The 143935-nt window shown below is 40.3% G+C and overlaps 4 protein-coding genes and 1 non-coding gene across 11 annotated transcripts in view; 2 read left to right on the top strand and 3 right to left on the bottom strand.

The window, feature by feature from the left end:
• The window catches only part of AK7 (adenylate kinase 7), a 56703-nt gene extending 20566 nt beyond the window's left edge, over window positions 1-36137 (bottom strand). For both annotated transcript variants that reach the window (XM_057544674.1, XM_057544675.1), the window contains exons 1-11: window positions 35932-36137; window positions 32603-32791; window positions 27457-27565; window positions 20407-20501; window positions 15359-15469; window positions 11693-11773; window positions 7717-7805; window positions 5720-5810; window positions 4816-4893; window positions 3525-3674; window positions 243-371 (exon numbers count right to left, since the gene is read on the bottom strand). In XM_057544674.1, the coding sequence (XP_057400657.1) occupies window positions 243-371; window positions 3525-3674; window positions 4816-4893; window positions 5720-5810; window positions 7717-7805; window positions 11693-11773; window positions 15359-15469; window positions 20407-20501; window positions 27457-27565; window positions 32603-32791; window positions 35932-36036 (1227 nt within the window). In that variant the 5' untranslated portion in view covers window positions 36037-36137. The remainder of the gene's footprint in view (window positions 1-242; window positions 372-3524; window positions 3675-4815; window positions 4894-5719; window positions 5811-7716; window positions 7806-11692; window positions 11774-15358; window positions 15470-20406; window positions 20502-27456; window positions 27566-32602; window positions 32792-35931) is intronic.
• LOC103017531 (60S acidic ribosomal protein P1-like) lies at window positions 29589-29915 on the top strand. Its single transcript, XM_057544676.1, has one exon. The coding sequence runs from the start codon at window positions 29589-29591 to the stop codon at window positions 29913-29915; it is 327 nt and encodes a 108-aa protein (XP_057400659.1).
• A 3517-nt stretch (window positions 36138-39654) lies between the features above and the next one.
• Window positions 39655-60433, bottom strand: GSKIP (GSK3B interacting protein). Of its 2 annotated transcripts, none has more exons than XM_007178886.2 (3): window positions 59842-60433; window positions 44118-44376; window positions 39655-41436 (listed from the first exon to the last, which is right to left on the bottom strand). In XM_007178886.2, exons 2-3 carry the CDS (start codon window positions 44373-44375, stop codon window positions 41275-41277), a joined length of 420 nt encoding a protein of 139 aa, XP_007178948.1. In that variant the 5' UTR covers window position 44376; window positions 59842-60433; the 3' UTR covers window positions 39655-41274. The 2 variants fall into 2 exon arrangements, with proteins under 2 accessions (XP_007178948.1, XP_007178946.1); XM_007178884.2 differs by having other exon boundaries at window positions 44118-44386; window positions 59842-60425.
• Window positions 59606-59732, bottom strand: LOC114237298 (small nucleolar RNA SNORA27). The gene has a single exon (XR_003622990.1). It is a non-coding gene; the product is annotated as a small nucleolar RNA SNORA27 (small nucleolar RNA).
• A 333-nt stretch (window positions 60434-60766) lies between the features above and the next one.
• On the top strand, window positions 60767-131662 carry ATG2B (autophagy related 2B). Of its 5 annotated transcripts, none has more exons than XM_057543020.1 (42): window positions 60767-61405; window positions 68265-68427; window positions 72166-72318; window positions 73286-73388; window positions 74676-74838; window positions 75604-75783; window positions 77937-78033; window positions 78950-79135; window positions 80131-80282; window positions 80375-80480; window positions 81212-81473; window positions 82787-82937; window positions 83861-83953; window positions 84096-84284; window positions 86092-86365; window positions 87742-87844; window positions 90846-91041; window positions 91329-91471; window positions 95889-96046; window positions 96447-96619; window positions 97102-97252; window positions 98245-98444; window positions 98614-98694; window positions 99863-99969; window positions 100132-100224; window positions 101420-101490; window positions 101893-101969; window positions 102216-102419; window positions 103997-104138; window positions 106390-106592; window positions 107330-107556; window positions 108750-108858; window positions 109800-109994; window positions 110814-110915; window positions 115825-115903; window positions 117025-117232; window positions 119784-119853; window positions 120149-120231; window positions 121216-121337; window positions 121584-121738; window positions 122443-122592; window positions 126763-131662. In XM_057543020.1, the coding sequence occupies exons 1-42, from the start codon at window positions 61244-61246 to the stop codon at window positions 127015-127017; spliced, it is 6291 nt and encodes a 2096-aa protein (XP_057399003.1). In that variant the 5' UTR covers window positions 60767-61243; the 3' UTR covers window positions 127018-131662. The 5 variants fall into 5 exon arrangements, 4 of the variants coding, with proteins under 4 accessions (XP_057399003.1, XP_007178951.2, XP_007178950.2 ...); XM_007178889.3 differs by having other exon boundaries at window positions 80128-80282; window positions 102249-102419; XM_007178888.3 differs by having other exon boundaries at window positions 80128-80282.
• The last annotated feature ends 12273 nt before the right edge of the window (window positions 131663-143935 follow it).

Genomic DNA, 143935 nt, shown 5'->3' with positions numbered 1-143935 from the left:
AAGATATATTTTGAGCAACAGCTGGAGAAAGGCTAAATTTTAAGGGCAACCCGTGAAAGACGCTTCCAGAGGAAAAGCCATGTGGGTTTCTGTGTTTTCATAATGGAGCCAACAACAAAATCCAATTAAAATAACAAATCTCTTTGTAGGATGCCATGGAAAATTAGTGATTTCTTAATTATGACTAAGACAAAGCATTTTTAAAATATAAAAATTCCCAGTAAAGTAGTTAAAAGTGTTACCAGTTTTGCTATGGCTTCGGAAATGACATCCTTCAATTTAATGTGATGCAATTTGTAGTATTTGGACAACACTTCAGCGATGCTGGATTTTCCCACAGCAGGAGGACCAAGAATGCAAATTTTGATGGGCTAAAAGAGGAGAATAAGCATCATACAGGGAGCTCTGAACCATCTGTAGCTAGACAGTGTTCTTTACTTCAAGAGTCGGCCCTTTTAAGTCTCAGGATCCTGCAGGCTGACTCTCACTCCTCCATCAAGACCCCAGAGTCACTTCCTCCTGGTGTTTAATGAGCATCCACTACGTGCCCTGAGCTGGGCACGGGGCACACGACACTCAGCAGGATGTGAACCAAGTACTCAAGCATCACATGCTACCAGTTTCACCTTTGTGGTGCTACTCCTGTAAAGGCAGCAGAGAAATAGAATTTCTGGTCCACTATGCAGGGTGCTTAATTTATTGCCTGATGAACATTGTTTCTGGACTAAACCTGGTCTTTAATTAAACTTTTCTTTTTAAAAACAGTTAATTTAAAAAAATAATAAAAATAAATGAAAACAGTTAATTTATCCTAGTTTTTAAAAATACACCCATTTTTTTAAATTTTATTTTTTATTAGTTATTTATCTTATACATATTAGTGTATATATGTCAATTCCAATCTCCCAATTCATCCCACCACCACCACCGCACCCCACCCCTGAACCCCCCGCTTTCCTGCCCTTGGTGTCCATACGTTTGTTCTCTACATCTGAAAAATACACTCATTTTTAAAAAAAGTTTCTAGAAGCTCATCACATTCATAACTGGTGAGCAAATGTTTATTTCTAATAGAAATAAAAACATCGTTGACAAATAGTCATTTCTTTCAAAATGGTCCAAACAGTTGTGAAACTAAAGCCTGGTGTTTTGCAAGGCAAATTTTTAAAATTTTAAATTAAAAAAAAAATTTTTTTTTAAATCATGCCATTGAAAAGCATTTCCATGGGCAGAGTGTCCATGTGCTTAAAGACTACATAATTTCATGCACAGAGTTGGTTATCGTTATTATTACTACCATCATTATTATCAATACTACTACTATTGTTATTACTACTATTTGTCAGATGAGGAAGCCAAGGCTGTGAAGGGAGTGAGCAGGGCTACTGCAGTGGTGCTGGGTAGGGCGTGGTGGACGTGAATGACCCTGTCTGCTTAGGGACAGGCTCTCTCGGGGTGATGGCAATGACCAAGATGGCGGGCAGTGGAGGGTACCAGCGGTCAGGAGAGCATCTCTGGAGCTGAGTCTTGATGGACAGGGCTGGGCTCCGAGGTAGGCATGGTGCAGTCACCAAGGCCTGAGGTCCGGCTGTCAACTGGACAGGTTCATGTGCCTTGTTTCATCCACACACCAAGGGCGGACCTGTCTCCAGGGGTAAGCTCACCTCATCCGGGTACAAAACCAGAATGGTAGTTTATTCAGTCATAATGAGAAGTAGGGTTGCCACTGAACTCAGAACACTCTAAGTGCACGTGTCTGGCACATTTACCCCTCAAGGCAGACACGTTTAGAAAGTAGCTTGATGAGCTTTGATCAGACCAAGGAGAGCTGGATGAATGGACTGTTGAATGGTATTAGGTCAAGGTGATTGGATGCACCTGTCTGCACGGGGATGACTTTGGCTTGCTAAAGGAACTGGAGTTGTGGAGGCCCTTGGCTTGAGGCTGCATCTTGCTGGATGTCGCTGGTGTGGCACTGTCTACATTGTCCTTGGTCGTGTTTCCGGTTCTATGCTGCCAAGCTGACCAATGCCCCCAGGGATGGATAGACTCAGTTTAATTTTTAGATATGCTTACTCCTTCTATCATGTCCTGTCCAGTTTTGCTAATCAGGAACCTTATGGTCTCTTTAAGGTGTCTTGTCCCGTCTCTGCTCTGACTGGGTGTTGTTTTACGTTGACCCACAAACGACAGCACTAGTCTAACCTCTCAGGTTGCTCTGTGCCTCGGGACAGTCTCCAAGTAGAGCCATCGTGGGTGTCTCAGATGCTTAAAAGGATCGTTGTTTCTTTTTTTTTAAATTTTTAAAAAAATTTTTGGCCGTGCCACACAGCATGTGGGATCTTAGTTCTCCAGCCAGGGATCAAACCGGCGCCCCCTGCAGTGGAAGCACTGGAAGTGCAGAGTCTTAACCACTGAACCACCAGGGAAGTCTCGGATCATTGTTTCTTTTGCAAAGTGGTACATCTTTTTTTTTTTTTTTAATTACTTACTTAACATTTTTTTTTTTAATTTTTTCTTTCTAGTTTTTAAAGCGGCACATCTTTTACTGATTCTCAACAAGGCATGCTTTTCAGGAGAATATGGTTCTTAGGATACAATGGCAACTCTACTTGCTTTTATGCAGTATTTCCATGCATGATGGCAATTCAACTCTGATGGCGTCTGTTACTCATAGACTATAGTTTTCAGAATGCCTTCTCATGTCATATTTACTCTCATCTTTGGAATGCCTCCCTGGGATAAATCCAAAGATCTGGGCAAGCGCTGCATTTACCTGATTTCAGAGAGGGGTGTGTGGAGTCTCCATTGTAAGGCCATTCTAGCTAAGTTGGCATCTTAGCGAATCTGAATCCCTGACTAGCTGTGTGACCTTGAAGAAATTGCTCCATCTTCTGAGCCTTGGTTTCCTCGTCTATAATATGTAGATACGAATATCTATGAAAAGTTGTGGTGATTAAAATGACTGGCAAATCCCCTGGCCAACAAGAAAAGATCAAAGTAATCATCAGACGTCCCCAACCTCCTACCTACCCTTTCCCAGATGTATACCCGGGGTGAAACAGGCAGACCAGTAAGGTACCAGACATTTTCCCTTATAGGGACAACTCCGTGACAATCAGTCTGGGGCTTACTGTCATGTTCAATTTGTGTCAAGCATAACAATCATCTCTGTCAACTTAAAAATTTTTAATATTCAGTTGGCAAGTATCAATAGAGTATAGAGGTAGATTTTTTTGGCCTGGGCAATAGGTCAAATTTGAAAAAGAACTTGAGGGAATTCCCTGGTGGTCCAGTGGTTAGGACTCCACGCTTTCACTGCAGGGGGCACGGGTTTGATCCCTGGTTGGGGAACTAGGATCCCGCAAGCTGCGTGGTGTGGCCAAAAAAAAAAAAAGGTTGAAAAAGAACTTGAATTTAGAAATTCAGACATTTGAAAAAGTACTTTCATTGGTGTAATTACACCAGAAGTTTCATTTACTTTGCTTAAATCAGAAGCTTAAACAGGAAGTGGTTATAGTTACCAATAATCTTCTGCTTTGCTTGTACTCTTTGAGGATACTGTTGATATTTTCCACAAATCCTGCTTGGGCGAACCATCGAATGTTAAAATTTTCCTTCACAAAGAGTGTTTCCATTCTCAAATTGACCAGTAAATGGTCAATATCCTCTTGCTAAGAGATAAAGGAACATTAGAGATTTGTCCTTTTTTTTTTTTCCCACTTGAGAGTTATAACAAACCCAAATCACTGAAGTTACTGAAGAAAAAAATATGAACACATTCACTAAACATGGCCGTCAACTAACGCAGCTCTAAGTTTTGACAGAGCACCTGCTGTGAGACTCTGTGACCCTAAACTTCCCCCACATCTCCTCTCTTGTGACGGGCAGCATCCTGGCTTGTACAGTGACACAAGCAACTCAAAGAGTAGGGAGATACTAGAAGCCCAAGTGGAAGGTTTCCTTCTTCCTTTTTTTTGTTTTTTTTTTACAAATTTTAATACTACCTATTTTTTGAGTAGTGCAATCACACGGTTCAAAATCCAAAAGAACAAAAAGTATAGGGGCAAAATCCAAAAAGTATAGGGGAAACTTATACACACTACCGTATATAAAATAGATAACCAACAAGGACCTACTGTATAGCACAGGGAACTCTACTCAGTATTTTGTAATAACCTATAAGGGAAAAGAATCTGAAAAAAAAAAAAAAATATATATATATATGTATAACTGAATCACTTTGCTGTACACCTGAAACTAACACAACATTGGAAATCAACTATATTTCAATTAAAAAAAAAAGTAGAGGGGAAAGCACTCCCTCTGGTCCCCATCACCACCCACCCAGCTCTGCTCCGCAGAGGCAACCAATGATATCAGTTCTTTCAGAAACATGTTCCCATGCACTGTTTTGTTGCAATTTATTCCTAAAAATATTATATTCTAAAACAAGCTGGAAGAATGCACTGCATGACTAAAACTGTACTTTCGTTGCTGCTGTGATGGAATCAGAAATTCAGCCTCCTGTTTGAATTTTTGAAAGAGGCCAAAGAGAGCAACACCCAGTGTTTGTATAGCATTTTACACATCAGACAGCTTTCAAATACGTTTTCTGACCACAACCTCTGAGAGTTTTTCAAAAAAAGAAAAAACAAAAAACAACAGGCTCACAGAGGTGAAGAGGAAGTTGCGATAGGTAAGACTCTCAGCGGTGCAGGAGGAGCTGAAATGAACTTGGAGGCCAGGTCTTCTGACTCAAGAACCAACACCTTCAGGACAAGAGTAGAAAAGAAGAATCTCTTATATACTAACTGTTAAGTCCTTGGTTAGGAAAGCATTTTCTTTGGGTACTTTCTGGATTTTCCCAGGGCCAGTACTTTTGCTGATGCACTGTTAGGGAAAAATAGAATTATTATTTGGTTGACCTGTAAGATTTCAATATAAAATTTCTCAAATGAATATAAACATAACTGAATACAAAAAAAAAATTTTGAAAAGCAATGGGGGAGATCCCTGAGGGTATTCACTGGTGTATTTGTTCCACACGTAGACGAGCACAGAGATGAATAAGGCCCAATCTCTGCCCTCAGGGAGCCCCCAGTCTGAAAAGGGAGAGACAGATGCTTGTGTGTATTGTCTGATGCTAGGCGTCTGGAAGAGAGGTGCTTGCCCATGGGGGAGGTGGGATGGAGCCAGGAGGGTGCAGAGGAAGATGTCTGAGCTGAATCTTAAAAATTAGTAGGGGTGGCCAAGGAAAGGGCGAGAGAAGGCTGCACTGGCTGGGCCAGCTGGGCCGTAAGGTGACAGGTGGCTTTAGCCAGAGCAGCCCAGATAGGAAAGGGGGCCCTCAGAGACACAGAGCTCCTGGAAGCCGCCAGTAGGTTTGGTGAACTTGACCATATGAGTACTTTGAGGAACAAGTCACAGATAGATTTTAGTATCGCGGTGTGTGATTTGTGTGTGTGTGTGAGCCCTACAGTGGACTTTTTTTGCTCCCCTCCATGCATATACTGGAGAAAAAAACATTGTGGTTGTAATTTCCCAATACATATACTGCAGATACAAATAGCAAGCTTGGGTTTAAGGATGTTGTATTTTAGGAGTCCCCGGTCTTGTTAGCACTCCTGATTCCATAATTATAATACTTTGGCGGGGGTGGGGGCGAGGGTAAAATGATTTAAGAGATGCCATCCAACCTGGGAGGACATGGCTATACCTTGACAAAGTCTTCCAGCGTATGAACTGACTCGTCCACAGCCACGAGGTAACGGAACTTTGGCACGTGGTCTATGACGTTCTGTATCACTCTGCAGACCGCCAGGGGACATCAGCCCCAGAGGGAATAAACAAAGGAGATGTAGTAAAGAGAATTCACTGGATGCCACCCCCATGGGCCAGATGCCAGGTTTGGTGATTTAGCAATTATCTTATTTCCAGCAAGGTCAGGGTTGGGATGATGGTCCCCACTCTACAGTGAAGGAAGCTGGTAAAGAGTTAAGTGACACTTCTCGGGCTGAAGAGCTAATGGGAAGGTAGAAGGGCCGGGTTGGAAGCCAGGTCCACCTGGCTCCAGATTCGCCCCAAGTACAAGAGTAGCTGAGCCCCGACAGGACTTGCGTTGATGAAGTCCGCTTACCCAGTGGCTCATTAAAGTCCCAAAGCAATGCTTTGGGGAAGGTGTTTCACAAAGTAAAACACAGATTCACAGAAGCTGTAGCTCCTTAAGTCACATAGCACGGAGTGGCTTACATTTCCTACCCTGGATTAATTATGAATGATGGGCAACATGTCTGAGGGCTGAACTCCGTCAGGCCTGTGCTGTGGGCTTTCCAGGTGTTACCCCATGGAATTCTCAGAACAAACCTATCAGATAAGGCTATTATCATCCGCATCTCACAAATGAGAAAATCAGACCCAAAGGGGTTAAGCAACTTTCCCAAATTCACACAGCTAGTGAGAGGCAGAACAGGGATTTGAATACAGATGAAAAAAATTCCAGAGAAACAATAGTGAATGGAAAACTGTCACCAGACTGTAAATTCTACCTCCATCTCAGCTTCCTTTTCAGTCAAATGAAAATAAAACAAACGCACCTGTCTAAATATCCATTTCATATTTGTTTTATATTAATCTCACAGAACATTTCCTCTTGTAGCTTCTTTCTTTGTTAAATATTTGACAATCTTCAAGAAACTTGTTGGGAAAAAATGCTACCGCAAGGGCCCCCGAGTCCTCGTGTAATGGGAATAATTTAATTAATTTAATAATGTAAGATTCTTTCACAACTTTAAAACCTGGTAATGTAATCATGTAAAACCTCTGCAGGAAAAAAGGGTCCGTGTCAGCCCTGCCGTGTCCAGTGTCAATGTTGGCTGGAGCAGATCTAGGTTTTGTGTGGAGTCCGAAGCTTAGACAACTTAGGGAATCCCTCTTTGAGAACAATAATGAAAATGAAGTTTAGGGGCGTGGAAGGGACCCATGCAGGGGAGGGTCCTGAAGTTTAAGCTTCATTGTTTCCCAGTAAATCTGTAAATCCGCCTGGGATTGAGACTAATTTAATAGTGGCTGGTGGATGAGAGAAAGAGGTGGGGGGATCTAGAAACCAGAAAGAATCCCAGAGAGGTGCTACTCCCTCCTGTGGGGTGAGCCGAGGAGTTGACAGAATAAAGCCCCTGGAACTCGAAATGTAGAAGCGATGAACTGCAAATAAAGCGAACCCTATCCCTGACTTAGTGTTTAAGTCAGTGTCTGCAAAGAAGGAGAAGGGGACCTGGGGATACTCTGTGAGTCTGATAAACACGTGTTAACATCACTTAACAATTGCCAAAAAAAAAAAAGAAAAAAAGCTTCTGGTTTATAGTTCACAAATTTCTGGAATTTAAGTTGGTGGGCTGGACGTATTAGTCTCATCTGGGACAAAGGGCCGGGTCCCCAGAATGCATATAAAGAGTTCTTTTCCCAAATTGGAAGACATGCTATTCTGCTGGTAAGGTTTCTAAAAGGTGAACTTGAACTTGCTCTCAGAAGTGTGGAGCTTTTAGCTGATGGACACTATTTCATCAGATGCAAAGTGGAGATGATAAAAGTACCTTCTGCTTGGGGTTGCTGGAAGAAGAAATACAATAATACACGTGCGGGTCTTAGCACTTGGTAAGAAACACACATGGTAGTCAACTAATTCTCGGGAAGTCATATATCTGGTAGAATACTTACCCTGCTAGATCAAGAACATGAATTGCTGGAATTACATTTGTTCCATCTCCAAAAACTGGTAATGCAGGGACCTCACCCGACCAAGCTAGCTAAAAGAAAGAAAAGCAAAAGCATATTTTCCCCAGTTATGTGTGCCTGACTATTACAGCTCACAGACAGAGCCATAGTCAGAGGCATCCAAAAAGATCTATCTATCCGATGAAATAATAGCCTCAAGATGTTTTGTAAATCAGTTCTGATGAGATTTAGCTGCTGATCAAATCCTATTAAGAGAAATAAAGTGCAACCTCAGGGCTGAAATACTTTTCAAGAAATCATAATCTCATCAGCTGTCTTTAGCGGTCATCTACATAGAAAGAAAATACTCTAGTATGCATGGTGTCTTTAATTCTCATAAAAGTGAGAATTAAAATGTAAAATTACCCCCACTGGCTGGGGGTAATTATCATCAGTCTGTAGATGAAATGCTTAGTGGATAAAGTATCCTCCAGGACATTACACTTCCGATGAGTCCCTTAGACTGGATTTGAACCCTGATCTTCAGAGTCCAAATCCTTGCCTTTTCCCTTCATTAAATATTTCAGTAAATAAATAGATAGTCTGGGTACTGTTTAACCGTCATGTACTAGATGATTCTATATTGCTTTTCAAGCGTGAAAGAGGTAGGGGTTGGGGGCCACAGCAGCCCACTGGACCTTGTAAGATATTTTGGACTTGGGGCAACCATTGAAGGGTTTTAAGCAGGGAAGTGACATCATTGGATTTGCTTTGGTTGCCTTGTGAAGGGACGATGGGAAGTAAGAGTTTAAATGAAGAGACGGAGGTCATGACAGGTGAGGACAAGAGAGGGTTTCTCCTAGCCTTTGGGTAGGGAGTTGGACGTGTTGGGTTGGAGAGAAGGGAGATATTGGGGAGGTTGTCTCTAGAGGACTTGGGGATCTTGTGATGGATGAGAAAGAGGAAGGAGTTGGGTTCTGATTGGCGCAGCTGGGTGGAAGGTGGTCCAATTTTCTGAGGTGGGGCCCTGGAGGAGCCGCAGGTATGGGGGTGATTGTCGATGTAGTTTGGATTTGTGAAACATCCAAGTTGAGGTGATGGATCTGCAGAGTGAGAACTAAGGCGAGGGAGTCCCGCTGGAGACTGACGTCTGAGAGTCATTGGCACCAGTCATGGACTTGAACAGCCCAACCCAGGGAAAGAGTGTAGATGGAGAAGACAAGAGGGTCCCGGGCAGAGGCCTGGAAGGCCAGCATCCGGTGGTCAGGTAGGTAAAAGCGAGCTGAGCATGGGCAGAGAGAAAGAGCTTTCTTTAGCTCATCCTCTTCAGCTGTCATATCTCTTGTATTAAAAAACCAACCAGTCAACACTTTCCTGATACTTCTTTTTCTGGCTCCTGCTTTCTTTTTCTGCCCCATTTTACAGTAAAATCTCTCAGAATACTTCTCTATTCTCACCATCTCCACTTCCTCTCTTCGTGCTCCCTCTTGAACCTACTCATATCAGGCTTTTGTTCTACCCAATTCCAAAAATATCCAGGTCAATCCTCAGGTCTCATCTTACTTGATTATCTGCAGTGTGTGACATGGTTGGTCATTATTTCGTTTTAGAGACACTTCTTTCACGTGTCTTTTTACACACTCCCCTCTTGGTTCACTGGGAACTCCTCCTCAGCTGCCTTTCCCGACTCCCTCCCATATCCTTGTAAATCTCCAAATATAGGAGTGTCCCAAGACTCAGCCCTGAGACCTCTTCTCTTCTCCATACTCATTCTCTACGTGATGTCATCCAGTCTTATGGTTTTAAATTCCACCCATATGCTGATGGCTTCCAAGGTTATAACTCTAGTCCTGACTACCTCCATAATCTCCAAACGCAACTCCCACCTTCCAGTGCAACGTCCAACTCCCTCCCTGCTGAGTATCGACACTTGGATGTCAGCCATCTCAAACTCAACGTGTCTAAGCTGAGCTCCTGAACTTCCCATTGATTGCATACCTCGCCCTAATCTGTCCCTTCCCAGTTTTCCCCATCTCAGTAAATAGCAACTCCCTACTTCCGGTTACTTGCACCAAAATCCTTAAAGTCATCTTTTACTTTCTCTCTGTCACCCTTACATCCAAGCTTTGAACCAATCCCATTGGCTTCATCTTCAAAACATCCCAAATCCCAACAATCTTCAGTATCTCCACCATTTCCACCCAGGTCTTAGGCACTACCCTGCTCTTGCCCCCCTACAGTACATTCTCAACTCAGCAGAAGAACAGCGTTATCCTTGAAAACTTAAGACAGATTAGGCCACTTCTATGCTCAAAATAGTCTGTTTCGCAACCCACTCAGAATAAAAGCCCAAACCCTCACAATGGGCTACAAAGCTGGGATCCACCTGGCTCCTCCATCACCTCTTTGACTCCATCACCCACCATCCTCCAGCACTTTTAGCCACATTGGTCTTCTTGCTGCTCCTTAACCCAGCCAGCACGTTTCTGCCCTGGTTCTTTGCACTTGCAATGCCCACTGCCTTTCCCTAGGAAGCCACGTAGCTGGCTCCCCATTGCCTTTCACTGTCTGCTCAAATGTCACATCATTAGAAAGGCCCTCCTCACATGAAAAGATGCTCAACTAATTATTAAAGAAATGCAAATCAAAACTACAATGAGGTACCACCTCACACTGGTCAGAATGGCCATCATTAAAAAGTCTACATATAACAAATGCTGGAGAGGGTGCGGAGAAAAGGGAACCCTCCTACACTGTTGGTGGGAATGTAAATTGGTGCAGCCACTATGGAAAACGGTATGGAGGTTCCTCAAAAAACTAAAAATAGAGTTGCCATATGATCCAGCAATCCTGGGCATATATCCAGACAAAACTATGACTCAAAAAGATACATGCACCCCTATGTTTATAGCAGCACTATTCACAATAGCCACGACGTGGAAACAACCTAAATGTCCATCGATAGATGAATGAATAAAGATGTGCAACATATATACAATGGAATACTACTCAGACATAAAAAAAGAATGAAATAATGCCATTTGCAGCAACATGGATGGACCTAGAGATGATAATACTAAGTGAAGTAAGTCGGAAAGAGAAAGACAAATACCATATGATATCACTTATATGTGGAATCTAAAACATGACACAAACGAACTTATCTACGAAACAGAAACAGACTCACAGACATAGAGAACAGACTTGTGGTTGCCAAGGGAGAGGAGGGATGTGGGAGGGATGGAGTGGGAGTTTGGGATTAGCAGATGCAAACTATTATATACAGAATGGATAAACAACAAGGTCCTACCGTATAACACAGGAAACTAGATTCAATATCTGGTGATTAACCATAATGGAAAAGAATATGAAAAAGAATATCTATATATATACAAATATATATTTATATATATATCTGAATCACTGTGCTGTATAGCAGAAATTAACACAACATTGTAAATCAACTGTACTACAGTAAAATAAATATAAAAATTAAATAAAATTTTTAAAAAAAGGCCTTCCTCAACCATCATATAAAGACATAACCCCCCAACCCTAGCCCCACATGCTCTATCTACCTTTCTCTGCTTCATTGTTTTCCAGATTACTTTTCAACATCTGAAACACTCTGTTTACTGGCTAACTTGTTTATTATCTATCACTCTTCTTCTCCACCCACTAGAATGTAAGCTCCACAAGGGCAGGGACTTTATTATGTTGTGTTCCCAGTATCTACAATGGTTTCTAGTACATGGCAGGCACTGGATCAACATTTGTCTCATGAGTGAAAGGAGATCCATTTTTTTCTTTATTATTCTGAGAGTGGGAAATACAAGAAAAAGAGGTAGTTATGTTGGACATCCATATTTTCCTTAACTTTCTGCTATTAAACGGGCCTAGCCAGTATATAACCTTCGAATTGTGTAACCTTAATGTAAAACACTTAAAAAAAAAAGTTATAGTCATGGAAAAGTCATACCTTAAAAAAAGCATGTAAGATGCCTCCTTCCATTCCATACTGAAGTCCAGCAGCAACTACGTAAGTGGCAAATTTTCTGACCTATTAGATAAAATGCAAGAAAAAAGCTAAATATATTATTATGAACTACATTGAATCAGATTATTTTTAGTGATTATTTTAAATGAGCACTTCAGTAAGTCTCATCACCTCTTTCAAGCTCCTAGTGTACTGTTTAGGACAAAAAGAGCATCTCTTAAAAGGCGGGGAACTCAACCCCACTGACCAGTATTAAAATTTAATTGGGACTCAATTAAATGAAAGCCAGAGTTTATTATTTGTGAAGACTTACCACCTTTAAGTGCCATGCCGGGCACCTAAAGGCAAAGGAAGATGTAAAAATCTGTCCTTCCATGATGGTCTTTAATTACCTAGTAGGGGAGGGGGACATACGTAGAACCAAGGAATTTGGTGATGGGCCTTAATATGAGGATTTTAATAGACATGGAGTTCCCTTCATCCAGGAGGAGTAATTTAGGTGCTGGGAGAATTTGCCTCAATACTCAACTATTTTTTACTGTCATCAAGGTACTAGCAGCTACACTGTGTAGAAACAGGCTTTTTGGCATGTTGAAAAGCTTAAGGCAGAGGTAATACTTAGGGATACCTGGGCACTGATTCTCTTCCTCTGATGCTCTCCACTCTCATAATCCAATAACCACGTGGCTTTGATGATGTTTAACTTAACAATCCAGAGAGACTCATGCAATGGCTTGTGCAATTTTTTCTGTATTGCTAATGTGAGGTCCAAGTATAAAAGGTGCAATGACCAACAAAGATCTGTTTAGGTTCCATTAAACATTTGACTCATGAGCTGCCCCACTTGAGATTTTTAATCTTTGGTTAATTACACTGGGGATTTAATCTAACCCGAGAGAGTGTGATTTGTGAGCATATGTGTACTCTGACCGGCCTCTTCTTGCTAATTCATCATCCAATTAGAACGCTGTAGTTGGTGTCAGAAGTAGAATTATCAATACAGACACCCTCCATCACCACTGTGATTCGATTTGGGAAGGTTGGATGTTGGTAAGTTGAAGAGACAATCATGAACTGAGGATGGAACCCAAGTAGAGACCAGAAAATCCCCCCTCACACACACCCTCATCCCTGATATGAAAGAACTGGGGTCTCTGAATGAGCTTTTTGAGGAGGAACCATATCATCATAACTGACCTACATTCCTGTACATCTGGATGAGTGGATAAGAGAGGCAAGGACAAGGTGACCCAGTCCCCTGGCTCTTCCTACCTGTCCTAGGGAAAGTGATGTGAAAATGCCCCAAAGGATTTAAAAAGCCTATGAACTTGCCTCAAAAACTAAACTGGTCCACCCTCTTGTGTTTATAATATAGCATGTAAATATAAATGTGATTACTGCACATGTGGTGACAGTTGATGAACACTGGACATCCAGCCCCAGGAGTGCAGAGACCACGTCTGTTTTGTTCATGGCTGTGAGGTCAGCTCTTAGCCACAGTGCCTGTTACATAGCAAGATCTTAACGGATATGAGTTAAATGATTCCTTCCAAGGTTCTACCTATTTGATGAAAAACACTAGGTTACAGAAGGGTTATTAAAGATGACCAAGTTGGCCAGATCAACCTTATCTTATTAATTGTTCAGAAAAGAGTGATTAGGAAAGCTTGGGATTAAAAAAAATAATTTTTGAAATTAAATTTTGATCGTATAATTTAGAGCATGGGACATATTTAATGTTTTTATGATAAAAAAAATATTAAGATGACACTATTTCTCTAATTTATTTAATTTATTTATTTATTTATTTTGGCTGTGCCACACAGCTTGTGGGATCTTAGTTCCCAGACCAGGGATCGAACCCGTGGCCCTTGCAATGGAAGCGCAGAGTCCTAACCACTGGACTACCAGGGAATTCCCTATTTCTCCATTTTAGACTATCATTCACATCCATTATTTTTGCATGTGTGATCATGCCTTCTCAATCAGTGAATTTGAAATAAATGATCAAGAAATCATGAATTTTCTATTTGGGGCAATGTCCAAAGTTTAATAAAATAATATAGTTGTAGGATTTGGAGTTGGAAGAAATTTAGATTTTCTAGTCTAACCCCTTTATTTTACTTACTTAACTCCAAAAGTTGAATGACTTGGCTAAGGTCATAAGTTAATGGGTAGAAAAGGGACTAGAATGCCTAATCCCATGTTTTTTCCTTCAAATATTTTATACTCACAGTGTTTGTATTGCCAAGTAAAAAAAAATGTTTTTAATAAAATAAAAACATTTACTAGTAGGACAGAATTGAAGGACCAAGTTCCTACTGTAATATCGTCTGGGACCACTAGGTGTCATCTTAGAACTATCATTACATATCACTACTGTAGGTCTTCCGATAATGGGAAAAACGCAGTGGATGGAACCTTTAGAGGTTTAGGCGTTTTGTATAAATTCTACCTAAGTTAAATGAGGATGATGATGATAGCACTTAATTCACAGAATTGTGAGGATTACATATGAGACATAGGAGGATTACATGAGGTACTGTAAGTAATACATCTGGCGCAGTGCCTGGTGCATGGTAAGCAAGCCCTCAATAATTTTTAGCTGTTACTACTTATTCATCACCATTGTCATCTATTTTGATAAAAGATAAGAGAAATAAAACAATTTTATAATATATGGATTTCAAAATGATAACTTTTGCTGCAACAGAAGGCTAATAAGCTCTTCTTTTTGTTTACGTGAACTTCCCAGCTAGAGGTGTGTCAGTAATCAGTGACATGGACGTGTCAGGATCAACTACTGAATGACGGAGTTTTGGAGTCAGGAAAAAATAAGAACAAAACCCACAGGCTTTGGTATCTGATGGATCCAGCTTTGAATCCCAGCTCCGCTCTTTCCCACAGTGTCTGCATTTGTGAAATGGGAATAATTATGTATGTACATGAGACAGTTGTTGTCAGGAGTAGATCAGACGAGGCTAAGAAGTGCTCAGCACACTGCTCAGCAAATCCTAGCTATGCGACCTTGAGCCAGTTACTTAACCTCTGGAAGCTTCCGTCTCCTTGTTTGCAAGATGAGGTTTATTTTTATTTTTATTTATTTATTTTGGCTGCTCGGCTTGTGGGATTTTAGTTCCCTGACCAGGGATTGAACCCGGGCCCTCAGCAGTGAAAGCGCTGAGTCCTAATCACTGGACCAGCAGGGAATTCCCTGTAAGATGAGGTTTATATGCACTTTTCAGAGTTGCTGTAAGAAGCTAATGAGATCGAGTCTGGAAAAAGGGGAAATGTGGTTCCCTCTTCCCCATTCCCACTCTGAGTTACTTGCCTCTTCTGGACCAAGGGACTCTTTGGACCTACAGACCCCTTAGGAGGTGAGGGCTTGAGCTCTGCTGGGGAATCCATACAAGGCTTCCATCTTAGGGTGCTGGAACAGAACGTGGGGCAGGACCTGGGACAGTGCCTCTTGGGGGAGCCTGAAGCTCGGAGCTCTGTGGGTGTAAGGACGTGGGAACTAAATACAGAAGTGGGGAGCGAGCTGACATGATACACGTAGAGTATGTGGAACAGTCCTGACCATGTGCATTGTAAGCTGCTTCCAAAAGAGCTTTTCTTACCCTAAAGGTTCTACTACTGGAGACTTACCTTTTTCCCAAACTTGAGAACCATTTTTTCAGCATTTATGTGGTCCAGAAAATTAGGATGGTGCTTTCTTCTTCGATAATCCTCTTCAGTAAATGGAATCTCAGAATCATCCTATGAGAGAAAAAAGGCCAAACTCCATGTGTTAGAGCTACGGAAACTGCTAAGCCCGCAGATGCTAGGGACACTATGTGCCTTTAAGCTCAAGTAAAGCATTCTGAAAACTACTGCTTATTTTTATAGTGATTTAATTCTCTTGAAAATGCTTTAGCTAGCCAGATTCTATCATTTAAACTTAATTTAAACAAAATTAAAAATTTTAATGTCTTCTTTTATTTTGTAGAGACAGTGACATGTTGTCACTGTGATTCCATAAAGGCATTAAAAAACCCATTTCTTAATAGTTCTTGTGATGTGTGTAGTTTCTTTTTTTTTTAATGTGTCTTTTTTTTTTTAAGGATTTTCTTATTTATTTATTTATTTATTTTATTTTATTTTTGGCTGTGTTGGGTCTTCGGTTCGTGCGAGGGCTTTCTCCAGTTGCGGCAAGCGGGGGCCACTCTTCATCGCGGTGCGGGGACCGCTCTTCATCGCGGTGCGCGGGCCTTTCTCTATCGCGGCCCCTCCCGTCGCGGGGCACAGGCTCCAGACGCGCAGGCTCAGCAATTGTGGCTCACGGGCCCAGCTGCTCCGTGGCATGTGGGATCTTCCCAGACCAGGGCTCGAACCCGTGTCCCCTGCATTAGCAGGCAGATTCTCAACCACTGCGCCACCAGGGAAGCCCCTTAATGTGTCTTTTTTAAAAAATGTCTTTAGTTCTTTTATTTAGTTATTTATTTTTAATTAATTAATTAATTTCATTTATTTATTTTTGGCTGTGTTGGGTCTTCTGTGCTGCGTGCGGGCTTTCTCTAGTTGCGGAGAGCGGGGGGCTACTCTTTGTTGTGGTGCGCGGGCTTCTCATTGCGGTGGCTTCTCTTGTTGCGGAGCACGGGCTCTAGGCGCGCGGGCTTCAGTAGTTGTGGTGCGTAGGCTTAGCTGCTCCACGGCATGTGGGATCTTCCCGAACCAGGGTTCGATCCCGTGTCCCCTGCATTGGCAGGCGGATTCTTAAGCACTGTGCCACCAGGGAAGCCCTCATTTTTTAAATCTAAATTGTGTGTGTTTTTTCTCTTTTCCACACTGCCTCTTTCCCTCAAATTCATCCCATGTTAATGAGAACATACCATGTGCAAGTTTCTGTCTCAGGCTTTAAAAAATGGCTTCATGGGATAAGATATCAGTTTGCCCTAAGAATCAGGAAAGAAAAAGAAAAATATTTCCCTATACTGAGCTGTTCAGCACTCAGTGTCTCCACAACTCACCCTGCTGTACACCCCTCCCATGGAAGGACAATGAACTAAAAACTTCCTGGAGAATCAAAGGGAGAAACTGAGATCCATGATACAGAGTGATTTCCCCCAAATCCATCCAGATTTAGAGGTCCTATTTGGAGTAGGATTTCTAAAATATACAGTCCAATCAGGAGCCTTTCAATCACATCACATTGGTATAAGTTAAATAACCAGCCCAAAGCATCTGAGTCCAGGGCTTACACGAAATTAACCAGAGAGGCAGAAGAAACACAAGGTTGAGGACGCTGAGGTAGAACAATCATTGCAGATTTGAGAAATGGGAAGAAGGGCTGAAATGACTTTAGCCAAGCTGGGGATTGATAGAGGAGGAGGTAGGCAATGCCAGGGGACTTCCCTGGCGGTGCAGTGGTTAAGACTCCACGCTCCCAATGCAGGGGGCCTGGGTTCGATCCCTGGTCAGGGAACTAGATCCCTCATGCCACAACTAAAGATCCCACGTGCCGCAACTAAGACCCAGCACAGCCAAATAAAGAAATAAATATTTAAAATAAAAACCTTTAAAAAAAAAAAGGTAGGCAATGCCAGGTTGCCAGGGTTTGTGGACCATGTGAAGGAGTTTAGATTCATTCTAGGAGCATAGAAGGGTCTTAAGCATTTTAAGCAGGACTATAACACAATCTGAATTATATTTTATTTTATTTATTTATTTGGCTGCGTTGGGTCTTTCTCTAGTTGTGGTGAGCGGGGGCTACTCTTCGCTGCTGTGTGTGGGCTTCTCATTGTGGTGGCCTCTCCCGTTGTGGAGCACGGGCTCCTGGCATGCGGGCTTCAGCAGTTGCGGTGCGTGGGCTCAGTAGTTGCAGCATGCGGGCTCTAGGGAGTGCGGGCTTCAGTAGTTGTGGCACATGGGCCTAGTCGCTCCGTGGCATGTGGGATCTTCCCAGACCAGGGAAAGAACCCATGTCCCCTGCATTGGCAGGCAGACTCTTAACCACTGCACCACCAGGGAAGTCCCTGAATTATATTTTAACAAGATCACTTAAGCTGTTTGTTGGAGATTGAACTGGAAGGAGGCAATGGCTCATTTGAATTAATTAGGAGTTTTTCCCCTGGAGCTGGGGATAGAGGCTTCCTTCCCTGGGTCCCGTGGGCAGCGTGGACACCTGAACAAATCAGGACTCTGATGGGAAGACAGGAGGGTGGCTGTTTGACCGGAAAACAGCAGCGTCGACCCCAATCTAGTATTCACTTTTCTCTTTTGAGTTGCATTACAAAGTCATGACTTTTCACAAGCTCGACGGATTTCAATGAACCATAAAGCATCAGTCAGGGTCCTAGCATGAAAGAACTAGCACACTCACCGTGGGTAATTTGAGGAGGGTTTAATCACAGGACTATTTACAAAGATGTGGGCAGGTACAGGGAAATCACATTCCCTGGAGTCAGTAACAGGGCGCTCTGTACCACTCGCAGGTCCCAGAGTACAGAGGGCGCAGTGATAATTAGGACCTGGAGGTGAGCAGGGTGGAGAGGCTGCCTGGCAGGAGCTGTGACTTTGGTTGAGAGGCTCAGCCGGCCAGTAGCAACTGGGCAGAAAGGAGCTGGAGGGATAATACCGTGACCTCACTCTTCTCATTTTCCCCATCCTTCACTGGCGTTTCCCACTGGCCAAACCCAATGGGAAGCAGAGGGCAAGTTTGCTTGCTGATCTAGACTGCGAGGTCAGGGCTGGGTGTGATCATCCCTGCCTCTAGAAGTGGGTACATGATCCCAGGTCTGGCCAATCAGAGCTCTACATTTCCCTGGTCACAGTGACTGGTTTAGGGTTTGACCTGTGACCTAAGACCTGGAAAAACAGCATATTCCAGTGCTGGGTTGGGACATGGTCAAAATGGAAAAGACAATCGAAGTTCTAGGGATATAAGCCTGGGAGCTCCTGGGGGCCAGAAGGAGGGGACAGCTTACCTGAGAATGAAGCCTACTCAGAGAGGAAAAGAAGCAGTTGAATAAAGAAAAAGAGTAGGTTAGTTCTGAGAACATTTTTTAAGCCTCTAGATCCAGCTGTGCCTGAAGTCCATTATTGGACTTACCAGTTATATGAGTCAATAAATCCCCATTTTGCTTAAGTCAGTACAAGTTAGTTTATAACTGAAGGAGTGATGACGATCAATCAGGCCAGCAAAATGATCAGCCAGTCAAATGACCAATGATTGTTTTGTAGCAGACACTTTACCAGACTCTTTGAGGGATAGAACTTCAACAGGAATAAAATGACTGGCCTGCTCCTTGAGATGATGGCAACCAAATGGAGTAGGTGAGAGAGCTTTATAAGAAAAGGACAGGAGGGCTGCCCTGGTGGCGCAGTGATTGAGAGTCTGCCTGCCAATGCAGGGGACACGGGTTCGAGCCCTGGTCTGGGAAGATCCCACATGCCGCGGAGCAACTAGGCCCATGAGCCACAGCTACTGAGCCTGCGCGACTGGAGCCTGTGCTCCGCAACAAGAGAGGCCGCGATAGTGAGAGGCCCGCGCACCGTGATGAAGAGTGGCCCCCACTTGCCACAACTAGAGAAAGCCCTCGTGCAGAAACGAAGACCCAACACAGCCAAAAATAAATAAATAAATAAATAAATAAACAAAAACAAAAAACACTAGTGCTTAGGAAATCTATAAAAAAAAAAAAATGACAGGAAACCTCTGGTCCCTGCCCTCAGAGACCTCCCAGTCCACTGAGGGAGAGATAATTAAACAAACAAATGGCCTTTGACGCAATAAGTATGATAAATCCCTAAATATCTCCTTGTTATAAATAATGTATTCCATTGAGTCTAACATGTGCATTTTTTGTTTCACATTTTAACATCTCTGAAATTAGAATGTGTCTTGTCATCAATGGTTTATCACAATGTACTCAGCCAAGAAGCATCCGTGCTGTCCTCGCTGGAGCCTGGGTCACCTTCGGGTCACCTTGAGCACATACTGTCATCCTTAAACTGAGTTAGGTACTATGCCTGTTGGTCTAATTGCCTTTTACGATGCCTTTAAAAAGATTATAGTGTGACTCAGCACTGAGATGAAAAGGTAGTTCAGAGGCACAGAGGCATTGGGGCAGAGAAGCAAATGGAAATCTGGTCTCAGGGGAGAAAATAAGCAATACTAGAAGAATGACTCTGAATCCGTATTTTTCGCAAAATAATAAGCATGAGCTTTATAGGAAACTACCTAGAGATAAATGACATGACTCAGGTTTTATACTAAGTTATTGTGTGAAAACAGACAGAATGCAGGTGTGATTCAGAGAAACTGGACTCAGTTTGAAGAAGTTTGGGGAATACTATAACCACCGTATTTTGCTTATATTTTTCCTTTTAATGTATGCACAGGAATGTATATGACAAAGATATAGGTCTAAATAAGTCTAAAAGAGAGGGCTTTCAATACATTTAAAATAAAAATTGATAAGCATTGTTATACTTGACTAGGCGGCATTTTCTTTTTTTTTCTAAGGGGCTTGTAAAACAATGTGGCCCCTTAGAATGGAGTGTTCTTTGAGCCTGTGAACGCTGCAGAGTGCTTATTACGGGGTAGGGTTCAGGAGTGTAAGAATACACCATCCACTGTAGAAAGTTCTCGCGTGCCGATTACAAGGAATCGGGGGTGAAATGTTGCATAAAAGAAAAGCCAGCACACTACTTACTGGGTCCAGGGGTTTGGACCGCGCCCAGGTCATCACCGTGGACACTAAAATAAACACCTTCCGCTTTTCGAAATGGCTGATTTCTTCATTCAGGGCTGTAGGGCCAAAAAAGCGGAGCGGTTACTTGGATCCATTTAGAACGTGTTTTAAAATCATGTGTACTTTTAATTACCAGCGGGACTTGAAGTGACTCCTCTTTCAAGGAGTGGCTTTACACCAGGGGGGCATCCCCTCTGATGCTTCACTGCCCCCTCCCCATCTTTGTCCCTGGCTGCCCCCCTCCAGCCGCCCGACCTCTTCTGAGCCCAGCTCAAATCTTCAGCCCCTTCCTATTTCCTGGCCTGCAGCGGTGTGCTTTCACTTTTGGGGAGGGCTCGTGATACCGATAATAGCTGACACGGATGGGAACAGTTCATGGGCTTTATCGAATTCTCACCATCAGGGGATAGGTAATCTCATCTCTGTTTCTACCTTCTAAGGGAGCTGAGGCACAGTTTGCCCAGGATCACGGAGTGAGGTGGTGGTATAGAGTCCGATCCAGGAAGCCTGGTTGCCCGGCCTGTGGTCTCCCCACTATGCACCCCCTCCAGCTGAATGGAGAATGGAGTGGGAGGCCCCAAATCAGAAAGCAAGGCCCTCTTTCTTTTTTTAAACCATTTTAAAAAATTGAAGTATAGCTAATTTACAATGTTGTGTTAGCTTCAGGTGTACAGAAAAGTGATTCAGTTATGTCTATCTATATCTATATCTAATATATTCTTTTCCAGATTCTTTTCCATTATAGGTTGTTACAAGACCTTGAATATAGTTCCCCGTGCTGTACAGTAAATCCTTGTTCTTTATCTAGTTTATATATAGTAGTGTATATATGTTAATCCCAAACTCCTAATTTATCTCCTTACCTTCCCCCCTCTGGTAACCATAAGTCTGTTTTCTATGTCTGTGAGCCTATTTCCAGTTTGTAAATAAGTTCATTTACATGATTTTTTTCCATTCCACATATAAGTGATATCATGTGATATTTGTCTTTCTCTGTCTGACTTACTTCACTTAGTATGATCATCTCTAGGCCCATCAATGTTGCTGCAAATGGCATGATTTCATTCTTTTTTATGGGCAAGGCCCTCTCATGATTTCACATAAAGCAGTGCTATTTAGCTTAAGCGCTTGCAGAAGGAAGTAATTCCCTCCCCCTCCACTGCCCCTGGCTGGGGGAGAGCAGTTTATGCGTTGGGGGCTGTGGGCTGTGTGTGGAGGGAGGGCTTTGGTAACACCCCGATGCTTGGTTACGAACCATCTGTAGAGATGGGAATTTAGAATAGTGGTGGCCTGGACCTGGGAGTGTTTGGTTTCCAAAGGGTTTGTCATTCCCCAGGAGGGCTCCCCACACATTTAAGCATTGAATCTCCTTGAATACTTTCTGGCATGTGATTCCACTAAAATATTTTTCATAATGTATAATTTTCCAGGAAAAAAAAAAAAAACTAAAGTGAGATATACTTAAATTGTCAGAGGATCTAAGCGACACAGTAGGCATGGTAAATTTTAGTCTCATGAGCTGATTTCTCGAACAACAAGGAAAACAATAAAATACTGATATCCTGAATCTAATAAACTCATGGATTCCAACCCTAAGGTGAGAAAGTATTACTGAATTAAGTCTAAGAACACTATGTCCACAGACCTACTAGAGAATGGACTTGAGGACATGGGGAGGGGGAAGGGTAAGCTGGGATGAAGTGAGAGAGTGGCATGGACATATATACACTACCAAATGTAAAATCGACAGCTAGTGGGAAGCAGCTGCGTAGCACAGGGAGATCAGCTTGGTGCTTTGTGACCACCTAGAGGGGTGGGATAGGGAGGGTGGGAGGGCGGGAGACTCAAGAAGGAAGAGATATGGGAACATATGTATATGTATAGCTGGTTCACTTTGTTATAAAGCAGAAACTAACACATCTTTGTAAAGCAATTATACTCCAGCAAAGATTTTTAAAAAAAAAAAAAGAACACTATGTCCACATATTAATCCCAATCAAATGTTAACTTTAGTTTCTATTTTTATTCTATTAACAAAAATCGCCTCTTCAATTTAATTTTGTTCTTTTACCCTTCCTGCTCTGCTGTGCCTCAGATTGGCCTATTTTGTGAATGCTTGGCACACTTAGAGGTCTTCTAACTGGTTTATCCTTTTTTATTTATGATCATTTTAATGGGTCTAAAATGATCTGCTTGTTCACTTTTGAACGAGCAGCACATTTTATCCATATATACAAATGTTTTCTTGCATTTCTTATACTTCATTTCTTTCTCCAATTTTGCCTTCCTTTGATAGTATCTGTGAAAGGCAAGGTAGAAGAATTCTTTTATATTAAAATATTTGAAAATAGTTCAATAAAACATCATTAAGAAGTAATACATATCCACTGTAAAAACAAAAACAGAAAACTCCCCGAATCTCAGGAAGTACATGAGGTAAAGTGATAAGGTTCCCTCTACTATTCTCTCTATACCCCCACCGAGTCCCCCGTGACTGACCAAGGGCTATACTTTCTTACAGACACAAACACTTTGTATCTCAAAAAAGAGGTAACACATTAAAAATTTTTTCACCAAATAGAGAATAAAATTGTCTTAATTATTTAAAGCTCTTTATTAGAATGAAGAAGGAAGCAATATAGAACATACCCTACATGTTAAAGCTCATGAAAGGAAATGCAGTATCAAAGTTTGAGAACTGCTATGTTCCCTTGATGATTAGTGGGAGAGATCCTATTAGGTGCTGAAGCTCATCTGTCATAGCAGGAACTCAGTGGTTAATGTCTAAAGTTCATAATCAGAGGACATCAGTGCAGGCATTTTTGTGTATTAAAAGGAACAAGTGGGTTAAATGAGGTTCCTTTTGAACAGTAGAGATGGGATGGAAAAGAAATGCAGGGAGGGCTTCCCTGGTGGCACAGTGGTTGAGAATCTGCCTGCCAGTGCAGGGGACACGGGTTCGAGCCCTGGTCTGGGAAGATCCTGCATGCCGCGGAGCGACTGGGCCCGTGAGCCACAACTGCTGAGCCTGCGCGTCTGGAGCCTGTGCTCCGCAACGAGAGAGGCCGCGATAGTGAGAGGCCCGCGCATCGCGATGAGGAGTGGCCCCCGCTTGCCGCAGCTGGAGAAAGCCCTCGCACAGAAACGAAGACCCAACACAGCCAAAAATAAATAATAAATAAAAATAATAATAATAAAAAAAAGAAATGCAGGGAATTGTTGCTTTTTATTCTAAATCCTACTGTGCTTTTTAACTTTCAAAACATGTCCAGGTTTTATTTCAGAAAAAAAATTAAAATGTAAAGAAAATTGTGAGTATACATTATATAGAAAAAAATCAATTTCCAAAGACTGGCACAAAATAAGAACTCAATAAACATTAGGTCTGATTATTATTTTAGGTGGTGAAATTATCTTAGAAAGTGCAATTATACATCATCTGTAAATATTTGCAAAGGGATAAAAATGTGGAGAGTAGGCATTTAAAAAGCTCTGTTCCAAAAGATGACACATTATCCATGTTTTTGATTTGCCTCTTACTGAATGAAACTTAGGCCCACAGGGATAATGAGAAATCAAACATTCTAAGCTCCTGAGGATTCCAGCACATCCACAGAAAGTACTTTTTCATCATGATTTCTCTGAATATGGTACAGACATTACTGAGGCTTCATTCCATTTCTCTGAACATGAGCCAAAATATAGCTTTGCTATTGGTCTTATTCAGGGGTTGGCAATGTACCGCCTGTTTTTGTAAATAAAGTTTTATTGGAACCCAGCCCATTCATTTACATATTGTCTATAGTTGCATTCTTGCTACAACAGCAGAGGAGTTGGCTTGAAAAGCTAAACATATTTACTATCTGGCCTTTAACAGAAAAAGTTTGCTGACGCCTGAACTAATCTGCTAAAAACCAACATACTGAAGTGTAAAAAATACTGCAAAGTAAGGTGCTTGTGTCTTTTTGGCTGTCCTCCTAGCCTGGAATGGCAATTCAAATAAGCTGATTTACTCTCTCCTTTGATCCGGACTTAATAAGGAGATGAATCACAAAGCACCAAATTGCTAAACATCATCTTGTCCCTTAGAGTTCATTACCTTTTTCAAAGCATTTAAAATATGAAGTGTTCTCTGCTACCCCTTCCTGACCCTTGCTATTGGGGAACACTTGTTGAACTGAATCAAATCCTTACAGTTAGAAATAATTCCTCTCCTCCTGGGGCTTCCCTGGTGGTGCAGTGGTTAAGAATCCGTCTGCCAATGCAGGGGACACGGGTTCAAGCCCTGGTCCGGGAAGATCCCACATGCCGCGGAGCAACTAAGCCCGCGAGCCACAACTACTGAGCCTTCACGCCTAAAGCCCGTGCTCCGCAACAAGAGAAGCCACCCAATGAGAAGCCCGCACACCGCAAGGAAGAGCAGCCCCCGCTTGCTGCAACTAGAGAAAACCCACACGCAGCAACAAAGACCTGACGCAGCCAAAAATAAAAAAGAAATAATTCCTCTCCTCCTAAAGTCACATCCATCTTGTGATACCTTTTGTGTCAACATGCCATTCTCTGTCCTGCATGAAAGTTTCTCCCGAGTCCTTTAGCTCTCTTGTGGGCCTACAAGAGCCTTGAGGGTATCATTTTTTTAAAATTTGTCTTTGTATCTTCCCAATACGTTCAACCCCACCTCCTTAAGCCATGCCTGTGGAATGAATAAAGGTTGAATTTTGAAAGTTAATGTTTCATTTCTTTTAATGATTAAAAATATTCTGTTCTTCAGACACATAAATCAGTGGAACAGAATAGAGAGCCCAGAAATAAACCCATGCACTGATGGCCAGTTAATCTACAACAAAGGAGGCAAGAAAAGACAGTCTCTTCAATAAATGGTGCTGGGAAAACTGGAAAGCTACATGTAAAAGAATGAAATTAGAACATTCTCTGGCATCATATACAAAAATAAACTCAAAATGGATTAAAGACCTAAATGTAAGACCAGAAACCATAAAACTCCTAGAGGAAAACATAGGCAGAACACTCTTTGACATAAATTGTAGCAATATTTTTTTGATCTCTCTCCTAAAGCAAAGGAAATAAAAACAAAGTAAACAAATGGGACCTAATTAAATTTAAAAGCTCTTGCACAACAAAGGAAAACACTGACAAAATGAAAAGACAACCTACTGAATGGGAGAAAATATTTGCAAATGATATAAATGATAAGGAGTTAATATCCAACATATATAAACAGCTCATACAACCCAACATCAAAAAAACAAATGACCCAGATTAAAAAATGGGCAGAAGAACTGAGTAGACGTCTTTCCAAAGAAGACATACAGATGGCCAACAGGCACATGAAAAGACGCTCAACATGGCTAATCATCAGGGAAAGGCAAATCAAAACCACAATGAGATACCACTTCACACCTGTCAGAATGGCCATCATCAAAAAGACAACAAATAACAAGTGTTGGCGAAGACGTGGAGAAAAGGGAACCCTCATGCACTGTTGGTGGGAATGTACATTGGTGCAGCCATTGTGGAAAACAGTATGGCGGTTTCTCAGAAAACCAAAAACAGAACTACCATATGACCCAGCAACTCCACTCTTGGGTCTATATCTAAAAAAACAAAAACACTAATTCCAAAAGATACATGTACCCCAATGTTCCTAGCAGCATTATTTATAATTGGCAAGATATGGAAGCAACCTAAGGTCCATCAGCAGATGAATGGATACAGAAAAATTGGTGAATATATATACAATGGAATACTACTCAGCTATAAAAAAGAATGAAATTTTGCCATTTGCAACAACATGGATGGACATATTATGCTAAGTAAGATAAGTCAGACAGAGAAGGACAAATACTGTATGATATTACTTATATGTGGAATCTAAAAAATACCTCAAACTAGTGAATGTAACAAAAAAGACGCAGACTCACAGATATAGAGAACAACCTAGTGGTTACCAGTGGGGAGCGGGAAGGGGGGAAGGGCTTTATGGGGTAGAGGATTAAGAGGTACAAACTATTAGGTATAAAATAAGCTACAAGGATATGATGTACAACACAGGGAACAGGCAGTATTTTATAATAACTATAAACGGAGTATAACCTTTAAACATTTTGAATCACTGTATTGTACACCTATAACTTATAATATCATACATTAACTACATTTCAATTTAAAAAATTCTATTCTTCGGAAGCTCCTGTTGCTAAATTAATTAAACAAGGAAGCCATTAGACTGAGGTGGTCCTAATAGCTTAGCAGCCTAAATAAGCAAACCCAAATCTAAGAAAAGCTAATCACAAACACTCACCTAGGCTCTCCCAAATAAGGGAAACACTTAAGTTACAGCCACTCAAATAACTGCTTTTCTCTATAAAAGTCTCGTCCCTAGCTGCTGTTGGTGGAGCTCCTAACCACTTCCAACATGAATCGGATTGTTTTGTTTTGTTTTGTTTTTTATCCGCGCCACGTGGCTTGCAGGGATCTTAGTTCCCGGACCACGGATAGAACCCAGGTCCTCCGCTGTGAAAATCTCAGAGTCCTAACCACTGGACTGCCAGGGAATTCCCAATATGAATTGATTTTTGTTCACATAAACTCTTCTTTTTTTTATATATAATAAGAAACACTGTCAAATGCAGTAAACGTCAACTTTATTTTTATGTATTTATTTATTTTGGCCACCCTGCACATTATGTGGGATGTGGGATCTTATTTCCCCAACCAGGGATGGAACCCATGCCCCCTGCACTGGAGGCACAAAGTCCTAACCACTGGACCACCAGGGAAGTCCCTCACATACTCTTAAATATTTTCATATGCCTCCATTTATCTTTTAATGCTATCCACAGGCATATCCACTAGTCAGATTTCACTTCCTGTTTTAGGTGAATTTCGGATCAGTTCTTCCACAGTCCTAATTTGCCTAGTGTTCCTGAGATGACTCTTAGGTAAAGTAAAAAGTCCCGTCCCTGGAGATCAAGGGTGCATCTCACTGACCAGAGACTGCCCAGATGGCTTCCTCCACTTGCTGGGGGTTCTCAGTGATGTTATAAATGATAACATCACACTCCAGCAGGTGCATGAGAAGGTCTTCTCGAGAGATAGCCTGAAAAAGAAAGTTGACAGTCATGTGTCGCAAGAATCGAACAAAGTAACCTTAATATTTAGATGGGAATGACAATTTCCAAATGAGATATGTTGCCTGGGTAGTCCCACAGGAAACATTTGCAGAAGGATTTTTTTATTTAAAGTGAAATTTTGGCTCTCTACTGTGTATAGTTTTCAAGTAACAAAGTTTATGAAAATAGCCGGGAACAGATGAATAAGAAAATTGCATAATGATCTTAGGTACTATTTCTGCATGCTGTTTAAACCCCGATTCAGGAGGAAAGAATTAGAACACACTGGAAGAAAATGTGTGAGGCATTTAAAACAAACTCAAGCTCTATGCAAGTTTCTTTGAGCAACTATAGACCATGAATCACTCAGAAGTGCTGATAAGTGATTAATGTGGATTATCTCAGAATCCTCAAAATGGAATTAATCTGGTCTCATTCGAGATGTAAGGTACCTTATTACAGTTGACAGCGGGGAGTATTTTAAAAAAACAGAAACTTTTAATGGTTAAAAATACCAAGTTCTTACATGAGATGAAAGTAACTTTGGTGATCATTGTGTCCAAAGGAAAACACGCAGACTTGGTAAATCATGATTGGACTGATTGAGGGTGAAACAGGCACATTTTCAAGAGAATGGTCATCCTGACCAGATATTGAGTGACCATGATTGTGCGTTCATTTGTTCCCCCAATAAATATTTGTGGGCCCTGATTTTCACCCCGAGGACAAAGGCAAAATAAATAATGTATGATTGTTGATACTACAGAGTAGCGTGTATGTGTGTGTGTGTGTGTGTGTGTGTGTGTGTGTGTGTGTGTTGTTGGCAAAATTTTAACAAATAACTAGGGTCTAATGTGGACGAGGGTGCAACTAAGCGCATATGAAGCCTTTGTACAAATTAGAAAAAGGAAACCTGCTCTTGGTAGAAAAATTATAAGGCACCCAGTCTGGGACACACTGTAGCCAGCAGAACACATCACTTTTCAGCCCCTACTCATGCCCATAGCTGGGCATCCTTGTGCAGTGTGCAACCTGTACAGCCCTACATGGCAGCCCCCAATGTAGAAAGGGCTCTCATAGAAGTACATTTGAGGTTTGATGGACTAGGTGAAGTATGGGACTATGGCTCGTAGGAGGTGACATTTGAGCTGGGCTGAAAGGGTGAGTACAAGCTCACTCAGCAGAGCCTGGGAAGTTCACGGACTAGCAGGCCATTTGCTGAGCCAGGCAAAAGCACCTTTCACAACCTGGACCAGCCTAATGTTTTTCCATCCTCCACTCTCTCTCACCTTTCATGCCACTCTTGCTTCTTCCCCTTGGCTGCCCAGAACCCAAGCTCTAGCTATACCGATGCTTTCTATTCCAAAGCACACCATACACTTTCCCAGGTGCCCCCTTGTGTGTCATTTCCTTGTCGCTTTATCTGCTTGGAAAGCTCTATTCAGCCCTGGAGGTTCAGCCTCAGTCCCAGCATCAGCAGTAGACCCCAAGCTCCCAGAGGAGGGCCAGCTGTGCAGAATCTCCAGCTCAGAGGAGCGTAGGGGGTCTTGCTCTTTGTGGCAGGGAGGAGTCTGAAGCTCCATTTGCCTGGCTCTATAGATGAGACTGAGAATTCATACTGCCCTTTTCAGAGTGCTCTGGACGCGGCTGTGCTCACACCTCTGTCATCATGTCACTGTCCTGCTCTGGAGCCACTAGTTTACATTGCAGAGTCCCTGCTAGGCTGTGAGCTCCGTGTTTATCTGTGGGTCTTTAAAGTGCTCAATACTCATTCACTGAATCAAATTCAAGTATAAAGAGTGATCAGTGATGGAGATCTGAAGCAACGCAAATAGCCAGGAGAATGCAAAGGAGGCATTCTTTCGAGAGCGATTAAAGACACGGGTTGAGGCGTCCCTTTCTTCAGCTGCCGCTAAGGTGCTCCATCCTTCCGAGGAAGCTAAGGTCGCGCTGGGGCGAGGCCCTCACTTCATCTGTCCGGCAGCCCCCGCCTAGCACTGGCCCCGCACCATGGCCTCCGTCTCGGAGCTCGTCTGCATCTACTCGGCCCTCATCCTGCATGACAATGAGGTGACGGTCACAGAGGACAAGATCTGTGCTCTCATTAAAGCAGCCGGTGTAAATGTTGAACCTTTCTGGCCAGGATTGTTTGCAAAGGCTCTGGCCAAGGTCAACCCAGCGAGCCTCATCTGCAACGCAGGGGCTGGTGGAGCTGCCCCAGCAGGGGGTCCTGGCCCCTCCACCGCTGCTGCCCCCGCTGAGGAGAAGAAAGCAGACGCAAAGAAAGAAGAATCTGAAGAGTCTGATGATGACAGGGACTTTGGTCTTTTTGACTAAACCTCTTTAGTAACATGTCCAATAAGAAGCTGAGCTCTTAACCATTGTAAAGCAATTATACTCCAATAAAGATGTCAAAAAAAAAAAAAAAAAGAAGCTGAGCGCTTTAATTTGAGGTCAGCAAGGAGGCACTCTGTGCTCTGGAAAAAACTGGCAGAACAGGACTTCAGACAGACATTTTCAGGAGAAATTTTTATGAACCCAATATCTTGCGTCTTCTCATACCTAGAAAAGCACCGAAGTCATGACTGGAGAGATCTGCTCCTTGTGACTAGCACCGACCTTTTGCTGAGATGTGTACTTGATTGCACGTGGCCCCTCCACCAAAACCATATGCATACTGACTGCCCACACCCCAACCTCTTTGGAGCAGTTCCTCAGAGCTCTCTGAGAGGCTGTCTCCCAGGCTATAGTCCTCAGTAAACCCCAAATAAAACTGAACCCACAGCACTCGCAGTGTGTGTGTGTGTGTGTGTGTGTGTGTGTGTGTGTGTGTGTGTTTCCAGTCTATAGTGGGAAGCCAAGAGCCCACAGCAATACCAGGCTTGCAGCTGTGATGGGGGCAAGTGCATGCTGAATGGTATAAAGGACACTCTTGGTTGTCTACAAACATCCATTTCCTTTTCTTCTTTCCCAACAGAACCCCAATTTTGTTCAGATACGCCCCTTCTCAGCCTGTGGGAAATTAACTCCACCTTGTAGCTTAAGGGATGGGCCTTACTGATCTCAGGGTAAGTGATTGGTTCAGGAATCAGCAAGTGACTCAACTCAAGACACTGAGATTCAAGGAGATACCTGGGGGGTGCTGCTGGAATGTTCATCCTCCTTTTTCTGAGAACTTGTAGAAGTTCTCTTCATCAGAGTGTTGTTGCATTTGTGTGCAAAGCCCTGGAATGTTGCCGCCTTGCTGCCAACCTGAGGATGAAATCACCCCCAGAGGAAGACAGAGCCCAGGAAAGGGCAGGAAAAGGAGCTGCAGCCCCTGGATCATGCCAGGCCTGAAGCACGTTCTTCCTTGAGACCACCAGCCACATAAGTTGATGAATTCCTTATTGATTACTGATTTGCATTGCCTTCTTTTTTTCCTATTACTTGCAGCCCCAAACAGCCCAAACTGTTAACAGACAGCAAGGCCCTTAATACAAATTAGGGCAGAGTAGTTTTGTAGAGGAATGTGAGAGACTTCATTCTGGGTAAGTTGATATAGAAGTGCTGCAGGACATCTGGGGGAGCGGACTAGGAAGCAGTTGGATGTGCAGGTCGCTCAACAGGGCTGAAGAAGGATTTGAAAGGCGTTGGCTTGTACAGGGGAGCTGAAGCTATAGGACTGAATAAGATTTAGAAAGGATGCCTATTAGGAGAAGGGAGGGAGCTCTGAGAAAAACTGCATTTAAAGGGAAGGAGTGGATGCGTAAGGGCAGTCTGCCGGCAGCGGCTGCTGGGAAGCGGGGAAGAGAGGCCCTTGGTAATGAGGGGCTGGCTGGTGACAGTGGCCAGGGCATCTTCTGTGAAGGGGTGGGGGCTGGAGAGTGCAGGAGTGAGGCCTGCAAAGGTGGCTGAGCCCTCTCTCAAGTTCAGTGGTGGCAGGGGCCAGGGGCAGAGAAAGAGGCAGGGAGGCCAACGTAAGAGTGTGTGTGTGTGTGTGTGTGTGTGTGTGTGTGTGTGTGTGTGTGTGTGTGTGTGTGTGTGTGTGTTTCCAGCAAGAAAGATGTGAGCATACGTAGAGGTGGAAAGAAAGAAGCCAGTGGCGAGTGAAGATCCAGAAGAGGGTAAAAGGGGGTAAGTGGTGAAGAAAGTTCCCAAAGATGGTAGGAGAGGACTCATTCATTCATTGACGAATACTTATTGAGGGCCAGTGCTGTCTGTCACCGTGCAAGGATACACATGAGAATAAATGGGGTGCTGTCTCTACTCTCAAGGAACAGATGGTAATAGTGTGACCCACAATAGACAGATAATAACAATGGAGTGAGAAAAGTATTAGAATCTAGGCAGGTAGAGAGCTCAGAATCTAAACTGGGAGTGGGGAATCATGGAGGGCTTCCTGGAGGAGAAGACAACCCGAGTTAAATCGTGAAGGATGAATAGGGCTGGTTGGGGGAGGGAAGAGGGAAGGCTATTCCAGGGTACAGCATGTGCAAAGCTGTCTCCTAGGATCTAGAGAGCTCCAGGCAGGGTGACGGGAGGAATTAGGCTGGGAGGGTCACCCTTCCTGCAGGTATTTAAGTCCTTGGATGAGGACTGTGTAGAATTTGTCATGTGAAGGCAGCAGTATTTCTCAGTAAGACAGCAATATAATGGTGTTATCCTCGAGTGGCTTATTACCAAAGGAGATGTCTCTTTCACAGATTGCGCCGGCCATGGCCCAGAGCCATGTTGGGGTGACGCAGGGCAGAATACATTTTAAATACAGGGCAGAGAACTTTATGAGTCTGAAAGTCCAAATGAGATCCATACTTTCTAAGAATATCTCATTTAAGTCCTGTGCTGCAGGCAAGACTTGAAAGTGGAGAGACAAGGGTTGTTAATTTCCATCACGGGAGGAAGACCTGCCCTCACCTCTCTCCTCAACTTCCCCACCGTCTCACGTTAGCAGGAGAGAGATGAGGAGCAAACACATTGGCAGGGCATCGGAGCAGGGGGTGGCCCTCCCCTTCGTTCCCTCTCAGCAGCCCCTCTGGACTTACATAGTAGGTCTCCACGGCAAAGCTGGGGCAGGGGGTTTCGAGCGTGGAAAGTGTGCCCACGATCTGGAACGTGCCTTCCTTCAGGTTGGCTGAGGAAGCTTCTGGCACCGCTGATTTATCTTCATCGTGCTCTTCCTCCTCTTCGGTAATTTCTTCAAGTGAAGCCCCGACGACAGAGTTAGAAAGAAACTGCAAGCAAACAGGAGTTTCCTGAATACTAAGAACAACGGAGAGTAAGGCCAGTCAATGAATGATGATTCTAAAACCACCTTTACTGAAGGCTTGCTATTGGTGCCACTCATGCTTTGTACACCGGTATCTCACTGAAATTGGTTTAATTCCCACAACGACACAGTGAAGTGTCTATTCACTATTATGACTCTCCATTTCATAGGCGACACAGTGAAGTGTCTATTCACTATTATGACTCCGCATTTCATAGGCGAGGAACTCAGGCTCGGAGAGCTTAAAAGCTCGTTAAGGGTATTATCCTTCCCTAGCATCAGGCAGAGCTGGGCTAAATTCACGATGGTCGTTTTGTCTAACAGATAGGTAGAAATGTAATGCAATCAGCTTAGGTAACTTAAATTTGCTAGCAGCCACATTAACAAAAGGAGAAAAAAACAGGTGAAGTTAACTTAGGTAAAGTTTAAATTTTTAAAAATTTAGGTAATGTTTTATTTAACTCAATATATCCAAAACATTATCAGTTTAACATGTCATCAATATAAACATTAGTGAGATATTATATATTGTTTTCTTTTCCCATAGTAAGTGTTTGAAATTTGATGTGCATTTTACACTTACAGTGTATCTCCATTTGGACTGGACACTTTTAAATGTTCCACAGCCACATGGGACCAGTGGCTATGAATAATGAAATAGAATGAGGTTGGCAAAGTTTCTTTTTTTGTTTTACAGAAGCTGTGTTTGTGAGTTGTTTATGCAATGTTCATGGGTTTCATATATAAATAGAAATAATTTTAATTTATATATTAGACATATAATTTATAGTTTAAACATGTGTAAATAATCATGACGATATCACCCCTTGGGAGTAAAAACAGAATGCCCCACCCCCTTTATTTTGATAAAAAAAGCAGTCCAAGTTAATAGACAAAGTGTCAGGTTCAATCTCTTATTGGAGGACTTCTCTGGTGGCGCAGTGGTTAAGAATCCGCCTGCCAATGCAGGAGACACTGGTTCGAGCCCTGGTCCGGGAAGATCCCACATGCCGCAGAGCAACTAAGCCCGTGCGCCACAACTACTGAGCCTGCGCTCTAGAGCCCGCGAGCCACAACTACTGAAGCCCGTGTGCCTAGAGCCTGTGCTCCGCAACAACAGAAGCCACCGCAATGAGAAGCCCGCGCACTGCAACGAAGAGTAGCAGCCAAAAATAAATAAATAAATAAATTTATTTTTTTAAAAAAATCTCTTATTGGAATCTATTTTTCCCAAGTATGCCATATATATTTTCATTTACCTCTCAAACACACATATTCAATTTTATTATCCCATTTCACAGATGAGGAGATTGAGGCCGAGCAATAAGTAATTTGCCCAAGATTGCATAGGCAGGGAGGGGTGAAGTTGGACCTTCTGATATGACACCCATGGCTGCACAGGTGCCCCGCCCTGACACACTACCCAGAGACCGGAGGGAGAAGGGGCTGTGGTGGCATTGCCCAGCTGGGCCTAAGGACAAGAGACATGGTTTCCACGTTTTTTTAGATGCTTTATATTTCTACTCCCATATTGCTTAGTGCAGACAATAGCAATTACTTGGAATTTGAGAAAGTCAAGCCCTGGTTTGTTAAGGAATAACTGGAAATTCTGTTATTGATAAGCTTTGGAAAAAATCTCTACCAACGAAAAGTTTTATTGTAAAAATATTATATCGTAAAAAATAATCAGAGATCAAAAGGGGATAAAGTAAAAAGTTAAATTCTCTTCCCTCCCTCCCTCCTAATTTCAATCATGTCACGTCCCTTTTTAAGTACTCCAATGGCTATCAATGGATTTAGAACATAAGCCAAATTCCTGACCAAAGCCCCACAAGATCTGGGCCTTTGGGCTTGACTCTGCTTCGTTAATTTACACAATAAATATCGATGAACTGCTGACCACGTGTGAGGCGCTGTTTAGTTGCTGAGCTGGGTCACATTTTGACTTTCACCGGCCCTTTCCTCCAAAAGTATATTAAAAATGATATTTTATGACAGTATATCTATAACGACACACTATCTTTGACTCTAAAATTTAATTTGCTTCCTTCCTATTTTAAGAGAAATTATAACATTTGTGTGGGTCCCAAAGCCACATGGGTCCTGGGCACGGTGCCTGCTGTCCCCTGGAGCCCCTGGTTCACTGCAGTCTCACCACTCTGTCCTCTGCAACCTTTGCCTTTGCCGTGCCCTCTGGGAACGATTTCCTCAGGCTGGACCCTCATCTTGTGTATGTCAGATTAAATGTCACCTTTCAAGAGAGCTCTTTCATGCAACTCTATTTAAAGCAGCCGCGCTCTCCCCCCAATCACCTCTTCTATCCTCTTTCCTTCAGAGTACTTATCACCTATTGAAATATCTTGTTTATTCTAGTAATTATTTATTGTCTGTCTCCTTCCAGAGGGGCAGAGTCTTCAAGGGTCAAAACCTTTTTTGGTCTTATTTACTGCGCCAGCCTTTTAGTAGGAGCTCATGAATGAGTGACTCCCATCCTCCAGAGGTGATAACGGTTAAGTGTCTTGTGTATCCTTTGAGACGTTTCCTGTATTTAGGTTGTCTATCTATCTATCTATCTATCTATCTATCATCTATCGATCTATCTATCTTCTCTATATTTGTATCAATCTTTTTGAAAGACACAAGGAAGTTCATACTACTCCTGTCTTTTTAATGCTTTGTTATTGCATTTAGTTTTGGACTTCTTTTTCCGTCAGTTGCCTGATTCAGACGAGTTGGCGGGAACGGAAAGAGAACCCGGTTAGGAGGTCGGAGACCTGGCCCTATGTCCAGGTCCTGCCCCCAACTCGCTAAGTGATCTTGGGCAAGCCCCTTTCTGCCTCGAAGCCTCAGTTTCCTCTTATTAACAGGGGAGGAACCCCGGCTGGAACGGAGATCTCCAAACACCTGGGCTTCCAGGTGGGGCGCTTGTCTAGCCTGGGTGCAGACTGGGGAGCAGGGGGCATTGGCCGTGCCCAGGACGAGGGAGGGTCCCTTAGGGGAGGCCCTGATAGCGCCCGGTGGTGCAGGCCCTCGCTGGGTTCGGGGGCGGGGGCGGGGGACTGGGAGTTGGGGGCTGGGGTTCTGCTGTGACCCACCGCCGCTCACCTTCCCGATGTTTCTGCTGCTGTATGAGTCCAGCAGGTTTATAAACACCCTCTGGATCCGGATAACTTTCTCCGTCCGGGCAGCAACTTCCTCTTCTTCAGCCATGGTGGGAGCCTCGCTGGTTGCTAAGGAGAAAGCGTCCCTTTAGTTGCCAAGGAGATGGGCCCGCGGCCCTAGGACCGCGGGGCCAGGCGGCCCTCCGGGGTTGGGGCTAGGGCGCGGGGCGGGGCGTTCCCGGGGCGGGGGCGGGGCCTCCGGTTTCCTGCGCCAGGAGGGCTCTCCCTGCCCAGGGCGCCAGGCAGGCCTGCGTCCCCGCCCAAGCCCCACCCTCCCCTGCTTCACGCCTGGGGCCCTCGGGCAGGGCGCGCCCTCCGTCCCTTTCCTCTCTTTCATTCGGTAACTCCGGAAACATGTCCCAGTGTCCACCTGACACGGAGCACTAAAAATACTGATGAATCTGATGAAAAGGTAAAACCCGCAAGCCTAGGCTTCCCCTGAAATGTTGGAGTGAATTAACGTGCCCCTGTGGGGCGGTCTGACCAGGAGGGCGTGACATAATCTTCTACTGCAAAGAAGGGCTGTTGCCATGGAGTTTCGGGGTCATGGTGTGGTCCACTGTGCTGCCAGTGGCTGCTTGGTCCACTGGGCTCAACTGGTTTAGCAGTTCCGGGGCTGGAGTGGGAGCGGCTAGCAGCCATTTGTGCTGGGGATTCACCCCCATTCACAAAGGGATAGAATTTAGACTTTGCCCTTTCCAAATCAGGTTAGACACGCAGCTGCCGAGATAAACCGACGAATTAAAAGATGCCATTCGATTTGTCTTATCACAGAACCACAAAGGTCATGGTGGACTATATATATATATCCTGTTATCTTAGAATAGTAAATATTTTTGTGCTTTAAACATTAACTTGTTGAATGTAAATATTTAACACATGGATTGACTGTGTACCTTTTTTTTTTTTTTTTTTTAAAGACTGATTGCCTCAGAAATTGGAGATGGCCAGGGAGCTCCAGACAGCCTGGAGGTTCTGTCTGGGCACTCACGCATTTGGGAGACTTAGCTTTGACTTCCAGCTCTGCAGCCATTTGTGGGAGACTGGGGCCAACCTTTTAACCTTACCCAAGCTGTTAAATTGGCTGTAAAACAGGGGTGAAACCACCAACCTAACAGGGCGGTCAGGATTAAACAAGATATATGAAAGCACCTTCTGAAGTGGTCTCCGAAAGTGAAATTGCTTTTTTTCTGCAACGCTAAAGCACACTTCTACAAATGGGAGTTTTTCGTTCCTTTTTTCGTCCCCATGCCCCACTCCCTTTCGTTTTATACATATGTCTCATTGAAACTTCTGTTTTGATAAAGTAACACTTTGAAATTTTGCAGACTTAATTTGGAAACAGCTTGCTCACAGCAACATTCTTTTTTTTAATTTTTTAATTTTTTATTTTTTTAAATTAATTTATTTATTTATGGCTGTATTGGGTCTTCGTTTCTGTGCGAGGGCTTTCTCTAGTTGTGGCAAGCGGGGGCCACTCTTCATCGCGGTGCGCGAGCCTCTCACTATCGTGGCCTCTCTTGTTGCGGAGCACAGGCTCCAGACGCGCAGGCTCAGTAATTGTGGCTCACGGGCCCAGCTGCTCCGCGGCATGTGGGATCCTCCCAGACCAGGGCTTGAACCCGTGTCCCCTGCATTGGCAGGCAGACTCTCAACCCCTGCGCCACCAGGGAAGCCCAACATTCTTTTTTTAAATATCAACAAGAAAGTGCTGTCAATTTAAATATAAAAATACTCATGTAAAACCAGTACAAAACTTGATGGAATACTCTTCAGCATTCTTTCAAAAGGTCTCTTAGATCAAATATTCTAGAGTTCCAGATTTTCAGTTTGACCCTATTGACATGCAGTTAAGCAGGTAAGTACTTTTATTCAACTGGTCATGCTACTGTAACTCATTTTTGTTTCATTCTTGTTTACATTACTGATAACATGTAAATGAGCTAGTTACAAGGGGATGGCTTCCAGAGAATTTTATATCATATTGGTAGGTTAGGAAAGGAGATTCATATTGATCAATTCTATTATGCCAACTAAGGGATCTTTCTTCTCCTGTTATTCCTTTCCTCTTTAAAAATTTTTTGTATATTTTAGTTTTTATTGAAGTATAGTTGATTTACAATGCTGTGTTAGTTTCAGGTGTACAGCAGAGTGATTCAGTTACATATATAGGTTATTACAAGATATTGAGTATAGTTCCCTGTTCCTCTTTCAAAATCAGCTTTCATGTAACCACAAAGTTCAGGGGATGCTTTTATTGACACATATGGGGATGGTTGGTGGAGTCAGAAGACTTGGGTTCTGACCGTACCCTCCTGCTCACAGGTGGACTGCTGAGCAAGTGCCACAACCTGTCCAAGTCTCAGCTGGACATGTCACACACAGAATGAAGGGGCAGAAGGCAGAGTTAAGTCAACGTGGCACATATCAGAATCTGTTTTCCTACCCTGTTCCCCCTAACAATCAAACCACACATTTCGTGTTTTTGAACACTGGCGAGAGAATAGTGCAGTGTTGTGATGGGAGAAGCGAGTGAATGCTCAGTACCCCAGCAGCTGCTGATTAGCTGTGTGGGATGTGTAATGATTGATGCTGGACCTGGAGGAACGGTGGGAAGAGCGTCATCGTGGGAAACGAGGTGCGCATTCTCCTCATAATCATACTGCCGCTTCAGGGATGCTGGGAGCAGGCAGAGCTGAGCACAAATCGGTGCTTTTGCTAGAAAGGGATGTTCTTCAGCTGGTTTGAACACCGACAGCTATTGCATTTCCCTTCTCTAATTAGTACATAAAAGCTAATGTAGAAAACATGAAAAAGAAAATGAAAATTACCTATCTTACCACCTAGTGATGACTACTATATTAACATTGTAGGATATTTTATTTCATTTTTCCTTCTGTTACACAGAAGATTATTTTTCAAGATGTAGTTTTAAATCCCTTTTTTCCTGTAGTATAATTTTCTCCAATTTTAATGGCTGCATATTTTTCCATCAAGAGGATCTGGCATAACTTAACCACTTTTTAGAGCCTTTTCAATTTTTCATTAGCGAAAATGACATCCTTGTTGTATATCTTCTGCTGAATCATGTCGCTATGCTAGACTTCTAGGCTATTACCAGCACAGAAGTTATAAGCTTTGTAAAGGCTTTATTACCACTATTTTCCAGAAAGGTTTCACCAATATATCTTCCAATAGAGTGTAACTATGCCTCTCACTAAATCTTTATTGATATCATTATATTTAAGTAAGAGAAACTATTAAATTATTAGGTAAAATGGCTCAACATAGCTAAGCCTATTTTCCTTTTGTGAATTACTGGTCTGGCTGAACATCCTTCAAGTGGTTACTGGACATTTGTATATTTTTCTCAGTTGATCATATTATTTGCCCCTTATTCTCATTTTTTTCTTACTGACTTATAAGAGCTACTTATTTGGAGGTTCTTTTTTTCTTTTCTTTTGGAAGTGAAATCAAGGCTTAATTTATCTGGTTAAATTCTTTTAAAAATCTAGGTAAAATGAAGCTTTTAATATCTAGTGGAGGTTTTGATATGTGTAGTTTTATTAATGTCTTCTCTCTCTGTTGCTCTTTCATAGTAATAAAAAGAGCAAATCACTTCACACTGAAATGGAACAATACCGAATTCAAAAATGGAAACGGAATCTCTCGGAATCAAACATTTATCACAAAATGAACGCTTTCAATTTTTAAACATACAATCACTTTTCTTCATACTTAACTCAAAATTAGTAAACAGAATTTTATTCAGACTTTACAAATATCCTTTACCTTTAGCCTGAGATTAAGCATGAGAAAGTTCAACCTGAAGTTAGACTTCATTACCCAAACACTTCAGCATCTGAAAATAAAGCTGAGGATGAATGTTCATTTATCAAACATAATTTAAGCATTCCAATAAACTCTGACAATGAATAGTGACCCAAACCAAACTTTAACTTGCTCTGGTCTACATGATCTTCAGAGCCTCAAAGTACCTATTATTTAATAATGATTTTAAAAAGTCTTCAAATGACAAATTATGAAGGTGTGTCCAGATGTGGAATTTTAGTTCAACATTTCTATAGCTGCTGCTTTAGACTAGTATTAAAAAAACAACTCCCCAATCCTTATTATTCAACATGTACTTGAAAACATGTAGCAGCATGGTATAGTTTATTTTTATAAATATTAGTACCTGTAATAAAATATAAAATACAGTCTCCATTTTTCAAATATTAAGTCTCTGAATGCTTCATTCATCCTTTGGTTTCAAACCCATACGATGCACTCATATGACATTGCAGATTTAGCACTGAGACAGAACACTGTACATCTGTTGGGGAAGGAGGGGTGCTGTGGGAATACCAAAGCGCTACATCATAGAAAGGAAACGTTGAAGCAAAAATACTTTCTGAATATATACTGTACATTATGTAAACAAACATTCATAATAAGAATCAACACAGGCCAAAATACTGTTTTCTAGGAAATCAGAGTCTTTTTTCTTTTAAATCACACACACTGAAGATGCTTTTTGTTAGGAAAAGAATGGAGCCTGTTCCTGTATTTGCTTATGTGCTTAAATATCTTGGAAACAAGTAATTGTTGCATTCATTTGCTAACGGTTTGTCCTCTTACTTGGCTGGCTGTTGCAAACAGGAATACAGTACTATTTCAGTACCTGTTCTTCACGTAATACTAGCTACGTAATATAGAATTAACTCATCTTTATCAGTCCATACTAATAATATAAATAGATTACATGAAGCAGTGAATTTCAAAATGTGTGCAGGGGAAACTAGTTGATAATTTGTTTCCAATAAGGCTAGTAGCAAAAATAATTACTACAAAGTCAGTCCAAGCTAGTAGCAAACCCCTGATTTAGCAAGCTGAATCAAAGTTTGAAGTTAGTTTATTTCCTATATTACTGTGCAAATCTAGAATTTCCTATGTAAGAGACAGTGCTGGCAGCATCAAAGTCCTGCAATAAGAGAATGAAATACTGATTAGGTTTTCAGAATGCCAGAGATACTATATGAAGAAATGTGAGTGTCTTAATGACGGTGTCACAGCAATGGCCTCAGGATTTCCTTAATGAATCACAAACTAAGAAAGACGATTCATTAGTCAATAAAGTTCTCAATCAAAAGCCTAAATGTGAAGCAAACAATGATAAAGACACAAAATCAAAGATGCATTTTCTACTGTGACCATCTGGAAGAATTTCAAGCTTTAGGTCAACATTGTGTACCAGCAGCGGCCTCTCTAACAGGAAAAAACTGAGTCATGACTGTCCATCCCTTTTCAAAGCTTCCAGTCTTTGAAGGAGTGCATTTCCAAATGCTTCCCGGTAGGCAGGGCTGAGTGTATCCAACAAGGAGTAGACTGTTTCATGGTAGGGAGTCTGTAAATGATCATCCACCTGGTCGAAAGCATAACCTACCACCTACAAGAGAAATGCAGTAGTGAATAAAGAATCAGATTTCATCTTGGTACAGAAAGCAAAAAAACCCCCAAGTTTTTACATGGGTCATTCTCTGACATTATGTGTTTCTCCATCAATAGTCAGAATACACATATTTTTAATACAACCTGTAATATTTAAGCAATTCATAACGTACAGGAACACCACCAGCAAAATGCTCTCATTATAATTTTTTTCTCAAAATTTAAAAGGTCTGATTTACCTACTCTTGATCCTAAAGGAATGTAAAATACAGAAAGAATTTAAAAAGCTATACAAAAATAGTATTTCATTTTCATGGTCTAAAACATACTTCTATTTATTTTGGGTTTTTTTTGGCTGCATCACACGGCATATGGGATCTTAGTTCCCCGACCAGGGAACAAACCCGTGCCCCCTGCATTGGAAGCACGGAGTCTTAACCACTGGACTGCCAGGGAAGTCCCCATGCTTCTATTTAATTCCACATATATATATATATATATATATATTTTTTTTTTTTAAAGAAATTCACGTTCTTTTATTTATTTATTTTATTTATGACTGTGTTGGGTCTTCGTTTCTGTGTGAGGGCTTTCTCTAGTTGTGGCAAGTGGCCACTCTTCATCGCGGTGCGCGGGCCTCTCACCATCGCGGCCTCTCTTGTCGCGGAGCACAGGCTCCAGACGCGCAGGCTCAGTAATTGTGGCTCACGGGCCCAGTTGCTCCGTGGCATGTGGGATCTTCCCAGACCAAGGTTCGAACCCGTGTCCCCTGCATTGGCAGGCTGATTCTCAACCACTGCGCCACCAGGGAAGCCCAATTCCACATATATTGAGGGTCTTTTTATAAAGGTACTATAATAAATAATTACATTTATTATTACTATAGTATTATTAGTCCATATTTTTATCATAATTTATGTGTTTGGACTTTGTATAAAGAATTCTAAAATTTATTTATAGTTTTAATTCTGCTTTATAATTAGTTATCTGAAATGCCACTTTCATTACTAATACATTACTTATCTGCTCAACTCTGTGAGATAAAAGGGAATGTTATTCTGTGTGCTTCTCTGTGTGTTTTTTCCCCTTAAACACAGCTAAAGCTTTTTTCTCCAACAAGATTATAAGACCTATATCATGGTTCACCAGCACAATGTAGGGCAAAATCAACTTAGGTTTTGCTGACTTCATTAAAGCTTGTGAATTCCCCATATGAACCCCACATTTAATGACATCTATTCAAGCCATAGGAGATGCAAGTTTATGCTAGAAACAGAAGCAGAGTTGTTGTTATTGCACCACTTCGGGACCATGCTCTGTCCCAGCACTTTCTACAACATATTACAATTGTGTTTGCCCCTCTCTTATCACCACTAGCCTGTGGTCTACCTGGGGACAGGGATCATGTCTTATTCGCATGGTTTGATTTCTAATTCCTGACACAGGATAGTTACTCAATAAATGTCAACTGAATCAGACTGAAAAAATAAATATTTGAGTACTTACATGCCAGGTTTTATAACTGATCCAGATCTTTCTGCAAACTTCATTCACATAACCATCCCCCAAATCCTTTTCAGTTTTTTTTTTTTTAAATCTCCAACTTATAAAGAAGTAGGGACTCAGGTTGACTGACTCACCCAAGGTCACTCAAATTCACATGTAAGACTTCTGACTCTCATTAGAACCTTTCCTACCTCACCAGAATTAAACAGTGTCAGAAGTAATTTACCTGGGGTCATTTATCTCTACTTTCGACTTGCCTATTTCTATTTAAGATCCACTTCTAAAGATGACAAGTTTTTGGTACAAATTTAGGAAGGGGAGCACGAAGATTAGTTAATTCCGGGACTACTCCCAAAGCCAAGGCTCAGCTGTTGGGGAACTAAGGGTAGTGACGATGCTGGCCTTGCAATCGGCTTCAATGTAAGTGATCCTCTATCAAGGGATACACAGAACACACGATTCACATACATCTTAGGTAAATTGAATCTAGTGAAATAAAGAGATGTTCATGTGCTTGTTTAATGTATCACATGACATTTTTACTTGCTTAAACCATATGCTCTACTTTATGATACTGCATATCTTTGGGAGAACGATCCTTAGCAGATATAGAAACAGAAAAGTCAGAGATTTTTGACCAAGATAGAAGGTTATTTATTTATTTTGGCTGTGCTGCACGGCCTGCGGGATCTTAATTCCCCGACCAGGGGTTGAACCTGGGCCCTTGGCGGTGAAAGTGCGGAGTTCTAACCACTGGACCTCCAGGGGATTCCCTCAAGTATGTTGTTTCAATAGAAGAGACGTTTATAAGAGGTGGGAAAATATTCAACACAATGACTGCAAAACTCATCCAATGCAGAGAATGCATAATTCTGGTAAACATATTTAGCTAGAGATAAGAAATAAGTTAATCTGGGGGGTGATGGTTACAACAAAATACTCTGCAAATCAAATCTGTTTTTTCTTTTGCAAAAAATCCAATTTTCCCATGTTGGCCGAAAGACTTTAGTATTAATAAAAATTCCTAGGGAAAAAAGCTTTCCTTAAAAAAAACTTAGAAGCTACTGAGTGTCAAGTTCTCATCTAACACTCTTTCCCACTCCCCGACTCCAGACCCTTTTTGATTAAGTGGTAAAGATGTAACTTTTTTCTCCTAAAGAGAAAATGACTTACCCTGAGCCCGGCCTCAGTGAGCTCCAGGCAGTATCTCTTCCTTTCTCTTGTTTCCACATCGATATAGGCCACGTCGTCTGCACAGCGCAGGGTTTTTGAGACAAACATGGTGTTAACAGCAAAGAGAACATCATTTACAACTGCTTCAGCTTCCAGCCTCATGTCTTTCATATCAGTTCCTTCAAAGCCATTAAGCTCTGCATCTTCTTCAAATGCTGACACACTGCTCAGCTCCATGGGATTACAGTCTGTTTCCATTCTGCAAAAATCTGGATATAAAACTGGCTTATAGAAAGACACTCCACATACGAATGTTTGATTAAAAGCAGTTATGCCTTACAACTGCTACTTATTGGAAAACATTACTGAGTTAACAACTTTTAGGGAAAATATTGCCTAAAACCATTTTCAGTAGTTTTTCACAGCAAAATTACAGACACCTATAGATTAAAAAAAAAACAAAACACAACTCTGTTCTCCACTTCTCCCCAAAAGGTTAATCCCCATATTGGTACGAATTCAGAATATCAGTTTTTAGCTATTTCAAACAATGCCAATGTAAAAATCCTAGTACCTACTTCTTTTTAAATGTATTATTATTTTTCTAGGATAGATATTTAGAACTGGAATTGCTGAGTCAAAGTATATACTCATTTTAACTTTTAATAGATACTGCTGATTCACCCTTCAAAAAAGGCTGTACTGACTGATACTCCACCAACAGAATATAAAGGACTGTGCTCTTTTTCACCACACCCTTTCCAACCCTTTTTAACATTTGCCAACTTGAGAGGAAAAGAATGATGTCTCATTGTTTGAATATGTATATCCTTGATTAAACAACCTTTGGGTACTTATAGGATATTTTTAGTTCCAAGGTCATACAGCTATTTACAAAAAAAACAGAAATAAAAATGAACTAAGGTTGTCTAAAATCAAAGTTTAAGTCTTTACCTACTAAGGTACACCCTCAATAGTTCCTTTTATGACTTCTCGATTTGGGGTTTTGCCCAAGAAGCAATCTTCCCCATTCCACGATTACATTTTAAAATGCTCTAAATTATCTTTTGAATTCTCATTCTCTATCTCTATTTTTAACTCTTTGCTCCGTCTGGAATTTATTCTGTGTAGCTTTACTTTCCAAGTGGATAGCCTATTGTCCCAACACCACTTACTGAATAACTCTTTTTACTATTTACTTGAACTGGCTCACATATTATACTTTTTTTTAAAAATTATTTATTTATTTATTTATTTATTTATGGCTGTGTTGGGTCTTCGTTTCTGTGCCAGGGCTTTCTCTAGTTGCGGCAAGTGGGGGCCACTCTTCATCGCGGTGTGCGGGCCTCTCATTATCGCCGCCTCTCCTGTTGTGGAGCACAGGCTCCAGATGCGCAGGCTCAGTAATTGTGGCTCACGGGCCTAGTTGCTCCGCGGCATGTGGGATCTTCCCAGACCAGGGCTTGAACCCGTGTCCCCTGCATTGGCAGGCAGATTCTCAACCACTGCGCCACCAGGGAAGCCCTATACTTTGAAAAATATTATTTCTCGTGCTAACTTGATTCAATATTACTGCCAGTCTGCTATGTAGTTCTTGCTTCTCTTCTGTGACTGGGGGAGCAGTTGAGTATTGTTAAAAATTCGAAATGTATGGATGAGAAAAGTTAATAAATGTGAGATTGCTTTGGAATGTAAAAACAGCTTTTCAGAATAAGATATACTTTCTTTTTACCTGTAGGCTTTAAAAGTAAATTAAGATTTCATTTCTCTGATATGGATTAAGCATCCACTGTCCTAAATGTAGGACGACTGTTCAACTCGTTATAAACATTTATTTGTACTGTTTGTCTATTACCTTACAAATTTCATCCCTTTTTCTAAAGTTACCAGCTTGTGCCCTATCTGTGTGATGTTCAAAATCCTTTAAATTAGTGGTTCTCAATCGTGGCCACAAACCCCATCTGAGAAACTGAATCAAAACCTCTGGGAGATTTTTCTGGGTATTTTTTCAGAGTTTCTGGGTGATTCTACTGTATCGCCAATGATCTGAATTATTAGCAAAAATCTTAAGGGGCTAGAGTTCCTATAGCTGCAAGTCATTTGCACATTATAAAAGTCAAAACTATTTGCTGAAGGCAATTTATGATAAACTATGTAAAGCTCTTTCAAAAAACTACACAGCAAACTGGCACAAATAATATAATCCTCCAATCCTATTTCAACTAATGATACGTTTTAAGGGTCCTTTATCTTGTCTCCCACAGCACTTCACAGGATTAGTCACTCACTACTAACAATACAAGTTAATTATAAATTTATCAATTATTGCTGGAGGAATTTGTCAGGTAACTGAAATCTAATGTTGACTTAGTATATTTGAAAGTGAAAATATTTGATTTTCTAAAAATTTCTACCTTCTCTAGAAATAATCATTATATTCCTTAATATTACACTTTGTTTTATGTATGAGAAACGAGACCACTTTATTTTTTTACAAAGTCAGTTTTGAAGATTTTGAAATGTGGCTGTGTACCATAAATCTCTTAACATCCTGAATGCCAAACATCTTTATTTTCCTCAAGTAATCAAGTACCTTAACTACAGATGACAGAAATAATAACTGTTACATGAAAAAGACGTTTATATGAGAAAGCTTGACAAGAGTCAAGCTTTTAAAGAAAGAGCCTAATTCATTGCAACTAGGACCATAGTGATATGATAAGCCAAAGAATCCGATACTAGAACGTAAGAAATCCTCACAGGTCAGTAAAGCAGGTCATCACACTGTGTGTAGTAGTCAGCACCAAGGGGCAAAAAAAGAGAAAGACACCTTTCCTGAGACTGTGAACTTTCAGGAGATTTTTCTCTGAAATGCTTTTGAATGATGCATTAAATAGCACACACATCCAGAACCTTTGATGATACATAAGAATTGATAGATTTTAGTACTGAAGCATTATACAAGTTCACATTTTAAGCTATCATTATTTTAAGGTATTATTACAATTATCTTTTGTTGGTTATGACAAGCTCTTGATTACTTATCAATATCCTTTCCCCTTCCTAACAGCACCCAGATTTTCCAAGAGGAATCATAATACCCCCCCTTCCCCTATTTTTTTTTTTTTTTTAAGTTTTTGGCCACACCCCACGGCATGTGGGATCTTAGTTCCCCAATTGCGGGGAAGTCCCCCCTTCCCCTACTGAGTAAAGTAACCAAGCAATTTGCGTGAGATTGACCCTAATCCCAGTTGAAGGCTGTCCTGAACTTATCAATACACCAAATTCTTCCTAGTCACTTTATTTTTAAAAAATATTTATTTATTTTCTTTATTTTTTTTTTTGCTGCGTCAGGTTTTAGTTGCAGCACCCGTGGTCTTCCTTGAGGCATGCGGGATCTTCTGTTGCAGCACGGGCTTCTCTCTAGTTGTGGCATGCGGGTTTTCTCTCTCTAGTTGTGGCGCGCAGGCTCCAGGGCGCATGGGTTCTGTAGTTGTGGTGCATAGGGTCCAGAGTGCGTGCACTCTGTAGTTTACGGCACACGGGCTCTCTCATTGAGGCATGCAAGCTCAGTAGTTGTGGCATGCGGGCTTAGTTGCCCCGTGGCATGTGAGATCTCAGTTCCCTGACCAAGGATCAAACCCATGTCCCCAGCACTGGAAGGCGGATTCTCTACCACTGGACCACCAGGGAAGTCCCTTTTCTAGTCACTTTAATGCAGAATAGTTTACAGCACACAGCCCCGGCTGTTCCTGGTAGCCATCCCAAGATGAGGGAAACTCAAGGATGATGCTGACAATGGGAAAAGAACAGAGCCAAGAGATTCACAGAGAAATGAAGCCCGAGCCCTGACAGCTGCCCAACCTTTGCACTTTTCAGTTACTGCAGCCAATAAATTCATTATTTTACTGGCAACTGAAAGCATACTGAATTAGCAGTCTACCCAAAATAAAAAGCACTCATTAATCTAGCTCTTCAACAGCTTTATAGAAGAGGTTTAAAAAAAATGGAACCATGATGATATTTTTGTGCCTGTCAATGTGGAAAGTGCTTAATAAAAGCTTTGTAGAATATGAGTATCAACATGTGTATTAAATTCCTATTGCTGCTGTAACAAATTACCACAAACTTAGTAGCTTAAAACAACACGAATTAATTTTCTTACAATTCTGGACGTGAGAAATCTAAAATCAAGGTGTTAGCAAGGCTGCATTCCTTTTGGAGGCTTCAGGGGAGAATCTGTTTCCTTGCCTCTCTAGCTTCTAGAAGTCTCCTGCATTCTTTGGCTCATGGTCCCTTCTTCCTCCACCTTCAAAGCACATCACTCCAATCTCTGGTTCTGTGGTCACATTATCTCCTTTTTCTGACTCTTGGCACCTGTGCTCCCTTTTATAAGGACCTTTGTGATTGATTATATTGGGCCCACTTGAACATTCCAGGATAATTTCCCCATCCAAGGTCCTTAACTTGAACAAACCTGCAAAGTTCCTTTTGCCATATAAGGTACTGATAATATATTCACAGTTTCTGGGGATTAGGACATGGACATCTTTGTGGGGGGGGGTCATTATTCTGTCTACCAGTGTCCATATCCTATCAGCAGGGAAAGGAGTATAAAGGTAGTCAAAGAGACTTCATTTTCTGACTTTCCTTTTTGGAACAGTCATAATTTACTTTTAAAAGAAGGTCCAGTGTACTTGTCAAGCTCACTGCCTTCTTTGGAAAGGTTCCTTAGTCATAGGTTTCATGATTTGTATTCTGTAACTCCAGCACCGTGATACAGCAGAATGAACTGGGTTTGGGTGTTTTAATTAAAGGCACCATTTCGAGGCTGGCAAGGGGTTTATGAATTGTCTTGAATCAAGAGCTCTGTCCAACTACCTGATTCTGGATGGTGACTGGCTCATCCAATCAGATCCTCTTTTGAGGAGTATGAACATAGAGCCAAAAAACATGAATTCAGTGTGTGATGAAAGGAGCTACAGAAGCAAAGCAGGGAGCAACTGGGTAGCCTTACCAATGGGGCACTAGAGAAGTGGTTTCTCCACTTTGATTATTCATCCCAATAACTAAAAATATTTTGAGCAGATACCTCATCATATGTATATTTATTTACATATAATATCACAATTAGCATATCAAAACACATAAATATGAATTTAAAGAGGAGAAGGTAAAATATGAAATATAAGCTTATTTTCTTCTTACTTCTCAATGGATTATCTTGTGTACCCAACTGTAGAAGCCTGCACCACTGCGGATGGGGACATAAACGTCCATGTTGGTGAAGGGACAACTACTAAAATTACTAATGAAACATTAGCGGTGCTGTCAGGTTACCAGAATGGTTGACTCATCAATGTGATTCCTGTAAAAATCCCTGGATTCCTTTTCTGTAGGCAAAACAACTTATCATTGTATGAGAAATTCTAGACCAGTAGAACTCTGTGCAATGATGGAAATGTTCTTTATCTATGCTGTCCAATACAGTAGCTACTAGGCACATGTGGCTATTAAGCACTTGAAGTTTCGCTAGAGTGACTGAGGAACTGAATTTCAAATTTTATTTAATTTTCATTCATTTAAATTTAAAAAGCTAGTGGCTACTGTATCACATAGCACAGGACTAGGCCTTTCTGAATACTTGTGGATAATATAATGAACTGAGTTTATATTATTGTTGAAAAAAATCAATAGATATAAAGGTACTAAATTCAGCTTATTTTATATAAGTACCAAGATTTGGAAATAGGTATGTTAGAAAATCTATTTTTAATCTTCGCTAATCTATGGAGGGAAATTAACTGTCAGTGTTTCATTGGTAAAAACCAATGAATTACTTCTATTTTTTAATCTTTTCAATTTAGAATCTAAGTTTATATATCCAACACTTTTCTAAGCATTAGAATACTAATTAAATATGTTTACTGGTAGTTTACAGCCTAATTTGGGAAATAAGACAGGCACATGAAATACGTACACAAATATTAATGCCATGCACATGCATCATAATTATAACATTAAAAATGTATAATTAGAGAAAACAATATGTCTTGGTCCTACTACAAACTTACCACTAAACTTGTATAAACTTGGGCTGGCCATGTAACCTCACTGGTTTTCTCACTTACAGAATAAGGGGGAATGAACGGGAAATTCTTTACTGTTCTTGAGAGCTCCGACATTCCATGATTTACAACATAATTGTTAGTTACTATGGGGCTTGACTCAAGGAACAGGTCAGTCAAAACTGGGCTTGAATGAGCACAGATGAAAAGTTATGGATAAGCAGAGAAGAGAGTTGTGAAGGATTCTTCAGAGGGAACAATGCATAAACAAGGTCCAGGGTGTGGCAGGAATTGTAAGGAAACTAGACTAGGTAGTCTACTACAAGGAAAATGCTAAGAGAATAATAGATAGGAATGGCCCAATGTGACAAGGTGCTAATACCTAGACAACAGAATTTGATTTTGATACAATAGGCTGTTTTAAGCTCTTGAGAATGGGAAGAGCAATGTCTTTATATTTAAAGTAGGTTCCTTGTAGGCAGTATATAGTTTGGTCCTGCTTTTTCATTTAATCTGATAATCTCTACCTTTTAATTGGAGTGTTTACACCATTTACATTTAATATGATTACTACGATTATTGATATGATTACTATGATTGATATGGTTGCTATCTTGCTGTTTGTTTTCTATTTGTCCCATCTGTACTTTATTCCCTTTTCCTTATTTTTCTGCCTACTTTTGGACTGACCACTTTTAGGATTCTTTTTTACATCCTTTGGTGGCTTATTGACTCTTCGTTGAATGTTTTTGGTGGTTGCTTTAGAGTTTATAATATACATCTTTAATTTATCACACCTTCAAGTGTTCTTATACCACTTCATGCATAATATAAGAACCTTACAAGAGCATATTATACAGTCTTTGTGCTATTTTTGTCATACATTTTACTTCTACATAAGTTAGAAACTTCATAATACATGTTATTTTTGCTTTATTATTGTTTTTAACAGTGTTTTTTTGTTTGTTTGTTTTTCGGCCACACGTCATGGCTTGCGGGATCTCAGTTCCCTGACCAGGGATTGAACCCAGGCCACAGCAGTGAAAGTCTGGAATCGTAACCACTAGGCCACCAGGGAATTCCCATTATTTTTGCTTTAAATAGCCAGTTACTTTTCAAAGAGTTAGGTAATAAGAAAAATGCATTTTATATTTAACCATATGGTAACTATTTCTGATGCTCCTCATTTCTTTGTGTTGATCTACATCTGCATCTATGATCTGTATTCTTTTTCTTCTGCCTGATGATTTCCTTAAACATTTCCTGTAGTGTAGGTCTGCTGTTGATGAATTCTTTCAGCTTTTCTATGTCTGAACAAGTCTTCCTATCATTTTCATTTTTTTTTAAAATAAACTTATTTATTTATTTTTGGCTGCACTGGGTCTTCGTTGCTGTGCGCAGGCTTTCTCTAGTGGTGGCGAGCAGGGGCTACTCTTCATTGCAGTGCACGGGCTTCTCGTTGCAGTGGCTTCTCCTGTTGCAGAGCACAGGCTCTAGGCGCATGGGCTTCAGTAGTTGTAGCACGCAGGCTCAGAAGTTGTGGCTCGTGGGCTCTAGAGTGCAGGCTCAGCAGTTGTGGCACATGGACTTAGCTGCTCCACGGCATGTGGGATCTTCCTGGACCAGGGCTCGAACCCATGTCCCCTGCATTGGCAGGCAGATTCTTAACCACTGCACCATCAGAGAAGCCCCACTTTCATTTTTAAAAGATATTTTTGCTGGGTATAGAATCCTAGGCTGACTTTTTTTCTTTCAAGAAAAAATGTTTCCTTCAAGAAAAATTTCAAAGATGTTTCTCTACCATCATCTTATTCGCACTGTTTCCCATGACAAGTCTGATGTCATTGTTATCTTTGTTCCTCTTGGTGTAGTTTTTCTTCATGTTTCTTTTGCTTGGGGTTCATTGAGCCTCTTGCATCTGTGGGTTCATAGATTTTAGCAAATTCGGAAAAATTTTGGCCATTATTTCTTCTAACATTTATTTGTCTCTCCTCTCTTTGGGGAGTCCAATTTCATGAATATTAGTCCAAGTGAAGTTGTCCTACCCCTATGCTCATTTTTTCACTCTTTCCCTCTTTGTGTTTCACTTTGAATAGTTTCTATTGCCATTTAAAGTTCTTTTCTAATATTTTCTTTGCTGTATCTAATCTCTTATACTTTTCTTTTTTAAAAAACATTTTTCATGTCTCTACTTCATTTGCTCAATCTTTTCTCTAATTTTTTTGAACATATGGAATAATTATAATAAATGTTTTAATGTCACTGTTATTTCTGGGTTAGTTTCAATTGATAGATTTTTTTAATCGTTATGGGTTGCACACTGCTTCTTTGCATGCCTAATATTTTTTGATTGGATGCCAGACTGCGTGGATTTTACCTTGCATGTTGCTTGATATTTTTATATTCCTATAAATATTATTGAGTATTGCCCTGGGATGTAGTTATCTGGGAAAAGCTTGATCCTTTCAGGTCTTACTTTTAGGCTTTTTAAGGCAGTATCAAAACTGATTTAGTCTCTGGTTAATTTTTTTCCCAACTACAGAGGCAAAACCTTTCTGAGCACTCTACCGGATGGCCTATGAATTATGAGATTTTTCATTCTGGGTGAGAGGAACTGGTACTATCACTGGTCCTGTTTGAGCTCTGAAAATTCCTCTAATTCTTTTGGGTAGTCTCTTCCCCAGCCCTGGGGAGTTTCCTCACAACTATGTGTTGATCAGCATTCAGCTGCAGACTGGAGGGGGATCTTCTGTATATTTCCACGGCTCTAAGAAGCTCTCTACCTTCTAAGTCCTCTGTCCTAGCTGCCTTGGCCTTCCTGGAATCCTAGCTTCATATCCTCAATTCAGGTGGACTGCCAGTTCTACCTGGGTTTCTCCTCCCAAGGCCATGCCTAGAAATTCTCTCCAGGCAATAATCTGGGGCAACAGTTTGCATCTTGTCTCTCAGGGATCACTGTGCTTCACTGCCTAATGTCCAAAGTCTTAAAACCATTGTTTCATGTATTTTTGCCCACTTTTCTTGTTGTTTCAGGTGGAAGGGTAAATCTGGTCCCTGTTACTCTATCTTAGCCAGAAGTGGAAAGCTTATTAACCAGTTTTCAGCTAATTTTGGAATCTTATTTCATCATTTTTTCTTTCATTGATTTTGGTCTCTTCTATATTACTTTGAATCAACTTCACCATCTTGCTGGTTCTTTCATTAATGAGTTAAACACATTTTTGACACATGCTTACTATAGGTTTGTATAAGACTCACGTTTTTAACTTAAAAAATTATATTTTGACACTACTTTCAGACTTTTAATCCTTCCAAATTCAGTTCGGACACATCTGTTTCAGGATTCTGTATCTGATCTCAAGGTAGAGTTAATCACTATATCCTCCTTCCTTAGATTTTGTTTTGACACTTCTGTACTTATCATACCTCACTGCAAATGAAGGTCTGTGGTGTCCATATCACCTGCACAGTGTCTGGCATAAAGCAGGTCTTCACTGAATACTTTCTGAGTGAATAAACCAAAGGAAAAATACTAACTTTCTGCTTCTCAAGCTGTAGTACTCAGTTCTGTGACATGGGGCATACAAAGCTACAGGATAAACATGATAGACACTCCTGGAAAATACACATCACTGCTAGAGTAACAATATTATGAGGTATGATGCAAAATTACGTACAATTCTAAAGCAAATGGCAGCCTCAAGCCATGTCCTCTTTAGGTTATGTTTCCCCACCCCTAGCATTTCCTTTGCCTCTGACCGAAATATATGAGTGAAAAATAAGTAAGAGAAGGACTGCTTTAACTCAAGGAATTAACTAAAAAAGCTGAAAATTCCAGGCACTGGATCTGGGGGTATAAAGTTAATAGGCAGAGGTTGGAGCTGGTGGAAGAGTGGAATGTTAGTACTGGGTTGGACCTTCTCTAAGTCTTTATAGCTCTTCCCACTTCAGTTACAGTAATGCTCTTTATTAAAAGTTAAGGTAATTATTGATAGCTCTTACTTCTGTTGGTATAATTTGGGGGCTGTGTTAGTGTTTTTGGAGGATTCATGAAACTGGTTATCAAGATATTGATTACTAAGTCCTTCGTTCTCTATTTCTTAATTTTTTATATTCTAATTTTCTATGGCAGAAAAATGTATTATGTTTGTAATAAGACAAAAAACTTTTAAAAATGTGATGTATTAGAAAGTATGAGGTGTAGGAAGCAGAAACATTTTTCTTCTTAGAGAAGCCAGACTACTTAGTTTTGTTTATTTTTTTTTTTGGCTGCGTTGGGTCTTCGTTGCTGCGCGCGGGCCTTCTCTAGTTGTGGCGAGCAGGGGCTACTCTTTGTTGCAGTGTGCGGGCTTCTTGTTGCAGTGGCTTCTCTTGTTGTGCAGCATGGGCTCTAGGCACGCGGGCTTCAGTAGTTGTGGGGCGTGGGCTCAGCAGTTGTGGCTCGTGGGCTCTACAGTGCAGGCTCGGTAGTTGTGGCGCACAGGCTTAGTCACTCCTCGGCATGTGGAATCTTTCCAGACTAGGGATCAAACCCATGTCCCCTGCACTGGCAGGCAGATTCTTAACCACTGTGCCACCAGGGAAGTCCTAAGATAATTAAAGTAACTGGCAGCTTCAGTTTCAAATGAAATGAGAGCTTTGAATTTATCTGTATTTCAAACTACTGTTTTGAAAGTAAAGATGAATAAAGTTGATTAATTCACAACATTTAGAATTCAGGCAAAGCTAAAGCTAGTTTAAACTTTATTTTCTGTAACACATAACGTTTAATGTTTTCAATAGCTCTGAGATGCTTATTTTGAAATTAAAAATTTTAAATCAGAATCATTTGCAGCATTACAAACATACATTATTTGTAATTCAAATAAAAATGGCCTATCTTTCCATTTGTACACTGATTTATAAAATTACTCTGCACCCCACTTTCAACAAAGACACACATACACAACCTAGTAACAACAAATCAATGGGCTTCCCTGGTGGCGCAGTGGTTAAGAATCTGCCTGCCAATGCAGGGGACGGGTTCAAGCCCTGGCCCGGGAAGATCCCAAATGCCGCGGAGCAACTAAGCCCATGTGCCACAACTACTGAGCCTGCGCTCTAGAGCCCACAAGCCACAACTACTAAGCCCACGCGCCACAGCTACTGAAGCCTGCATGCCTAGAGCCTGTGCTCCGCAACAAGAGAAGCCACGACGATGAGGAGCCCACGCACCGCAACGAAGAGTAGCCCCCGCTCACAACTAGAGAAAGCCCACGCGCAGCAATGAAGACCCAACGCAGCCAAAAATAAAAACAAACAAATAAATAAATAAATTTATAAAAAAACAAAACAAAAAAAACAAATCAAGCCACCAGAATTGTATTGTGCTTCAGCTGATTAAAGAGGAAGGTGACAGTGAAGAAATATATAAAGTTCATTTGAGAAGTCTTTTTTTTTTTTAAAAGATTTAATTGGCTTTATTAGGCAGTTCATGAATCAGGCAGAATCCCATCTGGCAACTAGAAGGGTACTCCTGGAGAAGTCTTTTAAACTGTAAAAAATAGGCAAGAACACTACAACCCTGTAAACAACCTTTCCTTTGAAACCAGAAATTGTAAATGAGAGTCTAAGACTAAAAACCTGAATGCTTAAGAACCAAAACCAAAATAACTCCAGGAATTAGTTTTTTGTTTCTATATAACCCACTAGATTATATAGAGGATTTGGTATTATATTTAATATAAGGTACATTCTAACCAACATAAAACAAATCAATATCTAAAGAGATATGAAATAGAAAACCTCTTTGTTTTCCATTTAAACACTAAATTGGCTCTCTACCAGACTCTGAGCAATATTCTGTTGCCAGCACCTTCAAAAATTGGAATACCTTACGGGTGCTTTTAGTTATTCTGGTAGATTGCATCACCTTGCAAAAAGTTTCCAAATGATTCCTTATAACATCATCCATAAATTATTTAGGAACCGCTCTTACTTCATCTGTTGGTATAATTTTTGGACTGTGTTAGTGGTTTGGGGAGAATTCATGAAACTAGTTATCAAGATATTGTTCACTAAATTCTTTATTCTCTACTTCTTAATTTAGTAGAGTTTGTTTTGTTTCATCACAAATTTACAGCATCAAAGAGCTAGCAAAAGACTAGATTTGTCCTTGATGACAAAAGAACGGGTGTAGAAAGACATACGACTGTCTGCGTGTCTACAGCATGGCAAAAGAACACAGCCAGAATGATTTCAAGAGCAGTATACAGATGTCAAATTTACATTTTGAAAGAAAGTCCGATTTTTCAGTTGCCATTACAACAGTCAGCTGAGGGCTAGAATGTAATATCTTGATGATTACAGCTGACCCTTGAACAACACAGGTTTGAACTGCACAGGTCCACTTATGCATAGATTTTTTTCAATAGTTAATACTACAGTATTACACTATCCATGTTGATTGAATTGGCGGATGTGGAACTGCGTATATGCAGGGCTGACTATAAGTTATACGTGGATTTTCAGTTTTGGGGGGGTTGGCGTCCTTAACCTCAGCGTTGTTCAAGGGTCAACTGTACTTTTATTTGTATCATACATCGCAGTCTGGAAAATCCTCTCAAGGTGAACAAGAAGTGGCCATATGGTGTGATGGTTAAAGGGCTCTTTTGAACAGACTGATCGGGGCCAGAACCTCAGCTCTGCCACTTACTCTGCGACTTGGGGCAAGATATCTTAGTCCCTCTAGTCACACATTCTGCCTCCCTAAAATGAAGCCAACAAAAGCATTTACCTTAAAGGGATCCCGAGAGAACTAAATGAGTGAATATACGGAAAACGCTTAGCATGGTGCTGGACACGCAATAAGCTCAAGAAATATTATCTGTTAATTGTTAAAAATAGAGTATTTAAATATCTTTAAAGAAGAAAGACTAACCTCTGACCTAAGCCCTTTGACTCCAAGTTCCGTGCTCTTCACAGTATGTGCAGCGGCTGCAGCTGCGGCCTTTCACAGCTCTGAGAAGCATGTGATGCAGGAACACTACTATCTTATTCCTGTTACCGCAGGCTCAAGTCTTAAAAGGACAACGTCTCAGCTTTTCTTTTATTTCACATGTTAACATGGATTTCTTTCATGGATGATTTTTTGACATGACCCATTCAGCCTCTGGTATATAGCCTCTAACCTGTCATTTCAAATCCTTTCCTAGAATTTTTCAGAAGTTGACAATGTTTGGTTGGTAATTACCTTCATTGTCCTCCCTTAATTAATGTTAGCTGTTAACATTTTGTGATAGTACTTTGTCTTTGATAAAACCCAGAACGCTGTTAGGATGACTCTGTACCCTATTTGGGCTGAGGTATAATAATGACAGATCCCAAACCTTAACAATTTATGCTGAATTTCTCCTAGAAAGCATAAAATGTACCCGGCAACACACTTAAGACTGTGAAGGGAGCATGTTTGTTTTTACAAAATCTTCTAATTTTTATTTCCCTTTTCTGATATTTGAAATTTCGCACATTCTATGGACAGTGTGGATGTAATTCTACATTCCAAAAGAAATCACTTACTTAACATTTCAACTTGAAAAAAAATCAACTGTACTCATTCATCAAAAGTCTGGTTCAAACCTCCCAAGGTCTAGTCCAATTCCCTGCCAGATTGGATCCCAGTTTCATACCACTTTGTTTACACTCCTTTTATGGTAAGCATTATAATTATTCATAAACATGGCTTATTATCTTCCAAATATATCCAGAATCCAACTGCTTTTTCCCATCTTCACTTCCATCACTCTAGTCGAAGCCACTGTCATCTCTGCCTGTATTACTGCAGTATCTTTCTAACTGGGCTTGCTTTTTCACCTTTGGTCCTCTCACCTCCACAAAAGTCTATTCTCAACACAGCAGTTAGCATGATCCTGCAAAAATTTTGGCCAGATTATGGCACTGCTTTCCTCAAACCCATTCACCGACTGAATAAAAAGGCAAAGTCTACAAGGCCCTATATGACCCCTCCCCCCGCAAACCCCCAGCTTCTCCTCTTTCCTTCACTCCCTCGTGACCTTCCTTGAACTGGCTAAGCATGCTCTTGCATTCTGCTGTTCCCCCTGCCTGGAAAACTCCTGCAGGTATTCACTTGCCTTGCTCCCCAGCTTTCCCTAAGTCTCTGCTAAAATGTCACCTATTAAACAAGAGAGGCCTTCCTTTACCCCCTACATAAAAGTGGCAAATCTCTCTGCTCTCCATTCCCTTTACATTACTTTATTTTTTTTCTACAGCACTTATCACCACATGGCATATGACATGTTTGATTATTGTTTGTTTCCCCTCCCTTCAATAAAATGTAAGCACTCCATGAGGGCAGGGACTTAATCTGGTCACTGCTGTATCCCCAGTACCTAGAACAATCCCTGGCACATAGCAGGCAATCAGTAAATATTTACTGAATAAAGGAGTGACCCCTTCACTACAGAACATAAGCTCCTTGAATTCCTCTTTACCTTTTTCACATCTCCAATTGTGGAGACTTTCATTCAAAGGACCCTTAACAAACATTTAAACATGAATGAAGCGCAAGGGAACTGAAGTTACCCAGAATGCTTGGGACAAGTCTACAAAGAATGAGGGGTAGGGACTTCCCTGGTGGCGCAGTGGTTGAGAATCTGCCTGCCAATTCAGGGGACACGGGTTCGAGCCCTGGTCTGGGAGGATCCCACATGCCACGGAGCAACTGGGCCCGTGAGCCACAATTACTGAGCCTGCGCGTCTGGAGCCTGTGCTCCGCAACAAGAGAGGCCGCGACAGTGAGAGGCCCGCGCACCTCGATGAAGAGTGGCCCCCGCTCGCCGCAACTAGAGAAAGCCCTCGCACAGAAACGAAGACCCAACACAGCCAAAAAATAAATTAAAAAAAAAAAAAAAAAAGCAACAATCCCAGCACCTACATACAGTGGAAAGCACCCTGGTTCCAAAACGAAAAGGTGACTGTGGAAAGGAGAACCAGAGCTTTCTCCATCTGCCAACACTTGTGGGCTGCGTTAGTATTTCTAAGGCACTGGTGAAAGTTATCAGCATACAAACAAAATCTTCTTAACCCGGTCGCCTTAATTCACTATTTTTTTTTTCTTTCGACAGTTTCATTTATTAACTAACCATGAACCTTTTTACCCACAGATAGGATACATCAACAGAGTGTTGGCAAATTTAAAATCATTTACTAAATCTTACTGAACGGGGCCTTGAGGCAAACATCCCCACTTTTAAGCTCTCTTCTGATGAGGTGACAGACTCAATTATTTGGTAGAAATATCAAATAATTTAAGCAAAACCGGACGGCTAATAAAATTTACAACTTTAATTAAACTTTGTACACTCCGAATACTAGAACTGCTTAGTGACAAACTCCACAAGACTTTCCAGTAAGCTTATCACAGTCTGTTTCCTCTGACAGGTTACAAGACAAACACCCAGTCTGCTTGAGTTTTAAAAGGGTATTTCCTTTGCTCCCCCGGAATAACCAAGAAAGACAGGAGTCCAACTGGTAAAGCGAAAGGTGGGTTTAATTCACTATTCTTGATTAAACTGGATGTATCGGGACTCCGCTGGTTCCCTACGGATATCGTTTTAAGTTTCCTAACAATATTTGGAGATAAGATATTACGTGCTCACAGTTGGCGAAGACTCCGAGAGGGCAGCGGCCGCTTCGAGGGGTTCTGCTAATGAGCGCCAGGGGCGGGATTCTAACCCAGGACCCTTGGCTTCCGGGCCACGGAACACACGCACGCAGGCCTCCTCGGGGGTGGACCAAGTTAACAGCCGGCTCCGCCTCTGCAGGAGTTGCCTCCTTAAAGGCAGAAACACGGCTGCGCAGATTCCCAGAACCGCACAAGTACTTTGCCCAGGTTTCCGCGGGGTCGGAAGGTTCTGGTATCGATCAGAGAGAGCAGTTCTGCCCACAAGTGCCTAGAAAGCTCAAGTGTCTTGGTCGCTGGCGCAGCACACGCAGGATGAATGAAGAGCTTTGGAAACTGCAAGCCTCTAGACAGTAGCGAAGCTGAAGCTCCGGAAAACAATACCTGAATGAGGCGGGCGACGAATAACTTGCTGACTATGGGCACCGGCCAATACGGGGGGTGGGCGTGGGGGGGGGGCAGGGATGCTCGAGAGGGGCTGCAGCCCTCCCCGTAGAGCCGGCGGCGTCCGAGCGCCCGTTTCCGGGGTCGGGATCTAAGCTGCCCGGGACGGGCCAGGCCGGATCCGCCCCCAGACCCCTCCCCCTCTCAGCCCGGGCAGCGGGCCGCTTCTGCCGTCGCCCCTCATGGCCCGGCCTGCAGAGCCACGTCCGGCTCAGAGGGCCCCCAGCTCGCCCTCGAACCCCCCTCGGCCTCCGGCCGGCCTCCCGCCGCCGGCCCCGCGACTGCTCACCTGCGCACGCCACCCGTCCTCCTCTCACTCCCTCCCCAGGCTTCTGGAAGCGACCTGCGGCACCGCCCCCTCTCCTCCCCGCCCTCGCCCCGCCCCCTCGGAGCCGGAACTGCACCCTTCCGGGCCCTTTTCCCCGCCTCCTTCGGCCCCCAGTGTGGCGTCACTTCCGCCTTGCCCGGCTGCGCGCTGGAGTCCGGGTCTCGCGGACGCGCCGGTAGCGTCCCGCAATCGGGAGCGCGCCCCGTGGATGACAACAAATTCGTAGCGCAGCGGCGGTGGAGGTGTCCGCCTCAGCCCCGGCCTCAGGCCCTACCGTCTCCCCGCGTGATCTCTTGCATCCTCTCTCTGGGCCGACTAGGACCCCCTCGGAAGCCCCCGGGCTTGGGGTGACGGGGACTCCTCCGCGCCTTGTCCCCGCCAGGCCTAGCGCGAGCGGCGCGGCACAGGTGATGGGGTCTCCCTGAGGGATTCCCGGCGCCGAGCGGGCATGGAGGGGCCTCCCCGGGCTTAGGCTTCGCCGCGGCCTGGGCTCGCCGGCCGGGACCTGAGACGCCGCCGCAGCCACAGCAGCGGCCTGGAGCCGGAGCCTGGGCCCCCAGGCCGGAGCCGTCCGCAGCCCCCGCCGGCCCAGCTGCCAGCCCTCGTCATGCCTTGGCCGTTTTCGGAGTCCATCAAGAAGAGGGCCTGTCGGTACCTCCTGCAGAGGTACCTGGGTCACTTTCTGCAGGAGAAGCTGAGCCTGGAGCAGCTCAGTCTGGACCTGTACCAGGGCACCGGCTCCCTCGCCCAAGTTCCCTTGGACAAATGGGTAAGAGCTGCCGGCGGCCAGCCGGGCGGGACTCAGTCTTCTCTTTAGCGCGATTCGAACGAGTGTCATCCAAGATTGGTGACTTTCAGTCCCTCCCTGGGGATTGTTTGGCTCCAGGTGGGGCAGGACTCCGAGAAATGTGTTCAAGTGTCTTGTAATCTGTTTCTAGCAAGTTTGCGCTCCCAAATCACGTGTTCCAGAAACTTAACAGAGGTAATGGAGTCTACCCTGTGGGAATCAGCGGAGTCACTGGTTTGGGGGAGGGGTTGTCTGTGAATCTGGCTGAAAGGGGTCTATGGAAGGAGGTGATCAGGGCTGCCCCTTTGGGGAAGGAGGGGTCGCGGGGTTCTGCGCAAACAAGTCGTATTTCATAGGATGACACTCCGGAAAGATTAAGGATGAGGAGGACCTTTGGGGATGTCAGAATGCCTAGGTATTCATTTATTTACTTGGGGTTGGTTACTTGCACACCGCGGCCTCCGTACAGCGTTTGACATCTGGAAGAAAGTTAGGTGAAGGCCTCCTCTGCCGGTTTGCCTGCTTTTGCTTGATACGGTGTGTAGAAGGCCAGTCGGTGAATGGTGGTGTGGCTCTAATAGTGCTGCTTGGTTGTGCCTGTTTGCTTCACGTGACAGATCGTAACAGCGGGTGTTGCAAAAGAGCTGAAGCTGCAGTGTTCAGACATTTAAAAACTTGTTTTCTGCTTGTCATCCAGAGGTTGTGAGTTGACTCGTCTTAACAGGTGCTTCATGTATAGTTGAACCTGCATCTGTATGTTTTCAGTGCATAGTGTTTTACTTCATGTGTATTCAGCCTCGAGTTTGGCAAGAATGGAGTGGCTCTCCCACTTCCCCCAACTCTTTATTTGTTCCACTAGAGTTTGCGGCTTACAGTTTGTGTTGGTTGTACCATTCTAAAGTATTAATATTCTGAAAGCATTCCAACACGGTTTACATTTAGGAAATCATCAGTATAGGTAACTTTCCTGTGGGAGCTGGGCAAAACAAAAGGAAACATATTTTTTTCTTGATTTAAGCTGTGTAAAAAGCTTGTGTTTTTTTTTTTTGTTTTTCTTTTAGGTAAAAGTATTTTAACAGAGTAATGACTTCTTTAGCCGTAGAAACCTGAAAAACTCAAATTATGGTGACACCTTACTGTGATCATTAAATTAATTTGTACTGGTATAAATAAACATGTAATTTTATCAGCAAGTGGATGACCTAAACTAGGGAGAGTACACAGGATAGTGGGAAAAGCCTTGGCTTGAGTAGCAGAAGGACCTAGTCCCAACCCAGGCTAGCCCATGCTGCCACAGTTAGCCAAGTGACATTGGACATAGTAATCCACCCGAGTTCAGTAAACATTAATGGACTATCCACTCCATGACAGGCACTGTGTCAGGGTACTGCATTGCTGTAATTCTTACCAAAAGATAAGGATTCTGATGTGTATTTTAAAATTCATTGACCCATAAGTCTACAGTTTTGATACAGTTATGAATAGACTGTCTCGAAGGAGGAGGGTTGGATATTTATTAACAGTCTTTTTTGGGTTGAATGACTTGGCTGCGTTATTCTTTTTTAATTAGTATTTATTTATTGAAGTGCAGTTGATTTACAATGTTGTGCATATGCATTATTCTATTTTTAAAAAAATTTATTTATTTATTTTTGGCTGCGTTGGGTCTTTGTTGCTGAGCGCGGGCTTTCTCTAGTTGTGGCGAGCGGGGGCTACTCTTTGTTGTGGTGCGTGAGCTTTTCATTGCGGTGGCTTCTCTTGTGGCAGAGCATGGGCACGCGGGCTCAGTAGTTGTGGCTCGCCGGCTCTAGAGCGCAGGCTCAGTAGTTGTGGCGCACGGGCTTAGTTGCTTCGCGGCATGTGGGATCTTCCCGGACCAGGGCTCGAACCCGTGTCCCCTGCATTGGCAGGCGGATTCTTAACCACTGTGCCACCAGGGAAGCCCTTGCATTATTCTTTAATGACTTTTCACATTAACCCTATAAGGTGGGTATTATTATTTCTATTTTACAGATAGAGTTAAATAATTTGCCTCAAGTCACACAGCTAGCAAGTGGTATAGTGAGAATTCAAGTCTAACTCCTAAGCCTATTATTTCTTTATTAATCACATGGCTTCAAGCCAAGGAAAGAGCAGTTAATGTAACTGAGCATTTGTTTATTTCAGGCACTGTACTAGGCACTGTCATTTATGAGGTTTTATTTAATCTTCATGGGAAATCAGAGGTGGTAATATTTGAATTTTGCAGTTTGACTTCAGGATCACTGGAAAAGTAACTTATGGTTGGACTTAATCTGAAGGTTATGTTTTGTTCTGCTTCTTGAAGGTGAGGGATATGCCCAGCCAAAATGATAATGTCAAATAAAGTATCCAGTAAACATTGGCTGTTGCTGGTTTCTTTATTTCATTACAGTGTGCTGTGTTTATGACTAAGATAAATCTTGGTGTGACGTTTAGATACAACTATTTAAACTTCCGATTGCAAATTCAGTTACTTTTGACATTTGATTTGAAGGACTTTCATGACAGAAAAAAAGATACCTCGCAAAGATTCATAGATCCAAATGGGAGAATCCTATTATTGACAACATTCCTAATGTTTCAATTCTCAGTCATCAATTATGCACAGGATTGTGTTGAAATCGCCTGTGAGATTCCCTTCTTCCTTGATCTCAGTCAGTTATTCTTGCTAATTAGTTGGGAGATGTTGCATTTATATATATATATAAAGTTAACTTTAAAACTGCTTTTTAAAAACTTTTTTAAGAAGACTAAATTTACTGAGATAATTTTTCATGTTTTCAAACCTTTGTAACCTGTGTAGATAACGACTTAAAAAAATAGTGTTTTTAATAGACATTTTTTCAGCAACAAAATCATGTAACAGTGGAAACATTTCCAAATATAATTTTTCAAAATGTCCTTTCCATAGTACAAAAATCCTTTGAAAAGCAGCTACTTTTCTCACTCATTAATAAAGTGGTATCTTTACTTTGAAAAGACAGATTAAGTGTGTTTTGTGTTTTGGAGTATACCTGCTGGGTAGCATGTACTACTGATAGCCATTTGTCATCACATAAAAGGTAGGCATATTTAAAATTCTAATCTTTGTGAAGAAGAAAATTGCTTATTATCTTTAAATTCAACTCCTAAATGTTTGGTCATAAGAAAACCTAGGAAATCAGAAAGTTACTGTCATTTTCTGTCTCTCACAAAGATTCTACTGTTTCAGAGTCTGTTTTTCTTATGTAGACTGTATGCTCAAGTGTCAGTGCACTGAAATGGAACATCCAACCAAAGGTACCACTCTTCACCCTTCCCACTGTGGAACTGCTAGTCTTCTCTTTGTTCCAGTCTGATGTATGGCCTGAGCGAGAGTGCCAATGCCCATTTGTACATTAAGTATAGTATAACTTTTAAATCTGTTTTATCTTTATTTGAATTCTTATGCCTGGGCTTAAACTAATAAGGATGTATTCTTTTCCTAGTTACTCTTACGGTATCAAAAAGAAGCGTATAACTTAATGTTTGCTTTTCTTCATCCTGCCAAGCACACCTTGAATTCCTAGTAGCGCTCATCATTGTACTAGGTAGGCACTGTGGAAGACAAAGAACAATAATCAGCATTTATAGAGTGTTTACTTGGTACCAGGAACCATGTTGGCAGCTTTACACGTTATTTAGTTTACACTCACAATAACCTTAAACTGGTAGTATCGCTATTTTATGGATGAGGAAATTGTGACTCAAGTTAAAAACTTGTCCAAAGCCACCCAGCTAGTAAGTGACCGAGCTACTGTGTTTTAAAGGCCTATGTTTTAGAAGACTATTCTTCAAACATGTTTGCCCAGTTTTCTTTAAAAAATTTTTGAAACACTAACATATTCCTTGTACATTTTAAAATTGACTTTAAAATTTTTTCATTATAAGTTTAAATGGTTGTAACGATAATGTAAATACTGATATAATAAAAATATAGTTTTTTTACCCAGTAAGATATAAATACCTGCCATTATATATTTAAACATGCTTGAACAAGGTCACCATTAATAGTTGGAAATTTAACATTGTATGTTTTCCCATTGAACTCATATGTCCATCCAACTTCCTCTGCAAAATTTTATTGTAATTTGTATATTTTATGCTTACATCTTTTATTGATCATGCTGTCATTTCTCTATAATAAAAACATGTAACTAAATTGAAATCGATCATACTAAAAATTTTTGTCACAATTCAACTTTCCTTTGCATTAAGTGAATATTTTCTAGTGTAACATTTTAATTTCCATAATGATTTCTTCACTATTCTTTTTTTTGGGTTTTTTAGTGGTTGCTGTAGGGCTTACCATATTGATCTTATCAGTGTCTCCTTCACATAATCATTGGGTTTTAAGTGAATTTTTCCCCTGGATTGTTTTGTTATTACAATTTTAAGGGCAGTTGATCAAAACAATATAAATATATTATACATTTGAATAACTAAACATAAAAACTTATTGGAAATATATTTTTTGATGTTATGGGTGTGTTTCCCCCTCTTCCCTGATTTGTTCATGTATCCATAGATGAATATACTTACAACTAGAATTTGATAGGGTTCAGCATAAATTTCACTCTAAATTTTTAAAATAGTTATAAGCTTGAGAAACACTGATGTCCTAAATAAGTAGATGAGAATTATAGGGATTTTGTAGTAGCAGTATCACTTAGTTCTTTGAATTTCTTTGAATGGCAATGCCAAAAATATGTATAAGGTGGGGAAAGACCAGAAAACTTACTGCTGGTCCTGCCTGAAGATTTTTATATCCTAGGCAGTGCGTAAGGGAGGGTTCAGGAAGGGAAAAAGATATGCCTTTTTTGGCTCAGTGGGAGAAGGGAGACTGTACAAGGGAATATGGGAAAAGAGACCCAACATAATGCCCCTGCTTTAAGTACCCTTCTCAGGAAGGTCCATTTTAGGAAAGAATATATTTGGAGATTGGGGATCTGGAATTTTATACCTTAAAACCATCCATGCCCATGTACTCTTTAGGAAGTCTGTAGGATCACACAAACACCATTGTGAAGAAAGCCTATTAAAATAGTAACTTCCAGTGACTTCCCTGGTGGTCCAGCGGTTAAGACTGTGTGCTTCCACTGCAGGGGGCGCGGGTCCCTGGTCGGGGAACTAAGATCCCGCATGCTGTGGTGCAGCCAAAAAAAAAAAAAATCAAAGTAGTAACCTCCAATGGTAGAACGTGAGCCAGTCTAGATCTCAATGTTCAGCGTTAGGTTTGTAGACAAAGAACTACAACACTACCCTTATGCAACATAGCATACAGGAAGCACATTATGTGTAGGCTGGCATTTAATAAATTTTTGTTATTTTAATTTAAAAAGTATATTGTCTGTCAAAAAAAACCCATTTAATTATTCTACTAACTGTATTTACATCCGTCTTCCTTTTGTTGTCGTTAAAACTTCACTGAAATTGCTGTCAGTGGGATCACCTATACCCTAAATGTCACTAAATTCAGTGGACATTTAAAAATCTTTGACTTCTTGTTAGTTCTTGTTGCACTTGACCACTATTTATGTTGTCTTTCCACAATTTTCTGGGACAAGAGGCTCTCTTGATTTTCTTTCTACTTCTCTGTTTGCTTTTTTTTTTTTTTTTTTACAGTTTACTTTGCAGGTTCCTCTTTCTTAACTTGTTTCTTAAATGTTGGTGTTTATCAGGATTCTGTCCTAGGCCTCTTGTCTTTTTACTCTACATTAGTTCCCAAAGGCTGTCTCTCCTCACCCCTGTGGCTTCATTTACCCTCTGTGTTTATAAAGCCCTTCTGTATTATAAGCCCAGATGGCTCTCCTGAGCTCTAGACCTCCTAGCCATCTCCACCTTGATGTCTGCTCAGATATACTCTTTGGAACTGAATTCTTCATCTTCCCCTTCCCCTGTCTCAGTAGATGGTACCCCTATCTAAGCCGTTGCCCAGGCCAGCAACCTGTGAGTCATTCTTCATTCCTTCTTGTCTTTACCCCTCATGATGCCAATTAATTCTACTTCCTAATATATTTCAAAAATCCATCTTCCTCTAACTTTCCTCATTGTCACTATCCTTGCCAAACCAAACTTTAGTTTCTCTTACTTATAACGTCCTTTCTGCTTGAGTTTCACTTTCCTCCAATACATGCTGTACGTGACAGCAGGAGTGGCTCACTAAAAGTTCTTTCCTCATCGTGGTGCCCTTGCTTAAAGTCTTTCACTGGCTTCACGTTACCCTTGAGATAAATTTCAGACTCTTTAACATTAATTACAAGGCTTTTTGGATCCCATTCACCCTTATCTATGTAGCCTTATCTCTAGTCATCACCCTGGCATGCTACACGAAAGCCTAAAGCAGCTTTTTCCACACCTGCCCCCCACCCCGCCCAAAACTCTTGTATCTCAAATATGTGTGCTTGTACACTCTGACCTCTGCCTTCTTTGAATCCTACATGCTATTGTCTCTCTCTGGACCACTGTGTCCGATTAACTCCTCAGCCTTCTGGTGTCAGCTTTAAATAGCACTTCCTCAGGTGGCCTGCCTTGTATCTCTAGGTTAGGTTCTTTTACACGTTCAAATAGTACAGTTATTTCCTCTCTCATGCAACTTATCACACTTTAGTTAAATGTGTCTTTTGTGGTAAGCTGTTTTGTCAGCTTAGTGAGGACCAGGAATCATCCTTATCTTGGTCTCTGCTTTCTTTATCCTTAGTGCCTGACACATGTATGAACTTATTTAGCATCTCTGAATAAGTTAACAATTTTAAGTTCTTGTTCTTGTGATTTCAAAATGCACTTTTTTTTTTCTCTTTAGTGTCTCAATGAGATCCTGGAGTCAGCAGATGCACCTTTAGAAGTCACTGAGGGATTCATACAGTCAATTTCTCTGTCTGTTCCCTGGGGCTCCTTGCTGCAGGATAATTGTGCACTGGAAATGAAAGGGTTAGAACTGGTCTTCCGACCTAGACCTCGCCTAGGTAGGTGTATATTATGTGTTTCTGTTTGTTTCTATTTTTAATTTTCAGAGATTGGGAAAGTAACCTAATTGCGTTAAATTCAGTATTAATTTTGCATTGTATTTGTGAGATTTTCAGTAGATAAAATATTAGGGCGTGGTCCATGTGGGGGGCGTGTGATTGTATCTTCATGAGTTATTTCTGACTCTATTTACCTACAGGAACTTTAGCATATAGATGATTGGTTTAATTGTTACCAATTATCTAAAGTGACTTATGCTTTTTTTTTTTTTACTTGAAGTATAGTTGATTTACAATGCTTCAGGTGTACAGCAAAGTGATTGTTATACATATTTATATGTTTATATGTATATATATTATGGTTCAAATTATTTTCCATTATCAATTATTACACAATACTGAATAAAAAGTGACTTATGTTTTAAAGATTCAAAGTACTGTGCCAGAAAGCAAGGAAGTGCTCAAAGATTGATGGAGAAATGTTAAAAGGACACAGGATTGGGCTTGAAGGGGCTCCCGTTGGCCAAATCTGGAAAACTTGGGCATCAAAAAGGATAATGACAATAATGGATTATAACACACTAAATAAAAAAAACCCCTAAGTCCATGTCAATACAAATAAGTAAATAAGTATGTAAGGGGGGCAAGGAGAAGGGAAAGCTCTTCATTGCTACTACTTATAAACATAAAAAAATGATAGGGCTTCCCCGGTGGCGCAGTGGTTGAGAATCCGCCTGCCAATGCAGGGGACATGGGTTCGAGCCCTGGTCTGGGAAGATCCCACACGCCGCGGAGCAACTAGGCCCGTGAGCCACAACTACCGAGCCTGCGCGTCTGGAGCCTGTGCTCCGCAACAAGAGAGGCCGCGACAGTGAGAGGCCTGCGCACCGCGATGAAGAGTGGCCCCCGCTCACCGCAACTAGAGAAAGCCCTTGCACAGAAACGAAGACCCAACACAGCCAAAAATAAATAATAAATAAATTAAAAAAAAAAAAAAGATAGACTATCCCCATGTTTTCAGCCACCATAGTAAAAATTAATGGTATCAAGATCATCAATGAACGCTGATACCATTCGGTGAAGGGTTGTTGAAAAACTGGATATTTAGACAGTATCAGAATATCTCCCACTGTTTACATATTATTTGCAGAGGGAAAAAGTTTCTTTTACAGTGCAGAAAATTGACAGTCACCACTGTAACTGAGTGATCAAGCTTAACCTCATCAATAATGGGTTAAACTGACATCATGTGTGTCCTGACTGAGGGACTGAGAAAGACGTGATCACTTATGTATTATTTCTGCTAAAAGTGCTTAATCTGAATCAAATCACGAGGAAGCAGTCAGACAAATCCAAAATAAGGGAAATTCTGTAAACTAACTGGTTGGTACTGTTAAAAAAATGTCGGTGTCATGAAAGACAAGGAAGGTAGAGGAACTGTTCCGATCAAAGGAGACTAAAGACACGAATAACTAATTGCACTACATAATTCTGTTTCTTTCTTTCTTTCCTATGAAGAATGTTACTGAGGCAGCTGGGGAAATTTGGGTATTGAATGTATGTAAGATATTGTGTCAGTGTTACGTTGCTTGGGTGTGTTAATGGTATTGAGCTTTTGCAGGAGACTGGCCCTGTTCTTAGGAGTTACATGCTGAAGTCATTAGGAGTGAGTGTTATGATGTCTGCAGTTTACCTTCAAATAGTTCAGTGAAAGTTTGAGAGTGTGTATGTAATCTTTTTATTTTTTTTCCTGGCTGCACTGGGTCTTTGTTGCGGTGTGTGGGCTCTTCGTTGTGGTGCGCGGACTTCTCTAGGTGTGGCGTGCGGGCTCCAGAGCACGTGGGCTCAGTAGTTGCGGCGTACGGACTCTCTAGGTGTGGCACGTGGGCTTAGTTGCCCCGCAGCATATGGGATCTTAGTTCCCTGACCAGGGATTGAGCCCACATACCCTGCATTGGAAGGCGGATTCTTAACCACTGGACCACCAGGGAAGTCTCAGTGTGTGTGTAATCTTGATGAATCTAGGTGTAGGGTATGCAGATGTTCATTGTACACCTCTTTCTTAGGATTGAAAATTTTCAGAAGAAAACTTTGGGAAGGAAAAGATTTAAAGTAGTAGCAAGTCATTGTTTACAAGTATATGCGTGTGGTAGCTTTAATTACACATATGATGTTTTCTGATTTATCAAACATGTATACTGTGCTTCTTGCATGCCAGATACTGTTCTGGGTGGTTTACAAGTACTATCCTCACAGTAGCTCTTTGACATAGATACTTTTAATTATCTCCATTTTGCTGAATAGGAAATTGAAGCATAAATACTAGGTTTAATAACTTGTCCAAGGTTATAGCTAATTAAATGGAAAATATGGAATCTGGACCTAGGCAGTCTAGTTCTGGAGCCCCTATTCTTAACCACTGTGCTATGTTGTGTCTTGGATTATCTACTGCAGAGAGTGTGTGTTTATGTATAAGCTAGTAAAGTCATGATGGTGAATCATCTTAAATTATGAACTTAAATTCTTTCAGTGACAAGTGATGTTTGTAAAGATATATTTGAAGAATTATAATCCCAAGTGCTGCCTGAAACACCAGCGTTTAAGTTATGCTTAGTAAAATTTAGTATCTGTATTTTTAAAATTGGTAATCTATGCATGGAAATTCTTAATAATCTGGTATTTAATTAACAAGAATATTTTATATTTTAACCAAGCTGATAGATGTAGTAATACTTTACTAAGGAAAGTCAAATATTTTACCCTTATTTTAAAAATATTTCATTAAAAGGACTTTTAATTTTAGAAGACAATAGTTCTAGTAATCTCTGTCAGTTTGTTTTGAATAACATAAGGAAGTGTGGTGGAATTCTCTCATAAGGGAGGATCTGGAAAGGACTTTTCACAGTTTGTGTGTTCCTTCTCCAAGGATGCTCTTCTGTTTTATCTGCATTTATAGTAACCTTCTAAAGCCTAGGTCAACTGCTATCTCTACTTTCCTGTGAATTCCCTCAGCTAGAAGATTTAGCCTCTTCTCTTAGCTATCATAATATTTTCTGTTGACACTCAGTAGTTGGCTATTAATTCTTCTTAATTTTATCTCATTTCTTCTACTATTTTGTAGTCTTTTTGAGGGCAGAATTAATAATTATTTTATTTTTCTTTCTTTTATAGCAGGGTCAGCTAACTATGGCCTGCACACCAAATCTGGTCTGTCATCTGTTTTTGTAAATAAATTTTTATTGGAACATCACCATATATACATATTCATTCATTCATTCATTCATTTTCTCTGGCTGCTTTTGTACTAGAGTGAGAGAGTTGAGTAGTTGTGATAGAGACCATATGGCCCACAAAGCCTAAAATATTTACTGTCTGATCCTTTGCAGGAATTTTGTTGACCCCTGCTCTACAGTATTTTGAACAATACCACTCATATAAAATATCCATTAAATACTTGAATGAATATGTGAATTAATTATTTGTCAGATATATATCATGTAATGAGAACATGTGTCTCTGGACTTTTTTCTGTGATTTTTTTTTTTTCCTTCTCAGTTATTATAAGGTGATGTTTAAATCTCAGGAGTAATTTCTAGACTATTGTATCCCTGGGTGACACCATGATGCTGAATATCTCTTGGAGGATTAAGAATTTATCTGTTTGAAATGTATGATTTTAAGAAATGGCTTTGTTGTAACTATGAGAAGTTATTTAGGATTAATCTATATTTTCTGCAGCAACTGGTTCTGAGCCTATGTATTGGTCAAGTTTCATGACCAGCAGTATGCAATTGGCAAAAGAATGTCTTAGCCAGAAACTAACAGATGAACAAGGAGAAGGATCCCAGCCTTTTGAAGGACTTGAAAAGTTTGCTGAAACCATTGAAACAGGTTTGGCATTATTGAGTATTTTCAAAAATTTTAGATTTTACTTAGTAGTAAGCCTTGTATAAGAAAAACTCATTTGAGTGATTTTAAAAGAATTGTTATTCTTACTTCAGAACTTTAGAACTGAGGTTATTTTAAAACTTGTACAGTAAATCCTCCACATAAAAAACCTTCAAGTTGCAAACTTTCAAAGATGTGAACATGCGTTCACATGTCCAATCATGTGTTAGTTCACGTGTCTGGTGTACATTGTCACGTGTGTGCATCCTCTTCAAGTGGTTGTGCTTTTGTGTACTTTACTGCACAGTACTATATAGAGTACAGTAATACAGTATCTTTATTTCAAGCCCAGGATGTCTGGAAGCAAGCGTAAAAGCAGCAGTGATGTAGCTGGTACTACTACCAGCCCCTGTATGCCAGCTGCTGTGCTGTACTACTGTACTTTTCAACGTACTGTACTGTAAGATTAAAAATGTTTTATTTTTTATGTTTGTTTTTTTATGTATTATTTGTGTGAAAAGTATTATAAACCTATTACAGTACAGTACTATATAGCCGATTGTGTTAGTTGGGTACCTAGGCTAACTTTGTTGGACTTACGAAAAAATTGGACTCGCTCTCGGAACGGAACTCGTTCATATGTAGGGGACTTACTGTATTCAATTAAATTTCATGTTCTTGTTTACCCTAGTTTCTCCTTTGTTTATTTTATTATGCTTGCATAATGAAGGGATTAGAATTCAACAGATAGTGTTAGTCATTGCCCCAGGTTGAGATGTAACATGGGTAAGTGCTCAGCAAGGCAAAATATTTATTACAAAGCTCAAGATTTGGGGGTTTTTTTAAGGAAAGAAATTCAACTTTTATTTTGTAAGTTCTTATTAAACTAATTTAGTATTTATTCCTTTCATTAGAAGTTTTTATTTAGTATACACATGGTCTCATGTTGACGGTTACCTGTTTACTCTAGTACTAAGAAGAGTAAAAGTCACTTTTATAGACACTGTCTTGAGAATTGAACATGTGCCAGAAAATTCCAAAACTGGAACTGCACTTGAAATTCGAATAGAAAGGTAAGACTTCTTATATCTGAAAGCAAATTACCCTGTTCTTTCCTTTGTAAATAATAAAATCTGACTCATTAGATTTCAGGATGCTTTTGGAGTTTAGAGGTGCTTGTATTAAGTTAATATATTACATTATTTCTGAGTAAAGTGCTTGTCTCTAAGTTATGTTCTAATCCCATTATTGAAAACTGAAAGTACCAGTTGGGGTATAATTATATATAATACAATGCTCTGAATATTTGATTTCACAAAGCAAGTAATTCTCTTTTAGTTAATATCAAATCAAAATAATGACTATTTGAGTGGTACTAAATTTAAGGTACTCCTGTTGGGGAGTTTCAGTTTTTTCATATGAACAAGGTACTATTTAGATGTGTCTCATTAATGTGATAGGCTTTTTTGCTTTGCTTTATTTGGTCTATGTGCTGCTTTAGGCTAAGACTGTTGTTTTCTTTGAAGATTCTGTGAGGGTATTTTAAGGTCAATATGTACAATAGTGATTTACTTAAAAAGATATAAACACATCACTTTTTGTTTTCTGTGTTTGCCCACTTGGAGCACCTATAAATAGCTCTAAAACAGGGATTGATTTACATACCCACTACTGAGTGTTGTTTTGAGGTAGTAACTCTTCACCTGTGTCTTAATGCCACATGAGCTGCCAGCAGAGATAAGCAGAAAGAAGTATGTACACCGAGCACCAAAGACACTTTGTATGTGGATCTGTTGGGGGCCTTTATTGAGCTCTGGTTTCTGTCTTTCACAAAACAATAGCTATTAGTGGAACAGTTACTGTTAACAGATCTTTGAAATTAGGTTGCATTACCTTAAAATGGTATATTTAAAAAGTTTCTAAAGTCTCATGCATTTAGCACAACAATATTTTATTTAAGCTGAAGATGAGTCGTAAGGACTCATAGAATAGTTACAGGAATTCAAGAAATGTCACGTCAGACTTGTGACTTGGAGCCAAATGCTGTCTCACTGTTAACCAAGAGGTGTTTGTGAGGGAGCACAGGAGTTGTTTTCCTTGAAGCTAACTTTAGGAAGTTATTAATTTTTTCCCCCAAATTTAGGAGCCTCAAACTTTACCTTCTTGGGCTTAATGTCTCTTCATGAAAATACTTACTGTAGTAAAGCATGGTAATGCTGACCCACCTTTTAGGTATATTCTAAGAAGAGCTAACACTTGAAAAATTCCTTTAACTTCAACAGCTATGTGCATTTCTTATAATTGCAAGTAGGTTTTCCTAGGAGTTTTATGCAAATGCTCTTTTTGTTTTTAACTTTCAGAACCATGTACTGTGATGAAACTGCTGACGAGTCCTCAGGAATTAATGTACATCAGCCCACAGCTTTTGCTCACAAGTTACTTCAGCTCTCTGGAGTGTCTCTCTTCTGGGATGAGTTTTCTGCATCAGCAAAATCTTCCCCAGTTTGTTCAACTGCACCAGCGGTAAGGAAAACAAAACAAAAAACCAAAAAACCAAGATCATAGATTTTTGAAAGGTTTACATGAGAGTTATTAAAATTTCCTAGGGTATGTAATATGTACTAATAGGTTTCCATATGATGTGAGAGTTAACACAAATATTCAGTAATGGGGGCATATATTTTGGAGATTTAAGAATACTCACATTTATAATTAATGCCATTTCTGCCAGTTTGCTATATATTAACTTGATAGGGAAACACTGGATTCTATGTCTTAGAGGGAAATGATATATTAACATCTAATACCCTTTTTACAGTAAAAACAGGAAATCAAGTAATGTTCACATTTACCTTACATGCTGAATGTATTGCTGAAGATGTATCTTACAAGTCATATCTTAAAGAAGTTTTATAATTAAGGAACTCTTTGTTAATCCCTTCTAAGAGTGGAGAGTCCTTTTATAAATTAATCACTCCATAATTTATCTTTTACTTTATTTCACAAATCTTATTTTCTTAATTATAGAATGTCTATTAAATTTTCTTATTATGGAACTTGAACAGAGACTGTGCTTTATTCATAAAGTCCTTTTCCATGATTTGCCTTTATTAAGGTACTGTGCTGTTTCATGGTAGCTCTACAATACTGGTTTATCCATTGTCACATCATACAGTTTTCATGTCAAATACTTCATTCTTCTTAAACTGACAATTGTATTTTGCATTTCAATTTATTTACATTAAGGTATTTTAAAGAATTGCTTTTCTTCTTATTGCCTTACTGTAGGAAGCTGAGCCAAAGCTATCCCCTAGCTGGAGTCCCAGAATTGTTTATGAGCCACACCCACAACTAACTAGGAGTTTGCCAGAGGCAGCACCCTCTGACCCCGTGCAGATTGGAGGGCTAGTCGGTAGCTTGGGGTTGAGTCTCACATTGAAACAGAATGAGGTACTTCCTGGAGCTAAGGTAAGTATTTGTTTTATTTTCTGTAGATAAAAACAGAATAAAGCCACAGGCATCCTTTACTGTATGCGGGGACCCACTGATTGGTTGCTGTAAATTACCCTGTGACGAAGGGGCCACGGTCTTGGGAGTCAGCGTTTTTACTCTCAGCTGGTGCTTCTGTCTGTAGGTGACAGAGTTCGGGTGAAGACGGGCCTTCCGCCCATCTGGCGCAGCTCAGGATTTGAAGCTGTCTCCTACGCTTACTTTCCTCCACTTCAGAAACATTCATTAGTTCAGATAACTAGGAATGTCTTAAAGAATCTCTATCGTCATCAAATGATAAAGTTAAAGGAAGGAGAGATTGGGAAAGCAAGTTGACTGAAGGGGATGTTTAATTACGTGTATGTAAAACTATCCACCTATGTGTATTTTGAATGGAATGTCCGTTTTTATAATATTTATGAAAAGAGATTGATTTTTTTCATGATGTCTCATAGCTTTTTGAAGACAGTGTAAAGACAACTGTACTCATTTCTTAGGGAACAATATTGAACAGCCTGGAGAATCAGGCTGAATACAGCCTTGCATGTATTTAGTCAGTTAACAATGTGTCTGTCAGGTATTATTTTCAGACTCTGAAAACTAATCTTTCATATAATCTGTGTAAAATGTAGTTTGAGAAGATATCAGGGTTTATTCATTTGTATATTCACTTATCTAACTAGCTCTAGACATTTGAGTGACTACTGTATGCCAGACCCCATACAAGTTCTTGGGACAGATGCAGAGATGAACGGAATGCAATCTTTGTCTTAATACAAGATAAAATAAGGGCATAGACATGGCTGTGGGAATGTGGAAGAGGAAGCCACGGAGTACATGTGAACATACATAGAAAGGTTTTAAGTTCAGCATATAATCAGAAAGAGATCTTCCCACTGTCCCCAGCCTCAACTCCTTGTTGATTTATGGCCTGGGATGTCAGCAGTCAGTAAGGAGCCCCATGAAACCAGCACTCCACGGGTCAGCTTAGCTTAAAATCCTGGCTCTGGGTCTGTTAGATGGCCTTGCGCAAATCACTTAATCTTTGTGAACTGTTTTCTCATCTGTAAGACAGGAACAGTACTAAGAATTAGAGGAAATAAAAGCATCTAACACAGTGCCCCAGTACTCAAAAAACAAAGTTGGTAATAATGATTATTATTATTATTGGAGAATGTATTATTTTATTAGTTAGATCATGGAAATTTCTCAAAGTCACTATGTAATTTATTTTATTTTTTGTTCTTACAATCAGAAGAAATTTGTTTTTCGCCTGGGAAAGGTGCCATTTCCCAAATATAAGTGTTTTCTTAATTGAATTATTTTTAAATTGTAAAATGGCATAAAGATAATAGGAGTCCGTGTTAACATTAGAAATAAGAGGAGGTGAATGAAAAGTAAGGCGAGCATATTCAACTTTCCAGAATGTGATGTAGAGAACAGGGTAATTGCTTTTGTCAGAGTATACTCCAAAAGAATCAGGGTGAGAGTAGGATCGGGCTTTTATTTCTAGAAGGAAAAATGGACAGGGAGTTGGAAAAGAGAAGGGAATTCCACACGAGCTCCCTCTTTCTGCTGTGGCTCTGTGCCCAGTGGCGAGTGGGCTTTGTGGGGCACAGAGGGCATTCACAGGGACACACTGTTGATAGAGAAGGTCCTTGCGTGTTCTACAAAGGAGTGTGATCTGTGGGCAGACTTATGAAAGCCAACTTTATTTGCTCTTGCTTTGAATCAAGCTTTAAAGATTATGATTTGAGTCTTTTGAAATCATGATGGGAATGATTACTCGGTTACTGCTATAGATAGTCCTTCTTGGAGACTGTATCTTAAGGCCTCCTCAAATACCTTAAATACTCAGAAAACTCAGAGAGACACAAAGTATGACATTGGACTTGCCAACGTGGAATTTCTCAGGAGGATTTTCCCTCTTAAAACAACAGTTGTTGGCCTTATATCTTTTCATTTAGGTTGTGTGGATTAGTAGAGAGAATCTTAGGTAAAGGAATCCAAGGCTAAATGATCAGTATTCCTCTTAGTGCATTAAAATATACTGGGATTTGTCATGATGAGTTTATAAAGAGTATTCATCCTGAGTAGTTTTCTTTCTTGCTTTCTTTCTTTTTTTTTTCAAGTTGGATATTGATGGACAGATAGACTCTATACATCTATTCCTGTCGCCAAGGCAGGTGCACTTGCTTTTGGATATGTTAGCAGCTATTGCTGGACCAGGCAAGTATAATTCTGTTATTATTTCTAATTCTTTAAAACTTTTTAGCTAAAATATATAGCATACAAATAGGAAATTGCATTATTATATAGGAAATGTGTGAACTTAAAGCTGTATTGTAGGGACTTTCCTGGTGGCACAGTGGTTAAGAGTCCACCTGCCAATGCAGGGGACACGGGTTCGATCCCTGGTCTGGGAAGATCCCACAAGCACGGAGCAACTAAGCCTGTGCACCGCAACTGCTGAGCCTGCGTGCTGCAACTACTGAAGCCCACGCACTCTAGGGCCTGCATGCTGAAACTACTGAGCCCGTGTGCTGCAACTATTGAAGCCCACATGCCTGGAGCCCGTGCTCCGCAACAAAAGAAGCCACTGCAATGAGAAGCCCACGCACTGCAATGAAGAGTAGCCCCTGCTCGCTGCAACTAGAGAAAGCCCGTGCACGGCAACGAAGACCCAATGCAGCCAAAAAAAAAAAAAAAAAAACCAAACCTGTATTGTATTGTAAATAAGAATCCTCAATAGTTAAATTTGATCGGATCTTTCAAATTGTATTATCATGGAACAAATTGGAGTTCAGATTGTTTGTATCACATACATAACATTTTCAGAACTGACTGGCTTACTTCCTTGGTTGGGGGTAGTACTTCATACAACTGAGAAGGTGTAATTCTTAAACACATTAAATAGCACGCACTTAAAATTTTTAATGACTTGTCTATCAGAGATCAGATCTTCTGATTCCTAGCTAGCTGCTTAGAGCTATTGCTTAGATCTCCAGTTAATATTAAACAGTGGTGGTTTTGCACTGACTGTGGTACTAAGTTGCCATTGATATTGGATAAGTGGGTTGGGAGAGAAATGATTAATTAACTCCAAATTTAATTACTGTTTTGCTTTCCTTTTGTATACTTGTAGAAAATTCAAGCAAAATCGGGTTAGCTAATAAAGACAGAAAAAATCGACCCATGCAGCAAGAAGATGAATATCGAATTCAAATGGAATTAAACCGGTATTATTTGAGGAAAGATTCCCTCTCTGCGGGTGTTTCCTCAGAGCAAAGCTTTTATGAGACAGAAGCGGCTCGTACACCTTCTAGCCGGGGTAAGCAACTCAAAAAGTTGACTTCAGAATCATACATTCTCATCATAGAGCAAGGTAAACTTAATTTTGGCTGCTGTAAAATGGAGTTCAGCAATGAAAAGACTGAAGATCCAAGAAGGTTTAAATTTATCAGTCGATCTAAGCACAGCCTTACAGTGGTGCGCTGGCACGCGTGCTGCAGTGTCCCTTTTGATTGTATAGTTTTGTTTTGTAAATCATGATTTATTCTAAGGAAAGTCAATTAAAAATGTGGATTTACACAGAAGATAAATTGGGGGTAATTATTCATTTTGTCAAATTCTTATGTGCTCTCATAATAACTTACAGTAGTTTTCTTTACATAGGAACCTTTGTCCATTAATCTTTCTATCAATTAAATGTAAATATAATCTTTACCCGGTTTACTTTGCATTTCAGAATGTGTAAGCACTAACTAATACCATGAATAATAAGAATCAATTTAAGTATGGAATGTTGAACTAAATAAAAAATTAAAGTCTACTCAAGAAATTCTGGCCATAAGAAACTTCATTTGCATGAGGGTAAAACAGTCTCTAGAAAGAAGTAAAACATAAATAGAATTCTAAATAAAATATTCAACTCTTTTTTTTTTTTTTTAAAGAAATAGCTGTATCCATATGAAACCAGAGATTGCAAGATATTTATACTATTTAAAAATCTGGATTATTTTAAAATCATATGACAGTTAATGACATTACATTATACCATGTAATGCAGCTTATCATATATTTTTTTAAAAAGTTCACCAGTGGGCTAGCTTAACCTTTTGTTAATCTATATTCAGTTGAGTTTTTACTATGACATTAATATCTTGGTTCCAAAGAAATTACCCCATTTGAAGTAACATAAAATTTAGGACATCACTATATCTCAGATAACCTGAGGGAAGAATATGATATTAATATATATGAACTTATTTAAAGATGTGAATTGGAATTATAATAAAACTGACAAAGTTTAATTCTGTCTAGAAGAAGAAGTTTTCTTCTCCATGGCTGATATGGACATGTCCCATAGCCTGTCTTCTCTTCCACCTCTTGGGGAACCCCCAAATATGGACCTTGAGTTATCATTAACTAGTACATATACAAACACCCCAGCAGGATCTCCGTTAAGTACTACTGTGGTAAAGTATTAATTAATTTTTGTTCTATTCTTGAAAAGTTGCTTCTAAAATTTTGCACTTTATTCATGTGCTTTAAAATAATTATTTTATAGCTTCAGCCAACTTGGGGAGATTTCCTTGATCATCATAAAGAACAGCCAGTAAGAGGGTCAGCATTACCATCCAACCTAGTTCACCCAACATCTTTACAGAAGACTGGTAAGTAAAAAAAAGACATTTGTTGATAGTTTCCCCTGGAATTTTTAAAAACTTAAAAATTAAAAAAAAATTGTTTTAAAAAAATGCCATTCTATTGATTCTTTTCTTTTTCATAAAATTTTCTTTGGTCTAGGCTATTTAACAAAATTTAGAAACAAAAAGAAGCATTGTTGAACAATTCACTATGAAGTGTTTCAGAATAGGTGCCTATTTATTGTATTCTTTGTGTATTTAAATACTTAAATATTTTTAGTAAAAAGTACACAGTAAGTTTCATATCATTATTGCAGTTTAGGGGTCTCAGTCAACTATCTGATTTTTCTTTCACGTTTACACTTTCCTTGAAAGAGAACCTCAGATTTCTTTTCTGCAAAATTTAATTGAAATAGATACAGACTTAAAGGAAAATTTGAAGAGCAGCTTTTGGTTAATCTCTGACTTTTTCCAATACAGTTTTATTAATGCAAAAGTTTTGTTCGTATGTTTCCTATTGTAACAATTTTTTTTTTTGTACTTCAAGTATCAAGGATCTTGGATGTAAAATGCAGAAAGATTAGTTTATTTTACTTGTTTAATATCACTCAAAATGTGTGATCACATGTTTTTTGAGACTAAAACCTCAGGTTTAGTTTTAAAATTAACACATGAGTAAATGTTTTATAATTTTGATATAATGGATTGTTTTAAGTATTAACTTTTTTATGAATATAATTTTAACACATGTATTTCAGCTCTCCCCTCTAGATCTGTTTCAGTGGATGAATCCAGGCCTGAATTTATTTTTAGACTAGCTGTGGGAACGTTTTCAATCTCTGTGCTTCACATCGATCCTTTATCTCCACCTGAAACGTCACTGAACCTTAATCCATTGACACCTATGGCGATAGCTTTCTTTACTTGTATAGAAAAGATTGATCCAGCAAGATTTTCAACAGAAGATTTTAAGTCTTTCCGAGCAGTATTTGCAGAAGCTTGCTCACATGATCACCTTAGGTAAACTCTTATATTTATTAATGATCCTTGAAAAGGAACCAAATGTGGACTTTTCATTTATCTGCAATACCTACCTATCTCCATTTGTTTTTCCAATTCACATTTTAAATATTTGTAAATGAGTAGAGTGAGTGTGGTTTTCTTGAAGTGCTGCAAAGATTTTTACCATAGAATCTCTCATTCAGGTTATTTGGCATGTGAAACATTCAGATATAAGATCTATATAATTTGGAGTTGTCTAAATTATCTTTTCTTTAGTTCCCTGCCCTGCGCTTGTCAAGTTTCTTTGCCCACATTTTGCCTTCATTCCCCACTGACACCATTATGATCATAAAAATAGTTCTTACTGTCACAGGTTTAGTAGAGATGGCAGTGGTGGTAAGTGTAGAATGGGCTAATGCAAAGGGACTTGAAAGTGATTCATATGCCGCTGGCCATGGGGTGGGAAATGATACCAAGGCTCATCCTGAGCGTGGACGCTACATTTTCAATTTCTGCTTAAAAAAAAAAAAAAAAAATCAAAGCTGTTCAAATAGCCACTGATCTTTTTATGGGTTGAGTCGTAATAGATGAGGAGATAATTAAGTTTATAAGTACATATAATATTGTTAATATGCAAATACTATTTATTTTAACATGAGAGTGACCTATAAATTGTCCATTCATATGTTGTTTTATGTAATGGCTTAGGCACATATATTACTATTTTTAGAAAATGCCTTGGGCTTTCATTTTAACTTTAACTTTTTTGAAGTATTAAAATTAATATACAAAGTAGTTTTTACATCTAGCAACAGAAACTCTACAGGTTAGGACCATAATATTTATAATAAAACTGCAAAAACATTTTTTCTTCCTATTTTTGATAAGGTTTCAAATATCTGCCAGTAGGAAATATAATAAATGCAACAAAAACTAGAGGTAGACCTTCATTTGAGTTCCACTGACTAAAGTTTTAAAAATATTGCATGACCCTTCTAGATAAGTTTAAGAAACTATGTACATATATTTTACAGATTTGAAAGATTTTATCCACTGCAGTGTAAATTTTAAAATGTGGAAGAGGGAAGGGCAGTGTTGGGAAATATGTCCTGGGTGATTTCTTATCAGCAGATCTGATTTCTTTATCTTATGTCAGGGAATGGGGAATTTGAAGCAGTCTTTCTGGTTAATATCCTTAAGAATATTAGTTATTACTAACAATTTGAGCTTGTCAGAACAGGTAGGTATTAACAGTTGTGTACTATTCTTTGACACATTGTTTAATCTAGCAGTATATGGATACTCTTAAATGATGCATTTTTTTATAACAGATTTATAGGTACTGGCATCAAAGTATCCTATGAACAAAGACAAAGATCAGCTTCTAGATATTTCAGTACTGATATGTCCATAGGGCAAATGGAACTTTTGGAATGCCTGTTTCCGACTGATTTTCATTCTGTTCCTCCTCACTATACAGAGGTAAATGCTGATACTTTTCCTTTAGGATTAGTCTTTAAATGTCTTGCTTGTTAAGAATTGTGTGAACAACAATGATTTTCTTTAAAAAGGCATAGGAAGTTGTATAGGAAGAAGTTTTTTGTGGTGTTTGCATTTATATTTTGTTGAAACAGATTTTTTAAAAATATATTTATTTATTTATTTGGTTGCAGCAGGTTTTAGTTGTGGCAGGCGGGCTCCTTAGTTGTGGCATGCGAACTCTTAGTTGCAGCATGCATGTGGGATCTAGTTCCCTGACCAGGGATGGAACCTGGGCCCCCTGCATTGGGAGCACAGAGTCTTACCCACTGCGCCACCAGGGAAGTCCTGAAACAGACTTTTAAGTGTGGCCTTTAAGGCCATTATAAGAGTGTGTTACATTTTTAGAGTTGACTTGTTTTAGAGTCAGACAGGTTATGGGACAAATGACTTAATTTCACTCATTTTCCAAGCACTCTTAATTTCAGAAGAATTCTATTATTCAACAAATAGTTATTGAATGCCTACTATGTGCTAAGCACTGTTCAAGATAAGTGAAATGTCTTGTGCTCATTTATAGTTAATCTGATTTTTTTCCTATCCTAAAAGCATGTCTTAGAGAAACTTTTAAAAGCTATCAAAATGACATTTTTATTGCTGTTACTTTGCCCTTGTGACTTATTTTATTTTCAAAGCGCTTTATTTGAATCCTCACATACATTTTGCAGTTGTGCTACTAAGTATTTCAGAAGTTAACTAATTTGTCTAAAAGTCACATTGCTAGTAAGTGACAAAACTAAAGCTTAAACCAGCCTGTCTGACTTCAAAAAGCTCTTTCCACTATTATATTAGCTCCTCTATTAATTCATGTGATTAATTATAGCTTAATATTGTACATTTCATTTATCTTCATCTTTGTTTTTAAGCTTTTAATGTTCCATTCCAAAGAACAAACTGATTCTCACCCCCCTGTGTGTCTTCAGCTTCATTATAAGCATTCTGAGAATAAAGGACCCCAGGTAAGAGATCTGTTTGTGTGATTAGCACCTGTAAATTTTCATTTGATGTATATTTTATCACAATCACAAGGTTTTAATTTAATTTTATAGACTCGTTACTGATCATATTAATGCTTTCTTTTTCTTTTTTTTTTTTTTTTAGGGTAGTCAGGCAAGACTTAGTTCTGTTCCTCAGAAGGCAGAATTACAAGTTAAGTTAAATCCAGTGTTTTGTGAGCTGGATATCAGTATTGTGGACAGGTTAAATTCTTTGCTTCAACCACAGAAGCTCACTACAGTAGAGATGATGGCATCACACATGTATACTTCATATAATAAGCATATTAGTCTGGTAAGTATTTAAAAAGTTGCAAATACACATCATGATCATAGCTAGCTAATAGGCTTATTGGGATGATTTCTGAGCTTAAGTATTCTTAGTAGGTTAAATAGCATATGTTATTAAAACGGCATTATTTGTAATAATGAAAAAAGGAGGCATCTTTAATGTCTAGATAGTAGACTAGCTAAATAAGTTGTGCTAATGTACTGAGTGCAATTTTATGCTGCCACTTTAAATGATGGCTATAAAGAGGGTACAGCAACATGAAGAAGGCTCATGAAGAAGTATGAAGTGAGAAAGTAGAATATATTATTCCACATAAACTTTTATTACAACTGTGTAAATAAAATTGTATAGAAAAAGACTGGATGGAAATAGACCATTTGGTAGCATTGATTATGTTAGAGTAGTAAAATTAGATTTCCTTTTCTGTGTTTATCTGAATTTTACAAACTGTGACTATAATATCTCGATAAAACTTTATTCACACATATAATGAACTAGTTGAATCTCCTGTAAAATGCAGCCCATATAATGTAGAATATACTCTTGAAATTGGGAACATAGTTTATTGTATTGTGTTTTGGAGCATCACAATGTATCACTTTTACTTAGATCTGGTGCCTGGAGTCTTTTCTAAGCTAATCAAGTAAGTCAGGTTTGTAAGGTGTCTGTTAGGAATTTTAGGATTAGGCAGAGACAGAGACAACTTTGTCTAAAAAGAAAAGGGAAAAGATATTTTTCTGCATATTTGCCTCTCCCTTAATTAGTGGTGAGTATTCACATTAAATCAAGTTTCTTTAATTTTTATTGTCAACAATTGCTATTTTAAGTTCTGTGGGGCAAGTGTTTATATTTGCTGTTAGCCATAGATGTACTGGGATGATGATTTTATCTCTTGAGCAATTTTTGCTGAGAGTGGGGGTTAGTATTAGAAAGTCAAATAAGGGAGAGAAAAAATAGGATCCAAGTCTTAGCATAAAAATGGAACTTTCTAATCTAGGTGGTTAGAGACTGATCCGTGAAATTGAGGATTGTTGTCACCTACACTGTACTCTGGACTAAAGCTTCATAAGTTTTCATTCATTTTAGAGGAAAAATAGAAATAGACTTTTATCTGAAGGGCATGTTCTTTGACCCCTTTATTATAATGTGGCTTCAAGTAAATGGTGCATACGTGTTTTGGTTTCTAAGGGTCATTTGATGGCATCATACCCTTGGGTTGGATGGGAGCTCGGAGTGAGCCATTTAGGGGGAAGTCAGAGTGAGTCGTTTAGGGAATATTAATTTAGAACCCGTGATGTTCCAGGCCTGGGCTTAGCCCTGGAAACGCAAAGGTGAGTCAGGGATGGGCCTTTGCATTTGGTGTAATTCATCGGATTTCACGCTGAAGTCTTTAAAGCAGCATATTGGTGGATAAATCCTTCAAATTGAATGCTGGGTACTATAGTGATTTTTACCCATATTGAGTTTGTTGATAAGCTAATTTACACATTATTCTTCATAGTCTATAGTAAGATACATATACATCTATAGCACCTGTGTCTTCACTTTGGTTCAGTTTTTATTTTAATTAATTTTTTTATGTGAGGATTTAACTTTTGCCAGTAGTTTTGACTTTTGTCAGTAGCTGTTGCATTATAAAATTTCACTACACTAAATTAATATGATAGTAGTTAATATGAATTGTGTGTTAATACATTATCCTGAATGAGGAAATAGTGATTATGTATATTGTAATGTTGAATACTAGTGTCATTTATGTTTATTTGCTTAATTTAACGTTTTGGCCTATTTTTGATGTTTTGTGTTTTAGCACAAAGCTTTCACTGAAGTATTTCTAGATGATTCACATAATCCTGCAAATTGTCGGATATCAGTACAAGTTGCCACGCCGGTATTAAACCTTTCTGTTCGCTTCCCAATACCTGATCTTCGATCAGATCAAGAGAGAGGACCATGGTTTAAGAAGTCACTTCAGAAGGAGATTCTTCATTTAGCATTCACAGATCTAGAATTTAAGACTGAATTCCTAGGAGGATCAACCCCTGAACAAGTTAAATTGGAACTTACCTTTAGAGAACTAGTTGGTAAGATTGACCATGCCTGTAAAAGAGCCAGACTAGAAACTAACAACTGCTACTGAAACTTACGTTAAGAAAAGTATATGACAGCCCCCCAATACAATAAAATTAAAGAACATATGTTAGAAAGCAGGTTTAACAGCTTTTTTCTAATATTGTATACAAACGTGATATCTGTCAGTTTTTGAAAAGAAACTACAATGCACGATGATTTATTCACTTTGAGAATATAGTGCTTTAGCCTACATTTTAATACCACCTACTACTTACTTGTTGTAGGGCTAATAGTAGCCAAAATTTATTGAGTGCCACTCTATGTTTGCTGTGTGCTGAGCACTTCACACACATTATCTTGTTTCCTTTAATCATCATAGTTACGGTAGGCTTATTATTTCCAATTATTTTTATCATTTATAAGTGAGGAATCTGTCGACTTCTGAAGAGGTACCTCCCAAGGTCAATGTAGTAGTAAATGGCGGAATCAAGATTCAAACCCAAGTCTGACACTAGAGCTTGAGCTTTCAGCCATCGTACTAATAGTGACTTTTCCTTGTAAATCTGTTTTAAGTTCCCCTCCTCCTCTTTCTGCTCGCCTCCTTCTCTGTAGGCTGCAGTTTTCCTTCCCTTGTTTTCTCTGAGTTTTACGTATCATTATAGATATTTAAAATTGACTTGCCAGTTACGATTTCATGAAAAGGCCTTTAGGGGTTATCTGGAATCTTCCCTTATCTCTAGTGATAAGAAACTCATTATTCTGGTGGAAAGTCATTCTTTGTAAAATAGAATGAAAAAACATATATGGGGTTATTGTGAAGTAACTCTTACAGTGCTTGGTACAAAATAGACATTTAAGAAATGTAGTTATTTCTTAAAATAACTGCATTAAAAAAAAAATCTGTTCCTAGACTAACTGCATAAACTTTTATGAAGAATAATCACTAAGTGGCACTCAGTAAGTGGTAACTACTATATTTAATATGTTATGCTTATTTATTTATTTATTTTTTTGGCCATGCCACGCGGGATCTTAGTTCCCTGACCAGGGATTGAACCTTGCCCCTGCATTGGGAGCACAGAGTCTTAACCACTGGACCGCCAGGGAAGTCCCTTATATTTAATATGTTATGATTATGCACCTTACACGTTAAACATTCATACTTAAGAATTTGCGTTTGAGCAGAAGACAGCATCTTTAATTTATCTGCTCATCCTGTCTCCCCACATGTACACGTGCAGCAGGAATAAACGAATAAATGTTGTAGAACTTAACACTGCATTATGTCCCTGATTTAGAGGATCTTTGCTCCTCGAAGGAGGAAAGTATCTTTTCTCTTAGTATTTGAGAAGAAATGCATCTCCATGAATCAGTCTTGTTTTATTAGGGTCATTCCAGGAGGATAAAGGAGAACCATCCATTAATTTTTTCCACGTGACTAGTGGAGGAGATGGAGATACAGCGTCGTCAGATGACTTTGACTGGCCGCGGTGAGTAAGCAAATGGACATGATACATACATTTAATGAGACTTTCCTTTCAGAAACAAGTTGCTGTAGCTTTTTTGACTGACATTTTGGCTATTAAATTTAAGCTAAAAATATCCAGCCTTGATGAGAAAACCCCAAGGAAGATGGAAAAATTAAATAAAAAATATGTACTACTTTATCAAAGGTGCCTATGAGATACTGACAGAGATGGACATATAAAATGTGTTCTTTGGCCTCAAGTTACTTAGCCTAATTAGATGGACAAAAGAATCATACCCATTCTAAAAATAGTTCATTTGTGAAAAGGACTTTAGTAGAAGAGGTATCATACCGCACCATTTGGTTAATTATCAGATGAATTTTATAGCCAGTGATTATTTTAGGAAAGTATTTTCAAATCTGGGGAACTTTTACAGAACACTGATTCTTGCGCCCCACGTTGAGATTCTGAGATAGAACCTGGGCATCAGTATAGTTTAAAAATACACCAGGTGATATGTTCATAGCAGCACTATTCACAATAGCCAAGACATGGAAACAACCTCAATGTACATTGACAGATGAATGGATAAAGAAGATGTGGTGCATATGTACAATGGAATACTACCCAGCCATAAAAAAGAATGAAATAATGCCATTTGTAGCAACATGGATGGATCTAGAGATGATCATACTAAGTGAAGTCAGAAAGAGAAGGACATACCATATGATATCATTTATATGTGGAATCTAAAATATGACACAAATGAACTTAACTAAGAAACAGAAACAGACTCACAGACATAGAGAACAGACTTGTGGTTGATAAGCGGGAGGTGGGATCGGGGAGGGATGGAATGGGAGTTTGGGATTAGCGGATGCAAACTATTATATATAGAATGAATAAGCAACAAGGTCCTACTGTATAGCACAGGGAACTATATTCAATATCCTGTGATAAACCATAGTGGAAAAGAATATGAATAAGAATATATATATATACATATATATGTATAACTGAATCACTTTGCTGTAAATTAACACAACATTGTAAATCAACTATACTGCAATTAAAAAAATGAAACTACAGTAGGTGATACCAATGTGCAGTTGGATTTAGAGAACCACTGCTTCAGGATTTCTTAGGCAGGAGAAATCATTCTTTAAATTAGCCTGATAGTGGGCTTGGATTACTTTTTTTTTTTCTTTTTTTAAAAATTTATTTATGTGTTTTTTGGCTGCGTTGGGTTTTCGTTGCTGCGTGCGGGCTTTCTCTAGCTGCGGCGAGTGAGGGCTACTCTTTGTTGCGGTGCACAGGCTTCTCATTGCGGTGGCTTCTCTTGTGGAGCACAGGTTGTAGGTGCGTGGGCTTCAGTAGTTGTGGCATGTGGGCTCAGTAGTTGTGGCTCACAGGCTCCAGAGCACAGGCTCAGTAGTTGCGGCACACGGGCTTAGTTGCTCCACGGCATGTGGGATCTTCCCAGACCAGGGCTCTAAACCCGTGTCCCCTGCATTGTCAGACAAATTCTTAACCACTGCGCCACCAGGGAAGTCCCTTGGATTACATTTAAAAGAACTTAGTTCACCCAAAATAATGATCCTTTATTATATTGAAAACTGAGTACATGAAGCCTCTCTTAAGAATTAAAGTGATCTTTCTTGTGCCACTTTTCTACCTGCCTTCTTTTACACCCCCGTACCCTGTGTGTCAGACCTATCAGACTCCTAGGACAGGCATTGTCAGTGCACAGCTGATCATGAGCAGGAGTTTTCATCATAAGAAACGAATCTACTTCAATTAGGTAATTTGAAAGCACAGTTTACATTAGGATATCTGTAAATTAGGAAACAGTTGTTTTAGTTTATAACTAGAACCAACTGGCAATACCTTCTTAGGAAAAAAAAAGCTATTACAGATGCAACACAGCTGTTTTGTTTGAGCGTGCCGTGCCTCATCATGACGGCAGGCTGGTGGGATAAAAAGGAGACTACAAAGCCTGGTGCTAGTGACATGCTGCGGAGACTTAGGAAAGGACTGGCATTACTCTGGGGCAGAAGCTAATGTCATCAAAGGCTGTTAGCTCTTGATATTTTGGGTTTGTAGCTACAAAACACCACCAATAACACAAGCCTTTTATTATTGAAATTCCTAAAGGAAAAGATTACTTTGTTGTTGCAGTTCTGAAAATATTCTGTAATCAAACTCTCCTTCTTCCATTTGAACAATTTATATAACATGAGGTTTCTCAGGTATGCAAGTATTCCATAATAGCCGAACAGCTGGAATGTAGAAGGATTTGGTTTAATGATAATAAATAGAATTCTTAGGTAAAATTTGCTAGCTGTTAATGAAATTCAAAAAAAATTTTTGTTTAACTGATGTATAGTTGATTTACAGTACTGTGTTAGTCTCTGGTGTATGGCAAAGTGATTCAGAGAGATATATATATATATATGTATATGTGTGTGTGTGTGTATATATATATATATATATATATATATATATTACACAGAGACACATATTCTTTATCATGTTCTTTTCCATTATGGTTTATTACAGGCTATTGAATATAGTTGCCTTTGCTATACAGTAGGATCTTGTTGTTTATCTACTTTATATATAGTAGTGTGTATCTGCTACTCCTCATTTCTCTTTCCCCCACCACCTTACCCCTTTGGTAACCATAAATTTGTTTTCTATGTCTGTGAGTCTGTTTCTGTTTTGTGAATAAGTTTGGTAATGAAATTTTAAAATGACCCTTTTGTTCTCAAAAGATCAGATTTTCTAGTTATCCAAGTATAAAATGTTAATGCCCTTCTTTTATTTGCTTGTTTCATCAATTCCACGCTTTTAAGTTTACAGCATGGTCAGGAGTGGGTTGCGTTAGATATAATTAGACTTTGTAGAGAAGTTGACGCCTATCAGTAATGACTTAATCAGTGGGCTTTGTATTAGTTTGTATACAAGTTAGTTTTGCAGTTTACACTTAGATCTTGATTTTTAAAATTGTCTTTGCTATCAGAATTGTACTGAAAGTAAACCCACCAGCCATGCATTCCATTTTGGAGAGAATAGCAGCTGAGGAAGCAGAAGAGAGTGAAGGCCACTATCAGGAAGAAGAGGAAGGAGGCGCTCATTCCCTGAAAGACGTTTGTGATCTGAGAAGACCAGCCCCGTCTCCCTTCTCTTCTCGTAGAGTAATGTTTGAAAATGAACAGGTAAAATAAAAGTGTGAGCAAGCAACAAAGGAATTACCCTCTATCAGATAGCTTTTAATGCTTTATCTTTAAAAAAATACTTTGTATACTGTTTTTTGCCATATTTTTAGCTCCAAGATTGAATAATATCTATTTTTTTCCCTTGGTTAAAAGTTGCATGCTTATTTATTTGCCCACATACAAGTCGTATGGGTCGGATAAGAAAGATGCTACTACTATTTTAAATATAAAATGATTATTTGATGCTTTTTTTTTTCTTTTTTTTGCACTAAACTGTTATGTTTTAGATGGTGATGCCAGGAGACCCTGTAGAAATGACAGAGTTTCAAGATAAAGCAATCAGCAATTCTCACTATGTGCTGGAACTTACATTACCCAATATTCATATAACACTGCCTAATAAAAGCTTTTATGAGAAGCTTTATAATAGGTGAGTTTAAACACATTTAGTTGAATCTTTGGGATCGAACTTTCCTGTCTAACTGCCTCTCTACCATCCTACCTCCTTGTTTTCCCTCTTCCCCCTTTACTTTCCTTGTTTTAATATTATCAACTATTTCAGTGTACTTTGTATGGTGTTGATTATAGAACTATTACCGTTATGATGAGCTATTGTCATAGCAGAGTTTCCTAACCAGTGTGTCTGGTAACTGGGTTTCTTGTGTGTGAGATGTATTCTCTCCATCCTAGGTTGGCTGGTTGCCCTCTGTCACCTTACCACAGAGTACTGAGAAAATATCTCTTTGTGTATAATGACATGAAAAGAGGTGGGATATACTTGTATAGAGGGCCAAAAGATACTGGTGTAAAGTCAGAGTCCTAGAGTCTTTGTACAAGGAACATCCCTTCTCAGAGTCTAAAAAAAAGCACCTTGTTAGAATTAGAAACTCTAACTTATAAACTTGTCTATAAAAACTTAAATTTATTACATTTAAATACCCTTAAACGTATATACCAAGCAAATATGTTGAAATAAATGGCATTCTAGAGTAGAAAGGTCATAGACTCTGAAGATCTTGGACGATTTACCTAGTCCCCATGAGCTCCATTTCCTCACATATAAATTGGAGATGATACTTGTACAGGCCTCAGTGGGTTGTTTGGAGCATTAAATGATATAACATTTGGGAAAGTTCTGAGAACAGTGCCTGGTGAATAGTAAGTAAGAATGTTATCATTCCCACCCACTTTGGCATAGCTGAGAGGTGGTCATGTGGGTTTCTGGAAAAAGACACGTCCTTAGTGTCTGTCATCACTAGCTTCCCACATGTAAACAAGTCATCCAAATTTTTGTTAATCTTCAGAAACTGCAGACCGTTGTTTCTGCTGTAGATTTACTTGGTACCAAATAGGATTTGGATTTATACAGGATCTGACGTTTGGAAACCACTGATCTCTAGACTACTGTCCTTATTTTATAGTTGGGGTATCTCACAAGAGCTAACGAATGTGCAAGGCTAAGATTGAGCAAAATGAAACAACTAGTTCAAGGTCCATCCCAGAGGTCAGAAGGGCTTCATCCATTTCTTTCTCCTTCTGCATTGATTGAACAGGTGGCTATTGGTTAGATTGCAGCATCAGAATAGTAAAACATACCTTAAACATTCCATTTATGAATATATGTTCATTAACCACTTCTTTTTAAAATATAGGACAGGGCCTCTTTTTGATTACAAGCCACTGGTTAGAATTTTTGCTTAATGTATACCCAGAAGGCTTTGTCTACAATTCTCAGTTTCAGTTTCTTTGAAGTGGAGTGAAAAAATAGTTTCAAAGCAGTCTGAGTGCAGAATCCTTTCAGGTTTCTAAGATTTTTTTTCTCATTTCAGTCTATATACTTAAAAGTCATCAGTTAGCACAAGATTGAATTAAACTATGCTTACAATAACATACAGCTGAGATGAGCAGATTTGGGGCCAAGCACGATTTACCTGTGGTGACTATGCAAAACGTATAATTCAGCTGGTGGGAGCAGAAGTTCTCAGGTGGGCTAGGGAGTTGTCTGCCAGCAGCAAGCAGGTAGCGTGTGGGGGACGTCAGTCAGTATGGCGGGCGGGTAGCTTAAGTCAGGGACCTGGAGAGCATCTGCGCATCTGGGGAGCTGGTTCAGGGGGTGTTGCCCATGAGAGTTTCTGTTCTCTCTCACCTGCCCACTTCTCTGTCTCTCAGGCCCCTAGACTTATATAAATACTGCAGTGTTCCCCGCTGTGGATCATACACATCATATATCTAAGTTAGCATGTGAATTCTTTGCCCTCTGTTTGGCTTTGTCTATATATACATTTTTTTTTCTTTTAATTTTCAGACATTCTAAAACTTATAGGTAAGTTGCAAGTACAGTACAAAGAGCGTTTTTTCCCTGAACCATTTGAGAGTAAGTTGCTGACTTGATGTCCCTTCAGCCTTGAGCAGTTGAATGTGTATTTCTCACAAACAGGGACATTCTTCTACATGACCATAATTCAGCCATTAAAACGAAAAAATTAATATTATACATTAGCATCTAATCATCAGACCCCATTCATGTTTTGCTAAATGTCTTAATAATGCCCTTTATTATACATAAAATTTAAAAGTATCTTTCTGAGCAGGAATTATAACCAATTCTGCCTTTACTTCATACATTTGAAATATTGGTTTATTCCTTCATCAGCTGGGTCTTTTCAGAAAGATAGTCTCAGGTACAGGTAGATTTTTTTTCTATGTCAAAAATCCTTTAGAATAGAATATAAAAAATATTCTACCTGGTTTTATTAAATCAGATATTTTTGAGCTTCTATAATGTTTCAAGCTCATTGCCACGGAATCATGGTGATGTGTCCTTAAACATCTTAAGTGTTTTTTTTTTCTTGATATTAGAAACATCATTCAGTGTTTTATAGTATTATGGTATCAAGACTGTGTTTAGACCAAAATGTAAATAAGGAAAAATAGTAAAATCATATGAAACATATTTGCAGGTCATATACCATGAACTCCAGGTTTTATTTAAAGTAATAGTTTCTCTTTAACCTGTGAAGATAAGAGAATGGTTGTAGGGAATAAGGTAAAGAAAAATTTCCTGAGAAAATTCTTCATTTTATACTTTCACGCTTTATTCATATAGGAATTTAGACTAAGATCTGGATTTAGACTCTTGTTTCTTTTTTTTCAATAAATTTATTTATTTATTTTTGGCTGTGTTGGGTCTCCATTGCTACGCGCGGGCTTTTTCTAGTTGTGGCGAGCGGGGGCTACTCTTCATTGCGGAGCACGGGCTTCTCGTTGTGGTGGCTTCTCTTGTTGCAGAGCACGGGCTCTAGGCACGCGGGCTCAGTAGTTGTGGCTCGCGGGCTTAGTTGCTCCGCGGCATGTGGGATCTCTCCAGACCAGGGCTTGAACTTGTCCCCTGCATTGGCAGGCGGATTCTTAACCACTGTGCCACCAGGGAAGCCCTAGACTCTTGTTTCTTTGTTCTGTGAGTGACACGCCCAGGAGGCAGCGAGCCAAGTGAGTACCACGCAATTCTGGGCATCACTGTCAGTGTGTCTGAGGCGAGACACGCTTCTGCCCTGTGTCCCTGGTATTCTTCATCCAGTGATGCTTCCAGAAAGAGACCTTTTGGGTGGGGATTACAGTCTACTGAGAGTGGCAGTACTCAGTCCTCGTTTATACTTTCTAGGGCCTCAGAAGCTCAGGAATTGGCCCAGGAAGTTCCTAGACAAGTGGCTTCTCACAGGAAGGGCCCAGGGCTACATCATCGCTTGGCACCTTGATTGGTATTCACACTAGGCTTTATGACGAGTCTGTGCTTTTGGCAGTCCTTCCATGTGAGTCATCCACTGGTCCTTTCTTCAAACCTTCAGTGCCTGCCGTGTGACAGCCACTGTGCTAAGCACATACAAAGATGACTAAGACACAAGTCTTAGTCTAGGAAAGGGAAACAAGAAGATGGAGTAGAGTGTTACAGGTGCAGTGATTGCATTATGCACGTGAAGGATATGCTATGGGTCCAAGCCTAACAAAAATCTTTGTAGAAAACATTGTAAAGTCTCAGTTTTCATGACAACATAGAGGTGAGTGGTGGGGGTGGAGGTATCTGGGAAGGGACAAATATTTCTTTGAAAAAATAGGATGCGGTGGTAGCCTAGCTTGACGTGTATCACCCCAGTAGTCACCAGTGTTGACTTGGCTGTTCGTCTGTTCCGTTAGTTAGAAGGGTTTCCTCTCTTTATTCCCTGTTCTGTATGCTTCTTCATCTCATGCAAACTTCCCAGCGAAGCTGTGCTTTCTGTGGAAGAAAGAAAAAGCAGATATCCCTAGAGAAAGTGAGTAATGGAAGAGAACTGAATTGGGAGCTGGACGTAATCTGGGCTCTGGTTCCACTTCTCCCACTAATTAGCTGTGTGACCTTGGGCGGGTCACTTAACCTTTATGACGCAGTTTCTTCAAGTGTAAAGGGAGAATAATAATTCTGCCTTGGCTGCCCCAGAGGATTGAGGGGAGTCAAATGAGACAGTGCCTAATCTGTTATAGTTTATAGAGTGTTCTCATATACGTGAACAGTCCTTTTGTTCTTTATGGGTTTCATTTTTAATAAACCTCCTCCTTTAAGTGCATTTAGATGTATGTAATTTGATGCATATAACACTGGTGAAACTGGAAGGATATCTAATTAGATATCTAATTGTCCAGATTCCTTTCTCACTGCCCTGACAGCCATAGCAGTTATTTTTCCATTGAAAAGAAATTCCGTTTCACCATTTGGAAAATTTATTATTCATGTGACTTCCTAAAGGGATATTCTTTAGTTTGCCTTTGGTTGAAGTAGGAGTTATGTATTTATTTGTCAACTTTTGTCTTTATAGGATCTTTAACGATTTGCTGCTATGGGAACCAACAGCTCCTTCACCAGTAGAGACACTGGAAAATATTTCATATGGTGTTGGGCTTTCAGTAGCCAGTCAGCTGATTAATACCTTCAACAAAGATGGTCTTAGTCCACTTAAATCTGCAGTTCCCTGTGGTAATATGTTTTAAATTTCTTCTGAATTAAAATGCCTGGTTTATCAATAAACAAAGTAGTAACCTTTTAAATTGATGGATTTAAAAATGTGTCTTTGGTGTTTTCCACTTATAACTATTTTATAATATCTTTTAGTAATTTACAGTATTTCCCCACTTCTAGCTATTTATTAAGAATGTTATTAATTAAGTGTTATTTTTATAGTGATAGTATATTCATTTTCTGAAGTTCAGTGGTAAAGAGAAAGACAGTACATTTTTATTGTCATTACCAGATTCTTTGTAAAAATAAACAGGTTGTAAAATAAGCAAATATTCTTGTGATAAAGTTCAAGTTTGAATGCTGCTTTGTGTTAATAAGCTGTTAGAACAGCTGTAATTGTGCAATTTATTTCTCATAGATGAGGAAAGTGGATCTGAGGAAGAGACTTTGCAGTATTTTTCCACTGTTGATCCCAATTATCGTTCTCGTAGGAAGAAAAAACTAGACTCTCAGAACAAGAACTCGCAGAGTTTTCTGTCAGTTCTTCTGTGCATTAATCATGGGTTAACGGCAGTGTTTACAGATGTAAAGGTAAGGATTTACAAATCCAAAGTGATTTTTCAAGTGCATCTTATTATAACTCTAGCACGATATACTCATTCAGTGATTGAGGTAGTTCGAGGTTGTTTCAGTGGCTGATGAAGGTCCGTTTTCTGAGGCGCGCCACGATGACGGCAGCTTTGGAAATTGAGCTTTCGTGGCAGATCAAAAGGCAAACATTATAAGGACCTTCTTTTGGAAAACGTGCTGGTCCCACTCCCGAGGTGGTAACAGTAATTTATCTATTCTAAAGGGTGATGAAGTACCGAGGTTCATCTGGCAGAAGAGGCCCGGCCTAGTGTTTAATTATTCAGTTTTTAATACCACCATGTTGGATGGTTCAAGAATCAGACCACTTTGCTGCAGTGTGGGAGATCCTCCTAACCTGAATCAAGGAGGAGCATCTCAAGGGTCATTCTTACTTTTCTGCATTTAATTAATGGCGTCTCTGTTTTTTCTGATCTTCTTATTAGCAAGATAATGGAGATCTGCTGGAAAACAAGCATGGTGAATTCTGGTTAGAATTCAACAATGGTTCGTTATTTTGTGTGACAAAATATGAAGGTTTTGATGACAAGCACTATATCTGCCTTCATTGTAGCAGTTTCAGTCTCTATCACAGAGGTAGGACAAATGTTAAATATGTGTGTTTTGTTCACTTCTGGTTAGACATGTTTAAATTTTGCTTGATAAAGAAAGTCTGCTGAGAACAGAACTCTTAACATTAGAAATTATTTTCTGTAGGGTGTTCTGATTCCGCTGGCAAAGTAATAATTATTGTAAATTAGAAGTTGACTTTATGTTCTTTTTTTGAAACAACTTATATTGTGATATAATTCACATACCATGTAATTCACCCGTTTAAAATATACATTTCAGTGGTTTTTAGTATTCCATAGAGTTGTGTAACCATCATCATAGTCAACTTTAGAGCATTTTCATCAACCCCCCACAAGAAGTCTGCACCTTTGAGCTGTAAACCCCCAGTCCTGCAGTCCCCTCTAGCCTCAAGAAACCACTGATTTACTCTCCGTCTCTATGGATTTGCATATTCTGGCTGTTTCATATAAATGGTATCATACAATAGAAGGTCTTTTGTGATTGGCATCCTGACATGATGTTTTCAAGGTTAATCCAAATGTATCAGTTTTTTATTCCTTTTTATTGCCAAGGAATATCCCATTTTATGGATATACCATATCTTATTATACATTGATCAGTTGATGGGACTTTACATTCTTTATTTTCTCTTAAGTGGTATTTCCTTTTGGTAACAAATACAGAATTTGCTCTTCTTTGAGCACATTCCTTGTGTTACTTTGTGAATAGAAATGAGATACTTACACATTCTTAATGTTTATTAAATTTTCCTATTTAAATTTAACTTTTCTAGCATTTCAGATCTCAAATTTTTTTTTCTAACTTGGATAGTCACTTATACCAACATTAGTAGAGGAGAATGAATTATTAATGTCAAGCTGGTTCTTGGTCATTTTTGCCTCCAGGGTTATGTTATATTCAATGGAAGTACATGGATTTTTGTTTTGAGTTACAGAAGCTCGTGAATTAATTTCAGATAATCATTTTGTTATCTTGTCACCTCATTGTGGATATAGGCATAGTGGATGGAGCAACTCCTTCTGCAGAAACACGACTGCCCAGTTCAACCCGACCGCATTGGTTAGAACCTACTATTTATTCCTCTGAAGAAGATGGCCTCAGTCGAGCTTCTTCAGATGGTGTTGGAGGAGACACTTTGAATATGCTCTCTGTTGCAGTTAAAATATTGTCTGATAAATCAGAGTCCAATACAAAGGTGTGTGTTTTGTACTTTTATACCATTAAGTACTTGCTGCTGATTTGATTACTAGTTAATAAAAATGATGGCATAAATGCAACACATTTATTTTCTTAGAAAAACTTTTCAAGTTTTCAACCAGAGGGTTATGCAGGTAATAAATGTAATTCTTCGTGTTGCTCTGTAGGAATTTCTCATTGCTGTGGGACTGAAAGGAGCCACTCTCCAGCATAGAATGCTTCCTTCCGGGCTTAGCTGGCATGAGCAGGTAAGAGAGCTGTGATGTATATGTATTGATTTATTTTTTACTTTATGTTGATATATAATACACATACTGAAAAGTTCACAAATCATAAATATTCAGTGCTCATCGAATTTTCATGAAATAAATACTCCTATATAAATACCACCTCTTATGTTAGGAAATAGAACATTATCACCACCCCAGAATGTAATTGATTTTTTACCTTAAAGTTTGGTCCTTAAACATCTCAAAGACAAAATTATGTTTTGTCATTAAAGGGAAGGGACCTATAGAGTGCCTGGCATAGAGGAGAATAAATGAGTGTTGACTTGCACTTATAACTGTATATTCTTTAAGTGCCATAATTTCAGAATTATCCCCTAGGCCAACAGTATACACTGAGGCATTTATAAGGAATTCTGTAATTAATTTCCAGTGTAATAACTGTATTTGGTTAATTACATTTTTTCAAAGGAAACTTTGGGTAAGAAGTTAACTCTTCTTTATATGAGAATGAAAACTAGCACACTATGATTCTTGTTCATTTTCCTTACAAAGAGAAACCTTTTCTTTGTGCTTGGAAAATAATAAATTATTTTAAACTTGAATGCTTTCAGAAACATTCTGAAACATAAAATACATATATAGAGAGAATAAATAGAGCAGGGGTAGAGAGATGGTTAGTCAACTGGCTGGCTGTAAGAGAGAGATTTAGCCTGACTTTTTTATTTAGATAGAAATATAGAGTAGATGTTGGTGAGAAGGACTGGTTTTCAGACTGATCTGGGTATAAATTAAGGAACAGGAACTTCTCCCAACAATGGGTTTTATAGAAAACCAGATGGAGAGTTTTAAACGGTCTTTGGCAAAATTTGTTTTTTTCAAAAGAATAATTCCAAGCAAAGTAATGTTGAAAGTATATTATACATACTTGGTTAGTTTCATAGGATATGATTTTTCCAAGATCTCTGTAGCATTGCAATTGTTCGATGGGCCTCTTCATTTCAAATTCTAGTTTGGCAAATACTTTTTGAAATGAATTCCTTCAAATGATGATTTTCTTTTAACATTATGATTTTCCACTAAATGGTTGTTTTTTTTGTGAGCTGTTTTATTTCATGTTGGTATTAAGGATATCATATCAAAAATTTTTTTTTCTAAAGCAGGGCATTTTATATTTTTGTGATTATAGATTTTATACTTCTTGAATATTGCTGATGAACCTGTTCTGGGATACAGTCCTCCCACTTCATTTACGACCTTTCATGTTCATCTCTGGAGCTGTGCACTTGATTATAGGTTAGTTCATAAATGGAGCGAAACAAAGTTTTAGTCTTTAAAATATGTACTAAGTTGTGAGAAACATACGTAATTCAGTAGAGTTAAGGTTCAAAATGCTCTTTAAAGGGAGTTTCTCTTTTTGCAGCAGACTAATGTTCTCTTGTTTCTTTGTGGTAATAGGCCTCTTTATTTGCCAATCCGATCTCTTCTTACTGTTGAAACATTCAGCGTTTCAAGTAGTGTTGCCTTGGATAAATCATCTTCTACTCTCAGGTACTGTGTAAACCTCGCTGTCTACTAAATGCAGCTGTTCAGAACATACTGGCAGAGCTTTATCTCAACCCTTTGATTAAAGTCTCAATCTTTGTTAAAAGCAACATTCTTTTACTATTAGTCATGTTCCTTTATCCAAGTTTTCAGTTTTTCTTTCTCAGATGATTCGTCCCACCTCTTCAATTCATTACTGTATTTCATTTTTAGGGAGAAAATTAATTCTTGAGATTGTTGGTTAACTTTTTAAAATATTTATATGTAAACTTTCCGTAATACCTGATACACTTTATTTTCCTAATTTAAACCTTATGAATTTGGGCATCTGTTAAAATTGCTGAAAGTTTAAAATTGATTTGAGCAGATGATTTAATCTCATTTATGCCATTTAAATGTTTCTAGTACTCATAAACAGTGAGTTTTAAAGAAATGTTAGGGACTTCCCTGGTGGCGCAGTGGTTAAGAATCCGCCTTCCAATGCAGGGGACATGGGTTCGATCCCTGGTCGGGGAACTAGGATCCCACATGCTGCGGGGCAACTAAGCCCGCACCACAGCTAGAGAGCCGACGTGCTCTGGAGCCTGCGCACCACAACTAGAGAGAAGCCCGCGCACCGCAACGAAAGACCCCGCATTTTGCAGATCCCGTGTGCCGCGACTAAGACCCAGCACAGCCAAAGATAGATAAAAAAATAAAGAAATATTAAAAAAATAAAGAAATGTTAGGCGACATTTGTAAGTTAGAAACTGCATATGACTTTGATCATATTTATATCAGAAAGAATGGTACAGCTAAGTATACAGTGATCATGCAGCCATATATTCAAGGTTAGTTTTTGTTTTTGTTTTTAAATTATTAGCACCTTTAATTATTATTTATTTATTTATTTTGGCTGTGTTGGGTCTTCGTTTCTGTACGAGGGCTTCCTCTAGTTGCGGCAAGCAGGGGCCACTCTTCATCGCGGTGCGCGGGCCTCTCACTGTCGTGGCCTCTCTTGTTGCGGAGCACAGGCTCCAGACGCGCAGGCTCACTAGTTGTGGCTCACGGGCCCAGTTGCTCCGCGGCATGTGGGATCCTCCCAGACCAGGGCTCAAACCCGTGTCCCCTGCATTGGCAGGCAGACTCTCAACCACTGCGCCACCAGGGAAGCCCCTAAGGTTAGTTTTTTAGATCTTGATTTTATCTTTTTTTGGCCCAGAATAATCTTGGATGAAGCTGCTTTACACCTGTCTGACAAGTGTAATACTGTCACTATAAATCTGAATAGAGGTAAGAGTTAAAAAACAAAATCTGGGATAGATGAATCCTCTTTTATTTTTTGCATCTGAACATTTTTAAGCATTTTAACTCTAGAATAATGCCAGTGAACTAAGGATCTTGTCAGTCTGAATATTGTAATACCAGTTTGTAATATCAATAACATTGGTGAAATGCATCAAATTATGTATACTCTTGTTTATTTAATAGAAGGCAGATTTTGTTTCTAACTAAAAATAAAGTGAACTGTAGGATTTTTGTAGGATGAAACTATGTTTCCATTACATTATAAGTATTTGTAGTGCTACCTGCCATGAATTTTAAAGAAACGCTAGTTTTATTAGGTGTTTGTTGGATAAGCATTTTTTGAAAGTTATACTCAGATATTTTATTAATTACTTTAAAAAATTTTAGATTATGTTCGTGTGATGGATATGGGGCTTTTGGAATTAACCATAACTGCAGTGAAGTCTGATTCTGATGGAGAGCAAGTAAGTTATTAAAATAAATGGATACTTTTATTTAAGTCCTTTGTTTTATAGAAGAGACTAAAAACAACCTGAACTTACTGTAAAATTATTTTTCCACTTACCTAATTTTAGTCAGAAATAGATAAAATATTTTAAAGTTAAGATTGAGTTATTATAAACGCATGTTTCCTATGGCAAGACAAATTATCATATTATATTTTATTTAATGTAAACCTATGCAAACATTTTTTTCTCTTGTTTTGGTAGACATTTTTATCCTTTTTTCCGTGTCCTGTCCAGACTGAGCCACACTTTGAATTACACTGTTCGAGTGACGTTGTCCATATTAGAACGTGCTCGGACTCTTGTGCTGCATTAATGAATCTCATTCAGTACATTGCAAGCTACGGGGACTTACATGCGGCTAACAAGGCGGACGTGAAGCCCGGAGCCCCACAAAGAAAGATGAAGGTACAGCTGCCAGCCTCATTCATTAGAACTCACTCACCCCCAACTCATTCCAGACATGCGAGTGACCTGTACATCGGCGAGGTCTTCTTGACAGTCATAGGGTAGAAAGGAAACTTTGAATAATCATCTATCTATTCTTACTTTCAGGGTGATGGGGTCTAGAAAAGTGATTCCATGGGCCTTTCTGGAAAACCATTCTACTGTTTGATGCTCTGTTTCAGAACATTAATCTTCTCAACCAACATACATTTTCCCAGACTTAAGTTATTTTCATATGTCCTCAGGGAAGAAAGAAAACATTTATCATGTGAGAGTCTGTCATATGCAAGTTGTATGTAAAAATGCTATGAGAAGGTAGATGGCAGGAATTAGTATTATTACCAGAAGACTTATTTATATGATATTATCTTTCATATTTGTTATCTACAGTTCTATCCAGTTTTCAGTATACTTTCTCATATGTGATTTCCTCTTACCCAGTGCAGTTGAGAGGTTAAAGATTATCATCTCTGTTTAGTAGATGAATAAGTTAAGACCCAGAGAACTTAGGTAATTTGCCCTAATTAGTAGCAGACACAGCAAAAATATGCAGATATTTGGATTCCCAGTTCATTGCTTTCTTATGCCCCCAGCTGTCACCTCTCTGCCCTCTCATATGTCCAGATAGAACAATGTCCAGTTTGTTTAGCATTTACTTTTTTTCAGTCTTTTTATTCTTCTTCATGGCCTCTTCTGTGAACAGAATTCTCAGTCCCCTTAGGTCAATAGATCCTTCAGTAAGGGTCTGACAGGCCTTGCATTATCTTTCGTTCACGCTGATCTTACACCTCATTTGTGTTACGCTTCTGTTTTTGTTTCCTTGCTCCTGCTGTATTCTCCCTAATACAAAAGTGATTTATGATACTCTCTCTCTACTGTTTCTTCTCTTTTGTTCTCCAGTTTATTAAAAGTTATTTTAAATTATCCCTTTCAAATGAGATCTTTCCATTTTAGAGTCATGCTGACATTTTAAAAGCATGGTTTGGATTTAATGAATCCACGGTTCACTAACAAAAATGGTTAAGCATCAATGTTGGAATTGAACTCCACAAATCACCATTTAGTAGATTTCCCCTCTCATGTTATACCCCCTACTGTCTTTAGGTGTCTATTTGTTCCAAGAAATGAGGCTCTACCTACAGTGGCTTTGTCTCAGAGGGTGAAGGTCATGGCAGCCATCAGGTGTGAGCAGATCAGACTCTCTACAGAGAGACCCCCCCACCCCCCCAGCTTCACTGCAATGTTTTTCACCTTCCTTCTCTTCGAATGTATTACCTCTTCAAGATTCAGTTCACTGTGCCGGCTTTGAGATGATAACACATTTATTTCTATTTGCCAGTAGTTGTTGGGGTGAAAATGCTGATACTAAAGACTTAAAATGAAAATGTAACACCTGCTGAGAGAATATAGAAAAATGATGTGTTCCTGTTTTTGGTGTTTTTGTGAAATGTAGTATATTTCTAGGACAAAATAAACGTTGAGTAATTTGCTTTTTAGAGCATTTTCAAGTTGATTTTAATTAGGGTTTTTGGTTGTAGGTAGATTCCGCTGGTCGGTCATCCTCACGTGGTCCAGTACTTCCTGAAGCAGATCAACAAATACTACGAGATTTGATGAGTGACGCTATGGAGGAAATTGACACGCAAGAGGCTGCTGCGTCTGTAAAACCGCAGTCTAATGGTGAGACAGACCAGGACTTCTTCCTGGGAGCTGTGATGCTGTAGTTGAGGCTGCCATTGTTTGTGTTCTTACAAGTCCTCAATAAGTAGCTCACTAAAGAAAAGACAGGTCTGAGTGTTGGTGGATATCTATTAGTCAGTCAGCTTGTGTTTACTGAATGTTTAGTAGATAAATAATACGGGCCAGAGTGTTACGGGGGGTGGTGACAGATAAAGTGGAAGACAAGGCTTAGTGGAAGACAAGGCTTATGTTCCCTGCTAGCTCATGGTCTAGTGCAGCAAACTGGCACTGAACCAGACTGAGGCTAGTGCTTAGAACCATCAAGAGGTGATGTAAGAAAACACTTCAGAATGTAGTGTGCACTCTAGTCACTGGTTGGAAAGGATTTGGAATCCCTTCATTAGACTTCAGTGAAAATGAGATGAGTTGGCTTTTAAAAAGTGTGTAGGACCTAGGCTTGTAGAGGGGAGAGAGAAGATAATCTTGGCAAGGTCACTAACATCAGCAGAGGCCCAGAGGCATGTATGAGCCTTAATGATCTAGTAACTCAGGCTATTAACACTGGAACAAAAGTTCCCTTCTTGTCGAAAAGAATTAGGCAGTAATGTTAGATAAGCAGGGAGGAACCAGACAGAGAGCTTTAAAGCCAAGTGGAAGCATCTAAATATTTTGAAGTATCTATCTAAAAATATTTTTTTTCTAATTGGCTGAACATAGCTATTTCTATATGTTGTGAGATCTTAATTTTTAAAAATTATTTCATAGTGTTATAGAAGTTTAGCATTCAGTGTTGCTTTCATTCTAATTTAGAATAAATTAGAGCTAAGGAAGCAAATGGGAACTTTTAGCTCCCTATGTACTAACATTATTTGTAATAAATGTTAGCAGCTAACCTCCTCATGTGGGAAAGAATGTTTAATGAATATTTACCGAGCAGCTTCCACACACAAGACCCTGTACTGGACACTGAGCACTTACAAGGATGGGTGGGCTCAAAGTGCTACCGTAGGAGAATTTAAAGTCTAGTCTGTGAGCTTTCCGAGGCTAAGATGTCGCCGTACTCATCTTAGTGTTCTTAGTTCATATCGCAGGGTTTGGTTTGAATGAATGAATGGAGAAAGAATTAGTGAATCTATGGAATTCCCTGGCAGTCCAGTGGTTAGGACTCCATGCTTCCACCGCAGGGGACATGGGTTTGATCCCTGATCGGGGGAACTAAGATCCCACATACTATGCAGTGCGGCCACAAAAAAAAAAGAAAAGAAAAGAAAAGAATTAGTGAATCTAATATATAATATAAATGTATAAAAAATATATGTTCACATACAGATTTTTGCACACATGTAGCCTTTTGTGAACTTCATATTGTGAGAGCTACCTGAGAACAGGTGTCCCATTTGGGTATCCAGTGCCCCCAAGGAGTCTTTTTATTGCTTGGAATCATTCCCTGGCCTAAGACATGCTTGGCAACTGTTTCCCCCACCCCTTCCCTGAGCAGAGACTTCCTATAGTTTTAGGTGAGACGTTGCTAGATGTAACTGTTTCCCCTCCCCTTGCTATATTGTCCAAGGAGTTTCTTCTAGAACTCCACCTACAGCACATAATTGTCAATATGAAATTCTGGCTAAAATGGAACTCCAGTCCACACTAACTAGCTGCTGTTGAATTCCTGAACTTCTCTGACACTAAATAACTAAGAGGAGACTGTCTGTAACTTTATGAGTCCATCATTTACTGTTTCTTAGAAAACTTCATACTTACTAGTCTTTTTATTAGTAGTCAGAAGGTTATTGTAAGAAATAAGCGAGATACTGTTTTATAAAAATTTTTGGCTGCGTTGGGTCTTTGTTGCTGCATGCAGGCTTTCTCTGGTTGCGGCGAGCGGAGGCTACTCTTTGCTGTGGTGCATGGGCTTCTCATTGCAGTGGCTTCTCTTATTGTGGAGCACGGGCTCTAGGTGCGCGGACTTCCTTGGTTGCAGCACGTAGGCTCAGTAGTTGTGGCACGTGGGCCCTAGCGTGCACGGGCTTCAGTAGTTGCAGTGCAGGGACTCAGTAGTTGTGACGCACGGGCTTAGTTGCTCCATGCCATGTGGGATCTTCCCAGACCACGGATTGAACCTGTGTCCCCTGCCTTGGTAGGCGGATTTTTACCACTGCGCCACGAGGGAAGTCCTAAAATGCTTAATAAATGTTATTGTTGTTGATGTTTAAAATATGCCAAAATTGAATGTTGTAATCTTTTCACCTAGGTGTTTTGGATGAAAAATCTCAAATTCAGGAGCCGTGTTGTTCAGACCTCTTCCTGTTTCCTGATGAGAGTGGAAACGTGTCCCAGGAGCCGGGGCCCACTTACACCTCATTCACACACCACTTGATGAGCGATGCGGTGACAGGCGTGCCCACAGAAAACGACGACTTTTGCATTCTTTTTGCACCAAGAGCAACCATTCAGGTAGTAAATTGATGATATAATTAATGTCTTAAAATAATGTTATAAATTGAATTGACCAAAGGGCACCTGAAAAGATTCTTTAGGTTTTGTTAACTCTTTACAGTTCAGAATTACTTCCTTTTGTAATTTACTCTTGAGACTTTGTAAATGTTTGTTATACTTTACTCTTTTTATGAACATCTCTCAGAGACTCTCTACTTGCAAAATCCCCTGCATTGTTTATTGAACTGCAGAGGAAGTACGTAGTAAGATACCTCTTCAGGGTTGTGAAATTAAATGGCAGAAAGGAGTTCTGTACAGAGTTGTTAACACAAGAATTGGGAACGGTAAGATGTGATTTGTGAGAAGGCTAATGCTTGGTTAATGTGTGTAATTTCCTTTTTAGAATCATGCTCACATTGAAAAAGCATGGTCTGGATTTAATGAATCCACAGTTCACTAAACAAAATGGTAAAGCATTGAATCTGTACCTTTTTATTGTCAAACAAGTAGTAAAAGCCAAATCGTAGACTATAAAAAATTCTTATGGAGTGATTCACATAGAAGAGAGAGTTCATTTTATTGTTAATAGAGCAGAGTATCTTATGTGATGATCATCGTCAGTATTTATTATTCCACTTTATATATTGAAATTATTAGGAAGAATGCAGAATCAAGAAATCCCCTTGAGATGCGCACCATAATCATTGGTTTCTACTTAAATAAGAGAGTATGTGTTACCTGTTCCTTTGTCTTAGGAGAAGGAAGAAGAACCAGTTGTAAAAATAATGGTTGATGATGCAATTGTGATAAGAGATAATTATTTTAGTCTGCCTGTTAAGAAGACAGATACGAGCAAAGCCCCGTTACACTTTCCTATTCCTGTAATTCGGTACCTGGTTAAAGAAGTCTCTCTTGTTTGGCATCTTTTTGGAGGAAAAGATTTTGGAACAGCCCCTCCTGCTTCTCCAGCTAAAAGTTATATGTAAGTTAATTTCTACATAAGTTTATTTGGCAGACCAATATACTCTCTTTGTTGCGGCACATGGGCTTCTCTAGTTGTGGCGCGTGGGCTCAGTAGTTGTGGCGCGAGGGCTTGGTTGCCCCGCAGCATGTGGGATCTTAGTTCCCTGACCAGGGATCGAACCCGCGTCCCCTGCATTGGAAGGCGGATTCTTAACTACTGGACCACCAGGCCAATATATTCTTTTCACTAAAAATACAAAGAATTTATCCTTTTGAGAATTATTAATAAGTAATATTAAAAACTGTAATTTAAATGTTACTTTTTTAATGTTAAAGTTTTGCATTTGAAAACTTGTTTGCATTCTTTGTATTTTTTTCCTAAAATACGATGACTTAAGCCATTTCCATTCAGCAAAATTTTTCGGGTACCTACCATGTGCCAGAGCCTGTGTTAGAGGCACATTCATTAAAATGAATACGACCCAGACCCTGTCCTAAGTTCAGAAGGGAGAGAGAGTTACATGAGCCAGTGAGGGCAACGAAGTGAAGTGTGTGCGTCAGGAGGTGGGGACCACGCGTGCCCCTGATTCTGTAGCACCCAGTGGGGTGCCCAGCACAGAGTGGACGCTGCTGAAGTACCTGTCAGTGAGAGCGTTATTCCGTGGTTCTAGAAGGGAACTGGATGGAAAGTCGAGGCAGAGACTAAGGGCAGACACTCTCAGTGGGGTGGGGAGGGTCAGGAGAGGCTTCACGGGGTGGGAGCCTTTGGCACAGCATTGTAATGACTTTTTCTATTTAAAAATGCTTTTAAAAAAACTTACAACTTTACTATAATTCTTTTCCGTGTTAATTGGAATTTCTAGGACTTGTCTTCTGACTCTCAGGGGTTTCTGAAGTAATAAGGAACTTACAGGGAGGTCTCATTTCTAAGTCTATCTTGTGATATGCACACCAGCATCATAGTTAACGTTTTCTGTAGTTTTAAATATTTAGCCAGTAGATGATTGCTGTAACGGCGGTAATAACGTTTATGTTCTCAATGTCTCCAAGGGATGAAAGATGCGGTTTTGACTTATAGCAATACAGTTTGTGGCAGTGTTTTGCTAGTTCTGTAATCTTATTTTCTTTCTTCATCCTGTTATTTTTTCTAGTGTCATTCATTGCCTTTCTTCGACTATTCCTTTAACAAAAGGTTTTATTTTTCATTTATAGTAGTCCCCACAGCTCACCTTCTCACACACCTGCAAGACATGGACGTAATGTGGTATGTGGGGGAAAAGGAAGAAACCATGACTTTTTAATGGAAATACAGTTAAGCAAGGTAATGTGACATTTTGAAAGGAAAACTCCACCGAAGTGGGAGCATTAGTGGGCGTTCTTTGGTTACTCCCTGTCCCCTCCCCATGTGGTCTTGGGGCGTAAGTGGAAAAGTGCAGGGGTCTTGTATAAAAACTCTTGCCTCTTTTTCTTTCTCAAATATTCTGAGAAAATTCAGGGTTTTTGTTTTTGTTTTCCCAGGCTACCCTTAGAGCAGTGTCTCTCAGAGTTGAACAAGCATCAGAATCCCCTTGAGGGCTTGTTAAAACACAGGTTGCTGGGCCCCAGAGTTTTTGATTCAGTAGGTCTGAGGCAGGGCCCTGAATTTGCATTTTTAATGAGTTCCCAGGTGATTGTGATACCACTTCACCCAGGACCGCGCTTGGGGAACCACTGCGCTGGAGTATCTCTGGGAAGGCCTGCCATTGGATAGCACGCAGGTCTCAGGTCCTTTGTGAGCATCTAGAGACCAGCAGGCCAGGCCGCCAGTGCCACTGATGCAGTTAATTCTGTCAGCTTGTCTGCGATTGTGCCAAGGGTCGAATATTAGGGCGCTTAGCATAGAAATAGTGTAGTGATGACAGTTCCATATACTTAATTGTATCCTTGCGCCCTTTTGGAACTTGAACCTTGCCTCCAAGCAGTTTCATAGGTATGCAAGATAATAATTTTATGACTTATGCCTATTGAGCGTTTTGCTTGAAAAGGATAGGGATTTTACCAAGGTCAAATAAGAAATGTCAGTCAGGCTTTTCCTTGTATGGTCCTGTACACGTGGATTAATAAATAAATACGTGAACAAACGTAGGAATGTTATGCTCTTCTCTGAAAGTGGAATCAAAAGCTGAGACTTCAAAGAAAATGAGTGATGTTTTACATTTTAAAGAGAAAATCTGATTTAAATAAAATGTAGAGGTTGTTCTGTGTTCTTTCTCTTCTGTAAAGGTGAAGTTTCAGCACGAGGTCTACCCCCCATGCAAACCAGAATGCGAGTCTAGCCTCTTGGAGCACCCGGTCTCCCGGCAGGTGTTCATCGTGCAGGATCTTGAAATTCGAGATCGTCTGGCAACATCACAAATGAATAAGTTTTTGTACCTGTATTGCAGTAAAGAAATGCCTCGAAAAGCTCATTCCAACATGGTAAGATTTAAAACTTCATGTATTTTGTTGTTGTATTAGTTTCAGAAAAGTATTTTTATTTTAATCTAACTGCAGAAGATTTATTTTAGATTAGGGAAAATTATGGGATTTTTTTTTCTCATTTTTATATGAAAATCCCTTTTAAATACATGGCTTAAAGTTTTGTTTTAAAAATTATTTTGCATGTTGTTTCTATAATTGCCAATATATCAATACCTGAGGAAAACCAGAAGTCCTTAGTGATCTACACAAAACACTTACACAAGGAATTCCCTGGCTGTCCAGTGGTTAGGACTCCATGCTCTCACTGCTGAGGGCCCTGGTTCGATCCCTGGTCGGGGAGCTAAGATCCCACAAGCCACACGGCATGGCCAAAAAAACAAAACACTTAACACAAAATATTTAAACGAAATTGTTGGCAGTATTCCACATTTCTAACTTTTAAATGTTATTAGAATAGAAATGATCAGCTCAGGACTTCCAGAAGAAAACGTCATAGAAGTTGTCTTTGGAGTATGGGTCTATGGATTAGCTTCTGGGGCTTAGCAGACTTCTTTGAGAGTGCGAGTACAACATTATCATTTGCGTTTTTTCCTCTAAAGAGAATTCATATCTTTCATCAGATTCTTGAAAGAGTGTGTGACCCAAAAAAGTTAGATTCAGGATTCTAAGGAAAGAGGGTAAACAGTTCCACTTTTTGTTCTGATATAGGGACTAGATATAGGATTTTTTTCCCTCGTTTTTGCTTTTCTTTTTTTAATGAAAACAAGGTCATACTATCACTAGGGAAAACATGTGTGTGTCTGTCTCGTCCTGTAGCTGACGGTGAAAGCATTACACGTGCGCCCGGAGTCTGGCAGGTCATCACAGGAATGCTGCCTCAGAGTGTCACTAATGCCACTTCGCCTCAATATTGACCAGGTTTGTATTACAAGCATAGTGCATGGAATTACGATTAAATATATATCCCACATTCAGGATGAGAGATTTAATTTAGTAGAATTATGTTTATTATGATTTAACTTTTATGGAAGTTGCATAATTAAAACAGACTTCTGCTGGTAAAGAATAGGGCAAATTCATTAGCTGTTTGGAATCTGAATTATTAGTGAATAAACGTTATTCACTAATAACGTTTCCTACTCCAGTTTCCTACTCACTGTCTACGTGACATAGCGCTTAATACCTACTTCTCACGTTCTCTGATCTTTACATACGTACTCCTAATGCAGATATACAGGTATTTTCAGAGGACGAAAGGACTCCTCGATATATGCTATTGAAAGATATAGGGGATTGTAATCACAGCATCTGGAAGAGAATTCCTTCTGCCCTGGGCACAATGACAGATTAGTAAATTGGCCCTTGAACAGGTCACAAACAAAGCAGAGATTTATGGAAAGAGGTAAAGAAGTCCACTTTCCTATATTCTAGCAAGCACCCCATCAAATGATCCTGGGTTTTGCCTTCCCAGAGAGCTGTTCAAAGCATAGTTGGTGTTTTACAAGCTTTGTTCGGTGTATGAAGATGTGATACTTGGTAGTAGTGCAGTGTAGTGAAGAGTGTGGGTTTAGAGTCAGACCTGGGCTTAAATCTCAGTTCTCTTTTACTAACTGTGTGGCTTTTGGTAGGTAACTTAATTTCCCCAAGCCTCAGTTTCTTCACTGATAAAATGGAAAAAGTAATAGTACATGTAGCGTCATTTTGTTAAAAATGAGGATTAAAGGAGACTGGTGTATGTAAAACATTTAGCTTGGTGCCTGGCACACACTGTTAACGATCAGAAGTGTTAGCTGTTATTATTAACTGAAGCATATAACAACTACAGAAAATAAATGGAGTTTTTATAATAATCTGCTTTTGAAATAACAAAACCCTCCCCTTATACCTTATATATTGGTGTGAGCTCAGATTTGGAAGTAGAGTATATGTGGGGTGGTATTATTTGTTTGATTAAATAACATTGAATAATGTCGATTCATTATTTAAATAAGTAATAGATGTATCAGGAATAATCTAAAGTAATATTTATATTGTAAACAAAATATAGGCATATCTCAGAGAAAATGTATTGTGAAGCACCGAAGTTTAGCACAACTTTATGCTAATATTTGTAGCTTCTGAGCTGGGTCAGTCTTGCCAGTGAGTATTTTAGATTTATGTTTTCTCATTATGAGAAGAATATCTTTTGAAACCCATATTTTAATTTAATTTATCCGTATTGGCCTAGTAGGAATATGATGAAGTATTTATGGGAAATTTGATCTGTGAAAATCACCAGTGTGAGCAAGAATTTGAGTGAGATTTATCTTTATGCCATGACTTTACCAGACTTAGCAAGCCCAGTTTTCTTTAATAGACCTTTTCTTTAATGTTGAGCTTAATTTCTTCTGTAGAACTATAAAGCATTATGATTTTAAAATGGAGAAATATTAACCTTAGCAAAAACAATCACGGAAATAAATGTTATGACTAAACTGAGGAGGAATGGGAAATAATTCCCCAAGATATGGGATCGAGGGAAACAAAGCCATGCTACAAATATATATGCCTTAACTAGGAATATTATGATACAAAAGAGTCCTTTCTAGTTTGCGTCTTGTAAGATTGACATACCATACCAAATGGTCATCTGAATAGAAAGCCAAATATTTGTGTTCTTTAGTTTTTCTTTTGAAAACGTATCAGTTGATGAATGAGAATGCTTTGAGTAATATTTTTCTTACCAAGCATCTCTCTGACTTTATCTTCACTGGATCATAGACAGTAAGTATGAAAGCAACGTGTTGTTTTCTCTTGCTTCTAAGAAGCTAGCTGCATTGCTGTTGAAACTCGGTGCAGTTGCTTGTGAAGCGCAGCGTACCTGTAGGGCAGGCAGGACACTAGGCAGGTGGAGTGATTGCCATGTAGGGAGCTAAGTAGATGATGGAGGTTGTGTAACTAGGCGATTTGAGATCCGAAATCTGAAGGGGCCGGATTTCCTGGTCTGGTGTTCATTTTAGTATTGAACTGCCTGGAAATCTGTGTAGGGAAGATATGTTAATTCCATATCATTTGCTGAATGCCAGCCTTGTCCCAGGTCTGAAGTAGGATGCTGGGAATACAAAGAAGAAACATCCCATCCTCAGAGATCTCTGTTTAGTGGGGAGACAAAAAGACAAATGACTTTAACACCCAGGGATGAAGATAGGCATAAAGATGTGTCCCACCTGAAGAGGGCTCCTAAGCCGGGCTAGGAGTTCGGAAGATGAGGGGTGAGCAGTAAAGGCTTTCTGGAGGAGGTGACAATCAAGCTGGGTCTTAAGGAATGTAAAATTATGAATTTTTGTAAAGGCGTTGAGAGCCTTATTCAGGTTGTGAGATGCAGTGTGAGGCCGTTGGGTGGGACAGGTGCTTGGCTGAGGCTGGAAATGATGCAGTACCAGTTGGCATGTTTGTGATTTTTTTCAGCATCACCTGAGCATGACATTGAAAGCATTTCTTTCAACACCTTAAGTCATATCGCACTGTTAATATCCTTTACCATAGGACCTTAAAGCTAGAAATAACTATTTTAGAGTGAAGGTTTAACATAAATAATAAACCATATTTTTTAAAGTTTAAAAATTGATTTTATTGAAATATTATTTGCATATAATAAAATGCAGAGATTTTAGATGTACAGTTTGAGCTTGACAAATATTTCTTGTTTTGGCTCTTAATGAATAAAGCTGCTATGAAATTTGTGTACAAGTCTTTTATGGACATAAGTTTTCAGTTTTCTTGGGTAATTATAAACCGCATGTCTGGGTCATAGAGTGGATGTGTGTTTACCATCACAGTGGTTGTACCACTGTAGGTTCCCATCAGTAACAGATGAGAGCAGCAGCTGCTTCACGCTCTGACCAAACTTGGTGTTGTCTTTTTAATTTTAGCTGTCTTACTTGGTGTTCATTTTGGTTTTAATTTGGATTTCCCTGATGACTAGTGATGCTGAGCATCTTTTCGTGAGCTTATTTGACATTTGTATATCTTCTTTTTTGAAGTGTCTGTGTCTTTCTAGTTTTTTTTTTTAAGTGATTTTTTTAAATTTTATTTTTTATCTATTTATCTTTGGCTCTGTTGGGTCTTCGTTGCTGCATGTGGGCTTTCTAGTTGCGGCGAGCAGGGACTACTCTTTGTTGCCGTGTGCAGGCTTCTCATTGCAGTGGCTTCTCTTGTTGCGGAGCACGGGCTCTAGGCACGTGGGCTTCAGCATTTGTGGCTTGCGGGCTCTAGAGCGCAGGCTCAGTAGTTGTGGCTCACCGGCTTAGTTGCTCCGCGGCACGTGGGATCTTCCCGGACCAGGGATCAACTCGTGTCCCCTGCATTGGCAGGCAGATTCTTAACCACTACACCACCAGGGAAGTCCCTGTGTCTTTCTAGTTTTAGAGTTAGGTTGTTTGTCTTATTGAGTTGTAAAGAGTTCAGCGTAAATACCAAAATCAAAAATTTGGAGAACATTTTGAAAAGCTGATGATTAGTATCCCTTTGTCTGTTTGTAGTAAAAATGTGTAAAAACCACCGTATCTTTAGTCTTCCCTTTTTTGTTTTTGTTTTTTAAATAAGAACACATTTATACCTGGAATTTTCTCTTTGTTTTTTTTTGGAGGCAAAACATTCATAGTATTAAAATATCGCCATCTGGTGGCCAAAGGATAACATTTTATATACTATTAACTGTCAACGTGTAATATTTGATATATGTAAATATACACATATATAGTGATTTATAATAAATGTATGTAGTGCAAATAATATATAAATATATACTTAAATACATATGTGTAAAGCATAGTAATATAATGAACAATTCATGAACTTAGTCCCCAACTGCAGAACCAGAATATTTCTAATACTGTTCAAACCACCTGTTTGTTCTTCAGTCCTAGCCCTCAGTCTCCCATATGCCATGTTATCTAGAAAAATACCTTTCTAACTTCCATCATTTATACTTCTGACGAGTGTGATCAGTAGTAGATCGGATCCTTTGGAATTGCCAGTCAGGCACTTGGTGTGCTACCACTTATTGTGACCCTGTATTTCACTTTCACATTGCGGTTTGGTACAATATTAATGTTTTATATTAATTTAAGTTTTTTAAAATGGGAGGGAAGAGTAAGAAAGAACAGGCTCAGGTATTTAATTTTCGTATTCTCCAAAATGGATTTGTCAGTCTCAGTAAGGCTTAATGAAGCTGCTAATAATGGGCAAATGTGGCTTGCATACACAGCACCGAGAACGGTCCATACCATAGAATTTCAGAAAAGACCACACTGACTGGGTGATTTTATTTATTTTCCATTTTTATTTTGAATATCATGTCTAATGAAGAAAATGTTTAAGGCAACATAACATAGTGGTAAAAGCAGAAATAAGACATTAAGAACTTTTAAGGTACATCTGAGTATCCAGTACATGCTGGCTGCTGTTATTGTGTAGTAATATCACCGCTACAAATTCAGAGAGAGAACCAATGCCAAAAGAATGAGACTACTATATTTCTAAGAAAACCAAAATGTACTTTGATTTAGAAACAGCGGTTTAATTTCTAACTTATCTGTCTTAATTTCTGCATCTATAAATTAATTTTCTCAGAGTTGTGAGAATTAGCAAGGAAGTGTGTGTGTGTGTGTGTGTGTATATGTGTGAGAGAGAGGGAGAGATTGAGAATAGGAACAATGCTTGACACAGAGTAGGGACTGAATAAATTATAGCTGTATATGAACAATGAGTGAAATATAAGACTTCAAGACACTTCGTTTCATAGTTTTAGAACCCTTTTAGTTATAATTACATCTCTCAATTTTAGGATGCCTTGTTCTTCCTGAAGGATTTCTTCACAAGTGTTTCTACAGAAGTAGAGCTTCTCATGGCTCCAGATCCAGAAGGTATTAAATATGTAGAGTTTGAAAAAGTCTATAACAAGTACTTGGATTGATTTTGATTGTTATGAGGCCTTTTTGAGAATGTACTTACAAATCTTTATTCTCATTTATATAAATGTGTTCTGTGCTCGTTTTTGTTAAGTTGTACAAATGTAGTTTATGTAAAAGTACAGGAGTCCCCCCTTATCCTCCAGAAGTACCTTCCAAGACCCCCAGTGGCTGCCTGAAACTGCAGATAGTACCAAACACTAAATATACTAAGTTTTTTCTTTCTATACGTACATGCCTATGATAAAGTTTAATTTATAAATTAGGCGCAGTAAGAGATTAACAACAGTAACTAGTAATAAAATAAAACAATTATAACAATATACTGTAATAAAAGTTAGGTGAGCATGATCTTTCTCTCTCTCAAAATATCTTGTACAAATTTAATGCCTTTTCCATCTTAACTAAGCACTTATCATGCACTGTGGCTGTAACCTTTGAGGTACGACAGCAAAATGAGCACGAATTTCTTTTTCCTTCATCACAATTTTACAGATTTGTTCTTACTGTAGATCTTAGCGGCCTGAGCATACAATTTTTTTTTTTCCTCATTAAGTCAAGAGCTTTCACCTTTTCACTTAGAGGAAGCATGCTGCGGCTTCTCTTTGGTGTATCCGAATTGCCAGCGTCGCTGTTCTTGTACTTTGGGGCCATTATTAATAAAGTAAGGATTACTTAACACAAACACTGCAATACCCGAACAGTCGACCTGATAACTGAGACGGCCACTCAGTGACTCACTGGTGGGATATGCTGGACAAAGGGATGATTCACATTGCGGTGGGATAGAGTATGATGATGCAAGATTTCATCATGCTACTCAGAATGGTGTGCAGTTTAAAACTTAGGAATTGTTTATTTCTGGAATTTTCCATTTCATATTTTTGGACCGCAGTTGATCTTGGAAAGTGAAACTGAAGATAAGGAGGGACTACTGTAATAATTTAAAAGGTGAAAGATTTCTCTAGCAGTAGTTGTATTTATTAAATGAAATGTAGCAAAACAAGTTAAGTGTAGATTGATTTAAATTGTTGCTTTAAAGATGTATACCTCATTTTTCAAATGTGCACTTTCAGTTAAAAAGTCTCCTGGAGCTGATGTCACCTGCAGTTTGCCAAGGCATTTAAGCACCTCAAAGGAGCCAAATCTAGTTATTTCTTTCCCTGGGCCAAAGCAGCCTTCCTCAAATGGCAGTGCCAATTCAGTACAAGTGGTCAATGGGGAAGAAGAGAAGGACTTCTCTGCTGAAGAAGCGTCGTTTAGTGATCAGCCTGTGTTTTTTAGGTAAATCATTTAATTTTGATAACAAATGAAGTTATTTTAGAGTATGAAGGTTGTTCTTTAATGTGTTTGTGTGCCAGAAATCATGAGGTCGCATCAGCGTTTCTGTGCACTGGCAAATACTCACCCAGTGTATTTATTTATATGCGGGCCCCACCTACTCGCACCTCTCATTTACACATATTAGCCCTGGCTCAGGATTCATACTCCTATTGATTGTGTAGCAGGAATTTTCTCTTCCCTTTAGATTCTTCCTTCTTTTTTCCTCCACCTGTCCCTCGCTTTCCAGTCACTTATTATGGCCTGTTTGTGTGTCCTTGAACGTGATGCTGTCCTTTTCCCTCACACACCTCACCTTCAGCATTCCTCCCTTTTCCCTTATGGGGATTTTCTGTCTGCTTTCTCTGCCCTTCTCTGTCACTGTTGTGTCCTTCCTGACCCGCCGCTAACTGGCTGGGTTGGAATCATCAGGAAACCCATGTCCCTGTTGACTACAGCCAACAACTAGCTGGTTGTACGTTGGAGTTTATCCTCGTTTCCAGATCCATTCATTCTTCCCATCTTCTTTCTTTCCCAGCCCTTGATGGTAGGGATGGAGCCTTGGCTCTATTGGAAGGAGAGAGGTTGAAGATCGAAACCACCTGTGTTGTGAGGGACAGTTAGCTCCTTTCCCTGGTTTTCTGTAGTCCTCTCTTGTTGACATCAGTGGTCCCCAAGTTCTGTCTTTCTAAGTTCTGAGTTTAGAATACGGCCCAAAGTAGGCAGTATAACTGTTTTAAAGTGTTTTCATGTTTTAAATGTCTTGTATATTGATGAAAATAGTTAGAAAATAGAATGTGAGAATTGGTAAGATCCTGGGAGAGAGGATCTCTGGTGGTTCTAAACTTTTCTACCATAAAAGAAGAATCTCTTTTATTATTTTCCTACATTTCTTTTTTTATTTAAAAATTTTTTTCTACCAAAAACATTGTGTATCTTAAGTAATAATTTGAATTCTCATTTCATATAAGCTGCCAATTTGGTTTTTGTGAACACTGGATAATCAGTATAAAAGAAATTGAATTGTTATAATTCTGGCCTGAGCACAGAAATTTGACACTTTTTAGTCAGACTGTGTAACCTCACTTACGTAGGTAAATATTTGTTTTTTTCCATTTAGACTACTTAAAATAGCTTGTGGATTTCTGTTTCTACTCTCAAAAGCTCCTAGTGTATCTAGGACCCTGGGGTGGTACTTGGTGATATAGTTCAAATTACTCACTTTACAGATGAAGAAGTTAATGCACAGAGAGGAGAGATGACTTGCTCAAGGCCACACAGTTAGTTAGTGGCCAAGCCAGGACTAGAACAGAGGTCTTCTGAATCCCAAATCCAGTGCGTTTTCCAAGTAATGGCATAGTAGTCCCCTCTCCTGCAGACATTTATTCATCCCACAGATATTTATTGAACATTTATTATATGTATGTCAGATTTTGTTCTAGGTGAACAAAGTAGAGAAAAATCCCTATTTAATTGAGCTTATAGATAATAAAAATATATGATTTGGCCTATTACGTACATGCCATGGAGGAAAGAGTGAGAATGGAGGAGGCAGGCGTACATGCCATGGAGGAAAGAGTGAGAATGGAGGAGGCAGGTGTCGAGGGGCTGTCGCCCAGAGAACCCAGTGCAGATGAGTGTTGGGAAGATGAGGGATGACTTGGGATCCCAGACTTCTTGTACTGATTGATATAAATACAGCATTTCCATTTTACTGTGGGTTAAATGGACTTTTGTAGGATGACTTGGGATGACTTAGTATATAACCACCACCATTAATTCTGTAGTAAAAATGTGTTTCAGCTTCCAATTTACAGTCCAACTTTTGGAAGCCAACTGCTTTTGTTTGATGTGTACCATCAATGTATAATTATAATTTCATTCAGAATTCCCAATATTTGTGTGTCAGTATCCTATTTGCAAGCGTTAATTTCATGACTGTCCACTAAAATTCACCAATATAGATGGCATTTAAAAATTTACTGATGAAGACATTTAGGCTCAGAGAGTTTAAGTTACTTGCCTCGACTGCATCCCATGTAACTGATAAAACTAGGGTTCATGTCTAGGTCTTCTGGATCTTTCTGCTTTATCACAGAGCTAAAATGAATACCTTAGCCCTTTTTTACTTTTTGGTAATGATTATGTTATTTGACTTAATCTTGAAAGTTGTTTTTATTAGTTCGTTCTCTGTATGAGTTGAATATGTGCCAGAATAAATTTTCCTAAGATAAACATTGTTTAGTAAACTAGGAAAAGGTTTTTGTGAGAAATTTAACATATAATGAAATAAATAAGATTTATAAGATGATTAACAGATATCTGTTTAGTTGTTACATTGCCTTAAGAAAAGGTAGAGCTAAAAGACATTCTCTTTTATTTAGGCGTTAATATTTTCACATTATTTATTTTGTGGTTTTGTTTTTATTCTCCAATTGAACAAATTCATTTATATCTAATTTCAGCTCTTAGTAATTTTGAACATAAATAACTCCCCTCCTTTCTTTATCTTCAGAGAATTTAGATTCACATCAGAAGTTCCTATTCGACTTGATTATCATGGCAAACACGTATCAATGGATCAGGTCTGGAAACTTTGCACAAATATACTCTACAAAATTATCTCATTTGTTTTTCTAGTGGACTCAATTTTTTAAAAACTTTTTTCCATTATAGTTTGTATATTTGAAATGCAGTGCAAGATTTTTAAATTTAATTCTGTTTTTAAAGTAAATTAAGTGTAATTTTACTTATGAACCCATGAGTAAAATTTGATATAAATTGGGTCATATAAAATACATGTACTTTTTTACTGTTAAGTATTTTAGGTGTTTTACCTTTAATAGTGATTTTTTTTTTTTTTTTTTTTTAATTTTAAAGGGTACCTTAGCTGGGATTTTGATTGGTCTGGCCCAGTTAAACTGCTCTGAACTAAAGCTGAAGAGGCTTTTCTATCGGCATGGGTAAGTTGATTTATTACATGAGACTTTAAGATGTGGTTACTAAAGTTAGTTTACAACAAACTAAAAATTGAGTTTTCTTAGCTAGCATACATAATTTAATTATTTTACAGTGTTGTTTGCAGAGAGCTCATTTTTAGAGGATTTTTACTGGCTAGGGGCTAATTTTTATTCTGAGAGAATAGAAGTAGTTTGAAGAGAGTAGTATTTTTCAAAAAACAGCTATAGTTAGGATTTTTTTAAATAATTTCCCAAAGTTATAAATTAGCCTATTTAGTGAAAAGACTGGAAATTCACAAGGTAATGGTTCTTAGTAGCTAAGAACTGTCTGGCAATTTATAGACACTGAGTTAACCCTATGCCAAAGCTTTAGATGTTGAAGAAGTAAGAACAGTGGAAAAGCACACTTATATATACTACCTAAGCCTTATATAGAAATTATTAGCATTACAGTTGGGTTAAATGTATGTGTATACATAGATGTATGTATATACTTAAATTGAAAATCTGTAAAATTTTGTCCTTATAATTTGTACATTTTCTTTTTTGTCTTTTTTTTTAATAAACTTATTTATTTATCTATTTATTTATTTTTGGCTGCGTTGGGTCTTTGTTGCTGCACACGGGCTTTCTTTAGCTGCGGTGTGCGGGGGCTACTCTTCATTGCGGTGTGCGGGCTTCTCATTGCGGTGGCTTCTCTTGTTGAGGAGCACGGGCTCTAGGCGCACGGGCTTCAGTAGCTGTGGCACGCAGTCTCTAGAGCGGAGGCTCAGTAGTTGTGGCGCACGGGCTTCGTTGCTCCGCGGCATGTGAGAGCTTCCCGGACCAGGTCTGGAACCCGTGACCCTTGCATTGGCAGGCGGATTCTTAACCACTGTGCCACCAGGGAAGCCCTCTTTTTTTGTCTTAATTAAAAAAAATCCCCAAACTTGTCTAAACCTATAAATTTCATTTTCCTTCCTATATACTTACAGTCATTTGCTCTAGTTTGCTAGGTGTTGACAAATTATTCTCATATGCAATCACTGAATGGCTTACTGACATTAAGAAGAACCAGCTGCCAGGAATTCTGGGAGGCGTCGGGCCTATGCATTCACTAGTGCAATTAGGTGAGTGTTCTTTTTTAATTAGAAGATAATTTATTTTGCCTGATCAGTGATTCTTAACTCTTGTGGGGTTATGGATGCCTTTGAGAATCTATCTACGTGAGGATCATCTTTCTAGAAAAACCTACATGTTAGTCGTACAAAATTTTGCCTCCCATTTCAGGAGTTAAAAACCCGAGGGTTGGAATGATAGCAGAGATCTAAGCTCCAGCACGCCTCTTGATTTCTGTGTGTTGGCTGCTGTTCTAGTGCAAGGCCTGAAGGACTTGGTCTGGTTGCCAGTTGAGCAGTACCGGAAGGGCGGCCGCATCGTCAGAGGGTTTCAGAGAGGCGCCGCCTCCTTTGGCACCTCGACAGCGATGGCTGCTCTAGAACTCACGAACAGAGTGGTTCAAACCATACAGGTATATTTTCAAAGACCAGCTTGATCTATACGACGAGGAAGGGCTGTTGTAAGCAGTTCGGTTATTCTGTTCTCAGAATGTGCTGTGAGAGTATATAAAAGAGTGAGAATATTTTATTTGCAATGATTTCATATCATTAACTTTTTTTTTTTTGATTAGCTGTCCAGTGTTAAATAAGTAGTTAAATAATAAAGCAGTGGACTACAGTGTCAAATTTGTTTGCCTCTTTCAGGTAAATTATAACTATTAAGTTAGCCAAGGATTTATTTCACCACATTTATGTGAAAAGATCATAGCTGAATGTAAAGCAGGCATTAGAGATCTGATAGTAGTCGTATTAAGGTTTGTTATGTTAAGTATTAAGCTCCGTTTGGCCGTATCCAGTTGTTCACAGACCGTGCATTCTTGGCTAGCCTGGTAACACGGAGAGTGTTCTCAGAAGGCAGAGGAGGGGCCGAAAAATTCAGCTCAATCCAGATATGAGTTATTAATGTACACTTTAACATTCTTGTTATAAAAGTGATACGTTCTTGCTGTAAAGCATTCACGTGCTGCAGAAGAGCCGGTCTGAGGGTGCCTGCGTCCCTCTGCTCTTCCCCTCGCCCCGTAGGAAGTGCACTGTTGGAGCTGAACCCTCCAGACTTTCTTCCGATGCACTTTTTTGTTTTCTGATTCACTTTTCACTCTCTGATAAAATGATCCAGGCGGCGGCAGAGACTGCTTATGACATGGTGTCTCCTGGTACCCTTTCTATCGAACCCAAGAAGATCAAAAGGTTCGCTCATCACCGCTTAGCCCACCAGCCAGTGGACCTGAGGGAAGGTGTGGCCAAGGCCTACAGCGTGGTGAAGGAGGTGAGTGGGCACCCGAGGGGACAGGCCAGAAGCAGTTTGCGTGCTTTCCTGACGTTCATCTAAAGAGCATCGGCGCTTGGGCTTTGTTCCAAAGAAACCCCTGGGGTGGATTTGGGACTGTTCTGTCGCTGGTGAGTGCAGATATCTGCGTGAGGTAAGAGAGGAGGCTGTGTCCTGACCTGCAGGCTCACGAGAAGAGTAGCGATCTAGTGGGAAGACTGATCTCTTTACATACAGAAGCAAACAAGGAGTAGTAGAAACACGCCATGGACTCACCAGTGGACTTAACATATGTTTATATTTTGCTGTATTTTCCGCAGATTTGTTTAAAAAATAAAATTTTTCGGGTTAATCACAAATGCTGACCCCATTCCCATGCCTTCACTATCCTGAAGATGGTACATTTTTTTTCTGTGCATGTTTTTTATAGTTTCATATAAGTATGTATTCATAAGCAAATACTTAATTGCTTATATTTTAAAAGTTAACATAAATGGTATCATCTGTACCATTCTGTAACTTTTGTCTTTCAAAATATATCCATGTTGATATATGTAGGTCTAATTTAAACTTTTATAGTATTTCTCTGTATGAATATAGCATAATTTATTTATCTTCCTATTGGTGGACAGTTTCCTTTTTTAAAAAATTAATTAATTTATTTATTGTTGGCTGCGTTGGGTCTTCGTTGCTACGTGCGGGCTTTCTCTAGTTGCGGCGAGTGGAGGCTACTCTTCGTTGCGGTGCGCGGGCTTCTCACTGCAGTGGCTTCTCTTGTTGCAGAGCATGGGTTCTAGGTGTGCGGGCTTCAGTAGTTAAGGCGTGTGGGCTCACTAGTTGCGGCGCACAGGCTTAGTTGCTCCATGACATGTGGGATCTTCCCGGACCAGGGATCGAACCCATGTCCCCTGCATTGGCAGGCGGATTCTTAACCACTGTGCCACCAGGGAGGTCCCAGGTTCCATTTTTTTCCCTGAAATACAGCTATTGGAATGTTCATGTAAGTGCCCCTTTGTTCGTATGTGCAAGAAGTTGTTAAGGGTGGAATTGGTGATTTGTAACTATTTCAATCTTGACACTTATTAAGCATTAACAAGTTGTAATTTAGTTGCACCAGTGAATCCTGGTTCTTTATGGGTGTTGACAGGAGCATTCCTTGTCTTTTTTTTTTTTTTCTTATTCAAACAGAAAGTCACAAAAATTATAATCATCCTCATCAGTTCACTCAGTCCCATGTAATTAATTTGTTTTTCATCTTGATCTTTTGTTAGCACTTTTGTGAATTCATCAGTTTTAAATTAGAGTTCTGAGAATACTTATTCATTCAGTTCAGCAGTATAGTCAGTTACCAGAAACCTGTACTTGTCAGAGTCTTTTCCATGAATTCCTTGAAGATGAAACCCTTTTATAGGAACATTTTTGCAAAAGCATCAGAGTACACCCAGAACTGTCTGTAAATGACAAAAGACTTAAAAATGACCACGGTTAAAGATTTGATGAAAGCTCATAATAATGCAATTGACAAGGAAATTTAGTTATTTCTGAGTTATACATTTTAAAATAATAACTAGAATTATGACTTATAACATTATACCAGAACATACAAGATTTTTAGCAATTTCATGTAATGTCTGAAACATTTATATTAACATATTTCCATGCAAATAACCCAAAGAAAGTTTAGTATTAGTTTTTTTTCCTTTTTTTAGCATTCCTTGTCTTAATCTTTTTTTTTTTTTTTTTGACATAGGTCATGAAGTTTGAGGTCATTTTACTTATGATTTGTGTATTAAGATTTCATTAATGATCTTTTTCCCTGTCATATTCTGACAGGCAGAAGTGTGTTAGGACAGTCTTTTACGTGACAAAAGAAGCCCACGTGGTCCCAAATGGTGGGAAGAAGACTGAAGTGAGGCCCCCAAGAAATATGTTAGTGGATAAATAAAGGCAAGACCACGGATCACCTCTCTTAAAAAGAGATTTAGTCGGGAGAATAAAGAGAGATAATTACCAGTCAGACCTATTCCTATAGATGTCAGGATTGGGCCAGAAATCAGCAGACATGTTAGAAATCAGGTTTGTAAAAATGATCCTGGGCTTCAAGGTGTAGCAGGGCCAGTTTGCAGCAGGATATAATAGCACTTGGGTACATAGCACTTTGCAGTTCACAAACTGCTTCCCTAATTTAATCTATGCTCATTTAAATAAAAGTATTTGTGTGCTTACTCTGTGCCAAGAGTATAGTAACCCTTAAAAGATAGGTGGTTTTCCTGACTTAGAGATGAGGAAACGGGGTCAGCAAGAATGGCTTCCCCACTGTACCGTGGTGAGATGGTAGTGGAGCCTGGATCGGAGCCCAGGTATTTGGGTCTAATGTTTAGTTCTCTAAAACCATCTGTGTGAAGAAGGGAGGAGGGAAGGTGAGCATGATTTGATGTGGTAGGTGTGCTTGATTAGACGGAGTCTGAATTCTGTATTAGAAACCTTTTAAAATAGACGTTCCTAAGTGGTGATAAATACTATCTCTTTTCCTATTATATGTTGGTAACTCAAAGATCAAGAGGAAACATCCCATGTGCTTCACAAGATCAGGGGTTGGCAAATGATAGGTCTCAGGTCAGAGCTGGCCCATGCCTGTTTTTATATGGACCTTCTAGTAAGAATGATTTTTACAGTCTTAAAGGATTGTAAAAAGAAGAAAACAAGAAGGAAGAAGAAGAATATATGACAGAGACTGTGTGGCCCGCAAATACATACCACCTGGCCCTTTGCAGGGACAGTTTGCTGAGCCCCGCTCTGCATGATCAGGTCTCGTGGTGGTTGGGGAGCAGTGGTGAGGGAAGTAGTAGTTTATCTAGGAGCTATTCAGTGTGCACTTAGTACCTGCTGAGTTGTACCGGGCTCTTTAGGTGCATTATTTCATTTAACTCTTAACAATCCCTACAGCATTTTCATTCCCCTCTTAAAGCACTTGTGTAAGGTCACACAGCTAAGTGATGGAGCTGAGGTTTGAATTTGCTTGGTGGTGTTAATCGTCATGTTATGATACACTAATACCTATTGTTTGTGGGTTAGGGAGGGGAGCTGGGAGCAGGCAGGAGGAGGATATGGGCAAATGTATAAATTGTAAGCATCTTCTTCATTGTAGTGACGGTTTTACTTATTGGCTGTTATTCTGTAGATAGTTTTAAAAATAGCACTTACATTTTTTTTTAGTTCTTCTGTAACCCCCTCCCCGCCACGGTATTACATGTTTTTTGCCTGCTGTGCTGTGTAAAAATGATACTCCTATCAGGTTGTCAAAGTGAGGGCTAGACTTTGGACTAGAACAAAGCTCCTTGATTTCCCTGGAGAGCCCAGAGTTCCTCTCGTCGTGCCTATCACTGAAATGGTCACAGTGGAATAGTGCCTCGTGGCCCCTAAGGGATTTTGAATTAGACAAATGGTGGAGATTTGAAAGTCATGTGTGACATTTTACCACTCTGGCTTGACCTACTCATTTACATATTCAGCTCTAAAGCTCAGCAATCATGATTATTTTATTGTTACACAGTTATAAGAAAGATGAAAAATGCTACAGAAGCTTTGTTTCTAATTATTAAACATGTTCCTGCTTTATGTTCTCAGAATTTTCTCTGTTTAATCCAGTAAAATGTTCTATTTAGCCTTTTATCTTAATTGAATGTTCCACAGTTACCTCTTCTAGTACATAGCCAGTAATTTAAAACAAATTAAATTATTTTCTGGAGCTTAGTCAAATTAGGTTTTTTTGTTACAGTTGAATCGAAGGAGCTATCACCATATTCATTTAGTGATTATATTTATTCAAGAAGCTTTGTTTGCTAAGTTTGATTTAACTAGAGTGATGACTTAGTGTCAGAAAAGCTGCTCTTGGATTATTAACTATTTCTGTAAGCTTCCCCATGTGAAATTGTAGTTTACAATTGTAGTTTACACAACTGTCACAACAAAATGCTAAATCATAATAACTGCATCTTACTTTCCCTTATAATTAGAATTATCTCAAAAGTACAGGTTCTGTTTTGTTTTGGTTTTTGTCTAGTCACAAACCTGCTGTTGATTAACTCTACTAACGTGTGTATTATGAGGTGATTTAGAGAGTTTTCTGACCAGTGATTTACTCTCCTTCTCTCCGCTCCCGCCTTTCAGGGAATTGCAGACACGGCTCAGACCATTTACGAAACCGCGGCCCGGGAACACGAGAGCAGGGGGGTGACTGGCGCCGTGGGAGAAGTCCTGCGCCAGATCCCTCCAGCCGTGGTGAAACCTCTGATCGTCGCCACAGAAGCAACATCAAACGTCTTAGGCGGCATGAGAAACCAGATTAGACCAGACGTCCGGCAAGACGAGTCGCAGAAATGGCGTCATGGAGAAGACTGGCATCTCAGACGTGATTCTTTATGAAGACAGTGAGGGTGGGAATAAGCGACAGAGTATCCCACTGGCAGCTGTAGAGGGAACTCGTTTAATTTTATTGCGCTCATCTCAGGAACAAAACCATTTCTTAGTGACATAATTTAGTATCAAAACAACATGCAACCAAAACCTTTTGACATTTTAGGGCTAGTTTGGTACTTGCCTGTAGAATAGAAATGTTTGGTGGCTGGTGTCAAAAGTCCATAAAGCATTTGCTGCCCAGTTAGTGGAATGCTTGCTTTTATTAAAATGGCTGTAATTTTCCTGGTTACAGACAGTATCAGTGGGTACCTCCTTTACAGTACAGGGTGCTCAGGAACGTTTGAGCACCTTGAAAGCACTATTTATGTTGCTCTAAGGAGTTGGTTTTTCTCCAGGTTTGAAGAGAATCACAGCCTCGAAACTCTCATTGAAAATGAGAGACAGAAGCCACAGGGAAAGTAAAACAAATAGGATTTTCAATATAAATACCCGTGAGGAAAAAATAACCTAGTCTGTTGGGTTTAGTGTTCCCACACTCGAGAACAACATCGTTTCCATTTGCTCAGAAGAGCCTTCTGCGGGAGTCTGAGAGCGTGAATGTCGCAGACTTGTTCTGTCGTGTTGCACTTTATTGTGTGTGTGTGTCTGTGTGTGTGTGTGTTTAGATTAATCCAAGTCATGTGCTATATTCTACGTGTAATTTATAGAGTTACACAAATTATAAAGAGGGGTAAGTCTGAAGGTTTTTGGCAAAGGAAGGTAACTCAAATGTAATAACTTTCATTCATTCTAAGTGTTAATGAAAATGTGCATTCTGTAATGAACTGGGGCCCATCTAATTGTTTATATATTCAGTTTTAAGCAGGTATAGTGCAAGGTTATTAGGAATGTGTGGAAAGGGAGATTGAAAGTGGTTTTCACTCTTTTGAAATTAACCAAAAATCCTCCAAATATGCCCTAGTCAGCTATTTCGAAGTACCATTTTTACTTGGTTAACAATGTACATTTTGATAATCTGTCAGGAATGAATAAAGTATTTTTATTTAAAGGTAAAATTGTTTTATGCTTCCATGAATATTTTGCTTCTCTTAGAGCATATTCATAGATGCAATACTAGAATTTATTCCAAGATCCTTGGGAACAGTTTCTCAAAATTGATTTTGGTTAATATCAAGTAAATCATTACCTAGGAGTGAGAGGGAAATTGTTCTCAAGAACTCAGCCTCTAACTTTAGATTAACCTAGCAGAAAGAAAAAAGAGGACTTTGTATTCATCCACTGTGTAAAGTTGCATGATGTACATTCTCATTTTCTAGAGTTGGGGGATGTCATCGCGGTGAATCTAGATTTCCGAACTGCTTTCACTTTGGGGTTTGGAAAATGACGTTGAATCAATTTCATTCTCTAAACTTTCTAAACAAGAAAGCAAATGTAAACCAAAAATCTGAACGTTTAAAATTTATAAAATTATGTTAAATAACATTTAGTTTAATTTTGTTTTCTATTTACTGCTGAAAAACTTAAAAGGATAGTGCTCAGAAAACCACCTGTTTAAGCATCACAGGACCGTTTATTACACGGCCCCAATTAGATGGAGTCCACCTAGAACGTGGTCCTGAGTAAACACTAGCCATGGCTGTTTATTGTATAAAGCTTCAGCCTGCTTCCGGGGTGCTTTCCAGGCACCCTCGCGTTGACACCAGTATTTTCCTTATAAGGGACCGTGCTGTGTGTGATATCTCTGATGACTAATCAGACTGGAAAACACTTGCTCAAACTTAAAACTATAAAATCTCTTTATTAAATGTATTTTCCATACTATATCTAATTGAACTTAAATAATTAGTATAGGGAGAAATAATCATCCTCTTCTTTGTACTCTGAGTTGCAAATGGACCTGTTTTTTTGACAAATAGGGTTTATAAGTCCCATTTAAACATATGTCATTATAGTGTAATTTCCATGGCTCTGTGTTCTGCCCTCCTGCACCTGCTTTTAATAGAATCCATGTTTGGGAACAGAAACCTTGTGTCTCAGAAAGATTCAGCGTCAAGGGTCTAGTCATTGTCAGTTTAACCAGGATGCTCTTTACTTGAGATGTTTACATAGAGGTCCTTTCTATATTTGAATACTTAGGCATTGTTAAATATCCTTAATTTTTTCAGTAGTGTCTTTTCGAACTTTTACGTCACCACGACGCAGTAAAGTGTTGGCAGGATCCTCGTGTTGCCAGATCTGTGACTTACCAAGTGGATGCCTTTGCCAAGACATTGAGTTTCTTTGAGCTTCTGTGCCCCTCTCTGTAAACGAAGGGGTTTCTTACGACAAAGCCCAACAGAGATTTTCGGATGAGTAGAGCGTGCGTGTGTATGCATGTGAATGATGGCATGGGAGGTGGCACTCCGTTGAGTGCCCCAGGCCTCTGACACCTGGGACGGGTGGTGGTGTCGAACGACAGCACTGGCCGCGTCACACCCACAGTAGCCACGGCTCCTTCAGAGCTCTGATCTCTTAGACTAACGTGTCTCTGAACGGCCATGGTGCCTTCAAGGCTGACTTCTGAATGGAGTAAACTGAGCATGTCCACGTATTGCTGCATTGAGCCCACGTACGTTTCTCCCCGAGGGGTCCAGGTCAGGAGCTTGATCAGGATACGTTTGTGAGTTTCAGAACCTCACAGTGTTGCAGCAACACGTTAAGACCACTTTATGTTATAAAGGCAGCAGAGGCCGTGGTGACATCTTCTCTTGATTAGGATCCCCCAGTTTCCCTTCCTGTCTGTCCATCACAGATTGCTATTATTTACGAGTAGAATGTCTGCTCAGCATTTGCCTTTTAGGACAGATAGGATACAATGTTTTTTTCTAGGCATCATAGCGAAGACTTTCATTTTAGTAAAGCTTGGGTCCAATTTGGATTCCCACTTAAGCACATATATTTAACATCCATATTTTTATATTGCAGAACTCACTTTAAGAAGAAGAAAAAAAAAAATCTTCCCAAATAGCAATGTGCCTAAAATGGGAAAAAGACTAAAAACCAGTATTTCCTGCGTCCTGCTATGCGTCACTTCCATCTCCTTTAAAAACTGTGTTTTGTAGGTTTGATGCCTTTGTTCAGTTCCCAAACAGTCCAAACAACTACGTCTGCTCCTCGGGGGCCGCTCGCCACCCTCGGGGACCGTTGATTCAGGTTCTGTGCACCGTGTGTGCTCTCACCAGAGACGAGAGATGAGAGACAGAGGGCGGAGGCGAAGTTAAGCAGCTTTAAACGAGGAATCCACACTTGCACTAAGTAGTTTTAGGATTAACAATTAATTATCTTACCGTTAATTTGGATCTTGTATAAAAAGCTGCATGACTCAGCTTAAGAGAAATCATTTACCTTTGCCCCGCCTCAGTTTTCTCACACCTGAGTGGGGTGTAAATGAACCCTCAGCCTTGTGGCTGTGTGGCAGGGCTAGTGGCCCGTGGTGAGCAGTCAGTTCCCTGTTTCCCTTCATATCCTCTTGACCTACTTAAGACACGAGAGAAAATGTCTATAAAGCTCTTTAAGAAACGTCGTGAAAGTAAGGGCCTGTGCATCTAGATGCAAAGCGATACTTTGCATCTGCAAATGCATCAACTGGACATACCCATTGGTACTAAATTGAATAACTCAAATATTGATATAAATTTGTGAGTCTTAGGTTAAAAAGGAAGGTTATTTGGGTAGTGTATAGATAATGAAGGAAAGAAAAATTTTTTTCCATTACCAAGAAATCTTATTTCTGTGTCCTGGAAGGTATAGTCAGTCTTTTCATTGAGAATAACTGAGTGCTTTAATGCCAATTTATTTTTATCTCAGAAGTTTCAGGATCATGCTAGGCCCTGCTCCCTGTAGTAGACTTTACATGCACAGTTGCAAGTCAGCTGGTTTTAATCAGAAGTATTTTCCTTTCATTGTAGTGTCTGCAAATCAGAGATAGAGAAGGCATTCTAACACACCATGATCGGCTTGTTTGGGGATGAGAAACTTGAGTTTCAACAATTCATATTTTGAAATGTCAGCAATTTTTAAAAACAGAGGTGTTAGACATTTTTGCTTCCTGTAACCAGTGTTGGCCCCTTGGTTTCAAGCATGTTGCTTCATAAAAAGCACCAGATGGCTATCTGATGTATTTCAAGAGATTGTAGATGTGATGTTGGCTGACTCAGTGACATCTCTGATGCTCTGGGGGTGTTGAGATAGCAGCCTCTCCTTTAAGAAACATGTTTACTTTGCTGTTTCACATGTATTTTGTGTATATGAAATGGCAGCTTCCAATTTCTAGTTGGATTTGTCTTACATTGTTTGTGTAACTTGCCAGTCACACAGGACTGTTTGCTTTTTCTCATTGCGAAATTTGGTAGGGACGCCAATTCAGCTCTTATGTTAATCCATCCTGATTTATTTTAGACATTGAATTGATCTCACCAGAAGTAAAAAGCATATGTTGTATATGTTGACTGTCATTGCTAAGTTTCCTAATTGAGGTAATTATGGATATGAATACTTTAAGAATACTGATGCTATATGCGTATTTTTGTGGAAATGTCAACTTGTTAGTGTGACTAAAGTATTATGAATTTAAGAATATTCTTGAAGAAAATTAAAATATTTACTCTTTGGAGTTTGCTTTAAACACTATTGTCTTTCACCAAGAAATGTTCCCTGTATAAAAAGCCTGTATAAAATACTTTTTGAGGCAGAGGGTAGGTCTGTGTCAGATCCTGTTATTGGGAAATGGTGTTCCTATGATCCTGTACTGATAAGTACTTCTAATAGCAAATCTAGTAGCTACCTGCTGCTGATTTCTTGAGATATATAGGGCATATAATGTTAGAATTTGCCACTCCTTCCCCTTTTGGGATATCAGCCACTGCATTAGTTATCTTAGTTATCTTATCTCCACAATGTAGACTTGCTGCAAACACGTCTTATAGTTTTGGTCTTAGGGACCTAGATAAATACTTGAAAAACCTGTTCTTTTTTGGAGGAATATTATTATTTATAAAAGGAATATTTAAAAGAACTATTTATTCTTAAAGACAGTACTGTAAAAGAAGTTTTGATGTGACAGATGTCATTATATGACCATCCACTTTGAGCAATCATGGAAAAATCGTAAGTCACAACACACTTCACACATGACTCTCGTGAGAGAGGGAAGGGAACCTTTGTGACGCGCTTGCTGTGAGCCAGGTTCTTTACGTAACCTCAATATAGCCCCTCTGAGGGGTGCTTATAACAGTCCCTCCTCTCCAGGGGAGGAGACCGAGCTTCAGAGAGGTCAGGGAAGTTGCTTAAGGTCACATGGGTTGACTCCCAAAGCCTGTGCTCATTCTAGGACTTTATTTAAGAGGAACTTGTACAGTTGTCTAAATTAGTGAAAACTCTTCACTAATTAGGAAAGCAAGAAAGGAATTTTGCTAGAAGATGGAGATTAAAGGCTCTTAGAGTACTTGAGTCAGACAGACTTGCTGGTCTTGCGTCTCCACCCCTCTCCCCTCTCCTGGCTGGGCTCCAGCCACAGTCTTTAAGTCTGGGAGTAGGGCTATATTAGATTCTCTCCACTTTAGAAATCTTGCCCTTGGGGCTGGATACGTTTTTGCCGTGCGGCTGTCCTGTGCATTGTAGGGTGTTTAGTGGCATCCTTGGCCTTACCCAATGCATGCAAGTAGCACCCCATCCCCGCTTGTGCAAACCAAAAATGTCTAAAGACATGGGCCAAATGTCCCCTGGGTGGCAAAAGCCCCCTGGTGCAAACCACTGGGCCAAAAGCTCCCCTGTGAAAATCATGTGCGGCCTGGAGCGAGCACAGTGCCTAAGAGCCTCCCCACATTACTTTCTGGAATATTCTGCCCGGTTCCTCCTTATCTCAGCTTAAAGATCACCCTTCTCAGACAGGCCCAGCCACCCTCACCTCTTTATTACCTCATTCGTTACAGCAAACACTCCTCTCAACAACCTTTGTGGCATTTCTCTCATTTTAAATTCAACATTTGTTAAGTATTTACTGTGTGATTACTACTTTGTTCAAACCTCAACAACATGGCATTCACATTCCGTATCGGCCAGGGTCCTGGCAGGAAGCAGAGGGCCACTGGGGCGACTGCAGGAGGTGTAAGGAAGGGACTTCCTTTAGCATAGGTGGGCAGGGGCAAGGGAGATCCACTGGCACCTCGGGAGCCGACCCTGGGCCTCAGCTCTGTGAGTCAGTGGTGGGGTCTGACTTTCTCCTGCTCTCCTTGGACGCAAGAACATGAGGCCGCTGCTCCTTCCCCGTCCCATCTGTCAGGAGACTGAAGCAGTGCTAAGCCTCATCACAGGCCTGAGGGGACAAAGGGAGAGAGTGATTCACAGAACCTGCAGCTGAAGGAGAGGGCTGCCTGATAGCAGCTGTGGCCTTCGGTGGAGCCAAGTAGCCAGAGGGGCCCAGACCACTAAATCCCCACCCTCGGGCTCCTGCTTTCCCATCTCCCATCTCCTACTGGAGCCTCCCATAGGTCGAGCCTAACTTCCTGCAGTATCTCAGGCTCAGCCTCCCTGGCAGAGGGCAGGGGAGAGGGGTGGAGAGTGGATCTGGAGGGGCAAATGAAAGCTGTCCAGCACTCAGACATGATCTGTGTTTGTACTATTGTCTTCATTCTGCAGATGACAACACTGAGGCTTAGGATAAGTGACCTTAGGAAAAGCCACACAATGTACTAGTTAAGGAACACTAGTCACTGATGACAGATAAAACCCCGAATCCCAGCAGCTTAACAAAAAAATTATTTCTCATTTACATCAAGTCCAGTCAGTGCTCCTGAATATCCGGCAGCTCTCCCCTAAGTGGTGCTGGAAGAGCCCAGGCCCCTTCCATCCTGTGGCTCTGCCTCCCCATTCAGAATCTGCCTCACAGGAAAGAGAGGACAGCCTAGTGCTGGAGACTTTTGCCCACATTCTATTGGTCAGAATCCTGTCACGTGATCACACTTAGCTTCAAGGGAAGCTGGGTAATGTAGTCTTGCTGTGTGCCTAGGCAGGAAGGAAATGGGGTTGGCACGTAGCCAGACTCTTGTCGACTGGAAAAAAAAATACACAACCTCAAAGTTGAGAATTATGTTTTATTTGGCAGTCTTTCTGAGGACTTCAAGCCCAGAAGACAGCCTCTCAGTTAGCTCTGAGGGACTGCTCTGAAGAGGTAAGGGAGGAGCCAGGATACATAGGAGTTCTTGCAACAAAGACCAGATAGTTGGACTTCAAAAGATTACCATTAATTAAAGAAAATCAGGTATCTCAAGTTAAGGACTTTAGCACTTTTCTGTGTATGGGAAGATGCAAGAGTCTGGGCTCCTTGAAAGCATTCCTTTGATGTGCACCTTAGCTATCTGGGGCCAGTATCCCGTGGTTTCCCATCCTGATTCCCCTCAGGGTACAGCACTGGGGGCAGCTGCCATGGCTGAGGGTGTGGCAGCGAGGTCATTTGTCTCCATCCTGAGTTCCCTCAGGGCTCACCATCAGGGCAGCTGTAGTGGCTTGATGGCTGCAACATCCTTTGTTTACTAATGTGGCAGGCAACATTTTCCACTCACACTCTGCTACGTGCAGAGATGTTAATCCAAGAATGTCTTGACTCCAGACCCAAGCTCTTAGCACAGACTCTGTTGGAATTACAATCAGTTACACTCTGGGGTAATTTGATACAACCAAAGTTTGGATATTATTTTTTCCTCCTTGTTTGTTTCCATTCCTGAAAGCAGTTCCTCCTGTAGCAAACACATTAAATTCAGCAAACATTGCTGAGTAATGAGGCAGGATAGTATAATGTAGCGGTTCTCAAAATGTGTCCGTGTATGGGAATCAGCTGAGGAACTTTTAAAAATTCCAAAACCCATGCCGCACCTGAGACCAATTAAATCACAATATAATGTATTAAATGTACTTTTTGAAGGTGTACTTTTGAAGCTCCCTAGGTGACTAATTGCGGACAAGTTGGGGAACCGCTGGTATAGTGGCTAAGAATATATATTTTTGAGTCAGACTGCCTGGGTGTGAACCCAGGCTGCATTACTTGTTAGCTGTGTGGCCTTGGGGAAGTTGCTTAACTTTTCTGTGCTTCAGTTTCCTCCTGTATAAAATGGAGCTAATAATAGGGTTGTTATGAGGATTACATGAGTTAATCAGAACAGTGTCTGACACAGAGTAAGTACCATCTAAGTAGATGTTAGATTTTGTTACTGTTTCCCGAATGCCTACTATGAGCAATGCCCTGGGCCAGAGATGAAAGATATGGTCCTCGATTTGGGGGAACTCAGAACCCGGAGGGAATACATCAAACTCTAATATAAAACAGCTTAGACACAGCTAATCATTCCAGCCATTTGTTCCTTATAAATGGAAATCAATTTGTTTTGCTTCTGAGAAATTGAATGGCATTTTACGAAGCCGAGGAAAGCAGCAGAAGCCGCTCAGAGCAGTTTTAGAATTGGAATTCCTGGCTTTGAAGACACCACCTGGTCTCCTCTTTCACTGCCATCCAGACATCTGCTTCCCTGGCGTTAAACACAGATCCGGGGCAGCCTTGGGAAAGCTGGGGGAGCCGCTTCCCTTTTTAGCCTGATGTTCAGGATTGACTGGTTACAGGGAAATTTGAGTTGAAGGGGACATCTTGGGTAGCATCTGGAAATAAAAGTCAAGGAGGGTGCTGGAGGCAAAGTCTTTTGGGTTTTGGGTTTGCTGAGAAAAATGAGCATTAGCACAGCCTTACAGTAGGAATTTCTAAGGCTGTCAGAAGAGGGTAAAACATTCTTTTAAATTGAGATTTCACTGAGGTATAAAGGAAAACACGACTGCTCGTTGCCAAGTACTACCGTTGCTTCCAAAACCTAATGTGAGCATTTGTCAGCCCAGATGTGGCCCATTTATTTTTAGAGTGATGGAGACCTCAAGGCTACAACTCAAAAAACACTTAACATTTAGTAAAAGTTAAGCACAATACTGCCCCGCCCCAAATATGCTATCTAAAAATCAATATCAATATCATAGCTCTATAGTTAGAAATCCTCTTTTCATTTACGATAAGCACTTCTAAGGCCAAATAAATACCTCCCTTTCTTCTCCATTTCAGTTTAAACTGAAGTTTTACTTACTTCCCCTCACCCCACCTCCATTTTCTTAAAAATATTATTTTCTTCAAAACCCTCCTTAGGGCTTCCCTGGTGGCGCAGTGGTTGAGAATCTGCCTGCCAATGCAGGGGACACGGGTTCGAGCCCTGGTCTGGGAAGATCCCACATGCCGCGGAGCAACTAGGCCCGTGAGCCACAATTACTGAGCCTGCGCGACTGGAGCCTGTGCTCCGCAACGAGAGAGGCCGCGATAGTGAGAGGCCCGCGCACCGTGATGAAGAGTGGCCCCCACTTGCCGCAACTGGAGAAAGCCCTCACACAGAAACGAAGACCCAACACAGCCATAAATAAAAATAAATAAATTAATTAAAAAAATATTTAAAAAAAAAAAAAAAACCCTCCTTAATCCTTCATACCAGATTTCATTTTGAAAGCCATCTTCTGAGTCTTTATGTCTTATTTGCTGAGCTGGGGTTTCAGCCGACTCTCTACCCCAAGGATTGACCTTGAGCAAGTCACTTAACTTGGCTGCCCCTCAGTTTCTCAGTGGTTTTGATACCAATCAGGGTTCTTGGCCTTCCCCAATCAACAGAAATTGACTAGATGCCAGACAAGCAATTGGGCAAGGCTTATTGGGACCCCTGTGGTCACAGGAGGGATTGAGAACTAGTAACAGGTTCCCTTGTTTGCTCCCTGAGCGGGGGCAAGCTGATTCCTTATATGGGGTGAGGGTAGGGTTGTGTCCAAGGGTCAGGCTAGAGGGTGGCTTAGGTGGGTTGCCCACCCCTTTGGTGGTGTTGAGTGCAGGGGGCGTTCACAGTACCCTGCTTTTGCTCCCAGTTCTTCAGAAGTGGCAGTTGGGTTTTTTTGGTCTTTTTTGTATCTTTTGTCCAGAATTTGCCCCAACTGTGCATACCCGCAGTTATTTTTTAGTCTCTTATAGATTCTTTGTATTTTGTAGCTCAAGGAGATGTTTGTCCAGGTGCAAGCATTGTAGCACTGCAGCAAAGGGTCCCAGGTTCCAGCCTTGAGGCAGGAGATAGATGGGACCCCGGGGCAAACAGTTTGAGTCTGGTCCTGTGGACCGATACTCCGAGACAAGAATAACAGGACAATTGAGAGAGGAGGCTGGGCCCTGCCCAGATAGAAGATAAGAGACCACATATTTCTCATTCTCAAAGTCAGGAGACCTCCCCAACTACACATGCACAGAAAGGCTCCTTGGAGGTCAAAAGGGAAGTGATACTAAGTGGCTAAATCTACCCATAGTCCTCTTCGGTAGAATCCATCTTGGCTAAGAGATGCACATGCACACGTTGGAAGATACTGAGATACACCAAATACGGACTTTTTGAACCAGGCCAATCAAAATGATTGGCCAAAGGAAACCCGGAAGAAATGCCCCATAAAAGTGATTCAAACTGCCACGAGGGCACGACTCTCTCTTGGAGCCTGCCTGTGTGTCTATCCACATGTACTGTACTTTTTTTTTCCTAATAAATAATTTACTTGTTTCACTACTTTCCTTCTTTGCGGGAATTCTTTTTCTGCAAAGCCGTAGGGCCAGGGCCTTCTCACTGACCACTGGTCTAGTGGCTGGGATACGGTGCTCTCACTGCCGCGACCCGACCTCAAGCACTGGCTGGGAACGGAGACCCTGCTTCAAGCCGCTGCTGGCCGAGGCCACCCAAGATCAGCCTGTCTCAGTTTATCCGTTGGATGGATCGCTACGAGGGGAAACACTGAATCAATGACATGTGACACCCATTTAAAATTTGAGTGGCTCTTGCCAATTGCCCTCTTACAGAAGTTGTACCTACTGACCTACCCACCAACAGGGCTCAAGAGCGATTGTTGCCTTTTCACATTTCCATGTTTTGTTAAGCTTTGTAACCTATCTGTTGTAACCCATTCAAGGACTTGCTTTGAAAATGTGTGCAGAAACGTTTCTGGGGAAAGAGCACTCCTCCTTCGAGGCCAGCAGGGGGCGCCCGCTCCCCTCCTGAGTGGAAACTTTGGTTTCCAGCATTTGCCCCCTACAAAGCCTCTGCAGCCCATCTGAGCCTGCGCAAATTCTGACCCCGCACACGGTGGGAAGGTTTTGGAAAAATCCTAACTATCCCTACCCTTTCACAAGGCTAGTCTGTGGCAGCGTCCTCTCGGTCGAGGAAATGGCTTAAATTTAAAATAAAACTGTCATTTGATTTCACAATTAATTTCTCCCTGTAAATACTGGGTTGAGGGGTAAAGCAGACCCAGCCCCTCTCTCAATCCCAGAGGCTTGTGAAAGTTGCCCTGGTGCAGTTTTCACAACAGGTTGATAAGGGAATATTTGGGGCCTGAGACAACAGAAATGTGCTTTATATTCAGATAAAGATTTTTGTTGTGTTTTCCCAGCAGGGGGTATGTAAAGGTGAGTCTGAAACAGAAGCCTATTTAAGCTTCTCTGTTAATTCATTCCTCTACTGGGAATGCAGCCCCAGCCCTGAATCCTGCCACTCAGGGCTGGGACTAGGGTGAGGCGGCTGAGGCCCTCGCCTTGGGCACAAAGTTTAAGGAAGGGGGGGTGAGTCCAGGAGCACAGCAGTCATCAAGATAATAATTCAATGCAATGTCTTTCAAAACTCAAAATGAATGCAAAACACCCATGATGAACCAAAGAGTGACATTTTAAATAAAGACAGGCTGACCCGTGCACCTCCATGCTCATCTCAGTGGCCTCCCTCTCAGCCAGGTCTGCTGGATCCTGTCTTTCCTTAAAAATGTGATATTTTGCTCATTATGACTGAATCACATTCTTCCCTTTGCTCCCTCTTTCCCAGTCTTACCCGCTCCCTCCACCCCCATCACAAGGTTGGCCATAGTATGATGCGGGGGAAAATAACATTGGGAGAAGCCACAGGGAGTAGGTGAGAGGTATTTATTGTTAAACACTGGGAATGATGCCAAAATCAATGATGGCTAGTTGCTATAAAGGGATGTCACTGTTTGGACTGGAAGAGAGCTTCTGCTGTGATGATATTAGCAAACATTTATTGCATGTACAATGCTGAGTGATTCTCTATGTTTGGCTATTTAATCATTCCAACTGTTGTTTGTGCAGTACCCGCTCCCCAGCCCCCATCTCCAAGCGTGCTGGCCTCCAAGCCTCTCTTTGCTCACACTTTCCTAGTGCCATGGCTTCTCCCCTTCCCTTTGTTAAGTTCAGTCCTTCAAGGGCTGGAATTCTACCGCCTCCAAGAAGTCCCCCCAGATCACTAGCCTTTCCAAGAGGTCTTTGTTGAGTAACTGGATCAGATCAGCCAAAATGTGGTTCTCAGCTGGGGATGGGGGATGATTTTGCTGCCAGAGGACATTTGGTCGTATCTGGAGACATTTTGGTTGTCACACTGGGGGAGGGCGGATGCTCCTGGCATCTAGCGGGTAGAGTCCTGAGACGCTGCTAAACATCCTACAATGCCCAGGCCAGCCCTCACAACAAAGAGCTATCTGGGCCCAAAGGTCCTTAGTGCCAAGAACCCTGCATCAACCTTGCTAAGGTATTTTGTGAAAACTCTCAAGAATCAGATTTGCATTTCACCAACAGGCTTTCATGTTTTTATGCAAGATGTTTGGAACTTGAGTCCCGTGGAGTAAGGGATGGGCAAGGTAATAGGAGCTGGGGCTGGAGGACACTCCTGTTTTCCTGCCTCAGTTCTGAACTAAAGGAGGCAACAGGAGTCAGCAGATGGGGCCGCCATGTTATCTTTGTTACTGAGAAGAACTTGGTTGGGCAGTGTCACTCAGGCGTGTGGCAACAATGGGCTTCTTAGTTCTGAATCCCAGAATCAGGCTGACTTACCCACACAGGCCCAGACAGTGCTGCCAGCTTCCCACCTCTGAGGAACAACCTCATGGCTGAGAGAAGCCCGGGGTCTGCAGACAGCACTTCCCAAAGAGCGAGTACGGAGGAGGGAACTGCGCTCTGTAGGCTCAGTTCTTTTTTTTTTTTTTTTTTTGAAACTGATCAATCAGATAAATCACTTTTCTTCCTTGGAGAGGAGTAAGGGGTGGGCAAGAGGCCCAGAGTTTAGGGAGCAGTCCCTCCTCATTGAAACCTGGTGAATCAGTGAGAATGAGCTAGGTTCTGCTGCAGTAAAAAACATCCCCCAACTCTGTAGCTTAAGAGCAACAAAGGTTGGTTTCTCACTCATGCTGCATGTTTCACACAGGGGCCCTGCTCTTCTAGTCCTTCAGGGGTCCAGGCTGATGGGCTCTACATCTTAATGACACCACCGTCTTGACACAAGTCCCCAGGGTTTGCTATGGCAGAGGAAAGGAGGGCAGGGAGAACTGTGCTCTTAAATGCTCCTGCCTAGAAGTGACACACGGGTGCCCTCACATTGGCCAAAGAAGTGCGAAGGCCACTCTTAGCCTCAACAGGGTGAGGAAGTTCAATCCTCCCACTTCCCAGAAGGACAGGGAACTAGAATCGTTGGAGAGCAACAGTCACGTCTCACACAGAAGAGCGAGGAAGGGTTTCCTGCCCCTCCCACTGCCTCCATCAACACTGGGCAAAGGCACTTCCATTGGAAAGACGAGGTTATCTCAGGAAGTGTTTTCTAGGGAGCCACTCGACAGGGCTGGAGGGCTAGACATGGCAGGAGAAGAGCTGGCCCTGATCCCAGACCCCACATGGCTGGTGTCACCATGGGACGGGCAAAGCATTCCGGGCCTCAGTTTTTCCGTCAGTAAATTGAACAGCCTGCACTGGCTGATCTCTTCCACATCCTGTGAACTCTCTGAAGGTATGAAAAGTCTTATTTACTCTGCACCCCTATGCCTCGCATAATACCCGGCCTGGATTGAACACTCGACATGTGTAGTCAAAGCACTGAATGAATTAGCTGCTCTGATTCCATCTGAGTTTGGGAGGGTCACGGTTGGGGTGCTCCCCAGCCCACCATCATTACGCCTATCCCATCGTGGTTTTTAACTCTATCCGAGGTCAGCTCTGTGCCTATTGCACCCCCCTGCTCAACCCCCAGAAGCAGAGCCACTAGCTGACTGGCTGCTTATCACAGGTGGGTGGGTGAACCCAGTCAAGACCAGTGGAAAAACCACCCAGCTGAACCCAGCCCAAGTGGTCAACTACAGAACTGTGAGCTAAGGTGCTTGTTTTAAATCATTAAGTTTGGGGGTGTTTGTTATGCAGCAATAGATGACCGATACGCTCTTCAGGCCATCGTCCATGTTCTAGTGAAGTGATCTCTCTGAAACGCAGGCCTGAATATGACACTCCCCTGCTCAGAGTCTCCATTGACTGGCATGGCCTTCTGATACTTTTCTGTCTCCCGAAACTCCTGGAAAGTAAGCCTGGCCTCCTGCTCACTGCCTTAAGTCCGACCCCAGACACAGGGAGCTCTGCCACCATCAAGGCAACTCAAATGGTGGCATCCCTGGCACTCAGGTCTCTTCTCTGAACTCCCAGCCTTGTGAGCATCCCTGGTCTGGACAGAGCCCTGCCCCAGGAGTCCAGCTCACTGGGTAACCTTGGGTAATTCTCCACCCATCTCCGGGCCTTGGTGTCCTTGTCTGTGAAATGGAGGGGCTGAGCTTGATGATATTTTCTTTTTAAAACTTGTCGTTAGATTCATAGATCCCTCATACTCTTCACTCAGTATCCCTCAGTGGTAACATCTTACCTCAGTATGGTACAGTATCACAGCCAGGACGCTGACGTTGATATAATTGTTCCGCTTTTATTCAGATGGTACCAGTTTGACATGCACTCATTGTGATGATATTTAAAGCCCCTTCTAGGTCACAGGAGGGAGCTTCCCACCTGCTCCTCATCAAACTTGACTCACCTCCGGAGAACAAGAAACTGCCCGTGTCCACTGTGACACCGGGGAGTCTCCCCAGGCTGGGATTTAGGGGGGCTTAGCGCTGCTCAGTGCCCGTGATGGATGGGATGGTGGATGCGGCAGGGGAGGGAGGCCAGCAGCCGTGGACCCACATGACAGGCCCAAAGCTGGAAGTGGAAGGGAGAAGAAACTCCATGTCTATACTCGGCCCTTCAGAGAGAGAGAGAGAGTGGGAGCTGGGGCGCTGGAGCTGGGGATGCTAGGAGACCCTTTGCTAACCCGCCATGCCAGGTGTTAGTTAGCCCTACAAGGTGAGGCCTGGGCCTGGACCTAGGTGTGAACTAGTCCAGGCAGGCACGTCAACTCATGGGAACTCAAAAATATTAATGTCTCCCTCAGCATTGATCCTTTTAACCAAGGCAGGAATTTCCTCATCTGCAAATGAATAATTGACCTTCCCAGTAGAAGAACAACAGAATCCTAATTGTGGGGTTTGCCAATTTCTGTCCTGCTGTAGGACCCTACACTGTGCTTTGGTAAATGTGACGGGCATTCCATATGTCAGGTGTTTGCTTATCAGAGCCCGTGTTGACAGTCTACTGTTGAACTTCAGGCCAATGAGCAATGTTCTGATTTCTCAGGCCAGCACACTCTTCTAGAACGTGGGATTGTTCTTTGCAAGCCCTGTAAGGATTGTTGTAAGCGACAGCTTTAAAGCAGGGGCTGAGAAAGAAGGAAAGAGGGCATATTGGGGTCACTGCACAAGAGACTGGATGTTATTTTCTCTTTCCAGCTCTCTTCTTGCCTGATACTTCTGCCTATTCTGGCCACTTTGCTACGGGGCTTTGCTCACTGGATTCCTGTGCAGGGGCTCAGAAATTGCATTGCATTGGAGGCAAGCAAGCCGAGTGAGTCCAGCCTCCACCCCTGGGGAAGAGGCCTGTTCTGTCAGCAGGGGCGCTGCTACTCAGCTCCGAAGAACTGGTGCCCTGGGGAAGCCCCAGGAGGTCGGCTCCAAGAGGATCAGGGATGCTCCTCTGTCTTGTTTCCTGCTTAGGTTCCCTACTTAAGTGCCTGGCAAAAGCAGATGCTCAATAAATATCAGATGAATGAAAGAGTGCAGATTCAGCATTGCAAGAGCTTCCAAATGTTCAAGGGAAGCCCCAAAGATGGAGTTTTTGTATGGAATTTAAATATTTGTTAAACACCGTGTGGTCCAGATTAGATACGTGTGGAGGCGGGATCCTGCTTGGTGACCTAAATCCAGGCCACCTGAGCCTCTCTCTGCTCTCCAGGAAACCTACAGGGGCTGGGGCACTGATCAGAGTGTTGTCCCTGATAGCTTATGAGGGCCTGGTGGCCCGGCCCCTGCCAGCTTCTCCATCACCAGGCTCCAGCAACACTGGCGTCCTTTCCATTTCTGGAATGAATCTGGCTCTTTGCTGCTACCCCATAAGGACCAGTCCTCCCCGTGCAGCGGGAGAGGCTGCCCCTCCCCCCTCCCGCACTGTCCCATGGAGACTGGCCTTGGCACCTGGCCCACTGGCCCCTCCTCCCCAGGTCCTTCCATCGTCTTGCCTGCCTGATAACCCATCCCTCACCTCTCTAGTCTTTGACTGTCTTGTCCCTTTATTCCAACCACCCAATGCCATGGCCGCCCTTGGTCCTTGTCATCTCCTGGGATGGCCCCACCTTTGGAAGGTTCTGTGCAAACATTCTTACTCTGTGGCCACAGCCTCCTATTTTTCTTGCCCTCTCATCTAGGTACGCCTGCTACCCCTGTTCTTTAACCATATCAACATCACTCTGCTTCCCTCATCTCCTATGTTCATTTTCTTCCCCAATTTAGCCATTTCCCATAGTATAACCAGAATCCCCAACACCCTCGAACGTTGGCTGCCCATCTGACAAATCCCCAACTCTGGAGCAATCCACTGTCTGCCGTT

This window comes from Balaenoptera acutorostrata, chromosome 3 (assembly GCF_949987535.1).
Source record: "Balaenoptera acutorostrata chromosome 3, mBalAcu1.1, whole genome shotgun sequence".
Taxonomy (NCBI): domain Eukaryota; kingdom Metazoa; phylum Chordata; class Mammalia; order Artiodactyla; family Balaenopteridae; genus Balaenoptera; species Balaenoptera acutorostrata.
This window is presented reverse-complemented; position numbering and strand designations above follow the sequence as displayed.

What these genes read in the sequence shown, in the direction of transcription:
- GSKIP (XM_007178886.2), bottom strand. Translation starts at nt 44,375, where the DNA reads ATGGAAACAGACTGTAATCCCATGGAGCTGAGCAGTGTGTCAGCATTT. An exon ending in TCACTGAGGCCGGGCTCAGG is followed by an intron (nt 41,437 to 44,117) that starts GTAAGTCATTTT and finishes TTTCTCTTGTAG; the next exon opens with GTGGTAGGTTATGCTTTCGA.
- ATG2B (XM_007178888.3), top strand. Translation starts at nt 61,244, where the DNA reads ATGCCTTGGCCGTTTTCGGAGTCCATCAAGAAGAGGGCCTGTCGGTAC. An exon ending in AGGTACTTCCTGGAGCTAAG is followed by an intron (nt 75,784 to 77,936) that starts GTAAGTATTTGT and finishes TTTTTTTTCAAG; the next exon opens with TTGGATATTGATGGACAGAT. An exon ending in AATCAGAGTCCAATACAAAG is followed by an intron (nt 98,445 to 98,613) that starts GTGTGTGTTTTG and finishes GTTGCTCTGTAG; the next exon opens with GAATTTCTCATTGCTGTGGG.
- LOC103017531 (XM_057544676.1), top strand. Translation starts at nt 29,589, where the DNA reads ATGGCCTCCGTCTCGGAGCTCGTCTGCATCTACTCGGCCCTCATCCTG.